Below are 130,638 nucleotides of genomic sequence, written 5' to 3'. Positions count from 1 at the left end.
TCCAGGCATTATGTATGAATTCAAGGCAGGTCAAAACTTTCTCAGTCTGGTAGATTTCTGCCTGCACCTCATCCAGAACTATGCTACATGGGCCTTTCTAGCTGCAGGGGAGGCTGAGTATAGATATGTAGTGGAATATAATTCAGTGTTAAAAAGGAAGCAAATTCTGACAGCTGCTACAACATGGATAAAACTTGAGGATGCTAAGTGAAATAAGCCGTCACAAAAAGATAATTAGTGTATGATTCCACTTATATGAGCTAGTGTTTCAGGTCCTAAAGGTTTATCTAAGAAGTGGAATTGCTGGATCATATGGTAATTCTATTTTTAATTTTCTTGGGAAATGCCTAACTTTTCCATAGCAGCTGTACCATTTTACATTCCCATCAACAGTACACAAAGGCTCCAATTTCTCCACACCTTTGCCAACACTTGTTATTTTCTGCGTGTTTTTTAATAGTAGCCATCCTGATGGGTTTGAGATATATGCCTAAAATTCTTTTTTTCTTTTTCTTTATTTTTTTAAATTTTTTTTAAGTAAATATTTATTTGAGAGAAAATGCACACAAGTGCACACATGGGAGGGTAGGGGTAGAGGCAGGGGGAGAGGAAGAAGCAGACTCCCCACTGAGCAGGGAGCCATTCAGGGCTGATCCCAGGAGCCTGAGATTATGACCTGAGCCAAAGTCAGATGCTTAACTGATTAAGCCATCCAGGCACCCTTAAAATTCATTAATAAAAAAGTTTGTAATGATTATTTGAGAGGGAGGGAGGAGGGGCAGAGAGAGAATCTCAAGCAGACTGTGTCAAGTGTGGAGCCCAATGCAGAGCTGGATCTCACCACTCCAATATCATGACTGAGCCAAAATCGAGTTGGTCACTCAACTGATCTAGCCATCCTGGTGTCCCTAAGTTTTTTTTTTTTTTTTTTAAGATTTATTTATTTATGATAGACATAGAGAGAGAGAGGCATAGACACAGGAGGAGGGAGAAGCAGGCTCCATGCCGGGAGCCCGACACGGGACTCGATCCCAGAACTCCAGGATCGTGCCCTGGGCCAAAGGCAGGCGCCAAACTGCTGAGCCACCCAGGGATCCCCTAAGTTTTTTTTTTTTTTTAATTTAAACTCTACATTCAGTGTGGGGCCCAGATTCATGACCTGAGATCAAGAGTTGCAGGCTTTTCTGACTGAGCCAGTCATGTGGGACCCAGGATATCTAACAAAAATCTCCTACTCCTGGACAAGCAGAGCAGGACTAACTCCATGTGTGGATGGTGGGCTCCACCTACCATCTCATGTAAGCCCCCCCTCCCCCGCACGACCTGCCTATTGTTTAAGGCACTCCCTCACCCTAGTTTAGCTATTAAGCACACCCTTATCAGAAACCAGCACACTTAGGAAATGCGGGACCTCTGACCTTTAACCAGCCAAGGAATGAAAACCCCTCTTTTGCCCGCCAAACCTGCGTGCCAATTCTAACCAGAATAATAGGCTAGTTCAACTGGTCACTATAAGGTGAATCGTAATTCAGTTGGTCCACCTGCGTGTGGACCAACATGACTGTGCAACTTTCTGCGTATGTTACAATCTCATTGGCCACTGGCCCCTATAACACTGCTGTGCTTCTTAGTCTCGGGGTCCAAGCCCCTGCTCTGCTGTATGGAGTATACTTGGACCCAAGCTCGAGCTTGTAAATAAACCCTCATGTACTTGCATCGTTGTCGGCTCCTTGGTGGTTTCTCGGATTCGCAATCTTGGGCACAACAGTCAGGCATCCCCTGAAATTCATTTTTTTTCCCTTAAGATTTTATTTACGTATTTGACAGAAAGAGAAGGAGAGAGAGCACAAGCAGGGGGAGAAGCAGAGGTGGCGGGAGAAGCAGGCCCCCCACTGAGCAGGGAGCCCTATGTGCAGCTCAATCCTGGGATCCTGAGATCATGACCTGAGTCTAAGGCAGACCCTTAACTGAGCCACCTAGACGCCCCCACCCCTTGAAATTCTTAATTCAAAAAAGAATCAAAGGCACCTTGCTGGCTCAAGTCAGTGGATCACGTGACTCCTGATCTCAGAGTTGTGAGTTTGAGCCCCATCTTGGGTGTAGAGACTACTTAAAAATAAAAATCTAAGAAAAAAAAAAAATTGGGGCACCAGGGCAGCTCAGTAGTTAAAGGTCTGCCTTTGGCTCAGGTCGTGATCCTGGGGTCCTGGGATCAAGTGCTGCAGCAGGTTCCCTGCAGGGGAGCCTGCTTCTCCCTCTGCCTCTCTGTGTTTCTCATGAATAAATAAATAAAATCTTAAAAAAAAAATCAAGGCTGTTTAATCAATATTTAAGTATATTGTTGATTAAGATATTTATTTGATTTACCAATGACCAAATAACAGAGGCTTTAATAAAATAGAAAATTGATTTTCTCACATAAATATCCAAGCTGGTCTCCTGAGGTCATTCACTCTTGCTGCTCTGCAGCTCCCAGCTCAGTGGTCCTCAAAATTGAGTGTTCATCAGAATCCCCTGGAGGGTTTTTTGAAACACAGAGTGCTGGGCCCCAAGCCCCAGCGTTTCTGATTCAGCAAGTCTTGGATGGGCCTGAGAATTTGCCTTTCTTGCCAACTCCCAGGTGAGATCACTGCTGGTCTGGGAAGCTTGGAAGCCATTATTCTAAGGTGTTTCTTTCCTCCTTCAGCTCGGTTGAAGCAAAGTCACCACCACCACGACCTTATTACAGCAAGCGGGAAATGGGACAGAGATACTGGAGAGCAAGCAGCCGCCTTTTAAGGCCTTGAGCTGCGGTTTTTCCACATCTTTACTGGGCCTTTCCTTTGATGAGAGCTTAGTCACACGGTCACACCTACCTGCAAGGGAGCCTGGGAAATGTAGTCGCGAGATGGGCGGCCATTTTCTCGGCCAGAACCTAGGTGATCCTATTTGGTGGGACTTCAGGGACTAAGGTTAATAAAATAAAATTGGAAGGAAATAAAAGCTTGGAAAAAAAGAAAAAAAGGATGCCTGGGTGGCTCAGTGGTTGAGCATCTGCTTTTGGCTCAGGTTGAGATCTCGGGGTCCTGGGATTGAGTCCCATGCATGGACCCTGCTTCTCCCTCTGCCTGTCTCTGCCTCTCTGTTTTTCTTGAAAAAATAAATAAAATCTTTAAAAAATAAAAATAAATTGGAAGACTCAGCGTAGGTCAAGAATGCTGGGGCTTTTAGGCCAGCAGTATTGTCTGGAAGCCTTGGGGTGGCCAAGATCCTTTCAGGTGATTTGCATGGTTAAAAGTATTTTGATAATAATACTAAAATGTTACTAGAGGGACGCCTGGGTGGCTCAGCGGTGGAGCGGCTGCCTCTGGCTCAGGGCACAATCCCGGAGTCCCCGGATGGAATCCCACATTGGGCTTCCTGCATGGAGCCTGCTTCTCCCTCTGCGTGTGTCTCTGCCTCTCACTCTGTGTCTCTCATGAATAAATAAATAAAATTTAAGAAAATGTTATTTGCCACCACCCCACCCCCACCCACCCCACAATCTGGAATTTTGTCAATGTTATGTGATGTGCGATGCCATCATTACTCTGATAGCTAATGTAATATGTATTTGTGTATTCCTGTGATTTAAAAGTTTTGTTATTTTATTTTATTTATTTATATTTATTTATTCATGAGAGATACACAGAGAAAGGCAGAGACATAGGCAGAGGGGAAGCAGTCTCCCTCCTGGGAGCTTGATGTGGGACTCAATCCCAGGGCCCCGGGATCTCAACCTGAGCCAAAGGCAGATGTTCAACCACTAAACCACCCAGGTACCCTACCTCCATTTGGTTTTATCTGACACTTGCACTTCTGTGAACTGGTAGAGTGAATTAATCTTTGTTCACCCTTGGTAGTTTTAGTCTTTGGGATCTATAGTGGGTAGAATAATACCCCCCACCCCAGAAAATATGCCTATGTCCTTACTGAACCCTGGAAACCTATGAATGTGACAATATTTGGAAAAAAAACAAAACAAAACAAAACAGGTATAGCTTGTAAATGTAATGGCAAGTGTCCTTATCAGAGACAGAAGGCACACACTATCAGAGAGGAGACATCATGTGATCACAAAGGCAAAGACTTGGGTGATGCAGCCACAAGCCCAGGAATACCTGGAGCCACCAGAATCTGGAAGAGATAAGCATGGATCTTCCCCTAGAGCCTTCAGAGGAAGTAGCCCTGCCGACTCCTTGACTGCAGACTTCTTGCCTCCAGATCTGTGACAGAAGAATTTTCTGTTGCTCTAAGTGACTAAGTTTGTGGTACATTGTTACAGGAGCCTTAGAAAACTCATACAGGACCCCAGTTTACTGGAAACTCACACAGGACCCCAGTTTACTGTGGTGAGGGTCTTCTTTTTATTTTTTTAAATTTTATTTATTTATTTATTTATTTATTTATTTATTTATTTAAAGATTTTATTTACTTATTCATGAGAGACACAGAGAGAGAAGCAGAGACACAGGCAGAGGGAGAAGCAGGCTCCATGCAGGGAGCCTGATGTGGGACTTGATCCCGGGTCTCCAGGATCATGGCCTGGGCTGCAAGTGGCACTAAACCATTGAGCCACCAAGGCTGCCCTAGGCTCTTCTTTTTAGATGCCGCACTTGGGTAACTCTAGGCTTTTCATTATCCTTCATCTCTTGGCGCCCCACAGAACAAGATGAAGAGAAGGAAGAGGAGGAGGGGAAGGAGGAGGGGGAGGAGGGGGAGGAGGAAGAGTACATCTCTGAGAAGCTGTGGCCACAGCTGAGACTTCCTGAGACTGGTCACCCTGGGTACTCACAGCGGGGGGTCAAGGAACCCTCAGAGCTTGAACTGAGCTTGAAGCACTCCTAGCTGGTAGTTGCTAGTTGCTGCAGGAACAAATGCAAATGTCAAGACCGAAGTTCAAGTTCATCTGGAGCAGCCAAGTTCCTGCTGGCAAAACATTGCAGCGCTGACACCTGCCTCAGGTTTTGGCATTCCTGTGGACCTTGGCCTGAGTAGTCCCTGCAACTGCTACTCAGAAGATGATGTTCATATTTTACCTGTCACCTTTATATGCATTTAAGCGGGATGGTTTGGGTGAACCATGGAGAATAGCCACAGACTCTTTATCTCCATCTCTGGTTCGTTTTGTTACAGATGAAGACTTGCAATTTTAAGCCTGAGCTCTGCAATGTCAGTAATTTACACTGTACCTTAGAAGAAAACAGCAGGCCAGTGCCCCTCAGTCAAGCTGGCTGAAACAGAGAGAAGACTAAATTAAGCTTTATTCAACAGTGAAATTAGGAGCATTTAATGGTTTTTCTCCTTCATAAGAGAGGCAGAGGCTGGCACTGCAAAACTGAGCTGTGTGGCCTTGAACAGGTATCTTGGCCTCTCTGAGCTCAGATTCCTTATCTGGAAGCCGGGCCTGGGCGCTAACCTTTGCTTCATCATAATCTTTCTGTGTGAACTGGGGAAAAAATGGGGCAGCAGGGTCCCCATTATAGAGTCCAGGAATCAACCGAAAAGATTCTGATCAGTGTTTACAAATAGGAACAGAACAACAAAAAAAAATCAAGCCGTACAGGGGGGAATTTCCTGAAACTGTGTTATTGCGAAATCATTTCTTACTGTGCATCACAGAAAAGCCTGGAAGCCACTGGGAGACGCCGCCAGCTTCCCAGACTCCCAGGCCTGCCGTGAACCCTGGCGAGAGCATCTCTGCTGGGCCCGACCCACCCGCCCAGAGCAAACCGTCCGGTCTCCCGGCGGCGCTGTGCTGGCAGGACTCCGCCGCCAGGGGGCGCGCGTGTCCCGCCGCGAGCGCGTTCTGTTCCGTCCGAGTGGCCAGACCCCGGGTTCCCCCGGGTCCCGAGTCGCCCCAGGATCCCGTTTGCTGGCGCTGGAGGCCCCGGCCCGGCACACAGCTCCCCCAGCGGAGCGCGGCGGGAGGGCTGGGGCGGCCTCCCCGCTCCATTCTGCAGGGTCCATGCAGGGCCTCGTCCTGTGCGCCAGACAGCGTGGCCGCTCCCAGAGCCCGCATCCCGGTGCGGGGAACAGACAGGGACCCTCAGTCACGACTCCCTCTGCCAGGATCAGGCCTCCTCCCCGCCTGGGGCTCGGGGCTCGCGTGGTGCGGGACAGCCCAGGGTGCAATCCCCCACCCCACCCCCCACCCCCGCCCCGGGGGCTGTGTGACCTCGGGCAGCTTGCTTACCCTCTCTGTGCTTCCGTTTTCCCTGCTCCAAAATGGGGAAATAACATGCAGGGCACAGGTCATCACGGGCAGGAAACAAATTAGTATTTGTAGAGCATTTAGAAGGGGCTTGGTGTGTTTGTTAAACAAACATTGTTACAGATTTCCATTTCTAAGAAAAACTGGGGACCGGAGCAGGGTAATTGAATGGCCAAAGTCCCATTTCCAGCCTCTAGGAGGATTTCTGAGTTGGGTTCAGTGATTGATTCCCAGCCGGCAGGCTTTCCCTCTGCATTACATTTGCAGTGGGTAAACCCAGCTCCCTTTGTATGGTTGGTGGAGGGCAGGCCAACCCCAGAGGGAAATCTTCCACACACAGGCCAGTAGTGGAGTCAGGGCTGGAACCAGAGTGAGACCCTATGTCCGGGTCAGTGGACTAGCTAAACGAGTAAGTAAATCATTTTCATGTAATGAACTCCATCCTGATTGCAGTAAGAACACAGAGGAGGGACTCCTGGGTGGCTCAGTGCTTAAACATCTGCTTTCCGCTCAGCTCGTGATCCCAGGGTCCTGGGATCCAGCCCCACATTGGGCTCCCTGTGTGGAGCCTGCTTTTCCCTCTGCCTATGTCTCTGTGTCTCTCTCTGTCCCTCTGTGTGTGTGTCTCTCATGAATCAATCAATCAATCAATCAATCTTTTTAAAAAAAGAAAGATACAGAGGAAAAGTGAAGTGAGCTGGCCAGGAGCCGTCATGGAGATACCCTGACTCTTGAGTGCTGAATTGTGATGATTTCTGAAGTAAGGCTGGGCGTGGCATCAGCTCTCCCCCAAGAGAAGCGATCTAAGGAGGCCCGAGGGCACAGACCAACAGCACGAACCGGTACTCCGAGCACCCTACCATCTGCACCTGCTGCTCTGTGGTCTTGCCCTGGACATTCAGCCATGACTTCACGCAGAGTGAAGGACCATCTGAACAAGTGGGCTGGGTCCTCCCCCCATCCCGTTCTCCACCTGTTCGTGTCCTTCCCAGAACCTCCAAATGTGAATTATCTGGAAATAGAGTCATTGCAGGCGTAATTGGCTAACATGAGGTGGGGTGCGTGGTGAATCCAGTATGACCAGTATTTACAGAGACAGACATGCGGGGAGACGTGTGCGAAGACAGAGTTGAGGAGGACACTTTTTTTTTTTTAATTTTTATTTATTTATGATAGTCACCCAGAGAGAGAGAGAGAGAGGCAGAGACACAGGCAGAGGGAGAAGCAGGCTCCATGCAGGGAGCCCGATGTAGGACTCCACCCCGGGTCTCCAGGATCACACCCCAGGCTGCAGGCGGCGCCAAACCGCTGCGCCACTGGGGCTGCCCGATTTTATTTATTTTTGATAGAGAAAGAGAGAGAGAATGAGCAGGGGAAGGGGCAGAGAGAGTGGGGGAAGCAGAACAGGGAGCCTGAGGCAGGACTCAATCCCAGGACCCTGAGATCATGACCTGAGCCAACGGCAGATGCTTAACTGAATGAGCCACCCAGGCGCCCCTTGTTTCCTATTTTAAAGGTCCTGGATCAAAGGGCCTGCCTACCCTGCCCACCCCTCATCATTGAAATGGGTGTTGCCATCTGGGATAGGCTGAATGATGTCCCCCAAAGATACCAGGTCCTAATCCTTGAAACCTTAATTCGGGGTTTAATTGAAGCTTAATTAATGGTAACGTTAATTTTTATGTGACAAAAAGGACTTTGCTGACAGAATTAAGTTAAGCATTTTGAGGTGGGGAGATTATCCTGGGTGATCCAGGTGGGCCCCAAATGTAACTCCAAACATTCTTTTTTAAAAAGATTTTATTTATTTATTCATGAGAGACCCAGAAACAAAGGCATAGGCAGAGGGAGAAGCAGGCTACATGCAGGGAGCCTGATGCGGGACTTGATCCCAGGACCTTGGGATCACGACCTGAGCCAAAGGTAGATGCTCAACCACTGAGCCACCCCAGGTGCCCCTCCAAACATTCTTATAAGAGGGAAGCAAGGGGATACTGGAACACAGAAGAGAAGGCCAGGGGACAGAAGAGCATCTCAAAGGAGAGTCAGAGAGAGAAGATGCCACACTGCTGGTTTGAAGATGGAGGATGCAATTCTAGAAGCTGGAAAGGCCAGGAGATGGATCCTCCCCTGGAGCCTTCCAAGGGAGCAGGAGTTAAACTTAAATGTAGTGGCTAAAACAAAACAAATGTATTTTTACTGTCCTGGAGTCCAAAAGTCTGAAGTGAGTCTCACGAGGCTAAAGTCAGGGTGTTGGCAGGGTTGGGTCCTTCGGGAGGTTCTGGGGGAGATTCTGTTCCTGGCTTCTTGAGGTTCCCAGCGGCTGCCAGTGCACCTGGACCCCCAGCACTACAATCTCTTCTGCCGTCGCACATCCTCCTATCCCTTCTGTCGTCAGATCTCCCTCTGCCTTCTTACAAACTTGTGATCACATTCACTTTCCACTTGGATCATCTCTCCATCCCAAATCTTTAATGTAATACCTGCAAAGTCCCCTTGCCCTGCGAGCTCACATATTCACAGGCTCTGGGGATTCGAGTGTGGGCATCTTTGGGGGCCATTATTCTGTCTGTTACATGTGCTGCCTTCTTGAATCCTCCACCTGGGTTATGGTATTTCTTTGATTCTCTCTTAGTCCCCAACCCCCCATCACCATCTTGGGTAATGTCACATGTCCTAGACTTAGACGTCCCACCACTGCACCTGCTCTGAGCCCCTTCCTGGGCCTCAGCCCCCAGAAACCACAGCCAGGACTCTGGGAGGAGTCTGGGGGAAGTCACTTGCCAACTCTGCAGTTGTAGGTCTCTCTAGTTTATGTCCCTGAGCACAACAGGTGAATTCGCCCTCTCACCCTGAAGTCACCTGGGGCAGCTCAGGGACTCCAGGGTTCAAGGACTGTGGAGGTTTGAATTTGGCTCAGGATTTGGCTAGCTCTCCCTGGTCCAGCCCAGACTGACAGGCATGTTATGGTCGACAACACAGATTGGGGCAGAGATACCCCTTCCAAGCCTGGAAGGAATGAGTCTTGCTGTGCAGAACGAGCCAGAGACTGAGAGCAGCTCCTTCTGGGTCTTCTCTCATGAGTGACCAGGCTCTGCAGGACCACTTAATATTTTCACTGTTATAAGCACAATTATTCTGCTTTTATTTTTTTAAAGATTTTATTTAATTATTTGGGAGAGAGAAAACGACAGAGAGCATGAGCTGGAGGGGAGAGGCAGATGGAGAGGGAGAGGTAGGCTCCCTGATGAGCAATGAGCTCCATGTGGGACTTGATCCCAGGTCCCTGGGATCACAACCTGAGCTAAAGGGAGACGCTTAACCAACTGAGCCACCCAGGTGCCCTGTCCTGCTTTTAAACACTTTAATGGGGCTTCTGTTGTGCCAGAAATAAAGAGTCAAATCCCTAATATGGTACCCAAGATATACATGGTCTCTCTCACTATTAGCTTTGGAGGCTGGTTTCAAATACCTAGCATGTGAGCATGTGTGCACATATACACACACAGGTGTCCTCACCCCCTGTGGATACATGGTACAAAACACATACTCAGAGACACAGGCATGCACATCCACAGTCAGGGCAACTGTCCCTGCAGCCAGACCAGGTTGTGGACGACTCAGTAGCAATGGCAACTGGACGGATGGGCAGGGGACATGATGACCTAGGGTCGACAACTCATGGCTCGGGATGTGCTCTGCTGATGCTGTGCAACACCTCTCTGGTAACCCCTGGCACCATTTAGTTAAATGTGACAAGTCGCCTCGTGTTTGAGAGACCAGTGGTTGAGCAGTTAAGTGAGGAACCAGTTACAGATGAAAAGGAACTGAAGCTCTCGCTATGCAGTTGCGGATTGTGCTCCTCTCATTTCCTTTTCTGTATTTGTGATCAATTCAGCAATTTTCCTGGTCAGCAACTTCCCAACCTATATCGGAGCTCTGGGCTGGGGCTCGCCGCGAGCAGACCGCCATGTGTCCACCGGAGTGGGGGGGGCACAACAAAGGCAAATGCTCAACCACTGAACCACCCAAGCACTGCCCCCCACCCCCGACTTAGGGCAGCGTGACCTTGTCAAGCTTAAGGCAGCTCTGAGACTGGAAATTTCTCACCAGGGCCATCTACATAATTTGCAGGGCCCAGAGCAAAATGAAAATATGGGGCGCCTTTGATAAAAAGGTAAACACTTTCTTCCTTTCTTCCAGTGATGGTCTCTCTTGACCTGGGGCGTGGTTTGGTTTTTGTTTATTTTATTTTTTTTTAAGATTTTATTTATTTATTCATATATATATATATATATATATATATATATATATATATAGAGAGAGAGAGAGAGAGAGAGAGAGAGAGAGAGGCAGAGACACAGGCAGAGGGAGAAGCAGGCTCCATGCAGGGAGCCCGATGTGGGACTCGATTCCAGGTCTCCAGGATCACGCCCTGGGCTGAAGGTGGCACTAAACTGCTGAGCCACCCGGGCTGCCCCAGTTTTTGTTTATTTTAGACTAAAAAAAAAATTGTGTGGGGGATCCCTTGGTGGCTCAGCGGTTTAGCGCCTGCCTTTGGCCCAGGGCACAGTCCTGGAGTCCTGGGATCGAGTCCCGCGACGGGCTCCCGACATGGAGCCTGCTTCTCCCTCTGCCTGTGTCTCTGCCTCTCTCTCTCTCTCTGTCTATCATGAATAAATAAATCTTTTAAAAAATTGTGGTAAAAAACATAGAACATAAAATTTACCATTTCAACGTATACAGTATCCAGTTCCAGAACTTTGCCATCACCCCAAAAGGAGACCCCATGCCCATTGGAAGCCACTCCCCTCTCTCCCCTCCCCCAGCCCCTGGGAACCACTAATCTATTTCTGGTGTTCATGGATTTGTCTTTTCTGGGCATTTCATTTGTGTCTGGCTCCTCTCACTTAGCATAATTTTTTGAGGTTGATCCACGTCATAGCATGTGTTGGTAGCCGGCAGTTCTAATAAGCAAAGGGAACTTACATACGAGGCATGTCTTGGGCTGCAAGATGAGTGGATCCCCACATCTGCCTCCAAATCTTAAAGTTTATATACGGGGAGGCCTTAACTGGGCTCACTCACCTATACCATGTGGGTGTTCAAGGAGCAGCCTCTGGGAGCAAAAAAGACACGCAGACCCACGTTTCACAGACAGGGGCAGGGGTGAGGTGCTGGGTCCAGCTCACAGGTCAACTGGTGGTCCCATCCTCTCAGTGACCTTCCCCCACAGCTAGTTAATGTCCAATCCCTCAAGCTCGACTGGGCGGTTTGCAGTGTAGGGGAGACACAGGTGTCTAGGCCTCCCACCTCTCAGCTCAGCAAGGCTCAAACCCTCTCTGTGCCCAGTAGGGGCATGGGGGTGGGAGTGGGACTAAGAACCTGCTCTGGGGATGGAGAAAGTGGGGGGCGGGGGAGATGTGTGATCCAAGGTTCCAATTTCCCCAGTGCGTGCTCCTTACCCCATTAAGTATTACCCCACTATACATACCTTCATCTACAAAACACAGATTCAAATCTAGGGGTACCTGGGTGGCTCAGTTGGTTAAGTAACTCTTGCTCTCAGCTCAGGCGTTGATCTCAGGGTCGTGCATTCAGGCCCCGTGCACTTAAAAAAAAACTCCTTTCCTTTTTTTTCTTTCACTTTTTAAGATTTTATTTATTTATTTGAGAGAGAAAGAGAGCACAAGTGGGGATGGGGGCAGAGGGAGAGGGAGAAGCTTGCTCCCCAGTGAGCAGGGAACCCTATGTGGGGCTTGATCCCAGGACTCTGGGATCATGACCTGCACAGAAGGCAGATGCTTAACTAACTGAACCACCAAGGCACCCCTTTAAAAAAATCCTTAATAGGGGATCCCTGGGTGGCTCAGTGGTTTAGCGCCTGCCTTTGGCCCAGGGCGCAATCCTGGAGTCCCGGGATCGAGTCCCATGTTGGGCTCCCGGCATGGAGCCTGCTTCTCCCTCCTCCTGTATCTCTGCCTCTCTGTCTCTCTCTCTCTGTCTCTCTCTCTCTGTCTATCATAAATAAATAAATAAATCTTTAAAAAATTTTTAAAAAATAAAAAATCCTTAATAAATACAATTATTAAGGATTTCAAGGTGGCAACTTCAGAGCAGCACACCCCAGGTGTGAGGCCCTTAGGAGTGTGAGGAACTTGTGTCTCTGCCTGCTTCTCACTGTGGAGCTGGGAGCTTGTGTGGACTGCAACATAGCCCCAAGGCAGGCTGGGAAGCTGAATGCTCCTGAGTCAGGGGTTGGGGTCATTGGGTTTGGGGGTCACAGGAGATGTGGTGCCTGCAGGCAGGAGTCAGATGATCAAGTTCTTCTCTTTGTCCCCAGCCCCTGTGGGGAAGTAGATGTTTGCCTGGTGAATAAATGAATGAATGAATGAGTGCATGAATGAATCCTGCCCCCAGCACCTCACCTGGAGCCCATACTCCCTGAAAGCCCCACTGCTGGGGCTGCCCTCCGCTGAGGCTGATGTAGGGCTCCTTTTCTTTAGAGCCAGACCTGCATCCTCTCTGCTCTGCTTCTTGCAACTGCGAAAGGAGAAGTTGGAATAAGGGTTTTGTCAGGACTTTGTGATTTCCTTCCTGGGGTTCCTCTTCCGTAGATGATCACTACCTTCTTCTTTCCCCGCAAAAGCTTCCTGTTGGAGCTTCCTTCTGGGACAGGCAGACACATCCAGAAGCCAGACTGAGGACAGACCAGCCCCGGATCCCTGGAGATGCTGGTATTGCTGCTGTCTCTGCTGTGGGCCTGTGAGTGGGTTGAGAGCTGGGGATGGGGGGGCGGTTCTGGGGGGGCAGTGCTGGTTCTGACGCTGCTGCTGAGCCTCAATGTCCCCCCAGGGTCCCTGCAGGAGGACCCAGGCTATGAGCTACACGTGCAGGACTCTGTGACGGTGCAGGAGGGCTTGTGTGTCCGCGTGCCCTGCACCATCTCCTACCCCCAGGTTGGCAGGCACAGCGCTACACCTGCTTATGGCTCCTGGTTCCGAATAAAGGGTAATCCCAAAGGGGAAGTTCTCATGGCCACCAACAAACCAGCCAAAGAAACAAAGAGGAAGATCAAACTTCCCTTCCACCTTTCTGGAGACCCTGGGGCTGGCGACTGCTCCCTGAGTATCACAGACGCCCGGAGGGAACACAGTGGACACTATTACTTTCATCTGGACAGAGGTCCCATGAGACACAGTTACAGGAGTAACATGCTCATTGTGAGTGTGAGAGGTAGGGAAGGTCCCCAAGAGTCAATAACAGGTGTGGGGGGGTATTCCTGAGGGAAGAAACAGACCACCTGCTGCTCATCTTAAACAGGAGAGTAGAGCATAGTCAGTTCAGGGTTGGGGTGCCTCTTTGGGAAGCACACAGGGGGGTCCCCTCTGAGGTCCGGCCTCTCTTTCTCTCCTCTCCAGAGCTGACACAGGCTCCGGATATCTGGGTCAAGGAGCCCCTGGAGTCTGGCTGCCCCAGCCACCTGACATGCTCTGTGCTGGGGGCCTGTGATGGGGTGCTGGCCCCCACCATCTCCTGGACAGGGACTGCCCTCAAACCTTCGGGACTGAGCTTGGAGGCTTATAACTCCTCGGAGATCCTGCTCATCCCACGCCCGCAGGACCATGGCACCAATCTCACCTGTCGAGTGACCTTCCCTAAAGCTGGCATGAGCACTCAAAGCACCATTACGCTCAACATCTCCTGTGAGTGTGGGGCAAGGACTTGGTTCCCGGGGGGTGGGGGGATGCAGGGGGGCTGCAGGGAGGACACAGGACTTGTCTGTTTCAATTCCCATTTCTGTGTCTCCTCGGGGTGGGTGGCATGGGAAGGGTGGACTCTGACTCCATTCCTCACTGTGTCTCTGTCCCAGATGCCCCACAGAACCTGGGCATCAGCATCTCCCGAGAAAATTGCACAGGTAAGTCAAGATGCCCTCTCCCTGAGGCTGGGATGGGAGCTCTCCCTGGCAGAGCAGAGCCTGGGGCTCGAAGCCAAGCCAGGAGGGCCAGAGTGATACACAGGGAGAGCAGAGCGGGGAGGCACTCCCACCCCTTCACTGTGACAGATGATTTTTGCTTACGATTTATTATATGCAATGACAGGTGATTCATTATATGCAAAGACTATTTGTCAAATACATGCAGGTTGTGAAGAATCGCCATCAAATGAACACCTTAGTACTCACTATCCAGGTTAAGAAATAGAACAGGAGGGCAGCCCAGGTGGCTCAGCGGTTTAGCGCTGCCTTCAGCCCAGGGTGTGATCCTGGAGACCTGGGATCGAGTCCCACGTCGGGCTCCCTGTGTGGAGCCTGCTTCTCCCTCTGCCTCTCTCTTTCTCTTTCTCTCTGTGTCTCTAATAAATAAAGAAAATCTTTATTATTTTTTTTAAGATTCGATTTATTTATTCATGAGAGACAGAGAGGGAGAGAGACAGACAGAGACACAGGCAGAGGGAGAGGCAGGCCCCATGCAGGGAGCCCGACGTGGGACTCCATCCGGGGTCCCCAAGATCATACACCAGGCTGCAGGCGGCGCTAAACCACTGCGCCACTGGGGCTGCCCTTTTTTGTTGTTGTTGTTTTGTTGTTTTGTTTTTTTAATAAAATATTTTTATCTTTTTTTTAAATTTTTTAAATTTATGTATGATAGTCACAGAGAGAGAGAGAGGCAGAGACACAGGCAGAGGGAGAAGCAGGCTCCATGCACCGGGAGCCCGACGTGGGATTCGATCCCGGGTCTCCAGGATCGCGCCCTGGGCCAAAGGCAGGCGCCAAACCGCTGCGCCACCCAGGGATCCCAAGGTGCATGCAACTCTTGATCTTAGGGTCATGAGTTCGAGCCCCGCATTGGATGTAGAGCCTACTTAAAAAAAAAAAAAATAGAACAGCAACCTTGCCTTTGGAACACCCTAAATGCCCCTTCCCAATTTCAGCCCTTTCCATCTGGCATCGGAGAAAGCCACTATGCTGAATACTGTGTTACCATTCTTTCTCTTTATTTTATTTTACTTTACTTTTTATTTTTAATTTATTTTAATTTATTTTTAAAGAGATTTTATTTATTTATTCATGAGAGACACGAGGAGAGAGAGAGAGGGGCAGAGACACAGGCAGAGGAGAAGCAGGCTCCATGCAGGGAGCCCAACACGGGACTAGATCCTGGGACTCCAGGATCACGCCCTAGGTCAAAGGCAGAACCGCTGAGCCACTCAGGCGTCCATACTTTACTTTTTTAAAAATTTTACTCATTCATGAGAGACAAAGAGAGGCAGAGACAAAGGCAGAGGGAGAAGCAGGTTCCCCACAGGGAGCCTGATATGGGACTTGATCTGGGAACTCCGAGATCACACCCTGAGCTGAAGGCAACCACTCAATCACTGAGCCACCCAGGCGTCCCTATTTTATCTTATTTTTGATGAAAGTATAATTGATGAATACATTGTATATAAGCCTTTTTTTTTAATCTTTATTTATTTATGATAGTCATACAGAGAGAAAGAGAGAGGCAGAGACACAGGCGGAGGGAGAAGCAGGCTCCATGCGCCGGGAGCCTGATGTGGGATTCGATCCCGGGTCTCCAGGATCGCGCCCTGGGCCAAAGGCAGGCGCCAAACCGCTGCGCCACCCAGGGATCCCGAATACATTGTATATATCTAAAGTGCACAAGGTGATGATTTGATATATGGAGATTTGATACACATTTACACTCCTAAAGGATTCACACAACCTAGTTAATTAACACGTCCACATATCTTCTATTTTCTTGTAATTTTACGAAATAACACATCTGGCTTCTTCCACTCAGCATGATGTGATCAAGGTTCATCCACATTGTAGTGCGTGCAGGTCAGTGTTTCACTCCTTTTTGGGCTGAATATTGTTCCATTGTATAGAGGGACCACCATCCATCCATCCATCTGTGGGTGGACATTTGGGTTGTCACCTTGTAGTTCCTGTCAACAGTACTGCTCTGAACACTTCCATACAAGGATCTGCTTGACTCCCTACTTCCAGTTCTTTTGGCTCTAGGAGTGGATTTGCAGGGTCACAGCTACCTTGACTTTTGTGATGTGGCACCACCTCGTGTTCTTGACATTCATCTGTATTGCTTGCTGCTGTAATTTCTGCCTCTCCTTGTCTGTAGGTACCACATTTTAGTTTCACTCTTAAAAAAAAAAAAAGATTTTTATTTATTTATTTGAGAGAGAGAGAGAGAGACTGCAAGCACAAGCAGGGGGAACGGCAGAGGGAGAGGAAGATGCAGGCTCCCCACTGAGCAGGGAGCCTGACATGGGGCTCCATCCTAGGACCTTGGGATCATGACTTGGGCCGAAGGCAGACGCTTCACCGACTGAGCCACCCAGGCGACCCTCACCTTCTCACATTCCACTCTTGGTGGGCACTTCAATTGTCCACAGAGTTTAGTTTTCTTTCTTTCTTTCTTTCTGTCTTTCTTCATGAGACACACACCCAGAGAGAGAGAGAGAGAGAGAGGCAGAGACACAGGCAGAGAGAGAAGCAGGCTCCATGCAGGGAGCCCACTGTGGGACTCGATCCCTGGTCTCCAGGATCACGCCCTGGGCTGAAAGCGGTGTTAAACCGCTAACCCCCCCCCCCGGGCTGCCCCAGAGTTTAGTTTTCATGATCATGCCGCCTCTAACATTCCCCTCATGAACAGAGGAATGTTTCTCGAGGCCATACTTCACAAGCTCTGTTGTACACACAGATTTCTCAGGGATCTTGTGACAATGCAGATGTGACTCAGGAAGCGGGCGGAACCTCTGGTTCTGCATTTCTTTCTTTCTTTCTTTCTTTCTTTCTTTCTTTCTTTCTTTCTTTCTTTCTTTCTTTCTTCTTTCTTTCTTTCTTTTTTAAATTTTATTTATTTATTCATGAAAGACACACACACACACACACACACACACACACGCACACAGAGGCAGAGACACAGGCAGAGGGAGAAGCAGGCTCCATGCAGGGAGCCCAATGTGGGACTCTATCCTGGGTCTCCAGGATCACGCCCTGGGCAGCGCTAAACTGCTGAACCACCCGGGCTGCCCTGGTTCTGCATTTCTAACCAGCTCCTGGAGAGTGCCAGTGCTCTGAGGAGTGAGACTGTAAATTTCATGCCCAGGAGCAAAACTGTGAGGTGTCAAGGATGTATATTTTCAAACTTCCTACATAAGGCTGGTTTTTTAAAAATTTTTAAAATTTTTTTCCTACATAAGGCTGTTATAGAATAGCCCCGGGAGACCACACCAGAAACTGGCAATAAATGTTGCTTTTGATGAGACAGATTTGTTGCCCGGGGAGACATCACGGAAGGGAGATTTTGCTCTGAGCATCCCTTCCTCCTTTGTGAATTTTGGAATGCAAAATGTGGATGCCCTATTTATCCTGAGACAACTGGGGCAGGGAAAGGAGGTGAAGAGGTAGAGGTCATGTCCTGAAAAGCCTTGAAGGGTTTGATACTTGAATTTTGGGTGCTTGAGTGAGGGGTGTTCAGCAGTTGGGGAAAGAGAGGGAGAAATGTAGTTAAGGGCGCTCGCCTCGAAGGAGTCAGGGTCCCTCAATGGGTGGATAAGCACCACGCAGCCTATCCATGTGACGAACATGAGTCTGCCATGAACAGGGGTGAAGCATCAACAGGGGCCACCAGCAGGAGAACCTTGGATATGTCATGCCACACAAGAGAAGCCAGATACAAAAGCCTACATGGAGCATGATTCTATTTGCAGGCAATGTCCAGAATAGATCTATAGGGACAGAAAGGTGGCTAGGGGTTGCCAGGGGCTCGAGGTTGGGGGGTTGGGAGTAAGGGTGGGGGAGGCAGTTGGGGGGATACAGTGTTGTTTTTAGGGGTGATGAAAAGGTTCTAAAATTGATTGTGGCATGACTCTAAGTATGGTATTGTATGGTATGTGGGTTATATCACCATAAACCTGCTTATGAAACTATTTGTGGAGATCTCTTCCCAACTTAGGAGAAATTCAGAGGAGAGAGAAATAGGACCAGGGCTGTGGAGCCTCTGGGCTGGATTCAGAGTGTGCATTCTCTCTCTCTCTCTCTGTCTCTCCACCCAGAACTGAAATACCCAGGGAATGGCTCATCTCTTCAGGTCCTGGAAGGGGAATCTCTGTTCCTGCTCTGTGCTGCTGACAGCAACCCCCCTGCGGAGCTGAGCTGGTTCCAGGGGTCCCCCGCCCTGAATGCCACCCCCATCTACAGAAGTCCCATCCTGGACCTGCCTCAAGTAGGGACTGCAGAGGAAGGAGACTTCACCTGCCGAGCTCAGAACTCGCTGGGCTCCCAGCACGTCTCCCTGCACCTCTCTGTGGTCTGTGAGTGAGGGGACCCCTGGGGGCAGGACATGGGGCCTGGGGAGCAGGGGCACCGCTGACCCCTTCTCTTCCCTCCCCCAGACCCCCCGCGGCCGCTCAGCCCCTCCTGTTCCTGGGAGGGTGAGGCACTGCAGTGCACCTGCTCCTCCCACGGGCGCCCGGCCCCCACCCTGCGCTGGCGGCTGGGGGAGGGGCTGCTGGAGCGGAACCACAGCAATGCCTCCTTGACCGTCACCTCCAGCGCTGAGGGGCCCTGGGCCAACAGCTCCCTGAGCCTCCGTGGGCCGCTGGGCTCTGGCCTCAGACTCAGCTGCGAGGCCTGGAATATGCACGGGAAACAAAGAGCCGCTGTCCTGCTGCTGCCAGGTCTGGGTGCTCTTGGGGGCAGAGGTGTGGGAGGAGGGAGTCCGGATCCTAGAAAAGATGTTCTGGGGGTGGGGTTGGGGTCTGGTTGGGAAAGGGTGAGAGAGAGGAAGGGCAGGGGGGCAAAGTCCTGGTTTTCTCCTGGTTGGGGGCTGAAGACCATCAGAATTGGAGTTTCTTGGGAGGAGGGCACACAAGGATCCTGAGGCTTGGAGGGGACTCACCCAAAACCCCACTCCCCTACAGGGAAACCTGAGCATGGGGGAGGATTCCTTCTGGGGGCTGTCGGGGGTGCTGGTGTTGCTGGCCTGCTCAGTCTCTGTCCCTGCCTCATCTTCTTCATGTGAGTGCTATCCCTGGGAGGAAGGGTGAGTGCATGGGGTGGAAGGGGTCCAAGTCCTAGGGTCCTGGGCAGCCCCAGCTGGAGGCCGTAAGATTTGGGGATTGGGCCAGAAAATCAAAGAAGTGTCTGCTGCCACCCTAATCCTGGCCATGCCCATTTTCATGAGTTATCAGGCTCTGTGGTCCTTCCTCCAGCCTTCCTTAGCCTGGCCAGACTCGTAAGCAGGGGACAATAGTGAGTCAATTGGGCTGCTAACTGTGGCTTCCCCCTCAGAATGAAGACCTGCAGGAAGCAGGCTCCTGAGCCTACAGCTGGTGGGAAGGATGCTGCCTGCATGTTGGGTCCCCTCTCCTGGGTGAGTGATGAGCCCTCTGTTCATTGGGATCCTATCTGGCCACCACCCAAAGATGGCCACACCCCTCTAGATGACTTAGCTGGTTGTCATGTCCCAAACAGGCTTATGTTTTCGGGTCCCCATGGACTCAGTCACCTGGGCCAGTGACCCGGGAGTCACTCTCCTCTCTACTCTCTGACTCATCTTGCAGAGCCAAGGACCACAGCACCTTCCTGTGTTCACCTGGGCCCTCCCTACCCCCACCTCCTCCCATGGAATCACTTTCCCCTCCTTGCTCTCTCCTCCCCAACATAGGGGGAGGAGATCAAAATAACCATGCCAGGGCGATCTCCCCAAAATAACAAGTACAAAGTTCACAGGTCCCCAAGGCACTCTCAGGTTCAATAGCTCACCAGAGGGACTTATAGAACTCACTGAGATTTGTTATACTAATAGTTAGTTGATTACGGGGAAAGGATACAGATTAAAGCAGCCAAGGGGAGAGGCACCTGGACTCTGCCCAGGGGAGTTCCATGCAGGAATCTTCCAGGCATCTCTCCCAGTAAAGACCCCATACACAGCGCTGATTTTTCCCAGCACTGATGTGTAATAAGAAGCAGGGAGTGTGGTGTGGCATCATGTGTGTGGGCATGATATTGCCACCAAGGAAGCTCACCCTAGCCCTGTGTCCTGGGTTCCTATCAGGGGTCGGTTACATAGGTATGGAGCACCTTTATGACCATTGTTATATGGTCTCCATCCCCTCTAGAGGTCAAGCTGATACCATGTGGCTCAAGGCCTCACCATAAGTCATGTTAATGTAAACTACTTGGTGTGGCCTAAGGCCCCAAGGTGAACAGAGATGTTCCCATCAGGCAGGACAGTCCATTGACTTAGAGGTTCCCTCCCAGATGCTGGCGCAAAGGGTCAAGCCTTTCTTTGGCCATGGTGAGCCCTTTCCTGCACAATATCCTTTGCTTTAAGGGTTCCTGGTATAATTTTGTGATTTCGTTTGCCTGAACTTTAGAAATGCTGAGTGGTCCCAGAGGGCAGTTCAGTTCTGAGCAAATCTCTGTCCTCACACCACCTCTCACATCACAATTGGCCATTAGATGGAAATATAAGTGACTACAACAATGTCAGCTTCCCCCACTGCAAGCTAGTCAGCGGTCATGGATGACGTCTGCTTTGTTCCCCACTGAAGAGCCAGGGCCTGGCACAGGGCAGCTGTTCCATAGGGTGGAAGGCACTGGGGCTAGAGAGACCCAGATGTTAATCTTGGCCCTACCGACAACTCAATGTGTGATTTTTGGGATATTTACTTAGACTCAGTTTCTTCACCTGATAAATGGGAATAGTAATGTCTCTCTAATAGCTTGTTGTGAGGAATCTAGGAGCCTGGCAATTGATTACCAAGGGCCAGGCAATATTTATTGAATGAATGAATAAATGAATGAATGAGGGTACAGCCAATGTTTGTGGAATGAATAGATGAAAGAGTAAGTGCTCAGTTTCTAGGTTTGCTTGTGGATACTCCTTGCTATCTGCCAGGTCCAGTTATCCTAATTGGACCCTTCTTTCGCCTCCATTCAGGGTTATAAGCATGAGTGTCCATTAGGGGCATCCATACCCCTAGCCCACCCGCCTGCAGCTGTTGGTGTTCCCACCTTGGAGGAGGAGGAGGAGGAGGAGGAGGAGGAGGAGGAGCTCCATTATGCCTCCTTCACCTTCCAGGGGCTGAGGCCCTGGAAGCCTCAGGACCCGGAGGGCACCAGCGTCACGGAGTATTCAGAGATCAAGATCTGGAAGTGATGACCCCCAGCTCCAGCGAGCTCCACGACCTCTGTGTAGAGGGTCCTGGGCTTCTCAGGGAGGGAGACATCGGGTACAATTCCTGAGAGAATGGTTTTCCATTCCATGGAAATGGGTTGCCAAATAATGAGTGGGAGTCCCACTAGTGTGATGGACAGAGCAGGGCTCAAGTTTCAGCCCGTCACCAGTTTCAAGCCCGAGTTCAACTTTACTTCTCATTCTCCCTCTCTGCAAAGTGGACACAATACACCTAACTCCCCGGGTCGTTGAGGGGAGTCAAGGTGGCAATGAACGTGAAGGGTCTGACAGTGGTGCAGATGCAGAGAGCAGCCTGCCCGAGGTCACGCCTCTTCCCAGGGCAGCCCACCTGGTGTAAGGCTCTGCAGGGCGGTTCCAGCTCTGTAGCCCTGACCCCCTGGGCCACTTCCTCAGGAACACTCTGAGCCTGCTTCTTGGAAAGCCAACTTGCTGTGTATTTTCACCACACAGAAAATCATTCACAGATTTTCAGAAATAAATGATAGGTTATCTGAATTATAGATGCCTCTTTCTTTATATGTCCTGGATGTTTTGGTTCTCCTCCACAGTGTCTTCTCTTTTGTAGAATTTGCTTAGAAAATTCCTTGCGATTATTACGGTCTGGGTTCCATTTCCATTGTGATATCATGTTAGCCTTAAAATAGAAACTGCCAACTGCTTTGCCAGCAAAAATGGGTTTACTGGGGAATAAAAGAGAACTGCAATTGTTTTTTTTTTTAATAAATTAATTTTTATTGGTGTTCAATTTACCAACATAAAGAATAACACCCAGTGCTCATCCCGTCAAGTGTCCCCCTCAGTTCCCGTCACCCATTCCCCCCCACCCCGAGAACTACAATTGTTAATAAATAAATTAATTAATTAAAAATTAAAAAAAAAAAAGATAGAAAAAAAGAGGCACCTGGGTGGCTCAAAGGTTGAGCCTCTGACTTTGCCTCAGGTAGTGATCCTGGAATCCTGGGATCAAGTCCTGTATGGGGCTCCACATGGGGAGCCTGCTTCTCCTCCTGCCTATGTCTCTGCCTCTTTCTCTGCATCTCTCATGAATAAATAAAATCTTAAAACAAAAACAAAAAAAAGTTGCCTGCAAAACTGTAAGGTGAATCTGCAGCGGAGGCACGCTCTTATGCAGAAAAGGGGCAAATGGGGAAACCCATTGGAGTAAATTGGGAGTTGGAAGTATACTGGCTGAGCTGTTGGGGGGCAGGGTGGGATTAAGAAAAGCTAATCTTCCTCCCGCAGGGATAGTGGAATAGTATACCCCCTGCGAGGTCAAATCTGTCTCTTCCTGTTGGGTTTGCAATTGGCTATGAATGTTGGGGCATTAGGGCTCTTCTTGCTGAAACCACCCCACTTCATTTTAGCCCAGTTTCTTGTTACTAATTTTCACTGTAGTTTATGCAGTGGTCACATCCAATTTATTTTTTCCCTTTGAATGTCCATTTACTTTTTTCTATTGTGTCCATTAATGAGAAAACATGTTCAACCTTAGAATTATGATCCAATATAGTGAACATGTGTTGGCATAAAGTTAACTGCTCTTCAAATATGATGTGTCAAGGGGTGCCTGGCTGGGTCAGTTTCAGGGAACCAACGACCCCTGAACTTGTTTTTTTGCAGGTTCCAGTTCCAAGTTGGGTGTAGAGATTATTTAAAAATAGAAATTAGGGCAGCCCTGGTGGCACAGCGGTTTAGCACCGCCTGCAGCCTGGGGTGTGATCCTGGAGACCCGGGATCGAGTCCTGCGTCGGGCTTCCTGCATGGAGCCTGCTTCTCCCTCTGCCTGTGTCTCTGCCTCTCTTTTGCTCTCTCTGAATAAATAAATAAATAAATAAATAAATAAATAAATAAATAAATATTTAAAACAAATAGAAATTAAAAAGAAAAGTCGATGTGTCAAATTCCATCTTTCACAGCACAATTTGCTTTGCCCTTCAAGATTATGCAGCATCTCTTGACCAACGACTTTTTTTAAAAAAATTATTTATTTATTTATGAGAGACACTCAGAGAGAGGCAGAGACATAGGCAGAGGGAGAGACAGGCTCCATGCAGGGAGCCTGATGCAGGACTCAATCCCAGGACCCTGGGATCACGACCTGAGCCAAAGTCAGAGGTTCAACAACTGAGACACCCAGATACCCTATTTTATTTATTTTTAAAAGATTTTATTTATCTATTCATGAGGGAGAGAGAGAGAGAGAGAGAGAGAGAGAGGCAGAGACACAGGCAGAGGGAGAAGCAGGCTCCATGCAGGGAGCTCAACGTGGGACTCGATCCCGGGACTCTAGGATCATGCCCTGGGCTGAAGGCAGGCACTAAACTGCTGAGCCACCCAGGGGTCCCCTATTTTTATTTTTAAAAAATATTTAAAATTTTTTATTTATTAATGAGAGACACAGAGAAAGAGAGAGGCAGAGACACAGGAAGAGGGAGAAGCAGGCTTCCTGCAAGGAGCCTGATGTGGGACTCAATCCCAGATCCCGGGATCACACCCTGAGCTGAAGGCAGACCCTCAATTGCTGAGCCACCCACGCATCTCTAAAAAAGATTTTAAGTAATCTATACACCCAGTGTGGGGCTTGAACTCACAATTCTGAGATCAAGAGTCACACGCTCCACCAACTGAGCCAGCCAGGTGTCCCTATGGCGTATTTTAAAAATCAAGAACTTGGGTGGCTTTTCTTCAGAATTAAAATATAATTTCAGGGGATCCCTGGGTGGCTCAGCGGTTTAGCACCTGCCTTTGGCCCAGGGCACGATCCTGCAGTCCCGGGATCGAGTCCCACCTCGGGCTCTCGGCATGGAGCCTGCTTCTCACTCCTCCTGTGTCTCTGCCTCTCTCTCTCTGTCTATCATAAATAAATAAATAAATCTTTTTTTTTAAATTCTTTTTTTAAAAATTTATTTATTTATTTATTTATTTATTTATTTATTTATTTATGATAGTCACAGAGAGAGAGAGAGGCAGAGACACAGGCAGAGGGAGAAACAGGCTCCATGCACTGGGAGCCCGACGTGGGATTCGATCCCAGGTCTCCAGGATCGCGCCCTGGGCCAAAGGCAGGTGCTAAACCACTGCGCCACCCAGGGATCCCAATAAATAAATCTTTAAAAATTTAAAAAAAATATAATTTCAGCATTTCAACTAAACAAATGGGATTTTCTCAACTTTATTTGTTAAAGAGAACCACTAGAGTTTTTGTCTTTTTTTTTTTATTTTTTAATTTTATTTATGATAGTCATACAGAGAGAGAGAGAGGCAGAGACACAGGCAGAGGGAGAAGCAGGCTCCATGCACTGGGAGCCCGACGTGGGATTCGATCCCGGATCTCCAGGATCGTGCCCTGGGCCAAAGGCAGGCGCTAAACCGCTGCGCCACCCAGGGATCCCCCACTAGAGGTTTTGAATGATAGAGAATTGAAAAATATTGAATGGCAACAAATCCTAATAATCTTTTAATCCCTCAGTTCCAACAGCATAAAAAGTAAGAAAACAATTTCCTGAGACTTATTTCAATGAGAGTAGCAGAGCCAGCAGAACTGTTTGAAGGGCATCGTGTAGAAGGGCAGGGCAGCCAGTGATTCCCACAGAATCATGCGAGCTGTGTTCCTGCTCTGAATAAACATTGTCTGCATCTTTCACAAACACCCATCAAAATTTGTATTTGTAGAATCTCCATCAAAAGCAGTAAAATTCTTCCTGTTAACTTCCAAGTCAGTGTGAAAAATAAGACAACAGGCCCCAAATGGAGTTGCTTATGCTAAGTCATGTATCACCAAACCCAAGCTTACAGTTTCAGCTCTCCCAGTCATGGAATCCCAATGAGTCACTCAGGAATCACCCTGATGAGCACTAGTCAGATAATCCCCCTGCCAAACCCCTGAAGGACAGGGACCCTGCACTAACCAACCTGCTTTTTGGCCTCTTCCAAACTTTTTTTTTTTTTAAGATCTTATTTATTTATTCACCAGAGACACACACAGAGATAGAGAGAGAGAGAGAGAGAGAGAGAGAGGCAGAGACACAGGCAGAGGGAGAAGCAGGCACTGTGCAGGGAGCCCGACGTGGACTCGATTCCGGGTCTCCAGGATCAGGCCCTGGCTGAAGGTGACGCCAAACCACTGACCCCCCCGGACTGCCCCTCTTCCAAACTTTCTTGTTCCTGCTTCCTTCTGCCCACGAAAGTCTTTCACTCTGTATAGCTCCCTGGAGCACCTATTTGACCAATTGGATGCTGCCTGGTTCATGAATCATTGAACAGAGCCAATAAGGTCTTTAAAATTTGCTCAGTGGAATTTTGGTTTTTAACATCAGTAAAGGAGTCTCCATGAACATTTGCTGTTGTTCCTAGGGTCTCATCCAGAAGAGATTCTATTTGTACTAGTCTTGGAAACAAGCTTTTATCACAGGCAAATTATTTCAAAACTTTTTTTTTAAAATTTTTATTTATTTATGATAGGAACACAGTGAGAGAGACAGAGGCAGAGACACAGGCAGAGGGAGAAGCAGGCTCCATGCACCGGGAGCCCGACGTGGGATTCGATCCCGGATCTCCAGGATCGTGCCCTGGGCCAAAGGCAGGCGCCAAACCGCTGCGCCACCCAGGGATCCCGCAAATTATTTCATAAGGGAAATGATTTGCCCTTTGCAGTTGTCTACTGGGATGCCTCTTTTTTTTTTTTTTTAATTTTATTTATTTATTCATGAGAGATGCAGAGACAGAGACATAGGCAGGCTCCCTGTGAGGTGCCTGACACAGGACTCATTCCAGGACCTCAGGACCATGACCAAGTCAAAGACAGATGCTCAACCATTGAGCCCTCCAGGCGTTCCATACTGGGGCACCTCTTGGAGCCATACCACATACCTGCATTTACTGAAGGCTCACAGGTGTCCTGCATTAAAAATTATTTTAAAAAAAGAAAAAGAAGAGAAGAGAAAAGAAAAAAGAAAAAAGAAAAGAAGAAAAGAAAAGAAAAGAAGAGAAGAGAAGAGAAGAGAACAGAAGAGAAGAAAAAAAGAAAAGAAAAGAAAAGAAAAGAAAAGAAAAGAAAAGAAAAGAAAAGAAAAGAAAAGAAAAGAAAAGAAAAGAAAAAAACCCAAACCCACCACCAGCCTCTGCACTACAAACATCTGATTAACTTTGGGCCAGAGTTTCATTTGGGAGCAGAAGCAAGGTGTAGAGGACAAGGAAAGGGTTCCAGTCACCATTGACCACATGTTGCCATGTGATTCTCACCTAATGACAACACCCGGGCAGCCCCGGTGGCGCAGCGGTTTAGCGCTGCCTGCAGCCCAGGGCGTGATCTGGAGACCCTGGATCGAGTCCCACGTCCGGCTCTCTGCATGGAGCCTGCTTCTCCCTCTGCCTGTGTCTCTGCCTCTCTCTCTCTCTCTCTCTATGAATAAATAAATAAAATCTTTAAAAAAAAATAATGACAACACCCTCCTCTCTCAGAGGTTGGGGGGACAAGCTGCCAAATACGAGCTCAAGAACCTGGGCTCTGCAGACAGACAAAAGTGGATTCAGAGGCAGAGGGAGGGAAACTGTCTACACACTCCCTGCTGTCTGGTTGTTTGAGTCTCCTGCTGCCTGAGCAGCACTGGGTCCTGGCTGGCTTTGCCCACTCAGAGATGAGGACAGAGGACAGAGGGGCTGCGGGGACTGGGCAATGCACCAAGTGGCAGTGCGATGGAAAGGCCCGATGTTGACACTGTGACCATCCTGTAACCTGATTTGGGGCCCTGAAGGGTGGCTGATGTCTGTATTCTTTTATGGACTCATCACTCAAGTGCTAGAGAGGCTTTAAGGAGATTTGCAGGCGAGTTTTCTCTTTCATTGAGGAGTATCCCCTTCTGGAAATTGCTATACACACCTGATCTTAACTAGGAAATGATCATCAGCCTGCTAATCTCCCCTGCACCTTCTGAGCAGGCAAGAATTAGGGAGAATCAAAGTAGATTCTTCTCCGAACCGGCCTCTTACCGCCCCTTTCCAGAGTAATGGTGAATGATTCCAGATCCTCAAGACCAAGTCTGGGAGGTAAGTGTACCCCTCTGTTCTGAGTCCCTCCCAGTCTGGTCACTGGACACATGCTACTGGTCAGGCTGCCTCTGAAATCTCTCCACAGGCCCTCCCTTCCTCCAGCCATGGCCACTGCCCATGCCTCATGCTCCCAAGGGAGCAGCTGTGCCTGCCTCCTCCACCGTCTCTCTATCCAGGCTCTCTGCAAGGTGCCTCCCATCCCTGGGCCCCTGGGTCTTCATCACAGCACCGTGCCTTTTTTCCAGCACATGGAGTATAACCCAGTCATCTCATTTAATGCCTTCTCCTCAACTGGATGCTCCAAAAATTCAAGGACCTCAATGTGTCTTCTTCATCAGGATCCTCCATGCAGCACGACTAGTGTCATGCAGCAAAAATTCAAGATATGCTTGCGGAATATTTGTTGAATACGAGGAAGGATAAATGTCTGGAAGGGTTTATGGATGGAAGAATGAACAGATGGATGAAAGGATGAATGGTGGATAGGAAGGTGGGTGATGGAAAAGTATATGGAAAGATGGGTGGATAGATGGAAGAATGACTCAGTGGATAAACAGATGGATGGATTGATATGTGGATGGCTGATGGTTGGATGAATAAATGGATGCCTAAACAAATGGATGGGTGGATGGCTGGAAGAATTAATAAATGGATGGGTAGATGGCTGAATAAATGGATGGGTGAATGGGTGGTTGGTTGGATGGAAGAATGGATGGCTGGATAAATGGACAGTTGAATAAATGGATGGGTGGATGACTAGATGGAAGAATGGATAGATGGATGGATGGATAGATAAATGGATAGATGGGTGGGTGAGTGGGTGGATTGGTATCTACATAAACTTTCAGTAGATGGATGAAAGGTTGAAGGGATGGACATATGGAGAAAAAAAGTAAACTTTCCAAAATGAACTCCTTTTGCAGACACTTGACTCTCCATGCTCCAATGAAACAATTTATTACCAAAGCATAGTAGTGCCAAGAGTAGCAGGAAGGGTCCCCATGGAGGGGACTGGCTCACCTCCTACCATGAGTTGGGGGTCTTCTCTGTCTACAACCCCAGTGGCTGGCGGGAGATGACAACTGAAAGAATGGGACAGTCGAACTGAGGAATTCACATTATCTGAAGCTTAACTGCTGGGTTCCCTGAGGCTAATCAAGACTGATTCATAGTGTGGTTTAAGCAACAGCAGGCATGTGCATTCGAGGGATCTTTCTAGAAGCATATCTGTGATACTACAGCAGGCCTTCAGTCACATTTCTTGCATTGTTTTTTTTTTTTTCTATTTCAAACCTCGAGTCAAAAGTTCTGAAAGAAAATAAAAATGGCTGTTAGTATCTTACTCATTCAAGGAGCACCAATGAAACCCCTACTGTGTGAACACTTTCTAGAGGTTGGTGATACTACCACAAGAACAAGAACCTTTGTTGGACTTGGAAGAGGGGGTAGACACTACAAATTAAACACCCCCACTTCTTTCCAGAAGGGGATGAGGCTGTGTGGAAAACCAGTAGTGTGATGAGGGGGTGGGGAGGTGCCTCACGAGGGCAGTCAGGGAAGGCTCAGGTCTGAGAGTCAATAATGAGAAGGAGCAAGTCATCAAAGATGAAGGGAAAAGTGTTCCAGACTGTGAGAATGGCAAGTGCAAAGGTCCTGAGGTGGGATCAAACTTGGCCTGATTTAGGATCTGAGGGGAAGATAGTGTGGCTGGCACAGAGTGTACAGGAGAGGTTGAGGGGAGGAGGGGAGGTCAGCCACACAGCCCCCGGCAAGGAGCTTCCATAAAGCAGAAGTGGGATGAAAAGCAGAGGTGGGATGATCTTCCAGTTACTCCAAGGTCACCAGGTTCTTTGAATAGCATCTCCTCATTAAGTTCCTAACCTTGGGACAAACCTGCTACTGAGCAGACTTACTCAGTTTCAGATCCCAAACCACAAGGACCCTGAAAGGGGATGTTAGGTTCTGAGTATTTTTTTTCTTTTCTTTTCTTTTTTTTTTTTAGATTTTATTTACTTATTCTTGAGAGAGAGAGAGAGACAGAGGCAGAGACACAGGCAGAGGGAGAAGCAGGCTCCATGCAGGGAGCCCAACGTGGGACTCGATCCTGGGCCTCCAGGATCACGCCCTGGGCTGAAGGTGGTGGTAAACCGCTGAGCCACCGGGGCTGCCCAGGTTCTGAGTTTTAAATTTTCCATTGCACCAGGCAGACAGGGAGGCACCGCAGGACCGGCCAGCACCCACAAGGAGACCTGAGTCTCGGTCTGTTAGATTTGGGTGGAGTCTCTGTGCAGCTGGCCAGTGAGGGGCAGGTGGGGTCCCAGACAGGCCAGACAGAGGAGACCCCGCCCTCATAGAGCTCAGAACCAGTAGGTGGCTATGACAGGTGACCTTGCGGTCAGCCACCCCCAGGGTGATCCTGGGAGAAGGGCAAAGGCAGAGACCTGAGGAGATGGGCAGGGGAGGCTGGCAACCTCCTGGAGGGATAGGGTGAGTGAGTGAGGGTGTGCGCAGGGTAGGGGGGGTAGAGGTTTCCTGGACAGCTGGGGGACACAGCAGCTGTCTGCAGCACTGGAGAGATAGGCAATGGGCAAGCTGTGTGGGTAGAGTCATGTTTTCACTTTTGGAGAGTCTCTGCGCTGGGGGCCAGCTGTGTGTCATGGGGCATTGAGTGGCATCCCTGGCCCTCTACCCATTCAATGCCAGTGGCACCCTTTCCCCAGTCGTGACAACCAAAAGTGTTTCCAGACACCCCCTGGGGCACAACATGGCCTCCATCTGAGGACCCTTGACTTTGGACACTGAGCTTTTGATTCCAGCTAGCCACCAAGACCAGAAATTATAACTCTGTGGACGGAGGAGGGCCTGGGGGGAAGCTTCTCTTCGTAACACGTCCACAAAGCCTTGCCAAAATTAACTGTCGAATTAATTAGTTTATGTAGTCTTGACCTCCCCCCAACGTCTGTACACTCTCACGGGGCTGATGGGAGTGCAGACAGGTACAGGGCTCCGATGGGGAGCCATCCAGTTCTCTCTTGCAGGATAAGAACCCCCTTCACAGACACACACGCGCCCACCTGAGTGAGGCCTGTGTACACAGGTGTTCAAAGCCACGCTGCTTGTAAAACAGACCCCCCACCCCCGCCCGGGAAACCAAGCAAATGCCCAGCCACTGGTTCTAGAGGGTATCCTTCCAACCCACAAGGGAGTCTGGTGCTGCCATATACAAGGTTGTGGGCCACAGGGGAGAGCAAGGTGGCACCGGGCACAGAGCCAGTGTGTTTGGTGGTGGGGTGGGGAGACAGGGAGTCAACTCAAAGGAAAGCAGAGGCTACAAGTGGTGGGATGAAGGGATGGAGGAATATTTCCTGAGGGCTGAAAGGTTCAAGAACCCTGTGGAAAAATCCAGTATCTAACTGGGAAGTTGGCTCTGGAGTAACCATTTAATGGCATCTGGGAGAGTGCATGGGTGGCTCAGTCTGTTGGGCATCTGCTTTCCCCTTGGGTCATGATCTCGGGATGCCAGGATCAAGCCGGCAGGCTTCCTCCTCGGCATGGAGCCTGATTCTCCCTCTCAACTCTGCTCATGCTCTCTTTCGCTGTGTCTCTCTCAAATAAATAAGTGAAAAATCTTAAATAAAAAAAAAAGCATCTGGAAAAGCAGGGTTGGGGCCATGGAGGGCTGTTAAGACTCACGAACTTCTCCCACTGGAACCTACCTAGGGTACCATCTGGAGGTCCACGGGGTCGTAGGCTGACACCCGCAGGTCCTGCAGCAAGGCTTTCAGATTGTTCCTCAGCATGACGTAGGGTGGCTTCTCATCATATTGGAGGGTCATCACCACCTTCATGTACTCCTGCAGGGTCTCTGTGGTCCAGATATCCCCATCACGGGAGAGGCCTGAGAGGGGGCCCAACCCAGAGCCTGGGGGGCTGTGCCTGTTTGGTCAGTGCTTCTTCTGCACCTGAAACTGCCTCAGACACTTAGATTAATTTTTTTTTTTTTTTTTGTAAAACGTCAAACCTATGCAACAGTAGAACAGTATCACTAGCACCAGCATACCCATCATCCAGTTTCAACAACTCACAGCTGATCTCATTTCCCCTCTGGTATTGGTAAAGCAGAGGCCAGTTAATTATATCATTTTACCTATAAACCTTTAGTGTGTATCTCTAAAACAGGAGTCAGCCACTTTGAAGTGTCAGAGTGGTGGCACCTGGGCGGCTCAGTGGTTGAGCATCTGCCTTTGCTCAGGTCACGATCCTGGGATCTTGGGATGGAGTTCCCCATCAGGCTTCCCGCAGGGAGCCTGCTTCTCCCTCTGCCTCTTCCTGTGTGTCTCTCATGAATTAATAAATAAAATATTAAAAAAAAAAGTGCCAGAGTGTAAGCAGTTTTGGCTGTGTGTGTGTGTGGTCTGTGTACCACAAAAGCAGCCAGAGATGACAGTAAAGCCAGTGGTCAGGTTGTGAGGCCAGACAGGTTTTACAGACTCTGTAGCCTCATTTTAGACAAGTTTCATGTACCATGAAATGTTCTTTTGATTTTTATCCCTCAGCTATTTTTTAAAAGATTTTATTTATTAGAGAGAGAGAGAACAGGCAAGAGAAGAAGCAGCGGGGAGAAGAAGGAGGGGGAGGGGGGAGTGGGGGGAGCAGCAGGCAGAAGGAGGAGAAGCAGGCTCCCCATTGAGCAGAGATCCTGATGACGGACTCGGATTCGATCCCAGGACCCTGAGATCATGACTTGAGCCAAAGGCAAATGCTTAAGTGACTGAGCCACTCAGGAGCACTGCCAACACCCCCTCCCCCCGCCCCCTGCCACAGCCATGGGCTTGGCTTAGAATGGCTAAGACTCAGGGAGCTAACCCAGGGGTTCATTCTTCAGCGCCCAAGAACCCAAGGCTGGAGGGAGGGGAAAGTGACTTGAAGAGCAGAACCATAATCAGAACCCAGGATTTCAAGGTAACTGAAAAACGAGCCTGGGATCCCTGGGTGGCGCAGCGGTTTGGCGCCTGCCTTTGGCTCAGGGCGCGATCCTGGAGACCCGGGATCCAATCCCACGTGGGGCTCCCGGTGCATGGAGCCTGCTTCTCCCTCTGCCTGTGTCTCTGCCTCTGTCTCTCTCTCTCTGTGTGACTATCATAAATAAATAAAAATTAAAAAAAAAAAAACAAAAAACGAGCCCTTACAGAGCCGGAGGAGACAAACTATCCGTTTCTTTCTGCCTCCTCTTTAGAGGGCAATGTGGAAGTTCTACAGAAGCGGCACTAGGAAAAAAATAAAAAGACAGTCTAAATCTTCAATCATGGAGATTTAAAAATCATGCTTTAGGGCAGCCTGGGTGGCTCAGCGGTTTAGTGCCGCCTTTGGCCCAGGGTGTGATCCTGGAGACCCGGGATCGAGTCCCACACCAGGTTCCCTGCATGGAGCCTGCTTCTCCCTCTGTCTGTGTCTCTGCCTCTCTGTGTGTGTCTCTCACGAATAAATAAAATCTTTAAAAAAAAAATAAAAATCATGGTTTAGTGGGGCACCTGAGGGGAGGCTCCTGATCAGTGGAGAGCCTGCTTCTCCCTCTCTGCCCCTCCCCTCCCACTCATGCTCCCTTTCTCCTGCACTTACTCTCTTTCTAATAAATAAATAAAATCTTAAAATAAAAAGATGGTTTAGCCAAATCACGAATATTGTGCAGCTGTTTAAAAAAGGCTACAATGGATCTAGGAGTAAGAACACAGAAAAGCCAGTGTCGATGAATGGAAACAAGATGTTGACCAAAATTCATGTAAGGTGAGCCTATTTTCGTTTTTTTTTTTTTTTTAAATAACAGTTTTGTAAAAACAATGGTTTTGTAAAACAAAACCACGTGTGCATATATTTGTCTATGTTTGCTTCATACACAGAGGAAGAACTGGCAGCAGATTGTAGGGGTGTGGCTCCTCCCATCTCGGCGCCGTGCCCCTTTGCAATGTCTGCTGCTTCTCTCATCTCATGAGGTAGAGACACCTGGTCACCTGCTGAGTCAGAGACAGCCTTGTGACTTGCTTGAATGTGGCAGAGTGATATCTTGGGACTCCTGTGCTCTGCAGCTTCCACTCGTGTCCTTTTGGAAAGTTGTCCTAAGAGAGCTTTGTGAAGAAGCCCAGAGCTGAGGCCTCCCAGGCCTGCCAGTGACAAGCCAGCGCCAGTCGCCAGATGGGAGAGAGGAGCACTTGAACAAGCCTGCCCCAGTCGAGCCATCGGATGGCAGCATCAGCATGAATAATTCCTCCTCCCTACTTACCTAGGACCAGGAGAAAAATCACCAGGCAGGACCTGGCCCGTATTTCTATCCCAAAGAAATTTTCATAGAGAAATACAATTTTTTGTGTGTGGTTGTGTATGTGCATGTGTGCTGTTATTTAGAGACACTTCAGAATTTTGGGGTCAGGCAATATTTTCGTTTTTCTACGATGGGCATATATGCACATGGAGAGGCAATGCCAGGATGGACCCACGCCACCTCGTCCCCACCAAGGCCCTCAACTCTTCCTTTCCCCTTTCAGGACATACCTGAGGGACACATCCAGCGACTGCACTGTCCCACGAGGGTCTCCGGGTTGTCAAGAAACCTGACAGGACAGGGGCGTTTGCAAGACGTCTTTTAGGGAAGGGAGAGCAAACTTTTAAAGCAGAATGTCTAGCAGGTGTACAGTAGACTCCTGTTATTTGGGGTCACTCTCCTGTAGTGTGGCCTCCAACACCAGATTAGTAAATGCTTTTAGGGGAAACATAGCATCAGGTTCCTGTGAGGTTCTGGTTACAATGTTTTCACTGTGACTTCAATTGATCATTACTTAAGTTTGTCTTCTGTGTGTTTGGGTTTAAAGATACTTTAATACACTGTTGATTGTATTCACACTGAACTCACAGCCAGCAGCACTAGGACTCATGCCTGAAGGAAACTCACAAACACAGGTATTTTCTCTGTAAGACACGTCTCAGCCTTCTTACACTTCAGGGACACTAGATAGCTCTTCAGCACCAAGTGTGGGACCTTTCTAAATAGTGAAATCACCAACAAAAAGCACAAACATCTGGAAAATGTGGCTTTAAAAGGACTGCATAAAGGATCCTTGTTTACGATGTGAGATTGGCAATGAAAAGGCAGAGCATCGCCTTTTTCAGCCTCAGCTGGGACTGCATGCATCAGATGGCTCAAAATTTTCGCTACTCTGCGTGTGTCTGAGAATGATCTAGAAAGCACTGTGAGTACTGATTCTGGTGAATTCACAAATATAGAATCTGTAGATAACTGAGGGTTGACTATCTTCCTCTTTATAGATGCACACATGTATTTATACACACACACACACAAACCGTCTTGGTGGTCCACTCAAGAAAAATAGAAATTCATCCACTTCCCTTGCTCCGTCCTCACAGTCCCGGCCCACCAGTCCTCACGGTCCCAGCCCAATGTATCTTCTCTGGCCTGGACCACCGACCTGGCTCCCCACTCTCCACACAGTGCCTGGGTGCTGTCCTTGTCTCCTCCAACCCAGCCCAGAGGTCCCCAAGCTCCACCTTCCTGTTCCCTGACGCTCTCTGTCTAGTTCAGGCCTCATACTCTCTCCCTGGACCTCAGGCCTCCTCCCCAGTTTCCTGCGCATCCCCCACATGGCAAAACAGAGTTTTGATGCCTGGAACCGACTCTGTCCCTTCCTGCTCACAGCCCTCAAGGGACTCCCCAGTGCCCTGGGGAAAACCCCAAAACCCCCAGGATGCAGGGCTGCCAGTCCCTCTGAGTTTGTCTCTCTGACTTCCTCCTATTGTCATATGCTTGGGTCACACCAAATCCCTTCTGGTCCCCTATCTAGGTTAAGCATCCACCCACATCTCTTAGCTTTGGCACATATTGTTCCTTCTGCCCTGGATGGTTGTCTCCCATCTTGGCCCCCAGCAGGTGGCTGCTCTCCCTTCTGGACACTGCTCAATGGCGGATCGTAGTCCACGGATGCCCTAAGGCAACTGTCAAGACACAGGACGGGCCAGGTCTGACATTCCTCTCTCCTGGCAGCCTCAGGATATGTGTGGCAAATGGCTGAGTGATGGCACCCAAAAGCTGCACCCCTAGCATGCCATAAATTACATGAGCAACTCTACCACTGGCTGTTGGGAGGTGGGACCCCCCCTGCCCAGCCTGCTGCTTTAAGAGTAGGGACCAAATCCCAGGGGCACCTGGGCTTTCCCAGAAGGGGATGGGTCCATCAGAAAGCCTTGGAGAATCAAAATCTCTCTCTTTTATTCATTCATTCCATCGTGAACTAGAATGTACGGAAACTGAACAAATGTTGAACAAAAAGGCAATGCACACCAGTAAAGATGACCCAGAGGCCAAGTTAGGGTTCCAGAAAATGTGCATGTGGAAACATCGCCCCCTCATGGTCTTTTGTGTTACTGCCTCAGGTCTTGGGCCAGAGGCTGGGTGGGGTGTGTATAATGAGCACCTCACCATGGAGAATCTTGAGATTTCCGACCTTCCCCCTCTGTGGTTGTGGTCGGGATCTGGGGCTTAGAAATGAACTGTTCCTCGCAGTTAAATCATCTATATTAAGATTATTACTAAGACTTATCATATTTACTCTGCACTAATTTGGTAAGTACTTCTTCGGGAAGCACATCCTCTCATTGATGGTCTCTCTCCTGCGAAGCGGAAGGTGGCAGAGTTGTGAAAAGGGGGACAAGGTTGTTCTTAGGAGTGAGAGGAAGTAGTGGAAGCAGGTTTCGACCTAGTGGAGCCTCAGTGGAGCCTCGATGGGTGATTTCGCTGATGACAAGTGGTGCCCTCAGTGGATTCACATTTGGGTCTCCAGCGTTTCCTAGCACAAGGGCTGGCACATAAATGTCCTCAGGGAACAGGTTTTGAACGGATGAGTAGTTCATGGATGTGCTATCCTATCTGCCTAGAAACAATGCCTCCCCTTGCCTGCCTGGGGAGGTCCTCTGCTCTGTACAGACTGGGTCAGGCATCTCTTGGATGAAGGCACCCAGTGGCTTGAGGCCAAGTAACCTGCCTCCCCTCCACTCCCATGATGTTTCTGGGGCTGCCTCCGCTTTCAAGAGCAGCACCTACTTCTGCCCAGGTGTCTCCTCCCAGCCCAGGAACTGCCCGAGGCTGGGGCCATGTCTGCGTGACCTGTGTGTTCACACTGAAGCCCGGGCCTGTGAATGAAGGCTCATGCATGCTTTCCTTATTTTGTGAGTGCTCACTGTGAAATTTGACTGAAGGTGGCACCATGGAGTCTCTACCTGCTGCCCACTGTCACTTGTGCCCTGTTAAGGGCAGAATCCCATGGGTCAGCAGCCCCAGGCTGGAGACATTTCCTAGCCCCGCCGCTGCAGCCCGGGGTAGCTATGTGACCAAGAGATGCATGTCATCCCCAGTCCTGCCCTTCAGAAGCAACGAGAGATGGGGCCAGCAGAGCTAGCACCATAGGAGGATATATGCATGTTGGAGGGGCCAAGGCACTGTTCCTGAGCGATAAGTAAACATCTACCTCATTTAATCTACTGTGTTTTGGGATCTCCTCATAAGAGCAGCTCACCTTTGTCCGTAACCCAACAGAAGAGCATAAAGGAGCTGTTTGTAGGCTTTGGTCACACATAATGCTTTAGCAATTGGGCCATATGCTCCTATTGCCGGTGTTAACAATTCTGCGACTCATTTTCACCTGGCTTCATTTCAAAAATGGAAAGCTACTGGAAAAACTACAAAGTGCAAAAATCAATTCTGAGAAAATAGGGCAATGGGCTCATGTTCTGGTGGGTTCTGAGGCTGGCTTCTGAGGCAGAGGTTGCCTGTGGAAGCCTGGGAGCCAAGCGCCCCTCTCCTTGTGTCTCTCCCTCCTGCAGAGACATCAAGGGCGTATCAGCGCCAAAGTGAGACATCCTCCTTGCCTCACTGCCCTTCTGGAGGGCAATTGTCATCTATCACCATTGCCATGAGACCTGGCCTAGCCATTAAATCTAAAGGAGCAGTGCATGCCTGCACCATGACAGTCACCCTGGGGGACACCTGAGTCTCCAACTCAACGGTCCCAACTAGTCTGGCCTGTGACATGCTCTGAAGAGACATTCACTCTGTCTCTTCACTGTCACCTCCACTAGGAGAGGAGTTCCCAGAGGGTAGGGATGTTAGGCTCAGTTATTTCTGTCTCTCAAGGGACGAGAACAGAGTGTGGTACATAGAAAGTATTCAACAAGTATCTGTTGAGTGAAGGAAGCCTGCATCCAAGTGCCACCAGTCCATTTGTGATAAGCCTCTCACCTCGCTTTGAGATGAAAGAGCCTTCCCTGGAGTCGAATGGTTTGGCTGTGAGTCTAAGCACCTCTACTTAGTAGCTGTGTGACTTGGCCTGTTTCCCTGGGTTTTCTGTGCCTCAATCATAAGAGCATTTATCTCAGAATTGTTCTGAGGATGACACAGGAAGCACTGGGTGCAGTACTTGGCACAGATGAGTGCATGATAAATGCTGGCCTTGAATAGGTCATTATGAGTAGGCCAGTGTGACCGGGACAGATCTCTCCCTCTGAGCACCACAAGCAGGTCACCTGGGGAGGGGATAACTGAGCAGATACCTGAATAAGGATGAGATTCATGGCATGGTACCACTTGTGCCAATCAAATACACACCCAGCTGCAATATCACATATTTTCTATGGATCCAGATACATCCAAACAAATTCAGGAGCAGGATTTGGAGGCAGTGAACTTAGCAATGAAGTGAAAGATACAAAGTACAGCACTGGGTGAAAGGAAGCAGGAAACAGAATGAAAGTTAGAGCTCAGTACCATTTATGCAAATTAAATACACTCATCAGAGATTGTCCAAGGTCACAGATGTGTCTACATAAGCTCATTGAAAAGCAGTAGTTGGAAGCAGTAAACTTGATGCATGTGCAACGATGCAGTTAAAGTTGATGAACACGGTGCTGAGTGAAACAGCACCAGAAACAGTTGAGATTTAGAGCAGAATACGATTTATGCAGGTCAGATGCACACAGTGCCACCACCACCGCACAAGTTCAGGATACAGATACACTTAAGCAAACATTATCAGTAGAATACAGATTGAGTAAAAATGGTGGTGGTGGGGTATAAAAGGGAAAGAACAGAACGAGAGAGAGAGAGAGAGAGAGAGAGAGAGAGAGACCCAACAGGAGCTAGTGACACAGCATAGAGAACTGAGCAGCATGAGGGACTCGATGCCATTCCCTGGAGTTTCCCCTTTTCCTACCAGGCACACTTTCCCTGGATATTCCCATTCTCTCCCAAGGCTTCTGCTGACAACTCCTGAGAGAGCAATTGAGGTCTGAGTGTCTTTAGACGTCATTCCCGCACTTCAGACATGGATGGCCAACCACCTCCTAGATGGACCCTCCTGGATGACTCCTGGGAAACTCTCACCCCTGCCCCCAGGCTACACCAGATCTTGAATCCCAACTTCTGGGCTTGCAGGGCTTTGGGGGGTGGTGGTGGTGGTGGTGGTGGTGGTGTCCTGCTGTCTCCTGCCCTTGGTGCTGAAGAGCAAAGTGCCTCTGGGCACTTCCTTCCCAGCCCCGCTGCTCTCTGTCCTTGATACTGAATGTCTCTTTGCATTCAGCTACTCTTCTGCTGTCCTTGGTGCTGAATATCTAAACAAGAACTAACAGGATCTGGTGGTTTTATAAGCAGAAGGCAGGAAGGAAGTGTGGACACTGGTGGCTGGTGTTGCCACATGCTAAAGCAGGGCCCAGGCCTAACTGCTCACACTGGCCACTTGTCTGTGAAGGAATGAATCATGGTGTCCTGTGCATGGTTGAGTATTTTCTACAGGTCAGGCTCTGTGCTGAGTGCTGTGTACCTTATTCCCCCAAACCTTCCATAGACCTTAAGGTAGGTGCTAATAAGATCTCATCCCATGGAGAACACTGAGGCCTGTGGAAGTTAGACTTCCCTCCCAACACACTGCAGTGGCAGGGTTGGAGCCTGACCCCAGGCAGTGTGACTCCAGAGCCCATGAACTTGTTTGCTGGAATGGATACTAGAGGACATGCCTGAGAACTGCAAAGGCTTTGGCTCTGCTGGACACTGCCTCCCCCTCCTTTTTGTTTCCTGCTGGGTTCTGAGCTTCTGCCTCACCTACGAGGGTGCTGGGCCAGTGCTGGGTTTTGTTGACCCCAAGACTCACTTCTCTTTCAGCTTCATGATATCTTCGATGTTGGGAAGGCAGTTTGTCCATGGCAGGATCCCGTAGAGCCACTTCAGCAAACAGTAGCCCAGGGTCTGGAGGTCACTGCGGCGGGAGGGCCCTGGTGAGGGAGGGCAGGTGGTGGCAGCTCAGTCTGAATGCTCCACTCACTGACACATCCACCCTCTTCCTTTCTCTCTCTGACTTAATGCACTCATGCACTCAACCATCCAAGCACACAGGCACTCACCTGTTTATTCACTTTTCATTTGCCTGCTCTTATGTTCTCATGAGTCTCTCAATTACTCTTGTTCACTCTCTCAGCCATGCCTACATTCCTGTTTTCACTATTTTACTCCCTCATCTACTTGTCTTTCATTCATGCACTCATTCATTGAGTTCTCAGAGTTCTGTGCACCAGGCCCCATTCCACATTCTTAAATCCCAGACAAGAGTTTGGTTGGGTCCTTGTCCTTGACAGTCTCATGGAGACAGAGTATGGTGTGGGATTACCTGAGCAACAGGGGTGGCAGAGCAGGGCATGAAGGAGCCCAGATAGAAAAAGGTAATGAAGACTGTGGGATTTTATTTTTTTATGCTTCTTGAATGACATGATTTAGACAACAATTCGTATATGCATTCAACTTCTCAGTCAGCATTGAGAGTTGACTGTACGAGAACTTCCACCACTTGATGTGGAGGCACAGGTACCAGGCCACCCCTTCCCTGTGGGAGCTCAGTCTGGTGGGAGGACATGGGTAGGCATGTGGATGGCCATGCTATCAAAGGATTTGGGAAGGAGAGGCTGAGATCTCAAGGAATCTTCTTCTCAAAGTACTCTCTTCGTACTCTGTACACTTTCTTTGGATAATCTCATTCCTCTCCCAGAGCTTCAGCTGACAACTCCTGAGATACTGCTGATATGTGCGTCTCTGTCCAGACTTATTCCTGTGCTCCAGACATGGAGAGCTAGTTGTCTCCTTGACAGCCTCTCCTGAATGACTCTCTGGAGTCACTGGGCAACTCTCAAGTTCCAAGTCTAAACCAGATCTTGGATCTGAACCCCTGGACATGTGGAACCTCCTTGTGTCCAGCCGCTTGCTGAATGGTCTTGGTGCTGAATGGCTGCCCTATAACTCCCTAATGCAGGCTATTCATGGTTCTGAATCCCTATTATAACTCCCTTAGTGTGATTCCTGTGTCTGGTCACCTTCTGTCTGTGGCTACAAAAACCTAGTGCTGCCCTTGTGTGAGAAGCGTGTCTCCTTGGCCCCGAATCCCTTCTCTGGACTCTTACCGCATCCCTTGTGCAGGTCAAGGCTAATGAACTCGAGATCCCCCTCATGTGGGCTCCTGCTGCCTTCCACATATGCCACATGTTTGCCTCCGGGGGCATAGCGGAAGGTGAAGCCATAGCCGGCCAGCATCACCTGTGTGGACATGTGGAGAAGCCATACAGTTTGGAGCTTAGGAGCCAGAGATTTCAATCATGGGCGCAATTTGAAGTAACTGAATGCCAAACAGTAAAGAAGGCTGTGAAGTACAAAGAACCCAAACCAACCACCCCCAGCCCACAACCCACCACTCAGAAGTAACCACAAATAATCGTTTCTTATGCCTTGTTTCAAATAGTTTTCTTCAAATAACTGGTAAACACACATGGATGCAGAAGGGGCTCTAAGTTTTTCACAAAGGGATCACACTATACCTCTTCCTGGGCATCTAGTTTTTTGCACTGTAAAGTTTATTTATTTTTAGAGTAATCTCTCCACACTCAACGTGTGGCTTGAACTCAACCCCAAAGATCAAGAGTTGCACGCTCTTCTTGAGCCAAAGAAGAGTGCCTGAGCCAGCCAGGGGCCCCTGCACTTTGTTTGTTTGTTTGTTTGTTTTTTTAAAGACTTTATTTATTTATTTGAGAGAGAGACAGAGAGAGTGATGGAGAGAATGAGCCCAGAAGGAGAGGGTGAAGTCGATTCTCCACTGAGCAGGGAGCCCAACTTGGGGCTCAATCCCAGGACCCTGGGATTATGACCTGAGTGGAAGGCAGTAGTTTTACTTACTGAGCCACTCAAGTGCCCCAAGGGCCCCTGCACTTTAATAGTGGTTCCAGGCATTAAAATTTGGAGCCAGATAGCCTGGTTCAGCCCTGTCTGAAGCCAATGAAGTTCTGGATTTTCCCACTCAATGGGCCAATAATTTGCAACACCCCCTTAAACATTTTTTAAAAAGCCATGTTAAATTGGGTTTCTCCTATTTGCAACTGAAAAAGTAATTAGAATTACTTCAAAATGCTATTTAATCAGCATCCTACCAATAGTTTAAGGTTTTCCCATTTGACTATTACAATCAATGCTGTCAGAGCGTTTTGTACATACATCTTTCCACATTCCTGTGAATATATTCCATATTCCTAAAAGGAATATGTCCTTTTAGGACACATTCCTAAAAGAGGAACTGGTGGATCAAAAAAAATATATATATACATTTAAAATTTTGACTGCTATATCCAAATTACCTTCCAGAAAGGTTGGCCAATTAACACTTCCAACAGCATATAAAGAATTTCTGTTTCCTTACATCCTTATCAGCAACAGATACCATTCTTTTTAAGTTTTGCCCATCCCTAAAACAGGAAGTTTTAATTTTCATTTCTATGATTACTGTATTAGTTAGGGAGGATGAGCATCTTTTAACATATTTAACTGACCTGTGGATTTCTTTTTCTATGAACTGCTTATCCCATCCTTTGTTCATTTTTCTACTAAGTTGCTTATCTCTTCTTATTTATTCAAAGGAGCCCTTTATATACGATGGATAGTGATTCTTTACCTGAAGTAAGCTTTATGAAATACATGTAGATTTTGAGGTGGATGAGATCCTGAGCCCAGAGAGCCCCTATTACCTGGCTCAGATCCTCTGGATTCACAAAGATGTTCTCAGCTGTCACATTTCCATGGACATATTCATTCTCATGGAGGAACTCCAGGGCATCCAGCTGGGGGAGAAAGCAGCATCTCCATGAGTAGCATAATGAATACAAAGAGACTCTGAGGCAAAGCCTGGTGAAGGAACCTCCAGTTAGGCATGAGGTCAGGAGGCACTATTTGTGATTGAAGATTGCTCATCTCCTCAGGCCTGTCCTCTCATGCCAACCTCACCCGGCCTCCTTATCACCCCCTCCAGCCCATCCCTATGTGGCCCACAGGGTCTATCTGTATCCAGAGCTGACCCTGCCCCTCTTTTGCTCCCAATCCTCCCATAGCTCCTTACTGCCCTCAGGACAGAGTTCCAGATCCTCAGCTTGGTGTTCTGTGCAATCTGGTCACTACTGACCTTTCCATCCCAATACGACCTAACCCTTTCCGTCATGCATGTCCCACAGCAGGCGTCCTTAGCACAGAAGCTTTGGGGATAAACCTAATAGGTCGCTGACCGGCCACTTCCATCTCTCCAGCAATTTCAGTTGGGTCCTCGTATCCTCCATCATAGTAGAGGGACACTTCACACTTCTATTCAGGAAACTTTTTTTTTTTTTAAGATTATTTATTTATTTATTCTTGGGAGACACACACACACACACACAAAGAGAGAGAGAGAGAGAGAGAGAGAGAGAGAGAAAGGGAGATAGAGAGAGAGGCAGAGACACAGGCCGAGGGAGAAGCAGGCTCCATGCAGGGAGCCCGACGTGGGACTCGATCCTGGGTCTCCAGGATCAGGCCCTGGGCTGAAGGCAGCGCTAAACCACCGAGCCACCAGGGCTGCCCTTCAGGAAACTTTCATAGCTTGTGAAACTGTTAAATTTAGTATCACCCTCTCCCACTAGATGTAAAAACCATGTCTGTGTTACTCCCAGTACCTGGGAAAGTGTCTGATGCCCAGCAGCGATTTGATAAATATTTAATGAAGGGATGAATGAGTGAGAGAATAAATCAATGAACAAATGCCTCAGTCTCCCTCTCCTATACAAGTCTTAGCTTACACTGTATCCTTGGCCTGGAATATTTTCCCCATGTATCTCCACTCCCACCCCACTTCTTTTTTTCTTCTTTTTAAAGATTTTATTTATTTATTCATGAGAGACACATAGAGGCAGAGACATAGGCAGAGGGAGGATAAGCAGGCTTCATGCAGGGAGCCCGATGAGGGACTTGATCCCGGGATTCCAGGATCATGCTCTGAGCCAAAGGCAGATGCTCAACCGCTGAGCTACCCAGGCATCCCAAAACCCTGCTATTTCTCACTCATAGTTTAGAAACAAACTCCACCAGAAAGCCCGATGGAGCCCCTCATTTTGAGGCTGGGGCCTCTTCCCCCAACTCCCACATGCAAATACTTGTCACTTTTGTTCTAATGGCCTTGTGTTCACCTGTTCCGGTCAAGTGCCAGCCCCCAGTGTCCAGCAGAGGGAGGCAGGGGCTGAATGTGTCAATGAACAAGCCAATTGAGAATCTAGGACCAAGTGCGCCATTCCCTGGACGGGAGCCAGCAACTTTTGGGTACATACCAGTCGGCAGGCCATCTGGAACACACACCTCACTGACATAACATGCTTTGGGCTGTCATCCAGGGCTGACTGAAGGCTCCTCCCCAGGATGGGAAACACCAGGAACCTGGAAGATAGAAGTATCCCAGGAGGTGGGAGAGATGACCAGGGGAGGGGGCAGGATACAGGCCAGCACGGATGGACTCTGGCTGGGGGGCTACAAGGTCCTGGCCCTGAGCGAGATCAAGGGTTCTTGATCATTAGGGGATCTGCCTGGCTCAAAGCTGGGGAGAGGGAAGCAAGCGAATGGCCATGTGACAGGGAGAGAAAGAAAGGGACCAGCCAGGTGGCTGGCAAGTGAATGAAATCACCTGTATTTGTCCTGGTGAACGCCAAAACCAACACAGGTGGGGATGGCCAGGAGGGGGACTGAGTTCAGCTTCTTCCACTTGTTCACTGTGGGAGGCAGGGAAGTGAGAGGTTAGAGCCCAGCTGGTCCTGGGGCCCATAGCCCATTCTCAGAGCAGAAGCAGAGTGTGCCTGCACCCAAGTCAGACCCTTAGTCTCCCGGTTGGAGACACCACTTCTGCAGGCGGGTGACAGCAGGGTGGTGACAGAGCGCTCCTCATTGACTTCTGCCTGTAATCTTTATCTGCAGGTGATGGGGGGGGGCGGGAAACAAGGCTGAAAGCATATACAAATCTGGAGCGGAAGTGATAAGAACAGAGGGACCTCTGCATTCACATGTATAACTAGTAAGATCAGGAAATGTCTCAACTGGGCATGGTATCACTAGAGGTCTGTGCCCTCTTCCTGGGTCTCAGTTGGATGGAACAGATCCAGTGGCATGCTCATAAAAGTTTAATGGCCATCTGTCCAGGGGAAAATAGCTCTGATTGGTAGGGTTTGCCAATTTTTGTGGTAACAATACTTCCCACCATGGTCCATTTCAGGCCACTGATCCTATATCACAGAGTGTGGAGCTGGAAGAGATGCCAGCACATCATCATATAGTATTTTCACCAAACATACAATGGATGTAAGCAATGGATGAGGTCTGTGTTCCAGATGGCTTGCCGGCTGGTATGTATCTAAAGAAACAATTAGGAAGTGATGAGTTTGGGGTGTGTGGGTGGCTCAGTCAGTTCGGTGTCTGCCTTTGGCTCAGGGCATGGCACCCAGGTCCTCGGATCAAGCCCTGAGTCAGGCTCCCTGTTCAGTGGGGAGCCTGCTGCTCCCTCTTCTCCCTGCTCATGCTGTCTCTTGCTCTTTCTCTCTCAAATAAATAAAATCTTTTAAAAAAGTGTTAAAAAAGGAAGTGATGTTTTGAGTACTTAAATATTCATTATTTTTCTTAATCTACTTGATTATAAGTTGATGGAATTAATTTTATTTTTATTTTTTTAAAGATTTATTTATTTATTTATTTATTCATGAGAGACACACACAGAGAGAGGCAGAGACATAGGCAGAGGGAGAAGCAGGCTCCATGAAGGAAGCCTGACACGGGACTCGATCCTGGAACTCCATCCTGGGACTCCATGATCACACCCTGGCCCGAAGGCAGGTGCTAAACCATTGAGCCACCCAGGGATCCCCGATGGAATTAATCTTAAATAATGACTGTTTAGCAACTGCCTTGCAGTCCTTCTGAAAATTTAACACTTGGCTCTCCAGAGCTGGTACATATAACCAGCCTCCACCCGTGTTGTCTGTCCTCTGAGGCCTGAGGCCCAACAGGTGACAGGGCACATACCTCTGGGCCTGTGATATCATGCCCATATTTCTCACACCTTCAGAGGCAAGCTAGTTGTTCTGGCCAAGCTAGTATCCCTAACTCTCTTCCCTTTGCCCATTTCCCTGCAAAATACCTTGCAAAGGCTTGGCGGCCCGCTGGAAGAAGTTCTGCTCATTGAACAGGCGCCCATCCTTGGCATCCTAGTTGGGAACGGCAGGGGGAGAAGGCTGTCACGGTGGAAGCTCTTTGGCAAGGGCTTCCAGGACATCACTGGCCATGCATCACCCCGCGTTAGTGCCAGCAACCACCACCATGACCCCCACATCAGAACCAAATCCCCTAGGGTGCTTCATGTGACCACATGATCTCCCACTACCCAGATTCCTCTTCCTTTATGAGAGGATTCATAAATTTCCCTAGACATGTGGTCTTCAGCTAAAAACTACATTTCCCAGCCTCTCTTGTGGCGAGGAATGACCCTATCGCCAATTTCTGGCCCACAGATGTAAGCAGAAGAGATGTGAGCAACTTCCAGGTTATGCCCTCAAAGGGCTGGGCAGGCTCTCCTTTTCCTCTTCTGTTCCAGTTGGCTGGAATGTAGAGGGCATGGTAGGAGCTGGGGCAGCCACCTCAGCCCCTGAAATGGAGTTTATATACGACTAGTACAGCTGGCTTCTTAAGAACACTGGGCTAAAGAGCTAGGTTTGAATCTCAGCTCTGCCATTCATTCCTTCTTCCTATAAAGCACCTATTATGTGCTGAGCATTCTACCGGCATTGGCGATACAGCAGTAAACAAAGCCACTTGCATGCTGGGTGTCTCTGGGCAAGTGATCAAGTCCCCATTTTCTCATCTGTTAAATGGGAGAACAGAGTAACTATCTCACAGGCTTGCTTGTGAGACTCCTAGTCCAGCACGGGCATGGAGCAGGCTCTCAACAAGCAGGTGCTATTACTCATCTGTGAGCCTGGCTCTGGAGCCCACTTGCATGGCCTCTGTCTAGGGCTAGGGAAGGGCACTGGGACTGGCTGCCCTGTTTTCTAGGGGTGAGCAAATGAAGGGAAGAAAATAAAAGTCATCCATCAGTTCGGCTCTTAGGGATAATGATGATGAGGCTACTAACCAGGACAATATCCTTTCATTGGGTTCTTCCTCTGTGCGGAAGGACACGACTCATCCGCCTTGGTTGCTCTCACTTTCTTGGTTTGTTTTTCCCTTTTGGGCCCCCCTCGAGTGCATGTTCCCTGCATGCTAGGGTTGTGTGTGATTTCACAGGGACCCCCCTTCTGATTGCTTGTCTGATGGACCCCAATACCCAGCACAGTGATATACGGTGGGTGTTCAATAAACACAGGACACAGACAGGTAGTGGGCAAGGGGGCCACACACTATGGCTATTAGTGGTTCCCTCACACAGATGAGGAAACTCTGCCCCAGGGGGGAAGGCACTTGCCCGGACTGCACAGCCAGACAGCACCAGAACCAGGATTCAGGGCAGACCTCACTGCAGCTTCCCAGGCCCCCTCTGATAAAGAAGCTGAGGCTGGAGGGAGATGTGCCCCGCCCAAGGGCACGGACCCCCTTGCAGGCCCAGGCGGAGCTCTCCTGCCTATGCCAGTCCTCACAGGGGCTTGGAGGTCAGTGGTGCCCAAGCCCCGGGCCCTCCCCCTCTTGGCACTGTCCCCAGGGACACTCACAAGTTTAAGCGAGAATCTCTGTTTCTGACTTGACTTGCAGGCGACGGTGGAGATAGGCTCAGCTGTGAGTGGACAAAATGAGCAAGGTTATAATCTACAGGGAAGGTGAGAGTCACAGGCCTCAAAATCCCAGCACTTCTGCTTCTCTGGCAGGGTCAGAGAATACTCGACCTCAGGGCTTTCAGAATTCCTTCCTTCCTATTTCCGAATAGTTTTTTTTTTTTTCTTATTAACATTCAGCTACATAAAAAGGGTTATTAACAAGAATGCCTGACTTCTCTCCTTGAGAAGGCTTGCTTGCAAGGGTGGTCTGTGACTGGTGTCTGGGAACCTGGATTTGCGGAGGGTGCCAGCATTCTCTAACAGTAAGAGAGGCCCCCAGTGCCCAAACTCATGCTGAACAGCTGCTTTCCTTCTGGGTGTCTAGAATGTTGGTATGTTCCAGGCAGAGTGTGCCTATGTGATCAGCTCCCAGGAGAAACCCTAGCTGCTGAGTCTTTCAGGAATGGCCTTGGTAGATGACATTTCACACCTGTTGTCATTTCTTGTACATCCTGCATCTCCCCGTGACTCCACGGGGAGAGGACTCTTGGAAGTTTATGCTCCCCTGGACTTTCTGTGTCTTTCCCTCCTTTGCCTGTGCTCTGTGTCCTTCTGCTGTAGCAAGTCATGGCATGAAAACAAGTACACGCTGAGGCCTGTAGGTCTTTCTTGTGAATAACTGAGCCTGGTGGGATGGTCCTGAGGACCCCCAACACATCAGCTATTTGCATTTGTCTACATGTTTGGGTGAGCACCATGTGACGGATGCAGATCCCCCCTGTGATAAAGGACTTGCCACCGGGGGAGTGCTGTCACAGGTAGCCTTCAGCCCCTCAGGGATCCCCTCAGCTGCAATTCTGGGGCAGCCCATATCCATTAATGATCAAGGAGGATATAAAGGCCCAGCTGTGTTGACCTGACACAACCATGCTGGAAGACCACTTCCACCCCAGAGCCCCCACGGGGCCAGCTGAGGCTATTGCGGGGCTGCACCCACCACTTGCTTCCTTCCTCCCCTCTACCTTGTAAACACCTGCATGTTTGTCCCTTTCTGCTCAGTTACAAACTTTAAAGTCACCTGGGTGGCTCAGTCAGTTAAGCGTCTGTCTTCAGCTTAGGTCATGATCCCAGGGTCCTCGGATTGAGTCCCAGGTCTGGCACCCCATTCAGCAGGGAGTCTGATACTCCCTCTCCCTCTTTTTTTTTTTTTTTAAGATTTTATTTATTTATTCATGGGAGACACAGAGAGAGAGGCAGAGACATAGGCAGAGGGAGACGCAGGCTCCTCACAGGGAGCCCGATGCGGGACTCGATCCCAGGACCCCGGGATCATGACCTGAGCCGAAGGCAGATGCCCAACCACTGAGCTACCCACGTGCCCCTCTGCCCCTTTCCCTGCTCATGCTCTCTCACTTTCTTCCTCTCATTCACTCTTTATCTCAAATAAATAAAAAAGATCTTAAAAAACAAATAAACAACCTGGTGCTAAGTGTGGGCTTTACACACATGGCTTTCCCTTTAATGCTCATGACAGCCCTGGGAAGGTCTACTGCAATGTTATTATTACTGCTGTTGCTGTTAGCACCACCTGCCCAAGGAGATGAGAGCAGAGGTTCAGAGAGGCCAAAGGATACAGAAGGGAGAATCCACTGGGCCACCAACTCTCTGTGTGACTTTGCATGAGGTGCTAGACCTCTCTGGGCCTCTGCTCCCACACCTGTGAGACAGCAGTGAAGTCCGCCCCTGGGACTGGACACAAGGGTTCAGATGGGCCAGCAGGAATGATCATCGTAGTAGCTCAGCAGGCATTATAGCTAGAGCTAGTTTCTTCCTATATACACATCACTCAATAAACCCACCCAGCCCCAGGGCCGAGCACAAAGCCGGGCTCACTGGGAGTGCTCAACATGTGAGAGGTCTTAAAATATCATAATTGACACAAGGGCCCACAGCCAGTAAGTGGCAGAGCTGCCTTTGCCTTGCTTATCCAGAGCCCATGAACTTGAAACACTGTAGTCCATCCCCTTGGCTCGGCTCTCTGAGTCCTCCCTCCTTTTTCTCCTTTTTCCTACCCCTTAACATCCAGGTTGGTATTATCTAAGAAGCTGAGGGACAGGGAGGTGAACCATCCTAGCACTCAAGAAGCTCTAGCTGGAGCAGGGTAGGAATCCAGGGTTAACAGATTCAGGGCCAAGGGTGACCTGAGCCAAGCCTAAGAGAGGGAAATGCGTGAAAGGCTCAGACCTCAGGGGACAGAGGGGTCCTCTGTCCAGCTGCGAGAAGGGGGTTTGGAGAGATCCTCAACAAGTGTCTAGAGCTGACTGTGGCACCTCTCACACATACAAACAGTACCCAGTTCACAGGGTTCCCACAAGGGCGGATGACAGGTATATACCTGCTGCTCAGAACCAGGCAGGAACAGCTGGCAATTTTATTTTTTAAAATTTTATTTATTTATTCATGAGAGACACACACACACACAGAGGCAGAGACATAGGCATAGAGAGAAGCAGGCTCCATGCAGGGAGCCCGATGTGGGACTCGATCCTGGGTCTCTAGGATCATGCCCCGGGCTGAAGGCAGACAGACACTCAACCACTGAGCCACTCAGGCGTCCCACAGCTGGCAATTTAAACATGATCTCCCGCACTACTCTGCAGATTATGAAGGGCTTTCCTCTTCCACTCCTCCTTTTGGCCCTCCTGCCAATAGCCTGGGGAGCCAGCTGGGGAATTCCCATCACAGAGAGGAGCCAACAGAGGCCCAGGAAGGGCAATGGGGTTGGTCAATGGCTCCTGCAGAGCCCAGCTATCAACCTCAGCTCCAGACTCTGGTATCCAGGAGACCCCTGTCTGATGCAGACCTGTATGTGGAGAGTCCCCAGATGCTCCAAATGCAGACAAGGGTGTAGCAGCCAAGCAGGTGGAAGCCCGCAAACTGCCAGAAGACAGGTGATGCTGAATCCAGAGCAAAGAAGCTTCTCTGGGATCCTCATAACCAGAATGGTGACAGGAAGCACTTATACTGTGCTGGCTACTTTCCCATGCTTTCTTCTACCCATGTAATTTTCCCCACAACAACCCCGTGAGGTCGGTGGTATTACTGTCCCATTCTGCAGATGAGGAAAATGAGGTACAAGGTCACAACATCGCTTGAACAGGTCAGATAACTAGCTGTCAGCAGAGGCAGGAAGATAGCCCATGAGGTCTGGCTGCGCTCTCCCACCTCCCCAGAGAGAGAGTTTGCTGGGGACCCAGGCACCCCATGGCCCCTTCTCACTGCCAGCAATGCCAGAGTCCTGATGTTTCCCACTCCCGTTCCTGGGTTTCTAGCCTCTATGCCTTTGCCTATGCCCTACCTTAGCTTCGCATGCCCATCTCTACCCCAACCTCTTTGTCGTGGGCCTGGTTTGAAAGGTGCCTAATAAAATCGTAGCGCTGGAGTGCCTGGGTGGCTCAGTCAGTTGAGCATGTGACTCTTGGTTTCAGCTCAGGTTGAGGTCTCAGGGTCATGGGGTTGAGCCCTGCTTCAGGCTCCACGCTCAGCAGGGAGTCTGCTTGAAATTCCCTTTCTCCCTCTTCATCTGCCCTTCCCCAGTTTGTGCTCTCTCTCTCTCAAATAAACGAATAAATCTTTAAAAAAATAAAATCATAGCACTTCCGCCTGATAGTTACCAACTGATGGAGTCTCTCCCTAGCTGGAGGCATGTTTGGGATGCCCTGACTCAGTGGTTCTTAATCACAACCAGTGGGCATCTGGCAGTATCTGGAGGTAGTTTTGGTTGTTATGATGAGGGGAGAAGGTGTGACTAGCATATCTAGTAGCTTCTCTAGTGGCGTCTACTGGTTCTCCCAAATTGTTCCCAGGAGACAGGGAGGATGACGTTGTAACTTGGGAACTGACAAGGAAGAGTGCCCACTTATAGCACTGTAGGACTAAGGGATAAGATGAGCCGACTGGTGGTGTGAATTTAGGACAGGGTACAGAGTGGCTAAGACCATCAGCAGCTATTAAAAAAAAAGACTGCAATTCTGGCTGCTGTTGTTGTTTCACTGTGATTGTTTTTAACTACAGGACATAAAACCCCACCACTTCTTGACTGAGGAAAACTGGTCAAGGAGAAAGGTGACATGCCTGTGGGTAATGCTGCTCCGCTCTCCACGGCCCTCACCAGTCCTGCTGCCACCTGACAGTGGTCCCTGTCCCGCTGACACTTCCAAATCAGAGACTTCCTATCAAAATCCAGATTTCTGGCTCTTCCTGAATACTTGGAAGACCTCTGGAGCCAGATCTCTGGCTAGTTATTAACAACTCTGGGATTCGTTTTCCTCATCGAGTACAATGTGGACATCCACCACGAGTTAGGAAGTACAAAGCAAATACATGGCCACATGGAAACACAGATGTTCACAGCAGCACTAGTCATCATGGCCCAAAGTGGAAACAATCCACACCCCCACTGATTGGTAAATGGAGAAGCCAAACATGATACACATACACCCAGGAGTATTACTCTGCCACAAGAAGTCCTGACACATGCTATGATGTGGATGGACCTTGTAAACATCATGTGGAGGGAAAGAGAGACAGAAAATCTGAAACGATAGAGAAATCTAGAGAGAAAGCAGATTAGTGGTTGCTCAGGGCTGGGAAGAGGGGGATGCAGAGTGAGTGTTTTCACACATGGCTTCCTTTAGGGGTGATGGGAATGTTCTGGAATGAGATACAGGTGAGAGCTGCACCATGAATGGACTATAGCCCATTGAACCACAACTTTATTATTATTATTATTATTATTTTTATAGAACCGCAACTTTAAAATCATCAATTTCATATTTTGTAAATTTTAACCCAATTATTTTTTAAAGATTTATTTATTTATTTATGATAGACAGAGAGAGAGAGAGAGAGAGAGAGAGAGAGAGAAAGTCAGAGACACAGGAGGAGGGAGAAGCAGGCTCCATGCTGGAAGCCTGACGTGGGACTCGATCCTGGGACTCCAGGATCGTGCCCTGGGCCAAAGGCAGGCGCCAAACCGCTGAGCCACCCAGGGATCCCCAATTTTATCTCAATTAAAAAAAAAAAAAAGACAAAGCTTCCTACAAAGTGCTTAGAACACAGAGTGGCCTTGAATAAGCACTCGATAAACATCAGGTTGGTTAATACTAACACTTCCACGCCAGTTCTTTTTTTTCTTCATTGTAGCAGGTGTCTGACTCCATTCTTTAAAGCTTGATGATGCCAGCTTCTAAGCTGGATCCTGCCTCTTCCCCTTTGGTCCCACACCTGGGCAGGCTGGTGAGCAAGGGTGGGAGCTCTCTCTGCTGTCGGTGGGAGATGCAAATCATGGGAGCCCTCGCCTTATCCCTTAACCAAATAAAAACCCACACCAGGTGCCTTTCCTTCCTCTTCTCAATGAGGGTCAGGCCTGCTCTCCCCAGAGACCTCAATTATGTGAGCAATTAGTTGTTCATAGCCTCCCTCTCCACTCTCAACATTCAAACCAAATTTTTTTGGGGGAAAGGGATTCCACGCCACCTCTGCAAGATAGATAGAACCTTCATCTTCATCCTTATCATTCAGCCACACCAGGCCTGCACTCCCACATGACAAAGGCGGAGATGGTGTTCCTCTTTACACAGGGCGCCTGTTTTCCAGCTGGCCACAATCCCCACCATTCCCGATGGCTCACACTCAGGCTCCTGCACACATTTGTTCTACCTGCCCAGCCCCCATGGGTAGGGGTAGCTTGGCAGTCTCAATTCTAAGAGAAAGCTGTCTAGAGGCATGTCTGCACCGGGGAGGTGGCTTCCACTTCCATTCTCAGAATCCTCCCCCTGACCTGGCTTGAAGACACCCCCGCCCAGCCCAGCGGCTGTCCACCTGTGGATGGCATACCTTCATAAAGAATGCCCTGGTTGTCCCTGGTCTGGAGGGATGCCAGGATCCATTGCCTCCCACTCTTGTCCGTCACTACCGTCCTCGTGGGCAAAGCCTCAAGTGAGGCAGTCACCCGGCTCCGCTTCAGTGTTTGAGGGCTTTGCCTGGTCATCTGTGGGCTTCGCTTGGTTGTCTGTGGGCTACTTTGGGGGGTTGAGGATATACTCCAGGACCCTGTGGGAGGATGGTCAGAATAGAGGAAAAAAGCAGCATCCGGGAAAGAAAAGTTAGGTGGGTAATAGGACAATGCTCATCATACTGTTAATTTATTCATTTGTTCATTCAACACATGCTTCTTGGAACCTTTCATAAGCAGGTCCTTGTATGTGAAAGCTGGAGATCCAGACATGAGTCAAACCTGGGCCCTTCCCTTGGGAGCCCATAATTTGGTGGGGGAGTCTACCCTGGACACAGCTGGTCAGAACTGAGTCTGAAACAGGGCAGTAAAGAGGAATATGAGAAAGAGACTGACAGTGCCTCAAGAAGTCAAGAGAGGCTTCCTGGAGGAGGGGACATTTGGGTTGGGTCTTTTTGGATAAGCAGAAGTTTATCAAGGGGAAAAAAGACATTCCCGACATTCAACCCCAAATATCCTGAAATAGGACTGGCCTTGTGCTGAGTACAAGGAAGTTTCAGAAATTTGTCAGACAGAGGCCTTGGCCTTGACAGGCTCCCAGGTTGGCAAGAGAATGGGATGGCATGGTGAGGAGAGAGACATGAACACAGGAAAGGATATTACCTACTCCATTCCTCCCACCCACCATCCACCCAAGGCACAGAATGGCAAGAGGCTGTGGGGCCTGGAGGATGACAAGGGACTGAGGGGAGACACCAAGGGCTGAGGCTTTAGATCCAAGGGTCTACTGGGAAGGAGATGGGCACATGGTCCTCAAGACTGCCATGCTAACTGGCTGGCACAAGGCCTATGCAGATGAGTCTACCTGGTCCCTGCCCGTGCAGGACTCCCAGTCCAGCAGGTGGGGCAGAAAGGACAAGGGTCCAGGCAGGGTAGGGGGTGCCTGAGCAGGGGAATGAAGCCCCAGACTGTCTGACACCTGCCTTCTCCCCATCTAGTTAGGCCAGGTTGACCCCAACTCTCACCTGTGGGTCTCATGGTATCTTCAGACCCAGAACTGTCACCATCTGAGAAGAGGGATGATGAGGGGGAGGTGACAGAGCTGGACCATTTCACTTTTTTGGAGGGGGTTTCAGGACTGGTGTTCTGTCTCCTTGAGCCTAGAGGAAGGAAGAACGGATGCAGACTAGGGTTACAAAGGCTTTTTCCAGGAATCTCTAAACCAGGAACCCTGAGGGTGGATTAGACCACTCTCTTCCCTCTGATCCCTGGAGCCAAGCCTTGCTTCTCGTCATCTAAATATCTAAGCAAACTGTCCCTTCATTTTAGTTATTTTTTTCCCTCCTTGGATCTTGGCCTCTCTTGTGTATCTTCTATCACTTTGTCACTCTGTTCTCTTCTAGGCAATTTCTTCAGACCTACCTTCCAATCCATTAATTCTCTTTTTAGCTTTGTCTGGTCAGCAGTTAAACCATCCAACAAGTTTCTGGTTGTCATGATGGTGTTTGTGTTTATCATTATAGGTTTGATTTGGTTCCTTTTCTTTTTCTTTTTTTTTTTTTTGTTTGAGTTCAATTTGCCAACATATAGCATAACACCCAATGCTCATCCCATCAAGTGCCCCCCCCCCCCAGTGCCCATCACCCAGTCACCCCCACCCCCCGCCCATCTCCCTTTCCACCACTCCTTATTCATTTCCCAGAGTTAGGAGTCTCTCATGTTCTGTCTCCCTTTCTGATATTTCCCACTCATTTTTTCTCCTTTCCCCTTTATTCCCTTCCACTATTTTTGATATTCCCCAAATGAATGAGACCATATAATGTTTGTCCTTCTCTGATTGACTTATTTGGTTCCTTTTCAAATTGATTTGGTTCCTTTTCAATTCTAACTAATGTCTGCTTCCTCATTGTATTTTTAATTTCTTCTCTTATTTCTTTAAACATATTAAATGTGTTTTGGACATATCTCATCTGTTAATACTGAGGTCTCTGGTCATTGTGGGTATGATTCTATAGTTTGTTGTTTATCCTGACAGTGGCCTTTTCCTGGTGTCTTTTGATTGATTAGGAGCTCCTGGTCCTGTGGGAATTATCTAAGGCAGAGGGAGAAGGAGAAAGAGAATCTTAAGCAGGCTCCATGCCTAGCACAGAGCACGATACTGGCCTCCATCTCATGACCCTGATACTATGCCCTAAGCTGAAATCAAGAGGCAGACAGTAAACTTACCAAGCCATCCAGGCACCTGTCTAACATCTGTCTTTAAAGGGTGTTTCCCAAGAGAAGGCTCACCTCTGCTGGGGAGGGGCACCCACACCTCATTGCTTTATACTAACTTTCCCATGTAGGTTTTTCTGGGAGGCTACACAGATCATATAAATTCTGGACCCAAACTGGTAAGGATGTGAGTTCTTGGTTAGGAATTCTCAGAGAGGACATTCTTCCATCTTTCACCCACAATCGAGGCTGAGACAGACAAATAAATGTCTTCAGCAACCTTTTCTGCGGAACATTTTTTTGTTCTGGTTTACCCACTGAAGAGTCCCAGATTTTCAGTTTTCCAATCTCACCTCTTGGACTGCTCAGGCCCTAAGCTTTGTCTCTTATGCTCCACTAAAACCCAGGCTTGGGATGCCCGGGTGGCTCAGCGGTTGAGTGTCTGCCTTTGACTCAGGCATGATCCCGGGGTCCCAGGATCAAGTCCCACATCAGGCTTCCTGCATGCAGCCTGCTTCTCCCTCTGCCTATGTCTCTGCCTCTCTCTCTGTGTATCTCTTATGAATAAATAAATAAAATCTAAAAAAAAAAAAAAAAACAGGCTTGAAACCACCAGTGACTGGCAAACAGTCCAGGACCACCATCATCAACAGGACTCAGAGTGATAGGAACCACTAACCCCTACTTTTCAAAAAAAAGATACTTTTCATATTTTATCCAGCATTTTGTGGTGTGCTGAACCATAAGGGGCTTTTGCCTATCATTTAGTCTGCCATATTACTAAAAGCAGAAATCTTTCAGTTGTCACTAACTTAGCTAGTGTGGTTGGTTCCTGGTTGGAATGAATGGCCTCCTGACTGGTTTTCATACCTCTGATCCACTTTCCTCCTCCTTTCTTTCTCTCTCTCTATGGAGTGCATGTGAGCAGGGGGAGGGGCAGAGAGAGAGGGAGATAGAGAATCTTAAGCAGGTTCTACACCCAGAGTGGAGCCTGATATGGGGCTCAATCCCACGACCCTGAGATCATGGTCTGAACTGAAACTAAGAGTTGGGCGTTTAAGTGACTGAGCCACCCAGGCACCCCCACTTCTCACTTTCTAGAGAGGTCTTTTTATTATGCAAATCATATTGTATCTCCCACTTGGTAGAAACCCTTCACAGCTCCCGACTACATCAGTGATTCCTGAACTCCTTGCCCATGGTCTACATAGCCCTTGGGTGTCTGCCCCAGGCAAGATGTCTTTCTTTATTTTTCCAACATGTATGGCTCCTCCCATTTCATGGCCTTTCCCTTTATCATGTCCCAATGCCTGAAACTCTTATGACTCCCTCACATTTACCCCACTCTTCACTTATCATCTTTTATCATCCCTTGGTCTCAGCTTGAATGTTAATCCACTAGGGATGCCTTCCTTGATCCCAGAAACAAAGTTCCCTCACATGGGTTCCAGGGTCTATCTACTTTCCTTCTGTTATCATATGCTCTCCTGGCAATTGTGTATTCAATGTCTGTTTGCCCTACTGGCTTCCAAAAGCTCTGAGAAACCAGAAACCAGGTACGTGTCAAGTTAATACCTACCTGGGACAAGCAGCAACTAACTAACTACACAGTAGATGGTACATGTGTATTTGTTGCCTGATGACTGGGTGAGTGAATAAATTAATGGAGTCCTATAGGTTGGCAACAGAGAAGGCTATAGTTAAAACTAAGGCTCTGGGGTGCCTGGGTGGCACAGCTGGTTAGTGTCCAACTCTTTTTTTTTAAATTTTATTTATTTATTCATGAGAGACACACACACACACAGAGCGAGAGAGAGGCACAGACGCAGGCAGAGGGAGAAGCAGGCTCCATTCCATGCAGGGAGCCTGACGTGGGACCCGATCCCAGGTCTCCAGGACCACACCCGGGACTGAAGGTGGCGCTAAGCCACTGAGCCACCCGTGCTGCCCAGTGTCCAACTCTTGGTTTCAGCTCAGGTCATGATCTTAGGGTCATGAGATTGAGCTCTGCATTGGGCTCCATGATCACCACAGAGTGTGCTTGAGATCCTCTCTCTCTCTCTCTGCCCATCCTGCTTGCTTTCTTTCTTTCTGAAAATAAATAAGTACTAAAAAATAAAACCAACAACCCTCAGGCTCTGAATTCAGTTTAAGGTAAATACTTTGGGTATATGTCTGGGATGTAGACCCAATATTGAAGATGAAGAGTCATCTTGAAAACTCATGGCAAGGGGATCCCTGGGTGGCTCAGCGGCTTGGCGCCTGCCTTTGGCCCAGGGCGCACTCCTGGAGTCCAGGGATCAAGTCCCACGTCGGGCTCCCAGCATGGAGCCTGCTTCTCCCTCCTCCTGTGTCTCTGCCTCTCTCTCTCTCTGTCTATCATAATAAATAAATAAATCTTTTTTTTTTTTTTTAAAGAAAACTCATGGCAATAAGCATGGGTGGGGGGAACCCATCTGCTAAGGATAGCTTATCAGAAAGACAGGAGCAGTCTGGGTCCCTTAAGGCATCATGGGGACACCTTTCCTACACTGGACTGTCCCCTGCAGACTTTTTTAGTACAAAAAATAAACTCGTTCATTTTTTTTAAGCTTTTGAGAGAGCATTTTCTATTACTTGCAGCCAAATGCAATCTCAAATGATAAAATGAATGTCATGTTGACTTCCTTCTGTGGCTTTCTGACAAGTAAACTCATTTTGATTTATCAGAGCAGGATCTGTGCTTAGGCTTTCCATTGGCCAGGACCTACTGCTGCTATTTCATTCATTCAGTCAATCAATGAGATTTCTCAGCACTCAACTCTGCAAGGTCCTGGGTGCCAAACAAGTTACCAGTGAGAGGTAAGGGAGGGACGGTACAGGATGGTGGTATGGAGGTTGCAGAAGTAGTCTAATGATTAGGCACCAATTTTGAAAGGACAGTGGATAAGATTTGCCAGAGGGTTGAAGTTGTCGGGTTGGAGAGAAAGAGGTCTTAAGGATGGCTACAGAGTCTGGTCTGAGAAACTGGATTAACATGGCTGCCATTTATACTGTGATGGGAAGCCTATGGAAGGGATGGGTGGGTGGCAGTCACATCAGGAGCTCAGCTCTGGACATGTGGGAATGCGTATGGGACACACAACAGGTGTTGTAGGCAGTCTGATATATACCTATGACTTTGGATTTCATGGGAGGAGTCCAGGCTGGAGACAGAAATGTGTGAGTTGTCAACTTTAAAGCCACGAAGCTGATCAGATACTGAGAAACTCAGTGTAGACAGAGCCTGAGTCCTGGGCAGCTCCGGGATCAGTGCAGGGTCAGACAGGCTGCAAAGACATCTGTCCCCTCTCCCCAAATGCATGCATGCACGCACTCATCATCCCTCAAGGGCTCAGTTCTTACCTCTGAAAGATGACGTAAGAGGTTTGACAAAGGTCTGGGACCCTTCATGTCCCTCTTCAGGCAAATTTTTTCCACAGTAGGGGCAGAATTTGAATGTTGCTTGAATATTTTTGCCACAGTCTGGACAGAAGGAGATCATGCTAGAAAACAAGAGGTGGAGGGAGGGAATGGGAAGCTGAAAGCAAAACTTAATGCATTGCCAGTGAGTAGTTATCTGAGCTCCCTGTGGTGACGAGATTGCAAAAGAGAAAAGCCATCACATTGGAATACACTCTTAGGAAGTGGCCACTTCTTTTTTTAATATTTTATTTATTCATTTGACAGAGAGAGAGAGAGAGAGAGAGAGAGAGAACAAGTGAGCACAGGCAGGGGGAGTGGCAGGCAGAAGGAGAAGCATGCTCCCAGTCAAGCAGGGAACCTGATGTGGGGCTTGATCCCAGGACCTCAGGATCATGACCTGAGCCAAAGGCAGACACCCAACTGAACAACTCACCCAGGCACCCCGGAAATGGCCACTTCTAAAATGAGCTCCTGCCCGCTGCCTCTATCTTCTAGCCATGCATCTCTCCCTAGAGGCCCAGAGCAGGCAAAAAGCAGAAAAATGGAACATGAAACTACAGGTTTCACAGAAGACATGGGAATGCCTTGAAGCCCACAAAAGTTATGCAGGAGACCTGCTCCAATCACAGAAGCACTCTGGGTCTTCCACTGTATCTGTGATGATCATTTCTTGAAACACATGATAGGGATGGGAGAGATGGTAAATGCTCACCAAATAGCCACATGCTCTCCTACCACTTCCCAGAGGGCCCTGCTACCACTCCTACCACTTCTCAGAGGGCCCTGCAGTTAGATTGTGGACACACGACTAGTTCTAGCCAATGGTGTGTGAGTGGAAGTCACTTCCCAGCTGAGGCAGTTAAGCGCTGGAGGGCCGGGATGCCTGGGTGGCTCTGAGGTTGAGCATCTGCCTTTGGCTCAGGGCATGATCCCCAGATCTGGTCCTCCATCGGGCTCCCCATGGAGAGCCTGCTTCTCTCTCTGCATCTCTCTGTGTGTCTCTCATCAATAAATAAATAAAAATAATTTAAAAAACAAAAGAGTTGGAGGGCCTCCTCTGTCCACCACTCCACAGCACGGATGCCTCTGAAGGCCACATACTCCAGGTAGCATAGCCAGAAGATGGAGGAAGGCTGTCTGGTTCACACTGGAATCTCATGATCAGCAAATAAATTTGTATTATATGAAGCCATCAGGACTTTAGGGTTTGTTATAGCTGTACAGCCCATCTTATCCTGACATACTTAATGAGACAGGAGTTCACTATATTATCCTCTAGGTTTTGTGTGTCTCTGGAATATTCCCTAAGACTTGTAAAAATCAAAACCAAAATCACACAAAGAACCTGTTACAAGTGAGAACATGGCAGGAATATTCATTTGCTTGGATTGCTATCCCTAAACACCACACACTGGGTGGTTTAAATGATAGAAATTTATTTTCTTAGAGTTTTGGAGGTTAGAAGTCTGAGATCAAGGCATAAGAATGGGGCACATGGGTAGTTCAGTTGGTTAAACATCTGACTTTTGGTTTTGGCTCATGACCTCAGGGTCCTGAGATTGAGCCCCTCCTCCTCCCCTCCCCCTTCCTGCTCTGCTGGACATTGAGCCTGCTTAAGATTTTCTATCTCCCTCTGCCCGTCCATGCTCCCCACCACCTTCACTCTGCACATGCACATGTGCATTCTGTTTTTTAAAAAATGGTGTGTTTGGTTTCTCCTGGGCCCTCTCTCTTTGGCTTGTAGATGGCTGCCTTCTGTGTTCACATGGCCATCCCTCTGGCTGCAATCTAATCTCTTAAAATTTATTATTTATTTATTTTTTTTTAAGTTTTATTTATTTGTTCACCAGAGAGAGAGAGAGAGGCAGAGACACAGGCTGAGGGAGAAACAGGCTACATGCTGGGAACCCGACGTGGGACTCAATCCCGGGTCTCCAGGATCACACCCTGGGCTGAAGGCGGCGCTAAACCGCTGAGCCACCCGTTAAAAGGGCTGCCCTTTTAAAATTTATTTATTTGACAGAGAGAGAGAGAGCAAAAGCAGGGGTGGTGGCAGGCAGAGGGGGAAGTAGACTCTCCGCTGAGCAGGAAGCCCAATGTGGGGCTCAATCTCAGGACCCTGGGATCATGACCCGAGCTGAAGGCAGATGCTACACCAACTGAGCCACCAAGGTGCCCCTCCAATCTCTCCAATCTCTTTAATAAGGAACAAGTAATATGGGATTAGGGCCTTGCTGGGTTTTTTTTAAGCTTTTATTTATTTATTCATGAAAGACACACAGAGAGAAGCAGAGACATAGGCAGAGGGAGAAGCAGGCTTCCTGCAGGGAGCCTGATGTGGGACTTGATCCCAGTACCCTGGGATCACAACCTGAGCCAAAGGCAGATGCTCAACCACTGAGCCATCTAGGTGCGCTGGGTCCCTGTTTCAGTCTGGGTTGCCATAATGGAAAACCACAGACTGGGTAGCTTACAAATAACAGAAACTTATTTCCCACAGTTCTGGAGAGAGCCTTCTGGCTTCCAGACTGACAATTTCTTCCCCTCATATGGTGGAAGGGGTTAGGGACCCTGAGATCATGACTTGAGCTGAAGGCAGATGCTCAGTCAACTGAGCCACCCAGGTGTCCTTTTTTTTTTTTTTTAATTATTATTTTTTTTTAATTTTTTATTTATTTATGATAGTCAAAGAGAGTGAGAGAGAGAGGCAGAGACACAGGTGGAGGGAGAAGCAGGCTCCATGCACCGGGAGCCCGACGTGGGATTCGATCCCGGGTCTCCAGGATCGCGCCCTGGGCCAAAGGCAGGCGCCAAACCGCTGCGCCACCCAGGGATCCCCCCACCCAGGTGTCCTAGTAGCTATGTTTTCAATAGCAAAAGAAAACAAGATTATTTCATTTGTCCTTTATTGTAAGGCTTGGTGCACAGTACTGATTATAAGCTGGATATCAATACAAAGTAAGAAGTCAAAGTAAGTTTGTGCTTGTGACTTGTCACCTGGCAACAAAGTTTTTTTTTTTTTTTTTGACAAATAAAAATGGTATATATGTAAGGCATACCACACAATGTCCTGAAATTAACATATCTGTCACATCCCATAGTTGCCACTATTTTTGTGTGTGTGATGAGTACACTTCAGATCTACTTTCTTAGCAAATTTCAGGTATTTGATAAATGCTATTTACTAGGTCTCTAGAACTTGTTAATTTTATAACCAAAGTTTGCCAAACCCTGAGATCAAGAGTCGAATGCTCCACCAGCCAGGTGTCTGGAAGGCTTATTCCATGTGACCAATATATTTTCTCCCACAGCCTCTATAACCACTGTTTTACTCTCTGTTACTATGAATTTGACTTTTTTTTTTTTTTAAGATTCCATATATAAGTGAGATTGCGCCCTAACTATCTTTTTATGTCTGGCTTAGTCTAATCAAACACTTTTCCTGTACTCACTGTAAAGCTTGGTGTCTGTTGCACCTGCAAATAGTTGAGTCCTTAAAATCAGAGGCTCTGGTCCCAGGCTCCTGAATTGGAATTCCAGATCTGCCACATGCTGGGTATGTTACTTATTCTCTCTGCCCTGGTCTGCCCAATGGTAAAACGAGGCTTCTAACAGTACTTATCTGATAGAGTGGCTGTTGAGGCCTATATGAATATATTTATAGCAAGTACTGCGTACAGGGCCTGGCCCATGGAAAGCTTTTTATATTAGTGGTTGCTATGACTGTGTCATGCTCTGTATCCAACTTTATTCCAGTTGTTAATGTTTTTCTTGTACCCCTTCTCTTTCCACAAGTTCTGAGCCTTGAAGGCCTCCATATTTCTTCTTGCTGCTGACTATGGAATTCTAGTGCTTGCCCTTGAAGACTCCAGGCCATCCAAACAGCTAATGAAAGACATCTCAGTCAGAGGAGACGAGGGTTCCTTTGGTCTGCAGAAGAGAAGAAACCATACTGTGGGAGAAAACTGCCCTTCCTTCATTTCATACAAAGGTGTGTTGTATGACAATCAGATGGCAAAGACTGTTGCCAAGTATCCTTTAACCTCTAAGCAGCCTGTAATTCTGATTGGTTGTGTAATTTAATAATTGTCCTAGTAATGACATTTAAATGGACATCTCTAGGGGCACCTAGGTGGCTCAGCCAGTTAAGCATCTGCCTTCAGCTCAGGTCATGATCCTGGGGTCCTGGGCTCCTTGCTCAGTGGAGAGCCTGCTTCTCTCTCTCCTTCTGCTCTGCCCCCCTTATGCGCTCTCTCTCCTGCTCTCTAATAAATAAATAAAAATTTAAGAAAAAGAAATATGAAAATCCATGACAGTTTTAAGTGGCTTTGCTTTATGTGGAATTTTTCAGGGTGCCACATGCCCTTAGCTAAAGATGGCCTCTAGGATGGGACAAGTGCCTAACCCAGTGACCCTGCCACACCCATGACCCTGCCACTTCCTCCTGGGAGTAAAGTCTGAAAGCAGCAACACAGAGTAGATAGAACAGGAGCAGGCTCTGGGTGGAGGAGAAAAGGCCTTAAGGGACACGTCCCTGAAGAGCTGGTACCTTTATGGGGTCACAGTCTGGCCCTCAGATTCACTGGGCTGGCAACTCCATCTTAACAGTGTCCTGTAAGTAAGTAAAAGTAGAGAGGTCGACTCAAGCTCACTTCACATATAAGTGGACGATGATGGTTAGTGTTTATTGATCATTGGCGAGGTAGCCAACATGTGCTAAGTTCATTCATCCATTCAGTAATCCTGAATGGATATGTGCTAACTGAACTCCTAATATGTGCTAACCACGAGGGATTTAGCAGTGAAGGAAACAAACAGGCTCTTGATCTGAGAAAGCTCACAATCTAGTGGCAAAAAAGGAAATTAATAAACAAATGAGCAATTGTTCAACAGATCAGATGGAAAGAGTGCTATAGTCAACGTTCAATAAATATGGATGGAAGAAGGGATCTCAGAGTGAAGTCATATGGCTAGGACTTAAACCCAAGACTGTAACATTCAGGTGTCTTTATCATTCACTCGCCCACTTATTTATTCAACAAATATTTATTGAACATCTGCTCTGTGTTTAGAATTGCGTCCCTCCTAGAATGTTCTCAGCCACATCACAGCAAAAGGGACAGGTGTCTAGGTGACCAGGATTCGCCCAGGCCCCGCCCACCAAAGAAACCAGGGATGACAGTAGTGCCAAGGAGGGGCACCTGTCAAACTCCCCACTAGTTCCGCCCACCTCCGTCGTAGTCACGACCACCGAGAGCCAAGAGTGGCTTGGAGGGGTCGCAAGGGCAGCTCGGTTATCCCGGAGACCAGAAGATTCTTTCATCGAGAACCCAGACCCCGGGAACTGTCTCCCACAAATGATCGTGCTGACATCACAGGTACCAGGACTGGACTACGGTCAGTGGATCGGGAGACCTCTCTCTACTCCACCTCACCTTTCCCTCACCTCCGGACTGGGTGAGCGGGGTGAGGAGCCACAGGTCTGAGGCCAAATTCTCCGACTCTTTCCCGGGAGTAGGACTCACCTTCTTAGTTGTCCCGCGCAAACTTCCGGGAAGCAGAAAGCGCTGTGCGCGCATCCTCCATCCGGAGGGAGGACAGCGCCCGCGCAGGCGCTGCTGACCTCCAGACTGCCCTCAGCCTGTGCGGGAGAGGGATTGTTTCCTCATCACCCACCCCTATTCCACCCACTCTTGGAAGTTTCCTCGTTCTACTGCGCATGTGCCATCTTGGAGCCAATCGTAAGGAGGGATGAACTACGAGGCATCTCTCCGCCTATTAGAGAGAGGTCATATTATCATTTTCCCGCCTCAACCCCGCCCCTTACTTCGAAGCGTCTTTTCAGGAACTTCCTTCTCAACGCGTTTCCATGGCAACCCTCCGTCTCTTTCAGGTTGGGCATGCTGTTTAGGTTGTTGTTCAACAGGGTAAAAAACTGGACTACAATACCCACACGCCACCTGGTCCCGAGTTTGTGTCTACTCTATTTCCCAGAGTGCTCAGCGGAACCTCTAAGGCCGAAGAAGCTGGCGGAGATAGGAACTCAAGGGAAGGAGCCCGCACAGTCTTCTGGGAAACGAAGTCGCCGGCTGGCGCGGAGGCTCCTGGGTGGAGTAGCTTGAGGAAATTCGCGCGGCGCCGGAAGTGATTAAGAGGCGCGAGTGTGAGGAGTTGGGTCTGCGTCTCCCTCAGGGCTGGAGTCGCGTCTGTTAACCCGGCGGACGGCAGTCTTCAGGTGAGGAGATGCCGAGGCTGGGGATCTCTTGAGTACTCCGAGGGTTTGGCGGCTCGGTCCTTCGCGAGGGGTGACGGAATGCTCACGGGGCGATTTCGGCAAAGGGCGCGCTGTCTTGGGCGGTGGGTGTCTGGGTGGGGTTGAAGTGTCTCTGTTCCGAGCCTGTTCTGGGCCGAGCTCTCGCAGAAACGGTTTACAGTCCTCACCGGAGCCCGTGAAAGGAGCGGTGATATTTTATTTCACCTTTTAGAGAGGAGTCTGAGGCCGAAGTTGAGACGGGCAGATGACGAGGGATGAATGAATGAATGGATGGATGGATGGATGGATGGATGGGAGTTCTTCAGGAGGTCCAAGTATTTCGCGTCTGAGCGCCTCTTGTCTGCTGCTTTTCTTCCTGTGAAGTCCGCAGCAGCGCCTAGTGCAGCTCCTCGCTTTTATCGGCTCCCTCGGCACCAGGAGCATCAAGGGAATCACAATTTTTCGGAGTTTGGGAAGTTAATAGGCTCCTTATTTCATAGTTAGGCAACACCTCAGAGGGATCTGGGGCAGTTCTTGGAAATCTATTACTGTATGTGAATAAATAGTCACACTGTACATAGACTGTGGCAGTTCGTTCAGTCCAGTTTTACTGTCAGTTTATGAATAAAGTTCTGGCTTTCAGAGCTTTTTTGTTTTTGTTTTTAGAATTACAGATATGGGACTGTGGATCTGTCTCATTTGTTTCGCTTTGTACATGTGGGAACCAGGCGCAGAGAGTGTGAATGATCTGGCCGTGGACCCATGCTTAGAAGAAGCAAGACTTCCCCACTGCAGGGCCCAAGATTTTTCAGTCCTGTAATTGTTTGGCTCAGGTCATTCTGACAGGCTGGGTGGACTTGAGCTTCACAATGGGACTCCAGTTTCTTCTGTCCTAGGTCTTAGTGTGTATAGATATGGACAGAATGTGATGTGAAAACTGTAGACAGAGGTCTCAAACTCAGATGTCTCTGAGAGTCAGGCAGATAAGGTAAAGGAGAGAACCCACCTGGGAAGGGCTGTGGGGCATCAGGGAGCACTTGCCCATCTAAGGGGGAGGGAGTGTTAGCTTTAAATTGGCACTAACAGCTCAGTGGGCCAAATCCTAGGATTTTTCATTAACTGGAAATTGAAATTTTAAGCAAAATTTCCCAACTTTCAAGTTTGGAACTACTTAAAGTAATTTTCTTTTAAAACCTCCTATCTTCCAGCCCTATGGGGGGAAAAATATGTGGACCAAATTATACTCTGTCATGTGAGGAAAATCACTATTGAGTAAATGTTAGCACTTACAAGTCTACCACATTGTCTTATCAAAATCTAGAAAGCGAAGCTATTTTTTTTCCATAAATTTGGTGTCCAGGGATCCCTGGGTGGCGCAGCGGTTTGGCGCCTGCCTTTGGCCCAGGGCGCGATCCTGGAGACCCGGGATCGAGTCCCACGTCGGGCTCCCGGTGCATGGAGCCTGCTTCTCCCTCTGCCTGTGTCTCTGCCTCTCTCTATCTCTCTGTGACTATCGTAAATAAAAAAAAAAAAAAAAAAAAAATTAAAAAAAAAAAAATTTGGTGTCCAAACCTGACTAGAACTGCTAAGAGTTATAACCTTCAATTATCCTACCTAGAATGAATATTTATATCCTTCACTCTAGAAGTATCGAGGTGTTCAGTTACAAAATGCTGCCAATCCCACACTGCATGGTGATTTTAATGAAATATAATGTATATATGGTATCTCACCATTTTAAAAATCTGAAAATTTCTGAGTTTCAAGACACATCTGGCCCCAGAGGCTTAAGCATTATGGACCTGTCATTAGGTCATCCTGCTGCTTTGTGATGGGAGTGTTTTCATGACTCCATAGATATGGCAATGGCTACTGATCTGTGAAAAGCTGTATGGCACTGTGTTTTGTATATTATGGGTCATGAAAATAATTCAGTGGGCAGTGGCCATATTTTTTTTTTAATGGAGTAAAACAAATTAGAATAGAAAAGATCCCGGTACATCCTACTTTGTATGATTTAGTGTTATTTCATGAAGCTTTGTTTAGTTACATGTGTGAATGAGTAGTAACAGTATATACTGTCTTTGTTGCTGTGGGTCATGGTTTAAAAAAAAGTTGGAGAAATCTTGCTGTTGTAGAAATAGAAAGTGTTGGAGGCCAACTCGCCTGGACTCAGATCCTAGAGATGGTATCACAAATCCCAGAAGCATCATTCCAAGGGTACAATTAGACATTATGTTCTGTCAGCAAACCTTGAAAAGTATCTACTGTGCTGTAGTAGTGAGCAGAACAGAAGGTCTCGGGACCTTAAATGCCACCTCTTCCAAACATGTATCTACTGCCTATAACAAGTCCCAAGAACGGTTCTGAAGATACTTGTAGGCTCTGAAGCACAGTGTAAAGGAGGGGCTGGGGTAGTTTCAATAAATACCAAATTGTTACTGTGATTCCTGCAGGGAGACTTGCGTCCTGCCTGATCTTCCTACTTCCTGACGTTTTGGGGGCTCCTCCAGGATGGCCAGGGAGTCTGCCCTTGGCCGAAGGAAGACTTTGCCCCAGCTCCCTTGTCCCCCATGCAGCCCTGCCAGCCGGGAATGTGGGGAGAAGGAGAAGGAGCTTAAATGAGACTGTCAGCTGCTGGGCCCTAGTCGGCTATGACCGAGGTGAGTTGAGGGCCCCTCTCTCCTGCTCGGTCATCCCCAGAGCCTGCACAGCTGGCCTGCCTTTATTTTATTTATTTTTTATTTTTTAAAGATTTTATTTATTTATTCATGAGAGACAGAGAAAGGCAGATGGGGAAGCAGGCTCCACACAGGGAGCCCAATGTGGGATTCGATCCTGGGACTCTGGGATCACGTGCTGAGCCAAAGGCAGATGCTCAACCAGAGCCACCCAGGTGTCCCCTCCCCCCCCCCTTTTTTTAAAGATTTTATTTATTTATTCATGAGAGACACACACACACACAGAAGCAGAAACACAGGCAGAGGGAGATTGGCCTGCCTTTATTCTGGGCTCGTTGTCTTCTGGTGATCCTCTCATTATACTGTCGCTCCCCTGCTCAGGACCCTTCCGGGAATCCTTACTGCTTATAGGATAAAATCCACATTTCTCAGCACAATCCTGTATGATCTGAGTCCCACCCCCTTCCACAGCATCTTCTCTGTTTCTAGACACAACCAAAACTTCCCTTCTTGGCCTGGTGGTAAGATGTTACACTGTGCTTTCCAGATTCATAGCCTTTGCTCAGGTTCCACCCCCTGGCCAGAATACCCTACCTGCCATTCCTGGCTATTAAGGCTTACACAGCCTTTAAGACCCAGCTCAATCCTTCCACCTTCTCTGAGCAGTCTGCACTTCCCTGCTCTGCTCTCCCACAGCACCCCCTGCTGCCTCCACCATAGCACAGATCACCTGGATGTGTTGTTCCTGCCCCGTTAGCCTCACCAGACAAGGTGCTTCTTGGGTACAGGTACTGATTGTGACTCACATCTGGGCCCCCAGGAACTTTCACAGGCCTGGTACTTAGGAGTTCTTTTTTTTTTTTTTTTACATAGGAGTTCTTAAAGTGTTGCTTGAGTGATGAATGAAAACCTTCCTCTACCTGGTAAATATCTTCTTTTTTCTTCTTTTTTTTTAAAGATTTGAGAGAAGAGTGAGAAAGCATGGGGTAGAGGAGGGGCAAAGAGAGTGGAGGAAGCAGGTGGGGCTCGATCCCAGGACCCCGAGATCATGACCTGAGCTGAAGGCAGACACCTAGCCGACTCAGCTACCTAGGCGCCTCTGGTTAATTTCTTTTTTTTTTTTTTAATTTTTATTTATTTATGATAGTCACAGAGAGAGAGAGAGAGGGGCAGAGACATAGGCAGAGGGAGAAGCAGGCTCCATGCACCGGGAGCCTGACGTGGGATTCGATCCGGGATCTCCAGGATCGCGCCCTGGGCCAAAGGCAGGCGCCAAACCGCTGCGCCACCCAGGGAATCCCCGCCTCTGGTTAATTTCTTATCCTTAATGACCCAACTTGAATATCTCACTGGACCAGGAAGCTTCCCCTGACTCCCAAGGCAATGTTTTTACGCCCTTTCGCCGCAGCCCCAGATACCACTCGCTGTTACAGACTTGTCTCCTTATGCTCCCTACCAGCATCCTTGAATGTCTCCTCCAGGCCAGGGACTGAGTCTGCTGCCTCTGTGCCTCCAGCATCCCTAGAGGGGTCTGGCACACAGGAGAAATGACTGTTGAATTAATGAATGCATGCTCTGACCTTGTCAGTGTCCAGTATAAAACTCTCTGTAGTTCCCCAGTGCCTTACAGATCAAATCCAGAGTCTTCCCACACCATCCACAACTGTTTTCAGGGGTGCTGTCCAGGAAAGTTGAGGAGTCCAGGAAAGGAAGCTTCTTGGGACTCTGATCTGGCTCCTGCTGAAAAAAACCTCTTTGGCTAACCCCTTCCGACAGGGTATGGACAGCAGCAGTTTCAACCAGAACTAACAGGATGCTCGGCTCATGATTCAGTAGAGCACATAAACCAAAAAGGCCAGAGGAGGTGCTGGCTTGATCTGCCAGTTCACACAGTGTGTTCCAGACCCAGTTTACCACCCTCATCTCTCAGCCACACTACCTATTATCTCCATCCTTATCCCGAAACAGCTGCCAGAACTGCATACCCCCTCCCCGCCCCCGCGGGCCTCCTGTGGTAAGCTTTGTTCTAGGTGCTGTATCTACATGCTGGGGAATCAGTTGATGGAGGCTAGAAATCTGAGGTCAAGGTGTCATCAGGGCACCTTCCTTTTGGAGGCTGTGGGGTAAAATCCGTTCCATACCTCTTGTAGCTTCTAGAAGTGCCTGTGTTCCTTGACTTGTGGTCACATCCTTCTGACCTATTTCTGCCATCACATTGCCTCCTCCCTCTGACTCCTTATGCCTCTTATAAGGATATTCAGGGACACCTGGGTGGCTCAGTGGCTGAGTTTGCCTTCAGCTCAGGTTGTGATCCTGGGGTCCTGGCATTGAATCCTACATCAGGCTCCCTGCTCAGCAAGGAAGCCTGCTTCTCCCTCTGCCTATGTCTCTACCTCTCTCTCTGTGTCTCTTATGAATAAATAAATAAAATCTTAAAAAAAAAAGGGGGGGGGGATCCCTGGGTGGCGCAGCGGTTTAGTGCCTGCCTTTGGCCCAGGGCGTGATCCTGGAGATCCGGGATCGAATCCCATGTCGGGCTCCCGGTGCATGGAGCCTGCTTCTCCCTCTGCCTGTGTCTCTGCCCCTTTCTCTCTCTCTCTGTGTGACTATCATAAATAAATAAATAATTAAAAAAAAAAAAGATTGGTCATGACAATTAGGGGAGAACCTCCCCATCTCAGGATCCTTAGCTTGCCACACCAGTAAAATCCCTTTTGTCATATGAGGTAGCAGTCATGGGTTAGATTAAAAATATTCATATTGGGGTGTCCGGGTGGCTCTACTGGTGAAGTGTCTGCCTTTGGTTCAGATCATGATCCTGGGGTCCTGGGATGGAGCCCTGTGTTGGGCTCCCTGCTCAGTGGGGAGTCTGCTTTTCCCTCTCTGTCTCCCCTCTGCTTGTGCTCTCTCTCAAATAAATAAAAATCCTTAAAAACCCCAAAACTCGAAAAACCTTCATACCATGTCAGCCCAGTGCAGGGCATAGACCTCTTTGGATTCTGATTCAAACAAGCCAGCCATAAAAACATACTGTTGAACCTAGAGTGGTCAAATCACAGAGTCAGAGACAAAAGTAGAATGGTGGTACCAGGGGCTAGGACAGGAATGGAGGGGAGACTGTGTTTCAAGGGGACAGTTTCAGTTTGGCAAGATGAATAGAGTGTTTAATGTCCCTGGATGAAGTGGCATTTTCTTTTTTTTTTCTTTCCACAATTAAAAAAAAGGGAAAAAACAAAACAAAACAAAACACCATTTAATTGTCAAACGAATCTGCATCCAGACTTTGAATTTGGTCTAGGTATTCAGTGATTAAGGAGTTCTGTGGTAAGTATTGAAGTATTTACAGGTGAAATCAGATGCTGCCTGGACTTTTGAAATATTTTGTCCTCCTGCCCCCACAAAAACTTTTAATGAACAAAATAGACCCCTTTATTTGTTAATAGGGTTAACAGGGGTTGAAGTTGGGTGATGGATACATGGCGGTCTGTTACGTGTAAATCTCTACTTCTGTACGTGTTTGAAAAGCTCCATAATAAAAACTTAAAATCTTGAATGAACACTCAAAAGCAAAAGCCACAATAAGCAGATTTCAGGAACAGAGAGATGTCCTGCCTGTGTGACCCTGAGGGCACTTCATGTCCCCTTTCCAAGACTCCATGTCTTACCTATAAAATATGGGGATGCTGGGGTGCCTGGGTGGCTCAGTCAGTTGAGCGTCTGTCTGCCTTCGACTCAAGTCATGGTCCTGAGATCAAGCCCCAGGTCAGGCTCCTTGCCCAGAGGGCAGTCTTCTTCTCCCTCTCCCTCTGCTGGTCCCCCTGCTTATGTGCACGCTCTCTCTCTCTCTGTCAAATAAATAAATAAAATCTTAAAAAAAAAAGAAAATGGGGATGCCCGGTCTCTTATGTCTCAGGGTTCCCAGGAGATGATTTTTGTCAAAAGGCTGGTACATTGAGAGCAGAGGTGCATGGAATGAGTCATTGGTCCCTCCCTGACCCCAGTCCCAGTGTCACTGACAGTGTGTTATGTTTTAGGAACTTGTAATCCTCAGGGATGTAGCCATGGACTTCACCTTGGAGGACTGGGAGCATCTGGGGCTGGACCAGGGGGACCTGTTCTGGGACACAGCACTGGACAACTACCAGAACCTTTTCCTGCTGAGTGAGTGTCCTCTCCAACCCGGGCAGTGAGCAGAGCAATGGCTCCTAAATGCCAGAGAAACCAGCAGGATGTGTGGCCCAGCAGTGATCACACCTCGGGGACACCGGCGATGCCTAGTGGCCTTTCTGATTGTCAGCCCTTGGCAGTGGGGGCATGCGCCTGGCATCTTGTGGGTGAAGCCCAGGGTTGCTGCCACACATCTTAGAATGAAAGGATAGCCCCTTCCAAAGGGGATTATCCAACCCCAAATGTCAGGAGAGCCAACGTTAAGAAACTCCCATTACCTTCCACCTGCTGCTCTGGCCTCAGCACTTTCCTCTTTGTCCTTGTAGAGCTGACACTCAGAGTCTTCGGTTTGCCTTCCCCTCCTCTGCCTAGAAGCCTTGTCCCCTCCCTGCCCCCAGGACAGCCTGTGAGCACAGCCTCCTCTGTCTCCTACCCAGCTCGCCCACCACCCCTGCACTTCCTAACTGCTCATTTGATACTCAGTCTCCTGAGGCTGGGAGGGGGGCTCCCTGAGGAGGGGGGCTTTGCATTGGTGCTGCTCCCCAGTAAATCCCCAGTGTTAGGAACAGATGGTACAAGCGGTGGCTCAGTAAACGAAGGAGTAGCTGAGCCAGGAGCCAGGTCTCACGCTGGGTCAGCGCTTAGACCTGTTCTTCAAAGCTGCAGTCACCCCACAAGGAAGTCTGACTCCCTGTTTTGTTGGCCCTTCTGAAATCAAGGCCCAAAGAGGGGACGTCACCTTCTCTGCTATGTTGAGGTCCCCAGAAGCACCCTGTGTTTGGTGTTTTATGAGGAGGACTTGTAGGACTCAGCATATATTCATATTCATGGCCAGGACATATTATGGAGAAAGGACACAGCATGGGCAGCAGAGGGGAAACCAGGCCACCTTCCAGAGCTGTCTCCCTGTGGAGTCACACAGGGTATGTAACGAGGTGACAACACTCATTAGAGACTCAGCACCCATAGTTTTTATTGGGGACCAGTCACATAGGCGCACTCTGCTGGGAACTTACCAGAATTCTAGACTCCCAGCAGGAAAGCAGGTGTGCAGCATAACTATTGAGGCATAGGGGGCTCCTCTTCTTGGCTCAGAAATGCTGACATTTCCTCAGATCCAGGTTCCCAGACACCAGCCAAGGGCCAGCCTCACAGATTTTTTCTTAACTCTGCTCAGTGTGTATTATAGAAGCAGTTTTGGGAGGCTCAGCCCTCTGTGTCTTTTCTATTTTTAAACTACAGCTCAAAGTAAATGTACGTTTCCCTTGATTCCCTGCACATGTGTGTGTACGTGTGCAGCATATCAGCAGCATACCTATGTGTGTATATATATCCGAGTAGCGTGTTAGCTTCCTATGGCTGCTGTTACAAATGCCACCGGCACAGCAGCTTCAAACAATGTACTTATTCTCATATAGTCGTGGAGATCAGAAGTGTGGAACAGGTCTAACTGGTCTAAAATCAGGATGTTGGCAGGGCTCGTTCCTTCTGATGGCTCCAGGGAAGAGTGTTTCTTTGCCCTTTTTCAGGTTTAGAGGCATCTGCATTGCTTGGCTCATGTTCTTTTCATTTTCAAGTCAGAGGGGCACTTTTCCTCCATTGTAGCACAGAGTCTCCGGTATTATGACTCTGCTCCCTTCCTTGAGCAGTTCACAGAGGGCAGGGTACAGGGCTGATTGGGCTGTGGGAGCTCGGCATGCTCTATGACAGGGCCCAGCCGGGGAGGCCTAGGGTCAGATGGGCTCCCTGCGTAAATGCGTGAGCCACGGATGGCAGGGTAAGTGTGATCCTCTCTACCTGGCGAATTGCTCATTCCTCAAGAGCTGTTATAAGTCCTTTATGTCCCCAGCCCTGGCTGTCTCAGCTCTGATCACCCTGGATTGTGACTGCCTGGGTCCCTCTCCTCCATGGGACTGAGAACCCTGCAGGGAAGGTGTCCTCAGAATTGTCCAGTGCAGCATCTGGCCCTCAGGAGGAGTACGATGAATAAAGCATTGGATAAGCAGCTGGCTGGCCCTCCATGTCCTGGTTGGTGACAGTGCTCTTCTCTACCTGCAGACCCCTCCAAACCCAAACTGACCTCTTGTCCGGATGGCGGGGAAAAGCTGGAGGTGCTGGTGGGAGCAAGCCCAGAATCAGAGTGCCCTGGTGAGTGGGCAGGGAGGGGGGCGGGCAGTGGGCTTGTAGGACATGGCCCTTTGTGTGCCGTCTATCTTTGGAACTTCCATCCAGACCCAGAACATTTACCCAGACATCTTGACCCTGGACCTGATGAGCTTCATTCTTCTATGTGCTGGCTTCTGTTCCCTTGTCCTGGCAGGGGTTGGGACCCTTCCTCTGCTGGGCTGTCTTGTCTCTGTCTGCGTCTGTGTCTGGCAGGCAGCTGTTTAGGTGCCTTTCCTCTGTCCCCTCTTCAGTCCTTTCACACTGAACAGGAGGTGGCCTTCCATGCCTTGGGTCCATCTCTCCACCTTCCTGCCTTGTACCCCTTGAATACTGTAAATCCCTGGTCTCTCTTACCCCTCTTTGTACAGGTCATCCCACAGGGGACAACAGATGGCTACATCTGTGAATAACTCAAACCCAGGCTGAAATGTAGCCAAGAATGTTTGTTCTGGTCTCTCCTAGGCCACGGATCCTCCAGGGAAAGCAGGTTAGGCAATGAGGGTGTCACACTGGTTGAGATGTACCCAGTGGGAGAGAAGGCAGAGGCAGGGACTGCCTTTGGGGCACAGGAGGCTTTTCTCAGGGTCAGATCATGAACACGAGAAGGCCCCCTGAATGAGAGACCACATAGCAGTGGCTGCATGGCTCCATCTTGGCCTCCACCATCCCTTGAGAGCTCAGGAACATGGACCCTCTGTAGCCTCCTGTGAGGTTCACCAGTGTTTGTGCATAAGTGACCAGTCCAGAGTCCTGGCACCTCAACAACATACTCTTTGTTTCCAAGCATGTGTAGCCGTGCCTCTACTACCTAAATATGTCCTCCAGTGATAATAACCATACTGAATTATTATCATTTATCTCTCTTTCCATGTGGAACATTGCCCTTCTCCAGGAAGTGGGCTATATGTAGCTGGTGGGGGTGATGGTAGAGAGTATCTGTTGAGAGGCTCATCATCCCTGCAGAACCTTTGTGGCTGCCCAGTTCCCACTTAACTGCCCTGGAAATGGGCTCTTTGTGATGCCAGTTCCAGCTGGATCACCACTTTGGCCCCTCCTCCTCCACCCCTTGAGGGACAAGCTTACTAACGAGCCATCACCCGTTCTCCCTCTTGTCTGTGTTGTCATCCTGCAGCTCCTGGTATTTTATCCTGGGGAACGGGAGACATCCATACTTTCCTTCTCTTGCAGGCACAGCTGGGGCCAAGACCTGTCCTCTGGCAGAAGACTACTTAGAAGGACTCTCCCAAGAGGTCACAGAGACATTGTCCAAGGATGACCTCCAGAATTCCAGTTGGGGGAAAGCCTGTGTAGGTGAGAGTTGGTTAGATAGTCTGCTAGGAGATTCAGAAAATCTTCTGAGGTCTGACATTGTTACCAACAAGGAGAGTCCTAAAGAATGCAGGAGTCATGAACTCAAAACAGACCTTGGGCCAGAGTTCCTCTTTTCCACAGGAGAGGATTCTGGGATGTACAATCTTTCTGAAAAGAGCCCTGCACTGGCTACATCTCAGGAACATGAGAGTGACCTTGGCTGTGTCTTAGATCAGAACCAGCAAGAGGGCATCCAGGAGGGGGAGAAATTGTATAAATGTAGTGAATGTGGGAAGAGCTTCAGCCAGAGTCACCATCTTATCCAGCACTGGATTCTTCATACTAGAGAGAAACCCAGTGTGTGTCAAGAGTACAAGGAAGGTTTCAGCCAGAGTTCTTGCCTCTTGGCGCCTCTGACAACTCACACAGGCTACAGATCCTTTGTGTGTGCCAAGTGCGGGAAAACTTTCGCTCAGAACATGCACCTCATACAGCATCAGAAAATTCACACCAGGGAAAAACCATGTAAGAATCAAGATAGTGACCAGCTGTTGGTTGTCGGCCTACAGCCTGCTGAGCACCAGAAAACCCATACGGGTGGTCAGTCCCACAGATGTAATGAGTGTGGCAAGAGTTTCAGCCAAACCTTTCATCTTACTCAGCATCAGAAGACCCATACCCAGAAGCTCTACGAATGTGCCAAATGCAAGGTGACCTTCAACCTCAGGAAATACCTCCTCCAACACCAGAAAATCCATTCCACAGACCCTCCCTCTGAGCATCAGGAATGCAGGAAGGCTTTCAGGCAGAGCTTGCTGCTTATCAAACACCAGTCTGTTCACACTGGAGAAAAGCCTTACAAATGTGATCAGTGTGGGAAACCCTTCAGGAATATCTCAACCCTAAAGATCCACCAGCGGGTTCACAGTGGAGAGAAGCCTTACAAATGCAATGAGTGTGGGAAAGCCTTCTACCGGAATACTCACCTTAATGAACATCAGAGGATTCACACTGGCTATCGGCCCTACAAATGTCACAAATGCATCAAGAGTTTTAGCCGGCCCTCCCACCTGATTCGACACCAGTCTATCCATGCCATAGAAAAGCCCTACAGCTGTACCAAATGCAAGGAAACTTTCAGCCACAATGAACACCTCGTCCAGCACCAGAAAATGCACACTGTGGAGACCCCTTATGAATGCCAGGAGTGTGGTGAGCGCTTCATCTGCAGCTCCACACTAAATTGCCACCAGACTGTTCACACCAGAGAAAAACAAGGACTTAGTGAGAGCGTGAGGATCTTGAATCAGGACTCAGAGCAGAGTGAGCAACTGAGGATCAGTGAGAAGCACTTTAAGTGTAACAAATGCGAGAAAACCTTTAGCTGCAACAAATACCTGGCTCAGCATGAGAGGGTTCACACCAGGGTGAAGCCCTTCGAGTGTAAGCAGTGTGGAAAAGCCTTTAGCCAAAGTACACAGCTCATTCGCCATCAGAGCATCCACTCTGGGGTGAGGCCATATGAATGTGGGGACTGTGGGAAGGCCTTTGTTCACAGTACTTCCCTCACTAAACATCAGTCTATCCACCAGAGCGAACACCCTTTTAAATGTAATGAATGTGGAAAGACTTTCAGCCAAAGTGCACATCTCTCAGAACATCAATTAATTCACACTGCAGAGAAACTCTTCCAGTGTAATATATGTGACAAATCCTTTGCCCATAGTAACTGCCTTACTCAGCATCGGAGAATTCATGCTGGAAAGAAGTTCTTTGAGTGTAATGAATGTGGAAAGTCATTTCGTCAGAGCTCATGCCTTTCTAAGCATCAGAGAGGTCACACCGGTGAGAAACCTCACAAATGCAGTGACTGTGGGAAAACCTTCAGCGTGGGTGCTCAACTCATTCAACACCAGAGAGTTCATACCGGAGAAAAGCCTTATGTTTGTCAGGAATGTGGGAAAGCCTTCACCCAGAGCTCGTGCCTTTCTGTTCACCAGCGAGTTCACACCGGGGAGAGGCCTTATGTTTGTCAGGAATGTGGGAAAGCCTTCAGCCAAAGCTCGTGCCTTTCTGTTCACCAGAGAATTCACACTGGGGAGAAGCCTTATGTATGTGCTGAATGTGGGAAAGCCTTTGCTCAGAAAGCAAATCTGATGCAGCATGAGAGAATTCACACTGGGGAGAAACCTTATGTCTGCAGGGTGTGTGGGAAAGCCTTTGGGCTCAGCGCCCATCTCAGTCAACACCAGAGAATTCACACCCAAGAAAAACTGTAGCAATGTCAACCTTGTCAGCCCTTTGCTGTAGGTCTCAGCAGAAATCGGCAAGTTCATAGTTAGAGGTAATAAGGAGTTAAGTAGAAGTAACAAGTAGCAATACTATCTGCTCCTGAGTGGCAGCAAAGTCCGAGACATTTGAACATGGTTCATCTAAAGTTGAAATTGTTGAGAGTCTTAAAGTTGAAATTGTCACATTGTAAGCTCCTTCCCCCCAAATAAATACACTCATTATCCCTAAAAAATGGTAAGAAAACTTGCACATAAGTTTTATGAAAACACAGTCGTTGAGAAGCCATGTAACATGGGAATTCAGAGGTAGATCCGAGCTAGTCAGCTGAGTTAAATCTCGGCTCTGACATGTGCTACCTGAGTGATCCAGGGAGAGTCATGGGACCTCCTAGGGCCTCTGCATCCTTATCTGTAAAATGGGTACAAGATGATTACCTACCTCAGAAGGCTGCTGTGAGGATAAATAGATATAAAGAAGCACTTAGAACTGAGTGCCCAGCACACAGTATGTACGCACCAAATGTGAGCTACAAATACTCGTGAGATACAACAAATATACTTAAAAGAAGGGAAGAATTATTAATCCTCTATTTATTGCAGTTAATGTTCTTGCTAGTACTATGTGGTGACTTTCATTTCTTATTAAAGATTTTATTTGTTTATTTGAGAGAGCAAAAGAGAGCATGAGCAGGGGTGAGGGGCAGAGAGAGTGAGGAAGAAGCAGACTCCTCACTGAACAGGTAGCCCGACATGGGGCTCAATCCCAGGACCCTGAGAGCATGACCTGAGCTGAAGGTAGATGCCCAACTGACTGAGCCACTCAGGTGCCCCTCATTTTTCTTTAAAAAGACTTTTAAGTAAAATCTATACCCAATGTGAGGCTCCAACTCACCATGCGAAGACCAAGAGTCACATGCTCTTCTGACTGAGCCAGCTAGGCGCCTCTGTGTCACTTTCATTTTTTAAATAGTTTTTTTAAAAAAGATTTTCTTTGAGAGAAAGTGAGTGGGAGAGGGAAAGAGAATCTGAAGCAGACTGTGTGTGGAGCCAGAGCCTGATGCAGGGCTTTATCTCATGACCTTAAGATCACAACCCGAACTGAAACCAAGAGGCAGGTGCTCAACTGACAGCCAGCCAGGTGCCCCGCATAGCTCTCATTTTTAAAGTTTTCTCCAAAATGCCCCTGGCTAAATATGGTTCCTCAAATCCAGCACCTTGCTCTCTTGTTCTTCAAGAAGAATCTAGCCTTTTCCTTCCCCTCCGCTGTGTCATATTTTCTTAATTAACCCACAGAAGCAAGATTAACACCAAATAGCAGGAACTTTCCACTCCTAACTGCCAAAACCTCACTCAAAAGGACATTCTCCCACATACACATGCTACTTCTTCCCATAATCCCCTTCCCTCATTTAAAGTTGGTTATACGGTATGAGAGCCAGTTTGCTGTGGAAGTTAATGGTACTAGAAGCAGTGGGATTCAGTTGGGAAAGCTGCATTATATATTGCTACACGGTTCACAGATGATATGCTTGATGGTGAAGATTGTGGTTATGTGGAAGTGACTGCTAGAATGTTCCTTATGTACCTTTTGTCCCAGCCACTCACCAGGCACTTTGCCAGGCTCCAGGATAGGGAATACCAATACAGTAAGCCACACCCTTGCCTTGAACCTTCTGGAATCAAAGGGAAATGGATGTTTCCATTTCCACAGAGAAGTACTGTTCGTTTACAAGTGACATTTTATTTTATTTTTTAAAAAGATCTTATTTATTTATTCATGAGAATACACACACAGAGAGAGAGAGAGAGAGAGAGAGACAGGCAGAGGGAGAAGCAGGCTCCATGCAGGGAGCCCGACGTGGGATTCAATCCTGGGTCTCCAGGATCACACCCTGGGCTGTAGGCGGCGCTAAACCACTGAGCCATCAGGGCTGCCCTACAAGTGACATTTTAAAATGCCCCATTCCTTCATGTCACAGCAAGTTCTGGGACTGTGGAGGATTGCTGGAGAGCCCAGGGAGGACACCATTCTTCCTGTTGGTGCCCTTAAGTCAACTCTTCACCTTTGGCCAAGCCTGTTCTACAGCGGAGACCCCTCATGGAACCGCACGATCAGTTCTCTCTTGATGGCGCCTGCTCAGCTCTGGGTTTCACACCCACCAAGTGACCAGTCACGTTTCCTGAAGCACAAACAGAATCTCCTGAAGACACTAACTCTCCTGATATCTTTCATATTTCTGGTGCTAAAATGCTTAGGAGTATGTGTTCTTGCGCTTTTTAAGCCTTGTACCTTAATTTCTGCTGGTTGGTTTTGTTGTTGTAACTGGGAACAGATCGGCTGAGCACTAGGCTTACGCCACAGTGGGGAGCATATTGGTTTCCAAATGGCCAAAATACTGAACTCCCTGCACGTGGTCCCTGCCCTCAGATTGCTGTGTAGTGTGGGCAACAGGCCTGTTCTGTACCGTAGGGGCAGCACAGAGGCAGGATCTCCGAACCAATGAGTGTGTTCAACAAGAGTTTTGATACCACAGATCGAGGCCAGAGGCCTTGCAGAAAGTTGGCAGCCATCGTGGGGGGCAGACTCTGTAACTACCAACCTGTGTTGCTGTGGGCCAGTGTGGAAATGCCTTTATGTGTGTGTGTGGTGGTTCTCTGATTAAAGTTTTGAGTCTGTAAGCACTGGTTGGTTCTTTCAGCCTGGTGCCACATACCTGGCCAGGTGCTGGGCACACAGAGGCCCCTGTTCCTGCCAAGTGCTCACATTCTGGAGGAGGAGGGCTATAACGATAAAAACTAGCCCATGAGAGGGGATGATTATATCTGCCTTACCAAAGTGTGGGTGGGGCATGGACACCCGGGAGCCATACAACTTCATCAACTTCATCAGGTCCACAGATGTATCATCGAACAACACTTCGTTCTAAGGTGATCCTGACTGAAGAGGAAGCATGGACACTGTCGTTCGCTCTTTAGTTACAAAGACATTGCCTCAGGCTCAGGCAATCACAGTAGCTAGAAATGAATATTACCTTCCTCATGGTATTTAGTTCCTTTCTCCCCCTTCTTCCTTTACTAACAAGAAATACTAGTGTCCCACTCATGGCAATGGTAGAAAGTCCTTAAACCTATTTAGGGACACCTAAGTGGCTCAGTTAAGTGCTTGACTCTTGATTTTGGCTCAGGTCATGACCTCAGGGTCCTGAGCCCCACATTGGGCTTCACACTCAGCAGGGAGTCTGCTCGGGATTCTCTCTGCCCCTCCCCCCACTCATGCTTGCTCTTAAATAAATCTTAAAAAAATTAATTGATTAGGGGCACCTGAGTGGCTCAGTTAAGCATCCCACTCTTTTTAAAATATTTTTTTTTAATTTATGATAGTCACAGAGAGAGAGAGAGAGAGAGAGAGGCAGAGGGAGAAGCAGGCTCCATGCACCGGGAGCCCGATGTGGGATTCGATCCCGGGTCTCCAGGATTGCGCCCTGGGCCAAAGGCAGGTGCCAAACCGCTGCGCCACCCAGGGATCCCAACATCCCACTCTTGATCTCAGTTCAGGTCTTGATCTCAGGTTGTGAGTTTGGGCCCTGCATTTTAGTTACTTAAATAAATAAATAGATTTAAGTTAAAAAGTGAGCTATTTAAAGGGAAATGCATGGCACACATCCATAGCAAAAAATTTGCAGTGCAATATAACTGAACGAAGTGGGAACACTGAATTGGCTAAGGCCTCGCATCCTGCCAGCAGATAACTAAGCATGTCAGGGTGGACCAGATAAATGCTGTGATGACACAGTTAAGTGTCAAACATCAGTGGCTGAATACAAGTTTATTTTGCTCACTCATGCTACATGTCCACTGTGGGTTGGCAGGGGTGAGGTGCGGTGGGGAGTGATCAGGGCTGGATCTCTATCCAACAGAGAGACCAGGGTTTCCATTTTGAGTCTATTGATCCTCCTGGTCACCTCAATGAGGACGTGGCTTTAACACCCTACATCTCCCTGTCTCCTCTTCCAGGCAGAGCAAGACTCCAGCTTTGCACCCGGGGGTAGACAATGCTATCAAAAAAGTGCAAAGTTTTTGCTGCATTTACTCTTACAGCAAACTTTCATTCCTGGCATGTGATACTGGTTGTCCACTCACAGTTATGGGTGAAAGGTTTAAGGGGTGTGGATTGAAATTAGTGGGTCAGGAGAATCCTGGTGCAGGCAGCTGGGAGCTTGGGTGGGCATCTTGTAGCTGCTCTACAAAAACCCAAGCAGGTGACATGCGGACGCCTGATGTTGAAAAGATAGTACTCTAAGAAAACTGACTTAGACACCTACTTTATACAACCTATCCTACTTTATAAAACATGAACGTGGATGCACCCCCTGCCTCCACTAGAGCCCCACCCCCAGGGTGCCACTGAATGGCCTGCAGACCTCTTCTGGAGGAGCTTTCCAAAGCTGCCTTGAAATAAGTCTTCTGATGCGATCCCAGGCAGGGTAGATCCACTGAGATCTGAGCAACCAGCAGAGATCTCTCTGCCAAGGGGACTCCCCGGGAGGCTGGGAAGTACAGCACTCTTGAAAGAAGTAGCTCTCCAGCTTGTGCCACCATGACCGAAATGGCCACTATGTCCCTTGCCCTTCGTGCACACTGGGTTACTTGATAAAAGCTGTTGGCACTGCTGGTGACCGTGAACGTCTCTCTCTTCTGAGATCCACCCTTCACCTCCCCAACAGCCCTGCCATCTCTCGGGGACGCATGTAGTTCTGCATCCTCCTTACATCCCATCCCCCATTCTAGGCAAAGACTATGTGGCCCAGTTTGGCTGAACAGCATTCCCATCTCTAGCCATTGTGATTGGTTCAGAAATGGGCCTGACCTAAGCTGGGCAAAGCACAGTGAATCTCAGGACCTCTACTAAGGGGCAAAGATGTTTTCTCCTTCCTGCTGATCACGAGCAAAAAAATGCATGGAGCTGTCGTTGGCGCAGCCACCTCGAGCTGCTAGGGACAGTAGTGGTTTAAACAGTGCCCAGAATTCATGCTCATCCAGAAACACAGAATGTGGCCTTGTTTGGAAATAATTAAAGGATTGAGATGACATTATTCCAGGAATAGGGTGAGCCCTAAATCCAACCACTGGTATCCTTACAAGAGGAAGGGCCACAGAGAGACAAGGCCACATGAGGATGGAGACTGAGGAGGAGGTGATGTGGCCATGAGCCAAAGAACAGTGGAAGCCACCAAAAGCTGGAAGAGGCAAGGAAGGAGTGTCCCGTAGAGCCTTTGGAAGGAGCACTGCTCTGCCTACATGTTGACTTTGGACCTCTGGCTTCCAGAATCAACAGCATAAATTTCTCTTGTTTTAAGCCACCAAGTTTGTGGTACTTTGTTACAGCAGCCCTAGGAAACTAATACAGGGACTCAATCTTAGATGAATCAATACTTCAAAAACTAATGGAAGTAAGACGTATCTTGGTGATACTGTTGAGCTCCTGGATCAAACCTTACCTGAGCACATTCACTTTGGACTTTGAAGTTGGCCAAAGCCCATGATGCTCCCGTGTTGTTTAAGCCAGGTGGAGGTGGGTTTTATATTCATCCCAGCCAAAGAATTCCTGGCTGATACTGGTTTAATTTACCACCTCATTCCTCAGTCAGAAAAGCATGTTAATACCTCAAGTGAGGGAGATGTTAATGAATCCATTCTCACTGAGGTTTTCAAACTGATTCCTTGCAAGCTTTGGTGCCATTCTAACTATACAGAGAAGACCTCCTAACTCAGTAGGACCCCCCAGTGGCTGGAAGGCATCACAGTTGAGATTACTGGTCTCACTCTAGACCCAAAGCGTTGCTTGAGTGCCCCCAATGGGTGTAGCCCCCTTAATGAAAACCATCTGAGTTTTGTGAGCATCATGCTCTGAATGCACATGAAAATGATCATGCACTTTCTTCCTTGTGGGATCCTCACGTCTTAAGGATACCATGATCCCAAATCTAAGGTTCAGAGAGGCAAGACACAAACACCAAACAAGGGGCAGAGCTTCAGCATCTTACCCCATACTTCCCACCATGCTGCCATTTCTGGCCCTGCCACAGGTGGCTCAGTGGGCAAGCCAATGTTGAAGCTTTATGGTCAGAAGCCATAGATTTCAGTTCACGCCCTTAGTGATAAATCACTAAGATGAGTCACCTCTGATGTCACTGAGACCAGTGGGATGGGAGAGAAAATCCTATCGACATGTAGGTTTTCTGAATTTCTTATCCCAGTGGTTCAATGCAGCAATATTATCAGTGAGGTCAGGGGTTGCAAACCTAAATTTCAGCCATTGGAGCATGGGCCCTGCTCAGAGTCATCCTTCTATCCACCCTTCCAGTTTGCCACTTTCAACTAAGGTAGAAGAATCAGTGCAAAAGAAACAAAACAGTCCGACGGCTCCAAAAAGCTGAAGAATTACCCTCTGACCTGGCAATTCCACTCCAGGTATCCACCCAAGAGTAATGAAAATGTGTCCACAAATGTTCATAACAGCATTATTCCAAATAACCCAAAGGTAGAAATAATCCAAGTGTCTCCTGACAGATGAATAAACAAAATGTGGCACGTCCACACAATGGAATATTACTTGGCCTTAGAAGAAAATTCTGACACACACTACAACATGGATGAAGCTTGAAGATATTATACCAAGGGCACTCAGCCAGCAAGAAAAGGACAAATACCAAATGATTCCACTTATATGAGGTACCTAGAGTAGTTAAATTCAGAGAGACAGGATGAAGAATGCAGTTGCTGAAGAATGGGTGGATGGGAGCAACTGATAGCTAATGGGTATGGGCTTCTGAGGTGATAAAAATTTTCTAAAAATTGGCGATAGTTGTGCGTATTTGGGAATATACTAAAAAATCATTTAATTGCATACATTAAATGAGTAAATTGTACAGTATGTGAATTATATCTCAAGAAAACTTTATTTTTTTAAGATTCTATTTTTAAGCCATCTCTACCCAAGATGGGGCTTGAACTCACAACCCTGAGATCAAGAGTCAAACACTCCACCAACTGAGCAAGCCAGGAGTCCTTCAATAAAACTTTTTTAAAAAGGATAAATGTGATAATAAAAATAGCTACAGGAGAGATAAGGTGGTAAAACCCAAACCCACGAGGCTGACTCAAGGATGGGAGTTGCAGCAGCAACCCAGCTCCCTCACATCTCAGAACTGGGGACCCCTTGTCAGAGCAATGCCCCAGCTAAGGGGCTAAGCAAAGACTGGGGCTAAGCAATGCCCCAGTCCTTCCTCATGAAAGACTGGAACTCAGAGCCCCCACCAGGGTGCACACCAACACCAGGCATCAGGACATCGTGCTAAGCTTCCTCGTCCATCAGCCCAGCCAGAGCCACTGTGGGACCTGCTCCAGCCCACCCATGTGCTGCTGGGGGGATTGCAGCTCGGATTTGTGTCCAAATCAGCCCTGCATAGTTTCAACCAAGCTTAGAGGTAGTTTTGCATTTCATGAGCTCTCAGACACCGATGACACCCACCCGATCAAATCCAACCTGGGCTCGCATAGAGAGAGAAGAAATCTGTGCCAAGGGACGTAGCATGGTGTGCCCGCCATATGAGACTCCTGGGGCTGCCACAAACCCAGGGGGCTGAAAACAACTGAAATTTACTGTCTGCCACAGTTCTAGAGCAGGGAAACCCAAAATCCAGGTGCTGGTAGGGCTGTGATCCCTCTGAACACCCTAGAGGAAGAGTCTCCACTTGTACCTTCGGGATTGGAATTTATGAAGGTGACCAAATGCCAGCACAGAGAGGGTAATGCCACTGAGGAAGGATTTATTTCTTACATTTCATGAGAGAAGAGGACATGCCACCTCACATAGGGCTGGTCCCGAGGAGGTCCCAGTGTCAACTGAGGGCAGGAAAGCCAAGTCCAGTTTCCATAGAAAAAGCAAGGAAGAGCACAGCTCAGGTCTGGTCAATCTGGATGATTCCAGGGCTGATCCCCAATGGCCTGGTACATGGCCCCGGGATGACTTAGGGCAGGGGATGTTGTGGCTTGGTGGCTGGAAGTATCAGCTCCAGATGGGTTGATCTTCACTATCTCTGAGAATGGGCTGGCTCTGGGAGAGGTTATATATATATATACATTTTTTTTTTCAATCCAGAGCACTGGAGATCACAATGAGTAAGAGCAAGAGGCCTATTATCTCCTAATTGAAAGACCAGTGTCTTTTTGGCCTATTAGGAGCTGAGGAACTGGACTGATAAACATCAGAGTGACCAGCAACCCTTTAAAAGTAACAACCCAGTGGCATCTAGTACACTCACAGTGCTGTGTGACGATCACCCTGACCTAGATCTGAGATTTTTACATCACCACAAAAGGATACCCCCTCCCCATTAAGCATGTGTTTCCCATATTCAGCAACCCTGCCCTTGGCAGCCTCCAGTCTGCTTTCTGCCTGCATGGATTAACCCATTCTGGAAGTTTCCTAGAAGTGGAACCATATGATAAGGTGACTTTTTGAGGTGGTTTCAGTTAAACACCCGCTTTTGTTCTGGGAGTCTCTAATTTTGTGCATTCCAGGCCAAGGGTATCTACAGGACTAGGCCCCAGTACAAACTCTGGGCAATGACTGGGTCTCTCATGAGTCTCCCTTGTAGAGAACATTCCACACGCATTGTCACACCTCAGTGCTGGCTGAGTTAATATGGCCTATGTGGTTCCATAGGGAGAGGACTCTGGAAACTGGTGCTGGTCTCCCACGTACTTTACCCCATATGCCTTATTCCTTTGCTGATTTTGTTCTGTGACATTTCACTGTAATGAGTTGTGGCCATGAGTATGACTATCAGCTGAATCCTCTTCAGGAATCATCAGACTGAGGATAGTCCTAGTGACCCCCAGGCTTTATGAACTCTTGTGGCATGAACACAATGTCCTTCCACAGGAGAGTGGGCTTCCTAGGGTGGCACTCAGAACAGGGCTTCAGAACAGTTTCAGAAGACAAATCCCAGGTGAGCCATGCACACCAGAAACTCTCAGAACTGCCCCAAAGGTGAACCAGCCTTCAGCCACCATTCAAACTTCACCAGGACCTCAGAACACATGCAGATGGACCCCTCGGGCATGACAACTATGGGAAATCCCTAGATCGAAGTTCGCCACAGCTAAGCGTGGTCCCTCCCACCCGAGACAGACCACACTGCCTTGGATGTGACTAGGCCCCCTCCCCCCCACTGAAGGGAAATCCTTTCTGACCACCCTGGGGCAGGGACCATGGTGACAGACACACCCTCACCCCACCCATCCTGCCATGTCTGTCACCTCAGGCAGTGCTGTCCTGATGCAGATGCCCTGTCCGTGCTGTCCAGTTTGGTGGCTACCAGCAGGTGTGGCTCATGAACTCTGGGAATGAGGCTCATCAGAAGGGTTGCCCCTTGGAGGTGACCTGATGGCCTCCCATCTGAAGGAGACTGAAAAGAGAAGTGTTATCCACATCCTCAGCTTACTCTTCCAAATCAGGAGCCTTTGACCCAGATAATCCATGAAGGGTCAGGCATGGGTCAAAGGTCTTACAGGCATGATTGCCCCCTAGACTTTTCAGTTATTGTTATTCCAGCTGGAACACTCCGTTTTGCTTCAGCCAACTGGAGTTGGATCTTCTGTCAATTATAATTTAAGTGGGGAGCCCCCTCACCTGGGCACATGATGCTCCTCTGGGTCTTGCACTGGAAGTCCCTGACCACGAGTCCTTGAGTATAGTCCAGGTCGCTGTGTCTTTCATGGGGAAACCTGCAGCCCTAAACATGGAGCTTGTCTGTGTCCACATGGGAATCCTCCAGGCTTGGATTCACTGGACCCAGGACAGAAATCCTCTCCATCTCCAAACTGCTTCATCTAAGGCTGGCCCTGCCCCTGGTCATGGAATGAGTCCATGTGGGCCACTGGGGAAAGATCTAAAGCTGAGCTTCTCCAACATTCAAATGTGCTCCAATCACTCGTTCCTGTCCCAGGGCACACTGTCCTGGCGGGCCCAGCAGCACAAGACTCTGCATTTCTAACAAGCTCCCAGGAGCTGCTGTGGCTGGCTGGTCCTCTGGGGCATTCAGGTGACTGGCAGGGGCCCTTCCCATTATCACCGTGACTAGTGCATGAGTGGGCAGGAACTGGAGATGCCAGATCCTTCCAGCGGCCAGGACAGCCCCAAGTAACAGAAAAACTTCCCAGGTCCCTCTTGACTTCCTGATGTCCTCAGAACATTCATTCAGGCAGAACATTCATTCAGGCAAACTCCTTACTGAGCATAGAATTGCGTTCCACCATCCATATAGATTCAAAGTATTTTTAAAAATTATTTTATTTTTTAAAGGTTTATTTATTTATTCATGAGAGACGCAGAGAGAGAGAGAGAGAGACATAGGCAGAGGGAGAAGCAGGCTCCCTGGATGAACCCAATGCAGGACTGGATCCCAGAACCTGAGATCATACCTGAGCCAAATACAGGTGCTCAACCACTGAACCACCCAGGAACCCCAGCCTATGAATTCCTAAACCAAGAGCACCGAGAAGATCAGTTAACAACCCAGGTCGAAGCCCCACACCCTCTGAACCTCAGTTTCTCACTGGACTCAAGAAGGAGACCCTGCACAGGGATTTTCAGAATAAATGTCAGCATGTTCTGCCCAATCGGCTTCTTTGGCTAAGGTCCCGCCTCTTTTCCGAGTACCTGGCAGTTGTGTCCTGGACCTCGGGTCGGCCTCTCACGGGGAGTTCGCTCCCCACTAGGAATCCCCAGGATGGCGGCGCTGCTGCGTGCGCAGCCCCAGTGCCCTGCTTGTGTATGCACCTGCACGGACTCCCTGATGGACTACATTTCCCAGATGCCCGCGTGATGCGGGCTCCTTCGGGCAACCGTCCTCAGAGGTCAAGGAGCGAGGAAACCTAGAGGAGTCCCGGGCGGGGCTTTGATCTGTGTGTCAAACGCTTCTTCAGTCTCTTCCGTAGGCGGAGTGGAGAAGCATTGCCAGCGTCCGTCTCCAGGGCAACCGTCGGCTGGAATCGACTACGAGTCTGTCTCCATGGCAACTGCCAAAGGGCCGGCGCTAGGAGAAGGCCCTTAGTTACAGGCGCTTTTAAGTAGCAGGGATGCTCAACAAAACAGCGTACTCTGCTCGTAAAACTTAATGGGTAAGGTATGTTCCAGCAGAAAGAAGGGAGGAAAAGTAGGTAGGGTGGGAAAGAGCTAATGCGAAGAAGGTTTCTCAGAGGAGGGGATCTTTGAATAAGGTTTTGAGGGATGAGTAGGAGGTCAGCAGAAAGAGAAGAAAAGGAGAAAAAAATACCATATTTACTTCTCAATCTGGTCGAAATTTGAAGCTGAATGACCTAGGTCTTAAGGATGGTGTGGGGAAGCTACCATTCTCGTACCATGCGGGTGGGGAGGGGAATGACTTCAGCCTTGAACTAAATAAGGCAATTGACTATTTTCTGAGAACCTACTATGTTCTAGGCAATGCTCTAGGAGCTGGGGATATAGTAGCGAAGGACACACATAGACCTGCCTTCAGGGAGTCAGGGAGCAAGCAGTACGTAGGAGACATTAAAGGGATATTATGATTTGTGCTATAAAGTAACCAGGCAAGGGGCTGAGACAGAAATGAAAGATTAACTCTGTGGTCAGGAATGCAAATATTTGAGAACATATATGTGTGCCAAAAGCCATATAATTCTCAAGTGAACTGTAGAGAAATCTTAATGTATAGCAGCTAGAGATTGCCCTTCCTGTAGATTTCTTCTTTCTAGCCTGAGTTGGGGTTTTCTTTTACTTGCCATTGAAAGCATCCTGAAGTACCAGGATGAACAGATTGCCTTGCTTTTGGTCTTTTTGGCTACTTGAGTTGGTAAATAGTCTCTTGTTTGGGCTATTTTGAATTTTTCTGTGACCTGAAAACCAATACATCCTTCATAATAAAGTCTTATTATTCTCCTTTGAAAAAATAAGGAAACAGAATCAGACAGCAAGACAATGACAAAGGCAAGATTCAAAATTAGCTCCTTTTAGACAAAAAATCCAAGTGTTCTACATTAGTATGTGAGTAAAAGGGTGGGCGTGAGTCTTTGAGAAGGAAGTGGATCAAATGTGGTGATAAACGAACATACATGGTGGGATATATTAGAAGAACGAGTTTTAAAGATACTACTCCACTGGCTTTGAACATGGAGGAAGGGGCCACAAAACAAGGAATGCAGCCTAGAGCCTGAAAATTCACACCATAAGACATTTTTAAAAAATGTAGATGAAATGAAAATTTAATTGTTAAAAAGTTGTAAAAGTACTAGAATAAAATATAGGATAATCTTGGGGGTGAGGAAGGCCTTTCTTAGCATGATATTTAGGTCCAAGAACTATATAAGAAAATAGAAACAGATTTGAATACCTTAAGTTTTAAAAATTCTATATAGAAAAATACATCATAAACAAAATTGAAAGAGCAATAACAAACTGGGATAAAATATTAGTAACATACCAAAGGGTTAATATATGTAATACATAAAGACTTGCTCCTATAAATCAATACAAAAAATGGCCCAATTAAAAGTGGAGAAAATACATAAATATGCAATTTTTGTTGAAGGCAGAAGTTCAATAAACACATAAAAGGTCATTAATTTCACTATTGATAGGACATTTTTACTTATTAGATAAACATTTTAAAAAAAAACTCTTTTAAAGATTTGCTTACTTGTGAGACAGCAGAGCAAGAGAGAGCACAGAGGGAAAAGGAGGAGCAGATTCCTCAATGAGCAAGGAGGCCAACGTGGGGCTCAATCCAGGACCCTGAGATTGTGACCTGACCCGAAGGCAGACACTTAACTGACTGAGCCACCAAGCACCCCTAGAAATATTTTACAAAGGTGATACGGAGTGATTTTTGAAGGAAGTTGGGCAACAGAGAAATAGGAATTCATGTACACTTCCAGGAGTCATGTAAATTGGTTCATCTTTTTTTGGAGGATTATTTAGCAATAATTATCAAAATTTTAAGTGTGGACATTCTGTTGTCCCACAGGTTTATTTCTAGGAATTCATCTTATGGAGATTTCTTGCACAAGTGTGAAATAGTAAATGTCTAATGATGGAAAAGAAAACAATCTCAATGTCCATTAATAGGGTTTGGTTAAATAAATTCAATAAACCCTAGCATGAACTATTATGCAATTGTTAAAGACAAGGATATGTGTATAAATAAATAAATAAATAAATATGCATTATCATAGGAAAATATCCACATTATAACAAGTGAAAAAAGTCACTTCTAAAATCACAGGTGTGGGGGCGCCTGGCTGGCTGTCAGTGAAGCATGAGAATCTTGGTCTCGGGGTTGTGGGTTCGAGCCCCACGTTGGGTGTGGAGATTACTTAAAAAAATAAAAGTCTTAAATCATATGTGTGTGCATATACTGTATAAATTGTATAGTGTGTATTTATGCGGATATACACTTGTGTGCATATACCCACACACACAACCAGTATTTCATAAAAACAAAAAGGAAGTTCATATTCGCAGAAAAATATCTAGAATCTTTGGAATGAAGATTTATAGAGAGCCATTGCTTTCATTTTTGTTTTCTGAATTATTCACCATAAATGAGTATTTTGTCAACCATGAAAGGAATCATATATTAAAAGAATTACCTGGGAAGACTTTAAACATGGTAATAGTTACCATATATGATGTTGGTGAGATGAACCTATCTTCTGCTAGTCACATTGCCAATGGATACAGAACTTCTGGGAGGCCATTGGCTCACACATCTGGGATTATGGAAACATTCTTTCTTTGACTCCTGACTTCCCTGCCAGGATTTCAGTTGGAAACTGGTTGGATGCTCAGCTAAAGACTTTAGTAGAAGGGACCTTTAGAAAATTAAAAAACTGGAAACAACCAAACTGTCCAATGGGGATTGGCTAATTCACTGGATGAATAAACTATGTAACCTCCCCAAACATTTGGTTGTTAAAGATTATTTAGTGACATGGGTAAATCATGATATTTAATGATAGGCACCCATGCTATAAAGTTAAGTAAACTAGAAGTATGCCAAGTTGCATATTCAGTATACCCCACATTTATTAAAGCATATATAATATATATAATTTTTAAAATAGCAGAAGTATATCCAAATGTTAACGGTTATCTCTGGGTGGCACTGAACTTTAGGTGAAATTGTCTGGATTTCTTGGATCTTCTAAATTTTCTATAAGAAGCACATTTTGATTTTTATAATAATAAACATTATTTTAAGAGTGAAAATACTATATGTGAAATGTGTTCAATCCCCATAGAAGTTCAGAGCATAGCTTGTGAGCCTGACTCCCTGGGCTTGAATCTATACTCCACAAGCTCAAAGCTGTGAGGCTTTGGCCAGTTCATCAACTTGGTGAACTTTGGTGTCCTCACCTGTAAAATGGGATGATACAGCCCCAAACAGGTGCGATTGTTGAAAGAATGAGGATTCATACATACCAAGGGCTTGGGACAGTACTTGGCACACAGTAGGTTACTGAAAATACTAGTCATTCTTTATATTTGATGTAGGACAAAATTATGGCTGTTCAGTGCTGGCAAAAATATAGTGGAACTGTGGTCTCATGCTCACCTTGTGCCAGGTAGACTAGTTCCAGCTCACTTGGAAAGCAGTTTGACAAAATGTTCCATAATCAGGAAAATCATTAGAATCTTGCCCCTGCTATTTCCATCCTGGGAATACAACTTTGAGAAAAAATCTCCTCAGAAAGAGAGAGGAAGCAAGCATGGAAATGTTCATTATAACATTACTAATAATTGGGAGAATTGGTGAATCTGTGTCAACCGGGGCTTAGAACAAGGCCTAATGGGGGAATGGATTTGTAAATTTCTTTGCACCTGCCAATGAAATATCATTAGCCTGAGTAAGGACGAGTATGAAGTGTATGTGATTACAAAAGACAATGCTCATAGTATAATAGGGGCAAATCAGAGAAGCCAAAATTTTGTCTATACTCTGATCACAGGAAATAAAATAACATGTAGTTAAAAATGATATTTGAGGGACGCCTCAGTGGCTCAGTGGTTGAGCATCTGCTTTTGGCTCAGGTCATGATCCTGGGATCGAGTCCCACATCAGGCTCCCCGTGGAGAGCCTGTTTCCCTCTGCCTATGTCTCTGCCTCTGTGTATGTCTCTCATGAATAAATAAAATTTTTAAAAAAATAAAAATAACTGAAAATGATATTTGGAAGAGAATACCAAAATATCAAAACAATAGGATTTCTGAGGGTATTTTCCTTTTGTTTTATGATTAAAAATATGCATATGTAATACAGAGTAAAACAAAACCAGAAATACACGCAAAATGACTGGCACTTTCTGGGCTGTGTGGTTATGAGGAATTGGTATTTTATTCCATACCTCTCTCACTTTCCAAATTATTCTTTATGATGAGCATATTTTATTTTACTTAGAAATGTTTCGTGTTATAAAAGTATGTGCATTATTTTTATAATAAAAAAATAAATACTATTGTTGGTTTGTTTTTTGTTTTTTTAGAGAGAGGGTTCAGAGGCAGAGGGAGAGAGAATATCAAACAGGCTCCACACCCAGTGCAAAGCCCGATGCAGGGCTTGATTTCATGATCCTGAGACCAGGACCTGAGCTGAAATTGAGAGCTGGATGCTTAACTGAGCCACCCAGGTGCTACCCACCTCCCCCACCATGTTTTCTTAATACAATATTTTTGTGATGAAAACCTGATGAAAGAAAAACTTCCCTTTGAGCATGAATAAAAACAGAAAATGATGTTTAAGAGGGCAACTGCTTTATAAAACATAAATCTTGGATGTGGGAAACATAGAAAAAATAGGCCTTTAAAAATGGCTGTAAATATGTGGAATATATTGTTTAAGCCAACTGCAGATTTTACCATGAAATCTGCAGTTTCAAGTTTTAAAGGAAACTAAAATCTAGTATTTATGTTCGGCTACATAAACTTGTACTCGAAAGGGTTAATCTTTCCAGCTGTGTGTTTTTTTTCTTGAATATTCAAGCTCCGATTTAATGAATGACCAATAAATTTAAAAAGTTCACAGAAACCCTCTGGGACACTGTAAGAATGAAAAATTGGGGGGAGGCTGAGATTTTAGGGGGAGATCCTAAAATGATCAGAAGCTGTCCCAGCTGGTGATGAACTGTGTCAGCTTCTTATAGGTAATAGAGAAAGTGGTTCTCTCGATATATGGTGTTAGGGTTACTCTTTGGGAGGAAGTTACTGGTGCTGATGAAGGCTGAACCGAACCCAACAGCAGAGCTGCCCATCTGCTCCCTTCTCAGGCTTTCTGGTCAGCAGTTCTCTGATAATCAGCAAGCTGTGTGCTCCACGCAAAGGCTTTCTCAAAATCATCACAGATGTAGGCGGCATGCACAGTGTGAAGTCTCTGGTGTTTAGTCAGGTGGGAACTCCAGCTGAAATCCTCCCCAAATTCCTTACACACATAGCGTTTGCCACCCATATGAACCTTCTGGTGTTGAATAAGGTGTGAAATCTGGGTACAGGTTTTTCCACAGTTGTTACATTTATAGGGCTTCTCTCCGGTATGGATCCTCTGATGCTGAATGAGGTGGATGCTCTGGTTGAAGGCTTTCCCACATTCCTTACAGGCATAGGGTTTCTCACCAGTGTGAATTCTCTGATGTTGAGTGAGGGACGAGTTGTGACTGAATGTTTTCCCACACTCTTGGCACTTATAGGGCTTCTCGCCTGTGTGGATTTTCTGATGCTCGATAAGATGGGTGCTCCGGCTGAAGGCTTTCCCACACTCACTGCACTCATAAGGTTTCTCTCCGGTGTGAATTCTCTGGTGTTGGATAAGGTGGGAAATCTGCGTATAGGCCTTCCCACAAACCTTACACTCATAGGGCTTCTCCCCAGTGTGAATCCTCTGGTGGCGTGTAAGTGAAGAGTTCTGGCTGAAGGTTTTCCCACATTCATTACATTTGTAGGGCTTCTCACCAGTGTGAATCGTCTGGTGCTGAGTGAAGGAGGAGGTGTGGCTGAAAGCCTTTCCACATTCACTACATATATAGGGTTTTTCCCTCATGTGAACGCTCTGGTGCCTCATTAGGTGGGAGATCTGTGTATAAGCCTTCCCACACTCATTACACTCATAGGGCTTCTCGCCAGTGTGAATTCTCTGATGCTGAGTGAGGGATGAACTGTGGCTGAAGGCTTTGCCACACTCGGAGCACTCATAGGGTTTCTCTCCAGTGTGAACTCGCTGGTGCTGGGACAAGGATGAGCTGTGGCTGAAGGTTTTCCCACACTCATTACATTTGTAGGGTTTCTCTCCAGTGTGGATTGTCTGGTGCTGAGTCAAGGAGGATGTGTGACAGAAGGCCTTGCCACACTCACCACATTTGTAGGGCTTCTCCCCTGTGTGAATTTTCTGGTGGCGGGAGAGGTGGGACACCTGTGAGTAGAACTTCCCACACTGGTTGCATTTATAGGGTTTCTCCCCAGTATGGCACCGCTGGTGTTTAATGAGAGAGGAGCTCTGTGTGAAGGCCTTTCCACATTCTTTGCATTTGTATGGCTTCTCTCCAGTGTGGATCCTCTGATGTTCAGTAAGTGATGAGCTCTGTGTAAAGGTTTTGCCACATTCGCTGCACACGTAGGGCTTCTCTCCTGTGTGAATGATGTGGTGCTGAATGAAATAAGAGCTGTTGCTGAATGCCTTCCCGCAATCATTACACTTGTAGGGTTTCTCTCCAGTGTGAATTCTCTGGTGGAGAATATAGTCTGAATGGTAAATGAAGGCTTTCCCACATTCGGTGCAGTTAAATGGCTTCTTTTCTACAAAGGTCCTTTGGCACTTCAGGCTCTTTCTTGGACCATTCCTCTTCCAAGTTTGCTCTCCCACAGGACCTCTTTGCTTCCTCATGAAGGCTGAGGTCTGCCTGAGGCTCCGCCCAAGCTCACGACAGCCCAGGCCTCTCTCCCCATAGATGTTTTCTTTGGGAGTAGCAAACAAACACCTTGAATGCCTCTCTTGCTTTCCCTGGTTCTCCAACCAATGGCTCCATGTCCAGGATCCCCCCAGCCTGGCATCCCCAAGCACTGCTCTTAAAACTCCCTCCATCTTCCCCATTGGGGAAGTGGCTTCTTCAGAAACCCTCCTTTTCGGAAGTGTCTCCTGAGTGGTTGCAGAGCTGGTGTCCAAGTCTGAAAGAGACGAAAAGCAAGACCAAGGAAGCAGATCAAGAACTGACCAAGAACTGACACTGGAAGACTTTAAAAGACAAATTACAAAGTTGATGTTGCGATTTCAAAAGACATGAGACAGATTCATGTTGTGACATGGAAGGATGGCCTCAAAATATTCTAAAAATAAAAAGAATGGAGTTGTATATGTTTATATATGTCTGAATGTGTGTATTCACATGCCTGGTGGGATGGAGGGTTTTTAAATTCATTACTATTTACTTTTTTATTGTGGTAAAATACATACAACATAAAATATGACACTTAGATAAATTTTTAAAAAGATTTTATTTATTTATTCATGAGGACAGAGAGAGAGAGAGAGGCAGAGACACAGGCAGAGGGAGAAGCAGGTTCCATGCATGGAGCCTGATGTGGGACTCGATCCCAGGTCTCCAGGATGCCCTGGGCCGAAGGCGGCGCTAAGCCACTGAGCCACCAGGGCTGCCCGACACTTAGATAATTTTAAATACTAGTGCACATTCCCCCCTTTTCAGCCCCTGGCCATGACCATTCCCCTTTGGCTATATGAATGTGCATAATCTAGACACCTCATGTAAGGGGAATCATACCATATTTATCCTTTTGTGTCTGGCTTATTTCACTGACCATCATGTCCTCAAGGTTTATTCACATTGTTATTATTTACTTTGTAATTAAAAAATAAAGCTTTTGGGGTAAAATCTTAAAAAAGCAAAATTTTTTGAGTAAGAAGCAGGATTATGGGGAGATTTCCATTTCCTGCTTTATTTAGATTTTCAAAGTTTCTGTGATGAACACATATAAGTGTAATTTGTTCAAAATATATCAATAAATAGGAGTGCCTACATGGCTCAGTTGGTTCAGCATCTGCCTTCATTCAGATCAAGTCATGATCTCAGGGTCCTGGGATTGAGCCCCACCTCTGGCTTCCTGCTCAGCGGGGAGTCTGCTTCTCCCTCTGCCCCATCCCCTGTTTGTTCTCTCTCTCTCAAATAAATAAAAAAATCTTTAAAAAAGATATCAATAAATATTAAATGTATGTGAGGCTTTTATAGTACAGTCTTGCAATTTGGAGAACAGGAAGTGCAGAGAAGAGATGATAAGCAGGAAACAAAGGCATGTGGAATTTGTTGAAGGGGATTGATTTTTTTTTTTTTTTGATGCTAGTAGATCTGTTCATGGAACACCTATTAATAGCAAAATTGTTATGTGCTAACCACAGTGCTGGGGGTGCATGCCTCTGTGCTGAACGAGACATCTGACCCTTGCCCTCAGCGAGGAGGAGGGACAGACTTGTATTCAGACATTCTGGACAAAGCTTCCTTGTCTTTTTAGCATCCTTGCCCTTGAAGAACCACCGTTCCCCTTTCTGTGTAGTCTTGGTGGGGCTGTTAATCACAGTCTCTCCCCCCTCTCCATTTAAAGAGGGGGCATGAGAGCAGGCTGGCCAATGAAACACCCTATACCCCAGGGCATGACAATTGGTTCAAGATCCAAACAGAGCCAATCAGAGTCTTCCTTGCGATTGATAGATGGTGTCGCTAAGCAGAATATAAATTTGAAGCTGCAGGCAGCAGAACCAATTACCACGTGGAAATGCCTAAAGAGGGGCGCCTGGGTGGCTCAGTCAGTTAAACATCTGCTTTCAGCTCACATCATGATATCAGGGTCCTGGGATCAAGCCCCACATTGGGCTCCCTGATTAATAGGGAGTCTGCTTCTCCCTCTGCCTCTGCCCCTGCCCCTGCTCGTGTTCTCTCTCTCTTGCTCTCAAATAAATAAATATAATCTTTAAAACAAAGAAAGACCTGAAGCTAGACTGAAGCTAGAAACAGAAGCTACATGGGGTGGGGGAGGAGAGAGAGAATGAGTGAACCCTGACAACACCGTTTATGGTCTTAGATCTATCTATGCCTAAAATCTTGCACTGCAATACTTTCCACATACAGGGATCAAAAAATAAATCTAATTTTACTTAAGCTCTTTTGATTCTTAAGCTCTTTCAATGCAAAAGAGTCCAGACCAATGCATCCAGGTAACCACAATACTAAGAATAGGATAAAAACAATTATGATTGCATTAGGTAACATTTATTAAATGTGCCAGACACCACTGTAAGCTTCTTCTATCTTTTACCTAATTGAGTCCTCAAAACTAACTCAATGAGGTGGGTACTATTAGTGGACAGACAGGGTAGGAAAGATACTTTACAGATAAGGAAATAAAACTAAGTCACTTGCCTACAGCCATACAGCTTATCAGTGGCAGAATGGGGATCTGAGCTTAGAGAGTCTGGCTCCAAAGCCCATACTCCTTACAAAATGAACAAGTGCAGTGACAGCAGTTCAAGCGAGAAGCTGTGAAAACACTCAGAAGAGACATCACTTAGCCTGGAAGTCAGGGAAGGCCTCCTGGAGGACTTGACCTGATGCCTTCGTCTTGAAACATGAAGGTGTTTGCCAGGCAGATGGAGCTGGGAAGAGTGTTCCATGCAGAGGGAACATCATGAGTGAAGGCCCAAAGGTGGGAATACACATTCAAGTTCAGGTAGAGACAGGTGCTTCAGTGAAGTCAGGGCGTGGGGTATAACCATGGGTGGATGGTGATGAGAGGTGAGACCAGAGATAGCACAGCCGGGTCACACAGAGCCTTGAATGCCAGGCTGAGGGGTTAGGACTTGCTCTTAGGGATACTGGGAAGCCAAGGGAAGGTTGTGAGTAGGGGAGGATTAGCTCCCAGTGTAAAAGACCCCTTTGGGGCTGTGTGAGATGAAGTGAAGGGCATAGGACTGGAGGCTGGGAGGTTAAGGTGGAGGCCAGGGTGAAAGTCCAACTGAGGGAAGCTGAGGCCTGAACCAGGGCTGTGGGAGAGAGTGCAGGGGACTGGGAAAAGTTAGGAGATGGCTGAGACAGGACTGGAGACCCATGGGCTCTGGCGAAGGGGAAGAAGGGGGCAATCCCCCCACCCCAACCTGCAGGACAGTGACAGAAACAAAGATGTGTCAACCCCCTCCCCTCATAGAGGTCATGGACCAGTGAGGAACAAAACTCTGGCTTCCTGTTCCCCACCATGTCAGGCAGGGTCTCACTTCTGGGTCTTTACATAGATGACTCCCAGTAAAGAATCACCAATAATCACTGTAGCCTATTCTGACCAGGGGGTTACCATGCACCAGGCACTGGGCTATGCTTCCTTGTGTTAATTCATTTATCTTTCCCCACCCTGGATACTAGTATTGACCCAATTTTGCAGATGAGGAAATTGGGGCACAGGGGGGCTAAATGACCTGCCTGAAGGTCACAGAGCCAGGAAGTGGCGAAGCTGGGATTTGAACCCAGTGCTCACAATTATGGCCCGTGCGTTATGCTGCCTTGTTCTTGTTACTGATCAGGACAGACAGGGTAGGAAGATGCATCACACCTGCTGGACAACCTCACGCACCTGGACAGGTAGCTTGCCAGGCTTCTCTCTTCTCCATTTTGGGCTCTTCCCCTCGTTCCAGACGGGAGATCACCTCGGGTTTGGATCCAGGAGGCCCCGCCCCTGGAAAAGACACAGGTTTGGCCATGCCTGCCAGTCATTGGGACGCCCCTGGGCTGGGTCCCAGGTCCTGGGTCTGCAGGGGAGAATCATACATGGGGTGTCTAACAGTTAGAAGCTCTAATGGTCCGGGACCCTGGGTGGCTCAGTCGGTTAAGCGTCTGACTCTGGGTTCCGGCTCAGGTCATGATCTCAGAGTCCTAGGATTGAACCACTTGTTGGGCTCCCTGCTCCATGAGGAGTCTGTTTGAGATTCTTTCTTTCTCTCTCTCTTTCTCCTTCTGCCCTTCCCCTAGCTCACACTCTTGCTAGCTCTCTAAAATAAGTAAATAGGGGATCCCTGGGTGGCTCAGCAGTTTAGCACCTGCCTTCAGCCCAGGGTGTGATCCTAGAGTCCTGGGACTCTAACGGTCAATGCAAGATTCATTTACTGAGTGCCTACCACATTCCAGAAAGAGTCCGAGCCTTGACATCACTGCTAAGGCTCTGGTTTTGTGCTGCTCAAGCTGAGAATAGAAATGTACATCAAGGGGCATCTGGGTGGCTCAGTGGTTGAGTGTCTGCCTTCAGCTCAGGTCGTGATCCCAGGATCCTGGGATCAAGTCCCACATCAGGCTCCCCATGGGCAGTCTGCTTCTCTCTCTGCCTATGTCTCTGCCTCTCTCTGTGTGTCTCTCATGAATAAAATCTTTAAAAAAAAAAAAAGAAACATCAAAATTCAAAGACTTACTTACTATGGAGAAAAATGTAAAAATATCATCAATAATTGGTCTATCGATTATCATCTTGACAGGTACCAAAATGATCATATTTTGGACACACTGAGTACAATAAAATACATTACTAAGATTAACTCATTCCTTTCTACTTTTTTCATGCCTGCTGTCTTTGAGACCACCAATTTCTCTTTGCTGATAGTGGGTTGAACAGTGTGTTCCCAAAACTTTGTCCACAGAAACTTCGGACTGTGACCTTACTTGGAAACGGGGGCTTTGCAGATGTAATAAGTGAAGATGAGTTCCTAGGGGAGTCGGCTGGGTCCTAAGTCCAAAGACTGGTGTCCTTGTTTGAAGAGGACAGACACACAGACACACATGGAGGGGAAAGGTCATGTGAAGATGGAGGCTGTGATTAGGATGATGGGGGCTTAGGGCGGGGAACAGCAAGGGTTGCCAGGAGCCTCTAGAAGGTGCATCCAGGAAAGACTCTGCCCTGGAGCCATCAGAAGGAGCAGGGCTCTGTCCACATCTGGACTTTGCACTTCCGGCTTCCGAACTGTGAGGGAATTCATTTCTGTTGCTTTAAGCCACCAGGTTTGTGGTATTTTGTTACAACGGGTGCTGGGAAACTAGTACACTTGCCTACTGACCCTTCCCACGGGCAGAGTGTGCCGACACAGTCCCCACCTCAACCTCAGAAGGCAAACCTGCCTCCGGCCGGAGAAGTAAAAAACAAACAGAATGGATGGAGATGAGACCAAGGAGGTTGGCAGGGGCCCAGGCACAGAAGGGTCTGAAGCTGGTGAAGGCAGTGCCCAGCACTGGTGGGGGACTGTCCCTGAGATGGAGGGGCCAGAGGAGGAGTGTATCTGTGGGGCATAGTGAGCTCAGGGGAAAGGCAAAAGGGACCTATTTCTTTACACCCAAGTTGTGCAGAAAATGGTTCACACAACAGGCTGCCAGCTCTCCTTGAAAGGCCTGCTCCCATGGCTGCCCAGGGCTGGCATCTGGGAAGCTGGATTTCGGGAGGGTTCCCAGAACTCCCCAACTGACAGGATGGGGGGTCCCCATACCTAAGTGGCTTGTGCAAAAAATATGGTTTCTGCTGGACAACTGCTTTCCTTCAGGGAGTCTGGAATTTTGGCACATGCCAGGCTGGGGGTGCTGACATGACCAGCCCCAGCTAAAAACCCAGGGTGCTGACGGGGCCTCTAAGGAGTGTCTCTGGTGGACAGTACTTCATGTGTTGTCATATCTTTTTTTTTTTTTTTTTTAAGATTTTATTTATTTATTCATGAGAGATGCAGAGAGAGAGGTAGAGAAACAGGCAGAGGGAAAATCAGGCTCCCCGTGGGGACCTCGCTGTGGGACTTGATCCCAGGACCCCAGAATCACCCCCTGAGCTGAAGGCAGATGCTCAACCACTGAGCCACCAGGTGCCCTGTCATATCTTGTGTGCCCTATGTGACTATACGGGGAGGGGACTCTGAAAGCTGGCCCTGGTCTCCCCTGCACTTGGCTCCATGTGCCTTACCCCTTTGTAGCCTGTGCTCTGTATCCTTTCACTGCAGGGGGTCAGGGCTGGGAGTCCAAGGACATGCTGAGGCCTGTGGGTCCTCCTAGAGCCTGGGGGGCTTTCCCGGGGCCCCTGACACAGAAGTTTATGCGGGTTTTTGGTGAGTCTGTCCAGTGAAAATGTGTGAATGAGGATGGCTGAGGAAGGAGTCTTTAAGCCACCAGAGCTTACAGAGAAAAGGCAGGACAGAAGGATGGGAAAAGGAAATTGAAGAGAGACAGAGGTGGACGGAAAAATAGATCACTGAGGAGGCTGGACTAGGGTCAGGGGGTGAGGATGAGACCAGGTCAGGGCTGGGCTTCTGAGATTGTTGGGAGGCTGTCAGGGAGCAGGGAGGGAGAAGCAAGGATGGTGTAGGGATGGGGTAGGGGGATGAGGGTCTCGTCTGGGGATGGGGGTGGGAGGGAGATGCAGAGGAGGAGGAGAAGCAGGTCAATGTGGAGATGCTGAGCTTAGGGTGAATATGACAAATGTGAGGGGCCTTGCAGGGGTACAGGAGGTGGGTGGGTGAACAATGTAGGGCAAAGAAGACATATTTGGGGAACAGCATTTATGTGCTTTGGAAAGATTCTTAGACAGAGCCAGAGGGCTGGAGGACACCCAAGGAGCATTTGGAGTCTGAGATCCTAGAACAGACGTTCCAGTGAGGAGCCTGAGGTCACCACGTATGGAAAGGGGAGCAAGAGAAGGTGAGAGCACAGCCTGAAGATTTTGCAGGACAGGCGGAGAACTCGGGGCCCTTGGGGACACAGGGACTCTAGGAGGAGTAGCAGAGAGACATGGGGATAGAGGCCAGCCAAGAGGGACTGGTGAGAGGAGCAGAGAGGGCAACACATAACCTCAGAGAATCCCTGCTCTTAAGAAGTGGGTGGGCGCAAACAAGATGAGGGCAGAAGAGGGTGCATCAGGCATCTTCCTGGGAAGGCAGGGGGTAGGGCCTCACCCAGTGAGAGAAGGTTCCGGTAGTTCTCCAGCATCACATCCCGATACAGCTCCCTCTGGCCAGGCCCCAGCTGGCCCCACTCCTCCAGGGTGAAATCCACAGCCACATCCTTGAAGGTCACTGATTCCTGCAAGGGCCAGTTTCACATGGTGAGGGGGCACATCCTTCTAGAACTCTGGGGCTGGAGAGGTCATGGGTCAAGAGCCTAGCACTGCTGGTGGCTGAACCAGTTCTAACGGAATGTTAGGCTGGAACCTACTGACTCAGCAGATTTGAGATAACAGAATAAAAATGGCCCACAGAAATACAGAAAGTTTAGTGCAGCTGCTAGCCCACTGGCACCTGAGCAGAAGGAAGGAATAAAGCTCCCTTTTGTGTGACTCTTTAGTGCCCTCTGTTGGGAAACTCATGATAATATGCCAATTATTTTAGTATATGACCATTTACTGCCATCTGCACGAAAACTGCCATAATATGTCAGTGTATGAGGTGTAGGATGTGAATCTTTTCACTGAAATGAGGCACCCTTGTGCAGCGCAAAACCTGCACATCTGTGTACGACACCCCTAAAAAATACTTTAAAAAAATCAAGTCATTGTGTGCAAGAGTGATGCCTAAGTGGTGCTCCATCCCAGACCTGAGCTGGGATCCCAACCCCCATCCCTGACTCTGACAAGGCTCGGGGGTGAAGCAAAACCATCCACTGCCTGCTTCTCTTGGCAACCCAAAGGCTGCTGAGTGTTAATTAATGATTGATTTTTGGACTCTGTCATAATGTCCCAACTCAGAGCATCCAGTTCCCATCACCCCTCCTCCCTGCACCTCCTGGCCCCAGAATCCTTCCCACCATATCCTCTTCCCCATGACTGGGAGGGACAGAAGATCTTCAGGCCACAGGCAGAGATAAGGATGACTCCCTGGGATCCACAAAATCATCTTGGGGAAGAGGAAGCCCAGACTCACCTGGTATTCGGCCATCAGGGTCCTGGTGGCCACTGCTGGGTCCTGGGCATGTGCCTCTAGGAGAAAGGACCAGGCCTGAGTCCGCAGAGCTGGAGGAGGAGACTGGAGCACAGAGAGAGTCAGTTCTGGCCCAGACAGACAAACAGACACTTTCCCAAAGATGCCTAATGACAGATGGGACCCAAGTCTCCTAGGAGCTTGAGCAAAGGCTCAGGACAACAACCACTAGCAATCAAGAGGTTCAGCTCACTGCACCCACATAACAGCTCCAAGAGAAGTAACTAGAGTTATCCACAGAGAAGGAAACAGAGGCACAAGAGGTCAAGGCCTGGGGCACCTGGTTGGCTCAGTGGTTGAGCATCTGCCTTTGGCTGAGGTTGTGATCCTGGGGTCCTGGGATGGAGTCCTGCATCAGGCTCCATCTGCCTGTTTCTTCCTCTGCCTATGCCTCTGCCTATGTCTCTGCTTCTCTCTGTGTCTCTCATGAATGAATTAAAAAAAAAAAAAAAGAGGTCAAGGCCCTTGCTCAAGGTCACAGAGAAGTCAAGTGTCAGAGTTGGATTCAGATCCAGAAGTCTAGCTGCAGAGCCAACCTGACTTACTTTCTTTCTTTCTTTCTTTCTTTCTTTCTTTCTTTCTTTCTTTCTTTCTTTCTTTCTTTCTCTTTCTTTCTCTCTCTTTCTCTTTCTTTTTAAAGACTTTATTTATTTATTTGAAAGAGAGAAAAAAGGAGCAGGGTGAGGGACAGAGGGAGAAGGAGACTCCCTGTCAGGCAGGCAGCCCAATGCAGGGCTCGATTCCAGATCTCTGGGATCATGACCTCAGCCAAAGAGAGACGCTTAACTGAGCCACCCATGCACCCTGAAGCCATCTTTTTATTCTAACTTTTTTCTTGTGGTGAAATACGTACAACATGCAATATAACATTTTAACCACTTTAAATTATACAAGCTCAGTGGCATTTGGTGCATTCACAATGTCATGCAACCATCACCACAATCTGGTTCCAGAACATTTTCACCATCATCCGAAAAGGAAACTCTATACTCTCAAATCTTTCTGTTCTGTTCCAGCCTCCCAATTCCAGATTGATAACTACTCATCTTTCTTTATTTTTTTTCCAAAAGACTTATTTAGGGATGCCTGGGTGGCTCAGTGGTTGAGCATCTGCCTTTGGCTTAGGTCGTGATCCCAGGGTCCCAGGATCAAGTTCCACATTGGGCTCCCCACAGGGAGCCCGCTTCTCCCTCTGCCTGTGTTTCTGCCTCTCTCTCTGTGTCTCTCATGAATAAATAAAATCTTAAAAAAAAAAGATTTGTTGGGGATCCCTGGGTGGCTCAGTGGTTTAGCGCCTACCTTTGGCCCAGGGTGTGATCCTGGAGTCCTGGGATCAAGCCCCACATCAGGCTCCTTGCATGGAACCTGCTTCTCCCTCTGCCTGTTTCTCTGCCTCTCTCTCTCTCTCTCTCCCTGTCCCTGTGTCTCTCATGAATAAATAAATAAAATATATTTTTTAAATTTGTTATTTATTTTACGGAGGGGGGAGGGGTAGACGCAGAGGGAGAGTCCCAAGCTGACTCTGCACTGAACCTGGAGCCCAACTTGAGGCTCAGTCTCACGACACTGAGATCATGACCCAAGCCAAAACAAATAGGTCACATAACTGACTGTGCCACCCTGGCACCCCTTATCTTCCTATCTTAATGGATTTGTCTCTTCTGGACCTTTCATATGAATGGAATCATATAATATGTGGCCTTTTGTGTCTGGCTTCTTTCATTTAGCATAACGTGTTGGAGACTCATCCATGTGGTACCACATATCAAGGCCTCCTTTCTTTTTATGGCTGAATGGTATTCCATGGCATGGATCTACCACTTTTTCCAGTGCTTCTCCTTCTCTCTCTCTTTCTCTCTCTTTTTTTTAAATAGGGCGTGGAGCCCAGTGCAGGGCTTGAATTCACAACCCTGAGATCAAGACCTGAGCTGAGATCAAAGTCAGATGCTTAACCCACTGAGCCACCCAGGCGCTCCTGCAGAGCTCCTTCTATCTGCCTTAAAAATCCTGCATAAGGATCCTCATCTCCCACTTAAGATGTTGTTTGAAGAAAGGTTCCATCTGCTGAAAAAAAACTTAAAAAATCCTCCCCCCTAAAAAAATTTTCTGGCAAAGGAAAGTTAGTATTCAGACTATGGTCACTTCCATTCATTCATTCATATTCATTCAAATATGTTTACTGAGGCTCATGTGAGATGACAGGCTCATCTGAGGACAGAATAATGAGCGAGATGCGCTCCGCCCTGAAGGGGCTCCCTGCCTGGTGGAGGAGAGAGGCCTGGACATAGACCAGGTGGTGGGCTGAACAATGGCCCTAAAGATATCTTGTGGGATCAACCTGTGATGTCATTAAGTTAAGCACTTTAGATAGGAAAATTATCCTGGATTATCAGGGTGGGTCCTAAATGCAATCCTAAATGTCCTTCGAAGAAGGAGGCAGGGGGATATTTGACACAGAGAAGAAGGCCATGTGAGGAAGTAAAGAGAAGCAGAGCCAGAGAGAGACAACAGCATACCTCTGGCTTTGAAGCTGGAAGAAGAGGTCTCCCCTAAGGAACACAACCAGCCTCTAGAAGCTGAAAAAAAGCAAGGAAACAGATTGTTCCCTAGAGCCTCAGGAGGGAGCAACTCTCTGCTGACACCTTGATTTTTTTTTTTTTTAGATTTTATTTATTTATTCATGAGAGACACACACAGAGAGAGGCAGAGACATAAACAGAGGGAGAAGCAGGATCCCTGTGGTGAGCCCGATGTGGGACTCAATCCCAGGACCTGGGTATCACGACCCGAACCAAAAGCAGATGCTCAATCACTGAGCCACCCATGTGTCCCTGACACCTTGATTTCAGCATGTGACACCCACTGCAGACTTCTGATCTCCCAAACCATAAGAGAACACATTTGTGTGGTTCAAAGCCACCAAGTTTGTGGTAACTTGTTACAGCAGCAACGGGAAGCTAATACAGTCCAGAAATAAGAAGACCCTGCATCCCATGAGTTTCCAGCTACACAGGAAGAACCCCAGCAACTGAAGGCTGAAACCAGGGGTGGGCCTGGGTGGCTCAGCATTTGATCTTCTGCCTTTGGCTCAGGGCATGATCCCGGGATCTGGGATCGAGTCCCACATCAGGCTCCTTGCAGGAAGCCTGCTTCTCCCTCTGCCTATGTCTCTGCCTCTCTCTCTCTCTCTCTATGTCTCTCATGAATAAATAAATAAAATCTTAAAAAAAAAAACAAACCCTGAAACCAGGGGGCAGAATTCTGATGAGGAAATGAGGAGCAGAGTCTTATAGACTCTAACTTATCTTCACCCAAGGCACTAAATGATTACAAAAAGAAGTTCACTTGAGAGCCGAGACACCCGGCAGGCACCACTGCTGCCAAGTGATGGGATGAGGACACAGCCTCACCCCTGACCTATTCCCGCCAAACCTAAATCGAATCACGAGGAAACAACACATCCAGACTAAGGCACATTCTAGAAGTCCCTGGTCTGTAGTCTTCAGAATCGCCAAGATCATCAAGATCAAAGAAAGACTGAAAAACTGTGTCAGATTCCTGGAGACTTAGCCCTAACAACGAATGCAGCGCGTGGTATAGGATTTTCTTTTGCCATTAAGTACATTATTGAGACAATTAGCAAAATCTGAAAGTCTGCAGATTAGGTAACAGTTTTTGTCGATGTTACTGTCCTCATGTGATCATGGTACTGTGGTCATGGAAGAAAATGGCCCTGTTTTTCAGAAACCACACAGACTCGCGGGGAAGGGGGGTGCGAAAACACACAGACGGGGGACTGAACAGCGACTGGGATGGCGGGAGGAGGAGATCAGAGAGAGGAGAGACCCAGAGAAAGGATGGCATGCTCAGGATGAGGGCAGAGACAGGACGTGACTGTGCGGAGTACCCGGGGACGGAGGGGGGCTCTCGGGTCAGACACCTCGGGGTGGATCCCAGGCCGACCACTGTGACCTGCGAGAAGCCACAGAGTCTGTGTCTTCACCTGCTAAGTGAGGAAACACACGGTCTCCCTCCTGGGAGACCGCGGCAGACCCGCGCTCCCCCGCCTCTTGGCAAACAGCAGGCGCCCAATTCTTGCGCGCTGCGATCGTCCGGAGCGGCGCGGGTGGCAGTCTCTGGGGCCGCCTCGCCAGTGACAGGACGGGGCGGGACACCGCCCACAGCGCCCACCGCGGCGCGACTCGAGCCGCCCCCGAGCGCCCGCCGGCCTGCGGGGCTCGGCCCGCACCCACCTGCTCCGGCTCGGGGCCGCCAGGTCGGGACTCACCTGTGCGCCCCCGCGGTTTGCGCGGGGCGACCAGGCCTTCCCTCCCTCTGGCAGGCCGCGGAATGCGCCTGCGCGGTCGCTGTCTCGGAAAGCTGAAGCTCTGGTTCTTTAAACTCGGCTTCACAGCTGGACTCCGTTTCCCAGAAACCATCGCGGGCTCACGCCCCTCTCGGCCTAAGCTCCCTAAAGGCAGGGGAATGCTGGGAAATGGAGTCTAGGAGTACCATGGGGGGCGGGAGGGAACGTGGTATTTTGAAATGTCTGGCTGTACTGGCACCGGGAATATTCCCATTTTAGCCAGAGACTTTTCGGTGCCCTTCACAGGAGGGGATGTCATATTCCATTTAACCTATTTAACGAAGTTTCCCCTGGAAAGTCCACAGGACATGCAGAAGCTGGCCCCATCTAAATTGATGGGAGTGAATTGAGCCTCTGTCACTTAATTACTATCTGTGGGCATCCGCTTCTGTTTGCCTCGGTTCCACCTATCACCTCCTAAAGGGTGGTGTGGTGAAGGAAATAGGCCCCTATAGTGGGAGCTGGAAGATGTACGTTCAGGAATGCAAGGATGGTTTGCTATTAAGCTATCATATAATTTGCTAATTGGTATTTCAAAGAATACCACACATCCGTGGATATGAAAAGGGTTTTGAGAATGTTCAGTAATAAGCCATTTCTACATAAACTTCATATATTTAAGAATAAGCCCATCTTGAATAGTAATGACAATAATCTTTTTTCTTTTAAGGATTTTATTTATTTACTTGAGAGAGAGTATGAGCAGGGGTGGGGGAGAGGAAAAGAGGGAGAGGGAGAAGCAGACCCCCCACTGAATATGGAGCCTGACTCAGGCCCTATCCCAAGCCCCTGAGATCATGACTTGAGCTGAAGGCAGACACCAGGTACTCTAGTAATGACAACAATCTTAAGGAGTTACTTGCTTCTCCCTTTTTAAACATTATATACATATCATCAAAACTTCAAATCAGGCTTAATGCTGAAAACCAAAAGATTCCCCATGAAAGTCAGAGCAAACTGTCCAAAGAAAACAAACTGTCCAATATGACCACTTTTGGAAGAACTATCAATGCAGTTAGACAAGAGAAAGAAAAGGTATCATTGGAACAAAGAAGTCTGGGTTTTCATCTTTCTTTAAATATGATATGATTGCTATCTTGGAAGTCAGAGAATCAACTGAAACACTCAGATAAGCCATGATTATGTAAATTACTGGGCACAAGATTAATAAAATCCCATGGATTTTCTCTTTTCAAACAAGAATGATGAAAAATCTAATTTAAAAAAAGGTGGTTATTTGGATTTTAGTGCCATATTTGCCTGATAGATTGTAATCTCATTGTGATCAGTTCTCTTCCACTCTGCACCGAGGTTTTATTCCCTATAATCCCTCATTGGGATTATGTGTGGCAGATAGCTCTTCTTCAAAGCCTTCCCCCTACTTTCTGTACACACAGCTTTACTACATTTCCCAGCCTTCCTGGCAATCTGGGGTGGCCATATGACCAAGTTCTGGCCAATAAAATGAGAGAAATGCACCATGCCCAGAACTGGCCCATTAAAATCTCTCACTGGTCATGTCCCACAGTCTTTTCCCTTCTGCAGACGTCTGCAGGTGAAGTCCTATGTTGACAATAGTAGGAAACTAGGTCCTTGAATTACCACTTGGAGGGGGCCATCTCCAATCAGAAACCAAATAATAAAAAGTTATTTTCAATCATATGGATTCAGGAGATTGGTTACATAAATGATGGAATATCCTTCCTATGAAACGTTATCGAGCCTGAAACAATTGGGATAAGCTCACGATAAGATGGGGGAAATACTTGTGAATGAAAATTAAAAGAAGAAAAATTGCAAAGTTATGTATCTTTCATGTTTCTCAAGATGTAAAATATACATATACATGTGAGTAGAAGATAGATGAATCATGTTAATGAAATGAGAACAGCTGTCATTTAGTGACAAGATGAAGTGGGCTTTAGTAGCTTATTTAATTCGTACAACCACCCTGTGAAGATATGAACAGCCCTAGAGAGACCTTTGCAGCCCCAAGGATCAAGGATCCAACCAGGGACAGTGGGTCCAGGGAAGTTTCTCTTCTCATCGTCAGGCTCCTCAGCTCTGCTGCCTGAGGGTCTCCATGCCCATGAACTTGGCTCTGGCTCAACCCTTGTCTTCACCCTAGAACCTCACTGCAATCTCATCTCAAACTTCCTGGCCCTCAGTGTCTCCCCTCCAGTCTGTCTCCCCCCATGCACCCCAGAAGTGTCTTTGTTTGTTTCTTTCTTTTTAAGATTTATTTATTTATTTTAGGGAGAGTGAGAGAATACATGCGCACAAATGTGGGGGAGGGGCAGAGAGAGAGGGAGAGAAAGTCCCAAGCAGGCTCTGTGCTGAGTGCAGAGCCTGATACAAGGTCCGATTTGACAGCCCATGACAGCACAACCTGAGCTGAAACCAAGAGTCCAATGCTTAACCAACTGCCCTCCTCAGGTGCCCCCCCCTTCCCAGAATAGTCTTTCCACACCCAGAGTAGATCCAGTCCCTCCTCTAGTTTGGCACTGCCCTCAGCAAAGTGTCCAGGCTTTAACCTGGTACCTGAAGCCCTGTGAGACTGGAGCCTGCCTTGCTTCACTACCTGACACTCTACCTTAACCAGCTTTGGCAGCCCATAGTAAAATACCATAGGCTGAATGACTTAAGCAACAGAAAATTATTTCTCACACTCCAGGAGTCTGAAAGTCCTAGATCCTGGAGCCAGCATGGTTGATTTCTGGTGAGAGCTCTCTTCCTTGCTTGTAGATGGCCACCTTCTCCATATATCCTCACATGGATTTTCCTCGGTCTAGGAGTATGTGGAGAGAGAGCTCTGGTGTCTCTTCCTTGTTTATAAGGACATTAGTCCTGCTTCTGTCCTTGACCAGCTGTGGGTCTTGTATGGGTTACTTAAATCCTCCTTCTAGTGCCTTTGTCTCTAAAATGGGGGAGGAATGCCTTCTTCATTGAGTGGTCATGCAAGTTAAATGAGCTCAATGACATATGTCACTTTCATCTGCATTTCATTGGTTGAAGCAAGTAGCATGGCTGCAACTGAGTTCATAGAACAATCCCAGGAAAGGGTCCTGATTGGTCCTTCTTGGGTCTTGGGCCCACCCCTTGGATTGACCACTATTGTTAGGATTAGGGTACTTGATAAAGACATAGTTACAGGCAGTGAGGACCTCGTGTGATATGTGTGCTTGATGGGGACAGCCCAGGGCATTGTATGAGCACAGAGGAGGGCTTCCAACCCACTCTGGCCAACAACCCAGTCTGGGAGGACTTCCAGAGGAGGTCTCAGCTTAGCTGTAACTTGGAAGATAAGAACCAATGGCTTAAGAGACGTAAATATGTCCAGTGAAGGCAGAGAATGAGGTGGGCTAATCCAGGCAGAGGGAAAAGAGTGCACAGAAGCCTAGAGGGAAGAAAGAAATAGAAGTAACTCTTTGTGGCTGGCATGCAAAGTGGGATGTACAAGTGTGCAATGGACTAAATGTTTGTGTCCTTCAGAATTCATAGGTTGAAGCCCTAACTCCCAGTGTGAGTTTATTTGGAGATCGGACATTTGGGGAAGTAATTAAGCTTAAATGAGGTAAAAAAAAAATAGAGCCCTGGTTCAATAGGATTTGATGTTGTATGGAAGACAACTGGCACAGTGCTTTGCAGGTAAGACCCTGTAGCAAGGGCCACAGAGCACAATGGCTAATCCCACTTATTCACCGAGTGACAAAGTCACTCTCTGTACCACTGCTTCCTCACTGTACATGGGGAGATAATAAATACCCTAATAAATAAATGACATTTGAATAGGTTGATATAACTAAAGCCATTAAAACAGTATGTTTCAGAAAACACCACCTTCGTGCTTGCTATTAGCATTACTGACATTGAATATTATTTTTTGACATTAAATATTATTTTTAAAAGTTATTAGTACCTCCCACCTCTTGACCTTTGTATGTGCTATTCTCTCTGTCCGGAATATTCTTTCTCTCTATTTCCCTTGGAAGAATGACATTTCTTGCCACCAGCTCTTACAGCCCTTCCTATGGGAAAATTTCCCCTATCCCCCCACCCAGCCCAACCGGAGCTGGCAACTCAATCGCCTCCCGGGGTTCCACAGGGAGGTCAGGGTAACATAGAGCTGACATTATACTTGCATTGTAATTATTTGGTAACTGGGCTCTCCAGGAGCATTCATCACACTTTAATTTCTGCCCAATTCAATTATCTATTTATAATTGTGCACTGCTCCCAGGAAATTCACAGAAACTTAGGGCAGTAGCTGGACTTGGAGCGTGAAGACATTTAAAAAGCCAAAACAGGGGATCCCTGGGTGGCTCAGTGGTTTAGCTCCTGCCTTCCGCCCAGGGCGTGATCCTGGGGTCCCGGGATCGAGTCCCACATCAGGCTCCCTGCATGGAGCCTGCTTCTGCCTCTGCCTGTGTCTCTCCCTCTCTCTCTCTCTGTCTCTCGTGAATAAATAAATAAAATCTTAAAAAAAATAGAGGGAAAAAAAAAGAATTTTAGGGCCACCAACTTACGACCCCCAGGCCTTCACCGGAGTGGGCACCAGCTTAAGAAGTGAACGTCATGTCGAGCATCTTTGACTTGTCTGCAGTAGCCTTGCTCCCCTGGCCAGCGTGCTTGGTGAAGGTGACATCATGCGTGCCAGCAGTGACTTCACCAAGGAGACAGCATTCGTCACCTCCACAGAAGGGTGCCTGAGCAGAAGGGGATGGTGGGGGAGGCTGGAAACTACCATTTCCAGAATCCTCTGGATTGGAGCCTGTACTCCACCTCTCCCAAACCGTCCTGATCTAAGCGCTCCCTAATGCTCATGTGCCAAAACCGGTATCTCCGCAACTGATGGCTGGAGTCGACTCCTGAAGATCACACCCTCCTACGGATGGCAGTATCTATGGCAACGGACGCAGTTGTAGGCGGCGAGGATTCTGGGAAATGTAGTTAATTACAGAGTCCAGCGAGCTCTACGCTTAAATCCTCATTTGCCAATAATCTCTAGCATAAAAAAATATAAGCGACACGCAGCCTCAGATGTTTCTCTGTCACCTCACAATGATAGCAAAACGTGTCTTGGGTTGGTCCTCAGTATTTGAAAAAATTAGTTGCCCACAGTACCCTTGGAGGAGAGATTTCACATTTTAAAAATCTGAATTTCTGGGTTCTCTTGAAAATCCTGAAGATCTGATAACACTGAGCTGTTCTTTCACTGCGACTTCAGTAGAATGGAGCTGAGTACTTTCTATCCTCCATGGATGCGACTGTAGTTTACTTTATCCTCCTGGACCCATCAATATTTGGGGTTTCAATCCCAGACCCTGGGAAATCACCACGCTCCTTTCCCTGGCATTTATAGGCCCTCAACAAGGACACGTGGGTAGCTCAGTGGTTAAGCGTCTGCCTCTGGCTCAGGTCATGATCCTGGGATCCTGGGATGGAGTCCTGCATTAGGCTCCTATGTCTCTGCCTCTTTCTCCGTGTCTCTCATGAATAAAATCTTTAAAAAAAAAAAAAAAAGGCCCTCAGTGTATGGATCAATATCATTTTTGCAGGCTTCTTCCCCTTCCCCCCAACACTACCGTCCTCATTTATTCAACAAATATTTATTGAGAGCCTGCTCTGGGCACCAAATCTTCAACTAAATTTGGTCTTTCTTATCAACGCCCATCCCTCCCACTAAACATCTTCCTGGTCCAGAACCTGAATGAGATAGCCAAACTTCTGCTAGCAAGTTCAGAAACAGAGGATACTGTGTTATCCAAATTTATTTGCTTCCTACTTTGTGTTAGCAAGTAGCAAGAGTTCAGACAGCAAAAGATTCACATGAAAATGTTTCTGAATCTACTCAGGAACACAGAGGGTGAAATTTTAGCTCAGATAGGGAAAGGAACCTGTATTCTCTGCTTTGACTACGCTATTCCTCTGCCAGACCATCCTTGACAGTCCTAATATGGTGTCATCTCCTTCAGGATGCATTTCTCCCCAAAGGAGGAATGGTTGTTCTTTCAAGCTCTTGTTGTAGCTTGTCTATTCCTCTTGAAGATCCAAATCACTTCTACTTTGACGTAGGGTAATTGGTACCTACAGATGAATGAGACCTGGTCCCAACCCCTGAGGAGGACCCACCTGGACACCAACTGGGAGGCAGGTCCTACAGAAACTGACAGGGACATTGAGGAATTTGTCATAGACTTTATTAAACTTCTTTTCCTTTCCCCTTACAGATCCCCAAACCATCGCCCTACTGCAGCAGGATTTTTCGGTTTTGCCTGTACGTAATAGCCCTGGTCAGAGAGAAAAAGCCTGGAGGTTACAAAGAGAACTTCAGGTCCCTCCTGGTCAACCATACTCCCTCTCTCCCCCCAAAAACACTTCCCTCCAATCATCAGCCTTATTTGGTTCAGCCTGTGACATCATGGGTATCTGGGCGGATTTCCAGGGTTCTCAGCCAATCAGTGTTGGTACATGAATGAGGAGGAGAGAAAATTTGGGACTGGGAGTGAGGGTAAAATGTGGAAATAGAGGGAAAGACTGGAGGAGACTTTGGGGAGACATAGACACAGGGCAAGAGGCTCGCGGAGGAAAGACAGAGGAGACGGAAATGAAGAAGAGAGAAAGGTGTGGTGAGTTGAATTGTGTTCCTCCTCCCCATGATATATCCAAGTCCTAATCCCCAGGACCTACGAATGTCCCCTTGTTTGAAAATAGGGTCTTTGCAGATGTAATTAAGTTAAGGCAAGATGAGATCATCTCAGAGTTAGGCTGGACCCTACATTCAAAGATTGGCATGTCCTCATAGGAGAAGGAAGAGAATGATCAGAGACACAGACGCAGAGGAATATGCAATTTCGAGTTAAGAGGACAGAGATTGGAGGGAGACCATGAGCCAAGGAATGCCAAGGATGCCAGAGATCGAGGGGTGAGACAGAAATGAAGACCTAGGGATGCCTGGGTGGCTCAGTGGTTGAGTATCTGTCTTCAGCTCAGGGTGTGATCCTGGTGTCCCGGGATTGAGTCCTGCATTGGGCTCCCCACAGGGAGCCTGCTTCTCCTTCTGTCTATGTCTCTGCCTCTCTCTGTGTGTCTCTCATGAATAAATAAATAAAATCTTTCTAAAAACAGGTAAAGGGGCGAAGGGAAGAGAAGAGGGGCTGGAAGGGGTGACAGGTAGGTGGTGGGGGGAAGAGTCCCTCAGAAGGGCAGAGAAGAGGGTGAGGGCCACTTCTGCCCTCAGCACCATAGGCTCAGTGCTGGGGCCCTTGGAAATGTTTTCATTTTAATCACTTTGAAAAGCAGAAGAAAATAAATTAATAACGATGATGGTGAAGAAAAATATGTAATAATGAATTCAGCTTGGATGACATCTTTTTTCATACTTGCACATACATGAAATACAATTAATATATATATATATATATATATTAATGGAGGAAGAGAACCAGAGAGGTGAAAGCACTGAGGACCCAGGAAAGGCATAATGTGGTCCAGGGGTGGGAAGAAGAGGAGGTGAAAGAGAAGGAAAGATGAACAGAGACAGAGATGGGGGCGAGGAAAGGAAGAGATGTAGAGAAAGAAGGAGAAACAGAGACATAAAATGAGTGGGGAGGAGATTCCCAAAGGACACAGTGACTGATCCAGGGCAGGGACATTTTTGAGGGGCTCAATGGGTAGGCCCCAGGAAAGGGCAGGGATGACTCACGAAGCCACGATGACCCCGAAGGCAATAATAGCCAGAAACACGGAAATTATGACACCAGACTCGGGCTGATTCTGCAGGTACGCACTGTCCTCGTACTGCAGGGCCATGCGGGGCTGCCTGTCAACTGGGGGGGGGGGGGACAACCCTGATTTCCAAGTCACCACCCTTCTGTGGCCTTGTACCCCACACCCACCTGCTCACCCAGCAAGTTCATCCTCTCTCTCCTCCGTACACCTGACTCTTGCCCTCTCCTGGGTTTTCACTGCATTCACCCACTCCTCAAAGTCTGTGTCCCAGGCACTGTTTTTAGGTGCTCTGTATACCTCCGTGAGCCCCCCTGGCAAACATCTCTGCCCTTGCGACCCAGACACATCACAGTGATGGCAAAGAGCCCAGTGCTAAATGTGTCTCATTGGATAGGTGGTGGGTTGTGAAAGGAGGACATGGGGAGTTTGACTACCCATGAACATGAGCATTCTGACAATCTTGAGACAAGATGAAAGTCTTAGCTTGGGGACCCTGGAGATCCTTGGGATTCCCATTCTGCATCTTCCAATCATCCTGTTCCCCCACCCCCAATTCTTTCATTCTGTTAGCAGAGCCTCTTGGCTGCCCCTTCAGAATGTATCCAGAGTCTGATCCACTTTCTGGGCTATGACCTGGTCCGGCTATCCAAGCTCCACGCAGAGGGTCTCTGCTTCTCCTCATCCTACAGTTAGTTCCCCGTATGGCGGCCAGAGGGCTGCCTCAGCCCTTTGGAGGGCCTCCTCCTGCAGAACCTTTCCCTAAGCTCACCTTGGATAGGATAAAAGCCTAAATCTTCACCATGGCTCACCAGGCCCTGCACAAACTGGTCACCATGTGATTAGCTAGCTACTACACCCTTCTTCATTCATTTGGCTCTGTAGCCTCCGTCTTGTTGCTCAACCATGTTGGATCCTTGTACCTGCTGTTCCCTCTGTCATTCACACTATTCCTTACTCCCTCACTTCCTCTAGATCTCATACAGCACTTCTTTAGAGAGGTCCCACCACCTGCACTCTCTAAAGTAGCACCACCGCTCCCTTTCCCCCAGGCACTTTCTATCAAACTTTTCTGTTTTCCTTATGGCACACTTGTTATCTGGAATCCATGCATATATTCATGTAATTGTCAAAGCATGGTTCTCAGCTGGGGACAATTTTGGACATTTGGAAAGGTCTGGAGACTAGAAAGGATTGTCATGACTTTGGTGGGGGGAGAACTATTGGCATGTAGTAGGGTAGAGGCTGGGGTGTCCTGCAACACCTGGGATAGCCCTTATAACAAAGAGTATCCAGTCCCAATTGTTAGTAGTGCCAAGGCTGAGAAACCCTAGTTTTTAACCCTTCACTCCATTAAAATGGGGGCAAGATGAGGGGTGCCTGGGTGGCTCAGTTGGTCGAGTGTCCAACTCTTGATTTTGGCTCAGGTCATGATTTCAGGGTTGTGAGACTGAGCTCTGCATTGGGCTCTGCCCTTAGTGGGGTGTCTGTTCGAGATTCTCTCTCTCTCTTCCTCTCCCTCTGCTCCTTCCCCCTCTCTAAAATAAATAAATCTTCAAAAAAATATATGAGCAATGTGAGACATTTGTCTTCCATTCTGCTGATCTTCAGTTTGGGGGCACAATGGGGTACTCGAAATATCTGTTGTAGTTAATCACCATACTAAAGGATCAAATGAATGAGTCCCGTCCCTTCTTTTTATTTTACTTTTTATTTATTTTTATTTTTTTAAAGATTTATTTATTTATGATAGACATAGAGAGAGAGAGAGAGAGGCAGAGACACAGGCAGAGGGAGAAGCAGGCTCCGAGCCCGACGTGAGACTCGATCCCGAGACTCCAGGATGGCGCCCTGGGCCAAAGGCAGGTGCGAAACCGCGGAGCCACCCAGGGATCCCCAGTCCCTTCTTTTAAAAAATATTTTATTGGGATCCCTGGGTGGCGCAGCGGTTTAGCGCCTGCCTTTGGCCCAGGGCGCGATCCTGGAGACCCGGGATCGAATCCCACGTCGGGCTCCCGGTGCATGGAGCCTGCTTCTCCCTCTTCCTGTGTCTCTGCCTCTCTCTCTCTCTCTCTGTGTCTCTCATAAATAAATAAAATCTTAAAAAAAAAAATATTTTATTTATTCATGAAAGACACAGCGAGAGGGGCAAAGACACAGGCAGAGGGAAGAGCAGGCCCCCTGCGGGGAGCCCCATGCAGGACTCCATCCCAAGACCCCAGGTTCATGACCTCAGCCAAAGGTAGACAGACGCTCAACCACCGAGCCACCCACGTGCCCCGAATCCTTTCTTTTCAACTAGTCAATGTCATAGGGGGGAAAACCGATAAGAGAAATTCTTCTAGAGTAAAAAAAGAAATGACAAAAAAGAAACCCTACAATTGAATTGTATGAGAAGTCCTTTCAGTGGGTCCTGGTTTGAACGAATCAACTGTGAAAGATATTCCGGGGACAGTCAGGGAAGTTGCAAAAGGATTCAGAATTACCTGATATTGAAAAATTGTTGCTAGGCTTTTTGGGTGTGAGAATGGCATTGTGGTTACACAGGAAATGTCCTTATTTTTAGAGCCACACACTATTTATGGGTGAAATTTCACAATGCTTGATTTCTTTTAAAATATCATGGCAATGGGGCACCTGTCTGGCTCAGTTGGCAGAGCCTATGACTCTTGATCTTGAGGTTGTGAGTTTGGGTATACAGATTACTTCAAAAAAAAATACGATGACTACAAACAAATCAAGTGTGGAGAAATGTCCATTGTCAACATAATTTGATAGAAAGTGCTACTTTTTAGAGAGTGTGATCAGAGAGTCCTCTTTGAGGAGGTGAGCTTGGAGAGTTTATTGAAATGAGAGGGTGAGAGGAACAGTGTGATAGAGAGGGAATAGCTTGTGTAAAGGCCCAGCATGACTATTCAGTCTTGATGGATTCATTGTACTTCATGGGGTTCATTGTACTAGTCTCACTGCTATAAGGATATACATTTCAAAAATCTTTGGGGGTGCCTGGCTGCCTGGGTCAGTGGAACATGCAACTCTTGATCTTGGGGTTGTAGGTTTGAGCCCCACTTTGGGTGTAGAGATAATTTAAAAAATTTTTAAAAACTTAAAGAAAATCTTTGAATAAATGAGTGAGTGAATGAGTGAATTCAGCCTATCCTTCTGGACTTCCCAGGTATGGTACTGGTGAAAAATAAAACACTTTTCTAGCAGCTGCCTTTCTGGTATTAGAGGCATTATAAAATTATAGAGGAGTCCTCCCATGGAACAGTGAGGGGAAAGCGAATGTCAGGATGTGGATGTGACATCTGGGCCACACTATAAGCAAGTGGTAAGTGCAGGATTCAAGGTTATATGTGGGAGAACTCAAAACCCATATCTGCTGGGTCACAGCTCTCTTCTCTCATGCATCTCTGTATTCCCCCACCCCCAGGAGCTTACCAAAACAGTACTTTCTTGGGATACACCTGGGACTGATCTTCTGGCAGTGTAAACAGTCTAAGACTTTTTCTTTTAGCAAATCTGGAAAGGAGGGAAGGGAGGGATGAGGGCAGTTATCAGAAGACTGGCAAGGGGCAGGAAGGCAGTGGGGAAAGAAATGGGAGTCCCTTGGCTCTCCTGAACTTGGAGGTCCCATGTGTAGCAGAACAAGCTGAGCAGAATGCACCAATTCACATTAAAAATAATTTCTAGGGGGGATCCCTGGGTGGCTCAGCGGTTTAGCTCCTGCCTTCTGCCCCGGGCGTGATCCTGGAGTCCCAGATTGAGTCCCGGATCAAGTCCCACATCAGGCTCCCTGCATGGGGCCTGCTTCTCCCTCTGCATGTGTCTCTGCCTCTCTCTGGGTCTCTCATGAATGAATAATTTAAAACAAATCTTAAAAAAAATTTCTAGGGACACCTGGCTAGCTTAGTCAGTGGACCATGTGGCTCTTGATCTCAGGATTGTACATTTGAGCCCCACCTTGGGTGTAGATTTTACTTAAAAATAAAATAAAAATAATTTTTAACCATTAAAGAGTTGAATTGAGTTGCAGTCATCCAGTCGACCAACATTTGTTTGTAGACATTTAACTTAAGAAATGTTTGATTAAAGGTCAACAAACAGAATGTTTGCTTTTCTACATTCCTGTTTTGAGTGCCCTGTGACATACACTGGCTAGTTGCTCACTCATCAGCCTCCTCCTCTTCCTGCCACACAAGAGACTACATTTCCCAGGCTCTTTTGCAGTAAGTTGCAACTATGTGACCAGAGTTCTGGCTAATGGAAAGTGGGCAGAGGGTATGGCCAATTCCTGGCCAGGGCATAAAGTCCCTGTAGGAGTTTTTCTGTATTTTCTGGTCCTTCTGAAGCTAGGTTAGAACCCACAACAGAGGGGCACCTGGGTGGCTCAGTGGTTGAGCATCTGCCTTTGGCTCAGATCATGATTCCAGGGTCCTGGGATTGAGTCCCACATCAGGCTCCCCACAGGGAATCTGCTTCTCCCTCTGTGTCTCTGCCTCTGTGTGTGTGTCTCTCATGAATAAATAAATAAATAAAATCCTTAAAAACACACACACACAACAGAGGTGCAGTCTATATCCATGGGTTACCATTTGGAAGAAAATTTCAACCCTCAAAGGAATTTGGGTAAAAGCCAAAGAAATCTTTCTTTTGTTAAACCACTGTGATGTGGGGTTTCTTTGTTACTATAACATAGCCTATCGCATCCTGACTAACAACCCCCCCAAATACTTTTTTGCAGGTTGAAATCACTTCCATTAAGCCCTCAAAAATCAGATATCCCTAGATACTACAGCTTTGGGGAGGAGGAACTGCCAGATGTTGTAGATGGTAGCAGGGCTTGATTTGGGGGAGACAGGGTAAGGAGGTGCAGGAGTGTAGGAAAAGGAGGCACAGACAATAAATCCAGGACTCACGGCAAATTTTGCGATCACAGGCTGCAAGAGAAAAGAGCTGAAGTGAGTTAAGTCAGGATGGCAATTTGAGAATTGAATGGGAAGGGACTAAGGGAGGGAGAAGTGAGTCTGGAAATGAGAGCTAGGACTATTGGGGAGAGGCAAGAAGGCTGAGTCACAGGGGAGGTGAGCAAGGAGTTTGGGAGAGAAAGTGGGAGAAGGGGATGGAGATGATGGGGGAGGGGAGAGGCAGCTTGGTGGAGAGAGATGCTACACCTTTCAGTTCATATGATTTTAAAGCTTTCTTGAGTTCCTTGATCACTCTCTCCCTGAGAACTACCAGCTCTTCCAGCAGAGGCCCATCTGAGGAGAGACAGAGAGATAGAGAGATCCTTGTGGGGTGGGAGGCGCCCACCAAGCCCACCCCATCTTGTAGCTTTGAAGAGATGAGGAAACCCCTTTTCATTCACCAGGAGTAACCAAGAGCGGATATTCCTCAGGTCCACTGGACAAATCTGTGGCCTGGGAGGTCCTGCATCTAGCTTCTGATCCACTATGGGGCCCCAGGACAAATGACCTTCCACTGGCTTCAGTTTTCTAATCTGGAAAGTAGTAGAAAGATGGACTTGATCACCTCTCCTTTCTTTCCCTCTGACCTGCTCTCCCCTCTTCTGTCTACACTCACTCCTTCACCCAGCTGAGTTCATCCAGCTTCATGGCTTTATATATTCATGTAGACCTGCACTGTCCAATACGGCAGCCACTAGCCACACATGGCTATTGAGTATTAGAAATGGGCTAGTCTGAACTGAGATATGCTGTCAGTATAAAATGTATGCTGGTGTTTGAAGACATGCTATGAATAAAATAACTAAAAAAACCCTCAAGAATTTTTATGTTGCTGGCATGTCGAAATGGTCATTTAGTTAGGTATGGGGCTAGATAAAATATATTAAAGTTAATTTCACCTGCTTCTGTTTATCTTTTTGAACACGTGGCCACTAGAGAATTTAAAATTACACATGACTCCTTGTGCCTCACAGCATATTTCCACTGGACAGCACTGTTCTGTGTGTGCCGATTCCTCCCATGTTTATGTCCCTAGCCTCTACCGCTCACTGTAGTCCAGAAGCATAGAGCCAGATGCCCACTTAGGATCTCCACTTGGATGTCTGACGGGCATCTTACTCTCAGTAAGTCCAAAACTGAACCTTGACGGGCTCCTCCAAACCTACTCTGAACCTCCCGAGCCTTTTCCACCTTAGGAGATGAGAGGTGCCCGATTCTAAGCTGCTCAGCACAGTCCTTGGCACTTTGACTCCTTTTCTCAGATCTCGCAAGCAGTATATCAATATGCGTGTTATGTGAATGACACCGGTTTGTTCAATATCCAAGATAGTTCCAGGAATGCGATCACTTCTCATTTTCTCCCCTGCTACCACCCTGGTTCCAGCCATGATCATCTCCTGCCTGGGCCACCGTGGCAGTTTCTCGCTGACCTGCCAGGATCCCCCTTGCCCTGCCCAGATCTCTTCTCCACGGCCAGAGGGATCCTCTTAGAACCACAGCAGGTTCACCTGTGTCCCCCCTTCTGCTCGGAGCCCTCCCACATGACCAAGAATAGAAGTCAAAAGTCCTCAACATGCTCTGGAAGGCTCTACTCCATCTACCCATCCTCGCCCCCTTACCTCTAGGACCTCATCTTCCACATCTCTCCCTCTCTCCACTCCAGCCTCCCTGACTTCCTTGAGGTTCTGTGAATATGCCAAACATAGGCCTATTTCAGGGATTTGCACCTGTTCTTTCTGCCTGCAGCCTTCTACCCCAGCCACCTCCTGGGGCTTCTCCCTCTCCTTCAGATCTGCTCACATGCTGACCTCTCAGTGACGTCCCTCTTGGCCACCTGACTTTATACTATACCCCCCACCCCTATTCCTAGTACTCTCTATCCCCTGGCCCCTGCGTTATTTTCTCCATAGTATTTGTTCTCATCTATATTGCACAGTAAAGGGTTGACTCAGCAGGTCTGGGTTGTCCAAACTCTGCACATTCTGAAAAAATGTTTGGGTTTGGGTCCTCTAAGTCCTTGGAATATCCTGCCTGGGAAGAGTGTCTTTCTGGAGGCACCTGGCTGGTTGGTTGGTAGAGTATGTGACTCAGTCTTGGGGCTGTGAGTTTGAGCCCCATGTTGGGGATGGAGCCTACTTATAAAAATTTTTAAAAAGAAAAAGAGTTTCTTTTTTTAAAGATTTATTTATTTATGATAGACAGAGAGAGAGAGAGAGAGAGGCAGAGACACAGGCAGAGGGAGAAGCAGACTCCATGCTGGGAGCCCGATGCAGGACTCGATCCCAGGACCCCAGGATCACGCCCTGGGCCAAAGGCAGGCACGAAACTGCTGAGCCACCCAGGGATCCCCAAGAAAAAGAGTTTCATTCTTTATTGGAGCCTTAGAGCATGCTAGCTAGTCTATGCTATAGTGTGATTCATGGTGGGGATTTGGGCCACATGGTAGCAGCTTGATCTCTGTAGAGGCTGGAGACCAAGACTAATCAGCCATTTGGGTTCTCTGTGCCTTTATGACCAATCCCCAAATGATGTAATAATAGTAAGTAAAATTATTGGCCTGGGATCTTCAAAAATGTCAGTGTAGGGATGCCTGGGTGGCTCAGTGGTTGAGCATCTGCCTTCAGTTCAGGGCATGATCCTGGGGTCCTGGGATCGAGTCCCACATCAGGCTCCCTGTGGGAGCTTTCTTCTGTCTCTGCCTGTGTCTGAATTATGTTATGAATAAACATAATCTTTTAAAAAGATAACAGTGTCATAAAAGACAAATGAATGAAATGCGTAGACCCAGAGCAGATCAAGGATTGGAAGAAGAATAGTGATGAAAGCCATGATTGTGTCAATTGGAGGAATTTGAGGACTGGATATCAGATAGTATGGAGTTCGCATTAAATTTCCTAGTTCCACTCACTCATTGTGCAAGAAAATACCCTTCATTGCTCTTAGGAGATCCCCCATTGAAGGAGTTAGGGTTGCAATGTCACTAAAGGGTACTCACACACACACACACACACAGAACAAACCAGGCAATATACTGTGTGAACAAATGGTGAATAGGTGTTCGCTGTACTATTCTTGCAACTTTTATAACCATTTGAATTTCAAAATATAAAAATCACCTTTTTAAAAGGTGAGAGCTTTATTTTTTTTTTTTTAAGATTTTATTTCTTTATTCATGAGAGACAGAGAGAGAGGCAGAGACAGAAGAAGAAGGCTCCATGCAGGGAGCCCGACATGGGAATTGATCCTGGGACTCCAGAATCATGCCCTGAGCAGAAGGCAGATGCTCAACCACTGAGCCACCCAGGCATCCCTAAAAGGTGAGGGCTTTAAAAATGACTGATGTTCAGGCCCAACCCATGATATTCTGATTTACTTGGCTGCTGCCTGGGCTTCTGGAATATTTAAAAAGTTCTCTGGGAGATTCAAATGTGTAGCCTGAGTTGAGACCTAATGCTTTAAATCTTGTCTGTTAAGGTTCAGATAGTAAATATATTCAGCTTTGAGGGCTAGATGGTCATTGTCCCAACAATTCAGTTCTGCCTTGGAGAGCAAAAGTGCCTGTAGACAATATGTAAATGATTATCCTTCTGGGATCCCTGGGTGGCTCAGTGGTTTAGTGCCTGCCTTCGGCCCAGGGTGTGATCTTAGAGTCCTGGGATCAAGTCCTGGGATTGGGTCCCGGGATCGAGTCCCATGTTGGGCTCCCTGCATGGAGCCTGCTTCTCCCTCTGCCTGTGTCTCTGCCTCTCTCTCTCTCTCTCTCTCTCTGTGTGTGTCTCTCATGAATAAATAAATAAAACCTTTAAAAATGATTATTGTTCTACTAAAACTTTTTTACAGAAACAGGGGGCTGGCAAAAGGATTTGGCCTCAGCTGTATTTTGTCAACCTCTGCTCTGGACATAGAGACCAGATGCAGCACAATAATCTTAATAGCTAGGGGCACCTGGTGGCTCAGTGGTTGAGCATATGCCTTTGGCTTAGGGTGTGATCCCGGGGTCCTGGGATCGAGTCCCACATCAGGTTCCTCACAGGGAGGCTGCTTCTCTGCCTGTGTCTCTGCCTCTTTCTCAGTGTCTCTCATGAATAAATAAATAAATAAATAAATAAATAAATAAATAAAATCTTTAATAAAAATCTTAATAGCTACCATTTATTGGGCACTTACTGTTTGCCTGGCTTTGTTCTAAATGCACATGCACAAATTCATTTCCACTTCCCAGTCACCATGAGTGCTATTTTTCTTGTTTTACAGATGAGGACTCCGAGATATCCACAGAGCCCTCTACTGCCCTCTGCTGGGCAATGTCATAAAGCCCTCAAATGACTAACCCCTCCCCCTGGGGCCACTGGGTATACAACCTGAAGACACACCCCAGGGGCGGTGGTTGGGAATATAATGTCTGAGTTGGGGACACCTGGGTGGCTCAGGGGTTAAGCGTCTGCCTTTTACTCAGGTCGTGATCCCAGGGTCCTGGGATCGAGTCCCATATTGGTCTCCCTGCATGGAGCCTGCTTCTCCCTCTGCCTATGTCTCTGCCTCTCTCTCATGAATAAATAAAGATCTTAAAAAAAAGAAGTGTCTGAGCTGCGTACTTTGGACTAGTCACCTAACTTCTCTGAGCCTCGGTCTCCTGTCTGTAAAGGGCAGATCACAGCAGTGCCTGGCATCAGGAACTGTCCTAGGCTTTTCTGAGTAAAACCCTTAGGACCCTGCCAGACACACAACTAAAAAGGCTATATGCATGCTTTGTTTTAATATCAAGGGGAGGCAGGGTGGACTCCTGGAAAGGGAGGACGAAGAAGGGTGCTGGGAAAAGCTTTCCCTCTTAGTTCCTACCTCTTAGAGAATTAACCATTAAGTGGTTTGTTTGGTTCTTGATAAAGGATGCCACAAAGTCCAGATGATCTATCCCTGGGGGTAAGAGGGGAGGAAATTCCAGTGGGTCAAGAGAGCCAGGGGATGCCCCCCATCTTCCTCCGGGGGGTTCCCACCCACCCCTCTCGGGGACAGATGTCCCCAAAGCATGTCTCCCATCCCAGCCTCAGGCTACTCCCCGTGCCCCTCCACTCCCCCCCCCCCTCAGTGCCAGGCACCCTCCCCTCTCCAGCACGCACCCACTTTCCCCACAAAGGCGTTCAGAGCGTAGTCCCGGAAGAAAGGCCCCTCCATGCTCAGCAGCAGGGCCTGGGCGCGAACCTGCAGCGAATCCAGATGGAAGCGTTTGGGGATGAGGGCTGATCGCAGCTGACTCAGAGCCTCCAGCACCGAGTGGTCACACTGCAGGCAGCCCTGGCCTCTGTGGGCACTCAGGCCCAGCAGCAGCAGGAGGGCCAAGGCCAGAGGCATGGCAGGGCCTTTGTGACCTCACAGAGAGAAGCTGGCCTGCCCCAGCCCCCCACCTCCCCAAGGGCGGAGTCAGGGATGTGGTTGTGGGGGGAGGGGCACGTGTGCAAAGGCACATGTTTGCTGAGCACTTGTTATGTGCCAGGCATGATTCTAAAAGCCAGGAGGAGAGTCCAGAAAAACAGGTCTCCAGGTACCTGGGTGGCACAGCGGTTGAGCATCTGCCTTTGGCTCAGGTCCTGATCCTGGGGTCCTGGGATCCTGGGATTGAGTCCCACATGAGCTCCTGCGGGAAGCATGTTTTTCTCTCTGCCTATGTCTCTGCTTCTCTCTGTCTCTCATGAATAAATAAATAAAATCTTTTTTAAACCCCCAAAAAACAGAAGTCTCTGCCTTGTCCCCCTGGATCTTACATTCATTCAGTCAACACATATTTATTGAGCACCTACTTAGGGCCAGGTGCTGTTCCAGGAGCTAGGGCTAGAGGGCTAGAAAAATAAGCAGCCAGTGCTCTTTCAGGACTTACATTCATGAATTCAACAAATAATTTCCGAGCACCTACTATGAGCCAGGCCCTGTTCTAAGCACCCCATATAGAGCTGAAAGAAACAGTCTCTGCTCCCACGCAATTTACATTCATTTGTTCAACAAGTAGCAGTGGGTCCATCTAGCAAGGGTGGAAGGAAGTGTGTCTGTGAGAAATGTAAAACCCAGTAAACAGGCTAGTAAATAAGAATGATAACCTGTAGTAAGCCCTGGGGAGAACATAATTGATTTGGGGGGCACCTGGGTAGCTCAGTGGTTGAGTGTCCACACCTTTGGCTCAGGTTGTGATCCTCAGGTCCTGGGATGAGTCCCACATCAGGGGGTCTCTTCCCCCCTCTCTATCTGTGTCTTTCAAGAATAAATAAAATCTTTAAAAAATAAGCAATTTGAGATGCTAGAGTTCCTTGGGGGGCTAGTGTCAGTGGTTTGTTTGTTGGGTTCCCTGCTCTAGTCCAATTCCTGGCATCTATTAGGTGCTCCATAGATACTTATTGAATTCCATGAATCCACAGGGGAATTGCTTTTTCCTAGGGTATTTTTATTTTGAAAATCCTCAAAGCTGGAGAAAAGTTGTGGGAATGGTAAATGTGTGAAGGTGCCATGTTAACACTCTGCATTCATTGTATTTCCCCCTCCATATGCATAAGACATTATATAGAGATTAATTATATGTTAATTTCTACGGGCAGACTGAGTGGCTCAGTTGGTTGGTCAGGTGTCTAACTCTTGATCTCAGCCTAGGTCTTTTTTTAAAAGATTTTATTTATTTATTCATGAGACACACACACGCACACACACAGAGGCAGAGACATAGGCAAAGGGAGAAGCAGGCTCCATGCAGGGAGCCTGATGTGGGACTCAATCCCGGGACTCTGGGATCACTCCCTGAGCTGAAGGCAGATGCTTAACCGCTGAGCCACCCAGGCGTTCCATCTTAGCCTAGGTCTTGATCTCAGGGTCATGAGTTCAAGCCCCATGTTGGGCTCCACACTGGGTGTGGAGCCTGCTTTTAAAAAAAAAGTTAATTTCTATTAAAAATGGGCAAAGGGCTTGAACAGGCATTTCTCCAAAGAAGATATAAGAATGGCCAATAAGTGCATGAAAAGATGCATAACGTCACTTAGCAACAGGGAAATGCAAATCAAAACCATAAGGAGATACCACCCGACACTCGTTAGCATTGGCTACTTATCAGAAAAATGGAAAAGCAGAAGTGTTGGCGAGGATGTGGAGAAATTGGAACCCTTGTGCACTGTTTGTGGGGATATAGATGGGGACAGTCACTATGGAAAATAGGATGGAGCTTCCTCAAAAAATTTAAAAGAACAATTGCCACATGATGGAGAAATCCTTCTGGGTGTAAACCCCAAAGAACTGAAAGCAGAACTCAGAGACGTTCATACATTCATGTTCACAGCAGCATTATCAGCAAAATCCATATGGTGGAAGCACTTGGGACACTCTAAGCACTTGGGAAGCACCCAAATGTCATCGAGTAATGAATGGATAAACAGAATGTGGGATATGCCTACAATGGGATACTATTTGGCCTCAAAAAGGAAGGAAATTCTGACACATGCTACAACATGGATGAGACTTGAGGTCCTTAGGCTAAGTGGAATAAGCCAGTCACCAAAAGACACATATTGTGTGATTCTACTTATTGGAGGCATCTAGAGTATCTAGAGTAATGAAATTAACACTCAGGACATTTAACATTGGTTTGATCAGTTCAACCCAACTCAGACTTTCCCAAATCCCTCCTAAGTCTTCCACTTCAACGTCACCTCCTTTGGGAAGTTCTCCCAGATTACGGCCTGTAAAGGGTATCTTCATCTGTTATTCTCTAGGGATCAGCACACTTTCTGTCAAAGCCCAGGTGGCAAGTATTTTAGGCTTCATTGGCCATTGTTCTCTTGCTAATGCAGAATGAAAGCAGCAACAGGCATTATGGAAACAAATGGTGTGGCTGTGTTCCAATAAAACTTTATTTATGGACACTGAAATGTAAATTTCACATAATTTTCATGTCACAAAAATATTCTTCTTTTGACTCTTTTCCAACCATTTAGAAATGTAAAAACGATAATTAGCTTTGAAGCCATGGTTTGCCACTAACTCATTCTCCTGCTGGTGTCTGTCACAGCAACAATTATAATGGGTAATAATTTTTTAAGATTTTATTTATTTATTTATTTACTTATTTGAGAGAGAGAGAGAGAAAGAGAGTAAGCCAACAGGCAGAGGGAGAGGGAGAGAGAAGCCGACTTCCCACTGAGCAGGGAGCCCAACATGGGACTCGATCTCAGGACCCTGGGATCATGATCTGAGCGGAAGGCAGACCCTTAACCTACTAAGCCACCCAGGCGCCCCACAACTGATTTTTTTTTCCTCCCATATCATCCTATAAACCTCTTCAAGCCAGGAACTATGTGTACTTTGTTCATCATTATGTCCTAGTCCCTTGGAAGGAACCAGGTATATGATAGATGTTTAATAAATATTTGTTGAGGGGTGCCTGGGTGGCTCAGCGGTTAAGCGTCTGCCTCCGGCTCAGGGCGTGGTCCCAGAGTCTTGGGATCGAGTCCCGCATCGGACTCCTTGCATGGAGCCTGCTTCTCCTCCCACTGTTTATGTCTCTCATGAATGTTGAGTGAAATAAAAATGAAAAAAGTCAGTTTCCTTTCTGAGCCTCAATTTTCACCTCTGTAAAATGGGAGTAATCATATACCTGCCTCATGCCAAGGGCGAAATGGTGCAAACCAATGTTTGTGCTGTCCAATAATGTAAGCCATGGGTTGTTGAGCATTTGAAATGTGGTGTGACTGAGAGACTGAACTTTTGATCTTATTTAATTGTAATTAATTTAAACTTAGATAAAAAAAAATAGACTCCCAAATCAGTTATTGGAAAGCCATTAATCATGCTTGAAACAACCTGAGTCTGTGAATGGGCTTCTTCACCTGTAAATGTTACAAAATCGAAATAGAGATCAAGCATTTTTAATGCAAATTTAGTGTCCCAATTGACATGTGCTGTCCTGATCTGAGAACATTTCAAAGGCCTAGTACAGGAAAAAGTAAGATGTTTCAGTAATTTTTACATTGGTTGCACATTGAAATAACATTTTGGATATGAGTTAAAGAAAATATAATTAATGTCACCTGACCCTTTTTGTTTATTTTTTTTTGAGATTTTATTTATTTATTCATGACAGATACACAGAGAGAGGCAGAGACATAGGCAGAGGGAGAAGCAGGCTGCCTGCCCGGGGCTCTATCCCAGGACCCCAGGATCGTGACCTGAACCAAAGGCAGCAGCTCAACCACTGAGCCACCCAGGTGTCCCCCCTTTTTACTTTCTTAACATGACTGGCAGGAATTTG

General features: G+C 47.7%; 4 protein-coding genes across 17 annotated transcripts; 2 read left to right on the top strand and 2 right to left on the bottom strand.

The window, feature by feature from the left end:
* Positions 1-12,894: 12,894 nt before the first annotated feature.
* SIGLEC11 (sialic acid binding Ig like lectin 11) lies at positions 12,895-21,985 on the top strand. 2 transcript variants are annotated; one of them, XM_041738440.1, is made up of 9 exons: positions 12,895-12,997; positions 13,088-13,468; positions 13,654-13,938; positions 14,106-14,153; positions 18,320-18,577; positions 18,659-18,943; positions 19,187-19,283; positions 19,557-19,638; positions 21,211-21,984. In XM_041738440.1, exons 1-9 carry the CDS (start codon positions 12,964-12,966, stop codon positions 21,427-21,429), a joined length of 1,689 nt encoding a protein of 562 aa, XP_041594374.1. In that variant the 5' UTR covers positions 12,895-12,963; the 3' UTR covers positions 21,430-21,984. The 2 variants fall into 2 exon arrangements, with proteins under 2 accessions (XP_041594374.1, XP_041594383.1); XM_041738449.1 differs by having other exon boundaries at positions 12,928-12,969; positions 13,192-13,468; positions 21,211-21,985.
* A 6,472-nt stretch (positions 21,986-28,457) lies between these two features.
* VRK3 (VRK serine/threonine kinase 3) lies at positions 28,458-65,048 on the bottom strand. Of its 7 annotated transcripts, none has more exons than XM_041744767.1 (15): positions 64,792-65,047; positions 63,906-63,968; positions 59,297-59,436; positions 54,724-54,858; positions 53,581-53,796; positions 47,641-47,702; positions 46,077-46,143; positions 44,577-44,661; positions 44,227-44,332; positions 42,625-42,717; positions 41,017-41,149; positions 39,720-39,840; positions 34,063-34,121; positions 31,233-31,414; positions 28,458-28,824 (listed from the first exon to the last, which is right to left on the bottom strand). In XM_041744767.1, the coding sequence occupies exons 3-14, from the start codon at positions 59,433-59,435 to the stop codon at positions 31,233-31,235; spliced, it is 1,398 nt and encodes a 465-aa protein (XP_041600701.1). In that variant the 5' UTR covers position 59,436; positions 63,906-63,968; positions 64,792-65,047; the 3' UTR covers positions 28,458-28,824. The 7 variants fall into 7 exon arrangements, with proteins under 7 accessions (XP_041600701.1, XP_041600699.1, XP_041600703.1 ...); XM_041744765.1 differs by having other exon boundaries at positions 64,882-65,047; XM_041744769.1 differs by having other exon boundaries at positions 31,233-31,381; positions 64,882-65,046.
* A 349-nt stretch (positions 65,049-65,397) lies between these two features.
* ZNF473 (zinc finger protein 473) lies at positions 65,398-78,943 on the top strand. 2 transcript variants are annotated; one of them, XM_041746718.1, is made up of 6 exons: positions 65,398-65,591; positions 68,066-68,272; positions 69,164-69,213; positions 72,325-72,451; positions 74,516-74,605; positions 75,812-78,943. In XM_041746718.1, the coding sequence occupies exons 3-6, from the start codon at positions 69,193-69,195 to the stop codon at positions 78,211-78,213; spliced, it is 2,640 nt and encodes an 879-aa protein (XP_041602652.1). In that variant the 5' UTR covers positions 65,398-65,591; positions 68,066-68,272; positions 69,164-69,192; the 3' UTR covers positions 78,214-78,943. The 2 variants fall into 2 exon arrangements, with proteins under 2 accessions (XP_041602652.1, XP_041602653.1); XM_041746719.1 differs by lacking the exon at positions 69,164-69,213 and having other exon boundaries at positions 65,400-65,591.
* Positions 78,944-90,131: 11,188 nt separating this feature from the next.
* On the bottom strand, positions 90,132-126,710 carry IZUMO2 (IZUMO family member 2). 6 transcript variants are annotated; one of them, XM_041745171.1, is made up of 9 exons: positions 126,479-126,533; positions 126,201-126,275; positions 121,569-121,655; positions 121,314-121,334; positions 119,836-119,916; positions 104,244-104,332; positions 103,281-103,407; positions 99,944-100,045; positions 90,132-96,481 (listed from the first exon to the last, which is right to left on the bottom strand). In XM_041745171.1, exons 1-9 carry the CDS (start codon positions 126,531-126,533, stop codon positions 94,590-94,592), a joined length of 2,529 nt encoding a protein of 842 aa, XP_041601105.1. In that variant the 3' UTR covers positions 90,132-94,589. The 6 variants fall into 6 exon arrangements, with proteins under 6 accessions (XP_041601105.1, XP_041601108.1, XP_041601107.1 ...); XM_041745177.1 differs by lacking the exons at positions 90,132-96,481; positions 99,944-100,045; positions 103,281-103,407; positions 104,244-104,332 and adding exons at positions 114,914-114,956; positions 116,372-116,495 and having other exon boundaries at positions 126,479-126,710; XM_041745174.1 differs by lacking the exons at positions 119,836-119,916; positions 121,314-121,334; positions 121,569-121,655; positions 126,201-126,275; positions 126,479-126,533 and adding exons at positions 106,817-106,876; positions 108,589-108,640 and having other exon boundaries at positions 104,244-104,345.
* Positions 126,711-130,638: the final 3,928 nt, after the last annotated feature.

This window comes from Vulpes lagopus, chromosome 2 (assembly GCF_018345385.1).
Source record: "Vulpes lagopus strain Blue_001 chromosome 2, ASM1834538v1, whole genome shotgun sequence".
Taxonomy (NCBI): domain Eukaryota; kingdom Metazoa; phylum Chordata; class Mammalia; order Carnivora; family Canidae; genus Vulpes; species Vulpes lagopus.
The sequence above is the reverse complement of the archived record's forward strand: the minus strand, read 5'-3'. Positions and strand labels throughout refer to the sequence as shown.

Bases quoted from the DNA above. Each gene is read 5' to 3' on its own strand.
- ZNF473 (XM_041746718.1), top strand. From the start codon at position 69,193: ATGAAAACCTTCCTCTACCTG. The intron at 72,452-74,515 runs GTGAGTGTCCTC...CTCTACCTGCAG, and splicing joins CCAGAACCTTTTCCTGCTGA to ACCCCTCCAAACCCAAACTG. The intron at 74,606-75,811 runs GTGAGTGGGCAG...CTTCTCTTGCAG, and splicing joins CCCAGAATCAGAGTGCCCTG to GCACAGCTGGGGCCAAGACC.
- IZUMO2 (XM_041745171.1), bottom strand. From the start codon at position 126,533: ATGGAGGGGCCTTTCTTCCGGGACTACGCTCTGAACGCCTTTGTGGGG. The intron at 119,917-121,313 runs GTGAGTCCTGGA...CCTCCTTTCCAG, and splicing joins CTGTGATCGCAAAATTTGCC to ATTTGCTAAAAGAAAAAGTC. The intron at 96,482-99,943 runs GTGCGTGAGGTT...CGTCTCTTTCAG, and splicing joins CTGGCAAGCTACCTGTCCAG to ACTTGGACACCAGCTCTGCA.
- SIGLEC11 (XM_041738440.1), top strand. From the start codon at position 12,964: ATGCTGGTATTGCTGCTGTCTCTGCTGTGGGCCT. The intron at 18,578-18,658 runs GTGAGTGAGGGG...TCCCTCCCCCAG, and splicing joins CCTGCACCTCTCTGTGGTCT to ACCCCCCGCGGCCGCTCAGC. The intron at 19,284-19,556 runs GTGAGTGCTATC...CTTCCCCCTCAG, and splicing joins CCCTGCCTCATCTTCTTCAT to AATGAAGACCTGCAGGAAGC.
- VRK3 (XM_041744768.1), bottom strand. From the start codon at position 59,435: ATGATCTCCTTCTGTCCAGACTGTGGCAAAAATATTCAAGCAACATTC. The intron at 44,662-46,076 runs GTATTTTGCAGG...TGCCTCCCACAG, and splicing joins GGCCGCCAAGCCTTTGCAAG to TGAACAAGTGGAAGAAGCTG. The intron at 31,415-34,062 runs GTATGTCCTGAA...GCCCCCTCTCAG, and splicing joins TCGCTGGATGTGTCCCTCAG to GCCTCTCCCGTGATGGGGAT.